Source organism: Spermophilus citellus (assembly GCF_964194105.1).
Source record: "Spermophilus citellus genome assembly, chromosome: 19".
NCBI lineage: Eukaryota > Metazoa > Chordata > Mammalia > Rodentia > Sciuridae > Spermophilus > Spermophilus citellus.
The window spans coordinates 10,991,004-11,135,182 of NC_138201.1; the positions used below are offsets into that span (position 1 = coordinate 10,991,004).

The following is a 144,179-nucleotide window of genomic DNA, read 5'->3' on the forward strand; positions in this document are numbered from 1 at the left end:
AGGAATGATTACTTTCATTAAATTACTATGTATGCCACAGAAAGGTTGTATTGTTGAAAAAAAGATCATCAGGAAGGAATTGTAGTTTTCCTGGCATATTTGAAGTTCAGACCATGGGAACAGAAACCCCAAAAGTTTTTCCCCATTTTTCTTTTTTATTTCTTCCCTCATATCCCACGTGCCTAGGACAGGACCAGGCACATAGTCAATGCTCAATAAATGTTTGTTGAATGAAACTACCATTTTGAAGGATTCTAAGTTTGTTGTTTAGTTTCAGCAGAACCAAGAAGAAATTAGCAGAAGATGTTAAATCTATTTTCTACATGGAATCATGTAGAATCCTTGTTCATGTTAATGAAGGGAGCCTCAGTCGAAACGTAAAAAAACCAGTGTTTTCAATTTGCAATCTTTGCTATTGGGGCAAACAGCAATCCGGTAATTGATTAAGCAGTAGTACTCTAGTGACTTAACAAAAAATTAGAATGTCATAAGAAAACACAGGGTCAATACTCCATCATACTGGTGCAGGCACTGACTTCCTTAACAAGACCCCTAAGGTGTAAGAAGTAAAACCAAAAATCAATAAGTAGGACAGCATCAAATCAAGAAGCTTCTGCATATGGCTGCACATAGCTGCACATGATGGCACACACCTGGAATTCCTGTGACTTGGAAGACTTAGGCAGGAGGATCGAAAACTCAAGGCCAGCCTCAGCAACTTAGCAAAGTCCTAAGAAACTTAGTAAGATCCTGCCTCAAAACAAAAAATAAAAAGGGCTGAGAATGTGGCTCAGTAGAAGAGCATCTCTGGATTCAATACCTAGTACCAAAAGCAAAACCAAACCAAACTAAACAATAAAACAAAATAAAAATCTTCTATACAGCAAAGGAAACAAGAGCATGAAGAGAGATACTACAAAATGGGAGAAGATCTTGACCAGCTACTTTTCTGACAGAGGATTAACATCCAGAATATGCAAAGAAAACAAAACAAAATGAGCAACAGATAACCCAATCAATAATAGGGCAAAAGAACTAAACAGAAAAAAAAAGGCCAACAAACATATGGAAAAAATGTTTCACATCTCTAGCCATCTGGAAAATTCAAATCAAAACTACACTGAGATTTCATCTCGCTCTAGTCAGAATGGCAATTATGAAGAACACAAATAATAATGAATGCTTGTGAGGATGTGGTGGGGGGGATGTACACACATATATTGTTGGTGGGACTGTAAATTAGTCCAATTCTGGAAAGCAGCATGGGATTCCTCTAAAAACCACCATATGACCCAGCTGTCCCACTCCTCTGTATATGTCCAAAAGATTTAAAATCAGCATACTATAGTAATTCAGACACAATTAATGTTTCAATGTTTACAATAGCACAACACACAATAGCCAAGATACAGAACCAGCCCAGGTGCCTATCAATAAATGAATGGGTTAAGAAAATGTGGTGTATATACACAATGGAGTTTTAACTCAGGCATAAAGAAGAATGAAATTAGGGCATTTGCAGGAAAATGGATGGAACTGGAGAACATCATGCTAAGCGAAATAAGCCAGACTCAGAAAGTTAAGGGTCAAATGTTCTTTCTCTTATGTGGAAGCTGAAGCAAAGAAAGTGGGGGTAAAGGTGGCTGGGATATCCTAAGAGGGAAGATCAGTAGAACAGAAAAAGGAGATTGAAGAGGAGGGGAAGGAATGGAAGAGAGGAAGAAATGCAGGGTGAATTTGACAAAATTATACTGTGTGCATGTCTAAATGCACCACAGTGAATTCTCCCTTTATCTATCTATAAAACACCAATTAAAATATATAAATGAGTGGAAGGTAGACCAGTAGAGAAAATAAGGGTGGCTACTGTGAACTGATGGAATAAGTTAAATTCCATGCATGTCTGATTATGTACAACTATATAATGCACCAAAAAAAAATCTGAAAAAAATCAGCATGTCCCTATTATTCCAGGTTGGTAATTGAGCTCTGTTAGAGAGCTTCTCATTACTAGGCAAATGGGCTCTTAGCAGACCTCATCTAGTCACAGGGAGTGATCTCATGGGATTTATGGATTCAGCAAAGGCCTTCAGACTTGATCTCCTGTTGTCAGATTTATTCTTGGGAGTTTCACTTGTTTTCCATTTTCTGTTTGTATCTCTGAGCCTCATTAGGCAGCTCCTTAAACATTCATTCCCAGCTGTCTATTTTTTTCTCTTTTTTCTTTGAGCCTACAACAGCCCAAACCCTCAAAGCAAAATACCCAGAGAGAACTGGCAGGAGGTATCCATGCAGTAGGTTTTAGCTGCATTAGACAATCATATTTAATTAAAACAAACCAAGAGCAACAACAAAAACACCTCCTTCAATGTTGATCCACCTGTCTATCAACTAGTAAGAGCACATTGTGACTTTAATCATTGTAATTTCTTGAGCACCTATTATGTGCCAGCCAGGTAATTGACATACATAGATTAACTCTCATGTTGATGAAAGATATGGAGAGACTGTTTGCTCAGTGACACAGGACAGAATTATAGTATATTTTTTCAATACTGGGGACTGAACCCAGGGCCTCACACATGCTAGTCAAATGCACTATCTCTGAGCTATCTTCCCAGCCTTTTTTATTTTATTTTACTTTAATTTGAGACAAGGTCTACAATGCCCAGATTGGATTTGAATTTGCAATCCTCCTACCTCAGACATCTGAGTAGCTGGAATCACAGATGTGTGCCACTATGCCCAGCTCAGGATCATAAATCTTGATATAAAGAACCATAAATCTTGATGTAAAGCTGCCAACGCTATGTTCAATGCAAAAAAGCAAGGTATATTGCAACACTTAATCTCACTTTAGAAAATCTCATTCATAGAAAGTATATGCTGGGGGCCATGGTTGTGGCTCAGTGGTAGAACACTTGCTTAGCATGCATGATTATCTGGCTTCGTGCTTATTTCCAACACTAAAAAAAAAAAAAAAAAAAACAAAGCATAGCTGGGCATGGTGGCCCATGCCTGTAACTCCAGTGACTTGGGAGACTGAGGCAAGCAGATCATGAATTCAAAGCCAGCCTCAGCAACTTAACGAGGCCCTGAACAAATTAGCAAAACCCTATCTCAAAATAAAAATAAAAAGGTCTGGGGATGTGGTTCAGTGGTTTAAGCACCCCTTGGTTCAATCCCTGGTACCAAAAATTTAAAAAAGTATATACATATGTACTCATATACATACATTCATATATAATGTTGGTTGTCAGCTTGACTGGATTGAGACACGCCTAGAAAATTGATAAAAACAAAACAAAGCCCTTCTAGTTGTGTGTCTTGGAAGGGGTTTCCAGAGACCATTGGTCTGTGGGTCTGCAAAAAGAGCAGGGGCAAGACCTGCCCTGAATGTGGGCAGTACCACCCAGTGAGCCTGGATGGAACAAGAGTAAAGTAAGGGAGAAGATTGCCAGGGTGCTGGGCTGAGTGGGGATGTATTTTATGACTGTCATTGTCCTTGGACATCAGACTCAGGTCTTCAGCCTTTGAATGTATGTTTGCCATGGTGATTCTCCAGGGGGCTTTCCATCTCTCAGCCTTGAATTGGGGCTGCATCATTGGTCCCTCTTGTTCTGAGGCTCCCAGCTGTTTGGACTGAGCAGCTGCTGGTTTCCCCAGCTCTCTAACCAGCAGGTGACCACTGTGGGACTAGCTAGCTGCTGGCTGTGTAAGCCAGTCTAATAAATCTCCTCTTATACATGTTTTATTGGTTCTGTTCCTCTACAGAACCCAGAATAATATACAATGTATGTCTGTAAATCTGTGAGAAAATGTGCAGAAACTGTACAATCTTAGGCAAGTTACCCACCTTTGCAAGGCCTGTTTTTTAAGTCTGTAAAGAAGATAAAAGTTGATGGACCATGTAGCTCAGTGCTGAGGCATCACATGCTGAAGGCTCTGGGTTCAATTCCCAGTGAAAACAAGGATGAGGAGGAGAAATAGGAGGAGGAGGAGGAGGAGGAGGGAGAAGAGGAGCGAGAATGGAGGAATGGAAAGTTGTCAGAATAACTGGGCATGGTGGAGCACACCTGTAGTCCCAGAAACTCAGAAGGCTGAGGCAGGCAGATCACAAGTTCAAGGCCAGTTTCAGCAATTTAGTGAGGCCCTCAGCAACTTAGCAAAGCCCTATCTCAAAAAATAAAAAAAAATTCAAGGTCTGGAGGATGTGACTCCATGGTAAAGCACCTCTGGTTCAATACCCAATATCAAAAAGAAAGAAAGTAAGTTGTCAGAATAAAAAATGGAGTCACTTGTGTCAACCCTTTCCTGATAAGTTAATAAATAAATAAAAGAAACAGCAAATAAATTTGAAGGTTATGAAGAAAGGGTTCTTAAGCATTATTGCCTAATAGCAAGGATCACAAAAGATTCTGCCACAAACGCCCACAAAGACCACCACGACCTTACACAAAAAGTACTTCAAGAACTGGACACAGCGGTCCACACCTGTAATCACAGCTAATGGGGAGGCTGAGGCAGGAGGATTGCAAGCTTGAGGCCAGCCCGACAATTTAGAAACACTCTGTCTCAAAATAAGAAAGGCTGGGGAAGTAGCTCAGTGGTTTGATCCCCAGTACCACAAGAATAACCACAAGGACATCTAACTAGCAACTGTCTGTTGAACCTTGGGCTGAAGACACTGTTAATGATTGTGACTACAGATTATTGTTTCAACTATCTGATGTAGTCTTCCTCATTTTTGTCTTTAAACCATTTCCCTTGCCTCAATCTTTAAATATGTCCGTAGTTTGCAACATCATGCATATTCTCGAAATTGCAATGCTATGCTCCCCCCCACCCCCCGCCATCCTTATTCTTTGGAGAATTTCTCTCTGGTTGTTTCAACAGGAATATTCAAGATATCCATCACACAGGAAAGATAAGAAGCTAGAGATGTGACTTGGTAGCAAAGCACTTGCCTAATATGCATGAAGCTCTGGACTCAAAACTTAAAAAAAAATCTATGACATGGTCTGCATAAAGCAACTGGCACAAAACCTGACACAAAAATAAATTCTTTTTTTAAATATGATTTTTTTTAGTCGTAGATGGACACAATACCTTTATTATTTATTTATTTATTTATTTTTATGTGGTGCTGAGATGTGAACCCCGTGCCTCACATGTGCTAGGCTGTACCACTGATCCACAATCCCAGCCCCCCCACACAAGATAAATTCTTGATCTATTGTTTTCTGTTATTACTACTTACTTACTTTATTTATTTATTTATATTTTGGCACTGGGGATTGAATCCAGATGCACTTGACTACTATGCTATATACCCAACCCTTTTTGTTTCTGATTTTAAGACAGGGTCTAAGTTGCTCAGGACCTTGCTAAGTTGCTGAGGTTGGCCTTAAGCATTTGTCCTCCTCCTCTCCCTCCTCATCCTCTCTTCTCTTTTGCAGTAATGGGCCTCAGGCATGCTAAGCAAATTTCTCTACCACTAAGCTACATCAGTTTCTTTTTAAATGTTATGTTGAGAGAGGGTCTGGCTAAATTGCTCAGGTGTGCCACCATGCTCGGCTGTATTTTCATCTCTACATCTGGACTTCTAAGTACTTACACCCTTCAGACTGTAGTTATATTATTTATAGTTATATGATTTATTTATTTTAAAAATCTATCTCCCTAAATGCCTTTATCTTCTCCTACATGCATCCATTAAAATAATGATGAACTCTTTTATTTAAAAATAAAATCTAAAAGGTTTATTCCATTGCCTCTATTCCATAGCATATTTTTTACTTTGGAGCAGCATGAAGAATCCAGTATTATTAATAACATTTTCCTTGGACACCCTGAATCTGTCTTCCCTAGCACATCAGCACATTAGCACAACAGACCACCTGCTTAGACCTTGTCAATGCAGAGGGTATTTTGCATCCATGCGTTTATTTTGAAAGCTTTGAACTTGACTTGGCAGCGGATGAAAACCTCCAGAGCTGCAGGATAACCCGTGGGGCGTCAGAATGCTGGTCCTGCCTCCTGAGGCCTGGAGAAGACCCTGCAGTGCACCCCGCAGCCACCAGCTGGCGCTAAAACGCAGTGGCTCAGGCTCTGAAACCGCGGGAGGGCCGGTGGTTTTGCGCACAACCTCTCCACTTGCTGCCTGCACCAGACAACCTGGGAGCAATTAGAGCATCCTTCTAGAAGTTGAGAGGAGGTGCACTTCTGTTTCACTTTTCTCGGTCTGTCTCTTCATTCCATTATTAAAGATTTCTTTAGGGGTCGAATAAAATCAAACAGCGACATTGTCACTGAAGAGGAAACTGGCCATTCCTTCATCCCCTGGAAAACATTTGCAGACTCCTTGCCAAGGATCGGATCAGTGATGACGGGAATGCCAACTAGAATAAGAGTATCCCTGCCATGGACACTTCCGCCTCTTCCTCCTCCTTCTCATCATTATTTGTATTGGGGATTGTACCCCAGAGAAGCTTAACCACCAAGCCATATCCCCAGCCCTTCTTAGTTTTTATTTTGTGACTGGGTCTCGCTAAATTGCTTAGAGCATCACTAAATTTCTGAGGCTGGCGTCGAACTTGCCATCCTCCTCCCTCAGCCTCCTGTAATGAAGAGCCGCTGGATTACAGGAGTGTACCACCACACCAGCTAACAATGCTTTCAGAGGGCTTCAGTGTAATAATAATAATGTAGTTCAAGAGGATTAAAATAAAATCATTTTGTTCTGCTTTGGGCTTAAGCACCAAGACAGTAAATGTCACATGTCAATGAAATGCAGGAGATCACCAAGCAGGGCTAGAAGAAATGGCTTTGAGATGGCAACACTTGCAAAGAAAGAGGCAGAAGGGCTGGGAATGTTGCTTAGCCTAGCACGCATGAGGTTCTGGGTTCAAACCCAACCCCACGGGGGGAAAAAAAAGTTGAAGAGGGAATTAAGGGTTGGGGTTATAACTTAGTGGTAGCGCACTTGCCTACATGTGTTAGGCACTACATTCAATTCTCAGCACCACATATAAATAAATAAAATAAAGGTCCATTGATGATTTAGTCAGCTTTTTCTCTGCTGTGAAAGACTTCATTGGCAAGATACAAATATATACCCCAAAGCCACACCCCAATTCCCATCTCCTCCAGCCACACCCTACCACTTCAGTTAATCCTATTGGGGATTAATCCACTGATTAGGCTAAGGCAATACCCCCACCATTTCTCCTCCAAACCTTCTTGCATTGTCTCACATGTGAGCTTTTAGGGGATACCACATCTAAACCATAACAACTGACAACTAAAAAAATATTTTAAAAAGAGGGAATTAGAGGAAAACAATTTGGAGAGAGTTGTGATGAAATACTCTTCTCACTCTCACCCCCAAGGAGAAAAGTGTGTGTGTGTGTGTGTTGGGGGGGCGGTGCTGCCTGTCATATTAAATCTAGGGAAAGGGGCTTTAGAAGACCAGTCAGAGGACTTGCCTAGCATGTGTGAGGCACTGGGTTTGATACTCAACATCACATAAAAATAAATAAGTAATAAAGGTTCACTGACAACTAAAAAAAATACATATATTCGAATAAAAGACCAGGTAGAGGTGCTGTGGATGCAGCAGACTCAATACATTTTAGAGTAAACTAAAATGTGTCAGAACAGACATGCACCACCATGCCTGGCTCTGACATGGTTACCAACAGCACTCCCTTTCACTCTCAGAAGGGTCCCATTTGATTTGACAAATTACATGATCATCCTTTGGAGTAGAACTAGCGGGTTAGGCAGGTGCTATGAATGGGGTTGTGATTCCCCAAAATGGTAGGCTGCACTCCTAATTCTCAGAGCCTCAGAATGTAGCCTTATTTAAAATAAGGTTCCAGGAGTGCTTGACTACTGAGCCACAATCCCAACCCTCACCCTCCCTTCTTTTTAAATTTTGTTTTGACACAGGGTTTTGCTAAATTGCTTATGGCCTCCTTTTTAGTTTTCGGCAGACACAACATCTTTGTTTGTATGTGGTGCTGAGGATCGAACCCAGGCTGCATGCATGCCAGGCAAGCACGCTACCACTTGAGCCACATCCCCAGCCCTCCGCTGGATCTTTATAGACTCAAGTCAAGCCAGCCTACAGTGTGATGCCCCAGAAGGTCATGTGTGAGACAATGCAAGAATTTACAGAGGTCAAATTATTCGACCATTAAAACCTTAACCTAATCAGTGATTAATCCACTGATACAAATTAACTGGCTGATAACTGTACCAGGAGGAGGTAGGTCACTGGGGGTGTTCCTTTGGGATATATATTTTGTTTCTAGTGAATAGAGCTTTCTCTGCTTCCTGACTGCCATGTCCTGGTCTGCCTTCCTCTACCACACCCGTCTGCCATGTTGTCTGCCTCTCCTTGGGCCCAGAGCAATGAAATCAGCCAACCATGGACTGAAACTGTGAGTCAAAATACACGTTTCCTCCTTCATATTGTTCTTATTACACTGTTCATATTTATATCAATAAATATGCTGACTAAAACAGGATATCACATATATATAATGCCAGCAACTCAGGAGGCTGAGGCAGGAGGATTGTAAGTTCAAGGCCAGCCTCTGCAACACAGTGAGAACTGCAGAGGTCAAGCAAGACCCTATTTCAAAATAAGGGCAGAGGATGTAGCTCTATAGTAAACTCCCCTGGTTTAGTCTCCAGTACCAAAATATATATATTTTGAATCCAATACCACCAACACTGTGATCTTTAACTTCTAGATTCCATAACTGGGACACATTAAATTTATAATGGTCCATCATTACTGTAGCCCTAAGAAAATAAGATAGCAGGAAATGGAAGCAGCCAATCTTGTCCTTGTCCCTTCCCAAATATCCAGTCTACACCTGCAACTCTGCAACTGGGGTCCAGGAGAATCTTTTTTTTTTTTTTTTTAGGACTGGGGACTGAACCCCAGAGTGCTACCACTGAGCTACATCCCTGTCCCCTTTTCTTTTAATATTTATTTTTTTAGTAATAGGTGGACTCAATGTCTTTATTTTACTTTATGTGGTGCTGAGGATCAAACCCAGTGTCTCACACATGCTAGGCAAGCGTTCTACCTCTGAGCCACAACCCCAGCCTCCTTTTTGGTTTTTATTTTGAGACAGAGTCTCACTAATTGCCCAGGTTGGCCTCAACTTTGTGATCCTCTTGCCTTAGCCTCCTGAGTAGCTTGGATGACAGGTATGTGCCACCGTAACTGACTGAGATCAGGAGAAATTTTTACTTGAAATTAATTTTTTTTCCCTCAAGTTCTTAAGGTGTAACTGAGCTTGAAAGGCATTCAGTGATTTAAAGTGACAGCAGGATGCTTTGTTACCTAACAGTGACCACGGGCAGGGAAAAAAATCAGCACATGGGATGGAGCTGTGCCAAGGGTTACTTGGAACAGCTGCAGTAACAAATGGGTGTGTTGTGGTAGAGAAGTAGCAAGAATAAACCAACAGCCGGTCTGCTGGTTTCTTTTTATTACCCTTCTGCTGATAGTGCTGACAATGCCAGCGATAAAAACACTTGTTCTCTCCCTGGGGTCCTCTCCTACAGCTCCCACCTACTTGATATGTCATTGCTCTAGGGAGGACTGAAAGAATGGACAGGCATGAGCCAGAGACAGTGGTGGAGATAAAAAAGGCTGGGCAGTGGAGAACAGGGATGGGAGGACCAGCTCAAAGGACCATACCCTGATATGCTCTGAGACAAAAGCCACTGTATAATCCATATTCCAGCCCACATATCATGGGAAAATTAAAATATCCAAAACAGATCGAGAGGAGCAGATCAACTTCTTATTTTGTGCCTTTAACAGAAGGAGTGCTGTAAGACTTAACCGGCACTCTTGCCCCTCCCTAGGGCCTCACTAAATTGCTGAGGCTGACTTTGAATCTGAGATCCTCCTGCCTCAGCCTCCTGAGCCGCTGGGATGACAGGCCTGTGCCACTGCGCCAAGTTTAGGGATAAGTTCGGGCTCTCTCTTCTCACATATTGAAGGTCTGTGGACTTGCCAAGAATACAATCCTCGTGGGCTGGGGTTGTGGCTCAGCGGTAGAGTGCATGCCTAGCACGTGTGAGGCCCTGGGTTCGAACTTCAGCACCACATAAAAAAATAAATAAACAAATAAAATAAAGATTTAAAAAAAAGAATACGATCCTTGCCATTGTTTCTGAACTTCCATGTGTCTCTAATTTCTTTGCCTGTCAGGGAAGGGGAGGCACTGTCTCTTTTGCTTCTTTAAGGATCTAGGGGATACACATTCTCATCCTCCCCAAAAGGAAGCTGAGCTTTATTCCTCTGGGTATCTCCAAGCCCATCAGGCTCATAACCTGTTAATTAAAATCTTCCTGAAAATTCTCCATAGAAGGTCCTCTGAGACAACCTGGGGTGCCTGGAATCCAGATTGTAAATGAAAAACCCCTTTAAAATGATCCTTTGTTTTTGATGACCCTGGCCTTACACAGACTCCTTGGACCTTGCTGGAAATGAGAGTTAATTCTCCTGGGCCCACCAATCTTGTAGACACATGAATCAGAGGAAGACATTCCAGGGTTGGTCGATATTTCATTTCATTCATCGGATCTGGAAATCCAATAGGGGCCACAGGAGACCAGGAAGGTCTGCTAGGCCTGGCTCCCCCGGGGTGTTTTTCACATGGAAATGAGAAGATCTGAGGAACTTAACTGGCAAAGCAGCAATAGCTGGGCACAGTGGTGCACACCTGTCATCCCAGCAGCTCTGGAGGCTGAGGTAGGCAGGAGGATGACAAATTCAAAGTGAATCAGGAACTTAGTGAGGTCCTAAATAATTTAGTGAGATCCTGTCTCTAAATAAAATGGAAAAAGAGCTGGGGATGTGGCTAAGTGGTTAAGTGTCCCTGGGTTCAATCCCCTTCAAAAAAAAAAAAAAAGAAAGAAAAGAAAAGAAAAAGAAAGCAGTAATCAGGGCTAGTTATGTAGGGTTGGTTAGAGGGGCAGGATTGCCAACCTCCTCCAGGGGCTCTCCAGGGACTCCTCCCTATGAGAGTGGGTGGTTCCCATGGTGTGGCGCCAGAGTTCTGTTTTCTTTTATCCAGATGGGAGCATCAGCCTCAAAGGTAGTGCCCGGTTCAACACTAGCCTGCCTACTGAAAAACTGGGCAAGTTTGATCCACAGACACTCAGGAAAAAGCATCTGATTGTCTTCTGCTGTCAGGTGTGGCCTCAATTCAAACTCTGATGGAGACTCATGGCTGCAGAGGGAAGTCTAAACTTTAATACTATCTTGCAGCTCAGTTTGTTTTGAACAAAGGAAGGAAAATGGTCTGAGGTCCACTGTGTTCAGGGTTGGTTTTTTTTCTTTTTTCTCTAAGGGAGAACCCCACATTATATCAGCAGTGCAAGCTGGACCCAGCTAGGACTGCTGCCATGATCAAAAGTCTAAGGAGACACCTGCCAGGGTAGAAAAGCCAGGGAAAGCCCAAGGATTCCCAACCCCTACTAACTCTGCCAGCAGCTCTCATGTCCTTCCTATCTAGGACCCCTATCATCTACCCCTAGAGGAGGATAAAACATACTGCGGCTACAGGTAATGCCAGGAGCGGGATTTGGGCCAACCAAGGCTGGGGTTCCTTTTCCCCTTCAAGACCTGAGGCAAATAAAGATGGGCTCAGGGAAGTTCTCAGAGGATTCAGATAAATACATTGAGGTGTTCCAAAACTCATGTCAGGTGTTCAGTCTTACCTGGAAGGCTATTATGTTATTATTTAACCAAATTTTGACCTCTAATGAAAAGGAGACTGTCTTAAAGGCAGCCGAGCATTTTTGTCGATGATCTGAATCTATAAGCAGGTCTTGAAATTATTGGAAGCTGTCCATTACCTAGACAGGTAGCAGTAAATCACTACTGGGGACACCAAAGGGAAGAGATGAAATATCAGAAGGTAATAGGTAACCAATAAGCCAGGGAGGTATCCAAGGGAGAACTATGTCAGCCATCACACTTATCTCCTTTACTTTGGACTGAACCTTCCCTGGATATAAGACCTCAATATATTTGGGAGGAACTACAATATGCTTTATCTAGAGGAGGGGTTCCCCTTCCCTCCAGATGGATACAGACAGAAAATAATAAACTTTGCTCACCTGCTAACTCCCAATGGAAAATTCTGCATACACTCTATCAGTCTTTTCACTTAGGAGTAGAAAATACTCTTAAGATAACTCAAAGAGTTATTTGAAGGAAAAGTCACACCCAAAACTGTTCATCAGGTAGTCAAGGCAAATATGCCAAAGAAATAACCCACTTTACTAAAAAGGCCTCTAGGACTGAAGAGAGCAGGAAAATTCCCTGAAAGAATTGGCAACTTGATTTCATTCATGCCTAAGAGCAGTGGATTCCAGGATGCTAGTCATGATAGATACCTTTACTGGGTGGGTTGAGGTTTTCCGCTTCAGAACTGAACAAGTGGGAGAAGTGGCAAAGGTTTAACTACAAGAAATTGTCCCTGGACTTGGATTTCCCTGCAGCCTTCAAAGTGATGATAATGGAGCAGCTTTCAAGGCAGCTGTCACTCAGGGAATAGCAAAAGCCTTAGATATAGAATATCGTCTTCACTGTGCCTGAAGACCTCAGTTATTGGGGAAGGTAGAAATGGCTAATAATAATCTAACCATGCATTTGAGGAAGCTCACTCAAGAAAGTCGGTATCCTTGACCTAAGATGCTTCCTCTAGCCCTGTTCAGAATCAGAAATACCCCAGGAATGTTAGGACTTAGTCAGTTTGAGCTCTTATAAGGGAAGCCATTTTTTAAAAAATGATACCCTTAGAGATCAAGAAGGTGTTGACTTGGTATCTCGTATCACAAACCTAGCCAAATTCCAAACTGAAATCTGTAAGTATCCTGCACATGAGCCACTTATTTCTCCAGTCTTACCCTGGTGACTTAATAATGTTGGAAATATTGGGGGTCCTGGACACCCCAGGAGCAAAAATAAACACTAGGAGCCTAATCAGCTCTGTGAACAGGGCAAGAATTTTACTTCCAAACACAGAAGTGGGCAGAGCAATCAAAAACAAAGCTGGGGCTGGGATTGTGACTCAGTGGTCACGCACTTGCCTAGCATGTGTGAGGCACTGGGTTCGATTCTCAGCAGCACATAAAAACAAATGAAGAAAATAAAGGTCTATCAATGTCTAAAAAAATATTTAAAAAAAAAAGAAACAAAGCAGGTGTGTTCGGCCTTTATCTCTGATGCAAGGGTACCTGCTCATTGCCATGGGTAACATTGCCCACGAGTCATTGCCCATTGGTCAGGGATGACCTCACAATCTTTGGCATGGACAGTTATTAGGGAAAGAGGGTACTTTACCACTACTCATTGGTGGACTTCACTATCTCCTATTGGGTTATTTAAAGAAATATAGTCTTTCATTGTCTCCGCATCACTTTGGTCCCTCCTGGTGGGGAAAATCCCCTTGGATTGAATGCCTTTTGGCACCTGCACAGTTTATCTTTTTTGGTTCGGTGCAGTGGGACTTCCTTTTCACTTCCTGTTTATTAAGAGGCTGTGAAATTTTTCGGGGGATGGGTATCAGGGATTGAACTCAGGAGCACTCGACCACTGAGCCACATCCCCATCCCTATCTTGTATTTTATTTAGAGAGGGGTCTCACTGAGTTGCTTAGCACCTCGTTAAATTGCTGAGGCTGGCTTTGAACTCGTGATCCTCTTGCCTCAGCCTCCTGAGCCACTGGGATTATAGGCGTAAGCCACCATATCCAGCAAAAGGCTGTGAATTTTTAACCCTCTGGTGTTGATTGCTTGTAACTTTCCATTCTGCTCTTCCCTCCCACTAACTTTGTGACATCCCAAGTCATTTCACGTTTAAAGGTAAATACTGTATTCTGAAAATGGACCACCAGAATTTCTGTTTTACATAGTAATGGTCAAGACTGATACCCTCAAATTCCCCTGATCCACACCCTATCTGGAAGGGACTTTTTTCTGTGATTTTTTCCCCACCCCCTCTGCAGTAAAAGTAATTGGATTCACCACTCCAGAGTTAAATGATGGATATCTAACTCTAAAACTGGACTGGAGTACTTCAAACCCCCACCAGACAAATCTCCTCCATATACCTGTGAACCAGTAAGAGATCTCAAGTTCCTCTTTTAACAAGCTGGAAACCATTAACCTGCAGATAGTAGTGGAGATGAGTCTACCCATGAGCATCACAGATGACTTCTACCACGAACCTCTCAATCGACTTGATGGGAAAACCAAACAGCTTACCAGTCATCGCCCCCTCTCAGCTTGAGGCATCTAGAGAAGTCACTGCCCAATTTCCCTTATAGCAGCAAGGGTTTCCTTATCAGAGTGGGGAAATGGAGAGTAGGGAAGGAACAATAAAGGTTGACAAGAGGGCAAGTACCAGACAGCCATCCCAACATGCCCCAACATGTTATAAAACAGTTCCTGTTTCTCAGAAAGAGCGAAAATCTCCATCTCCATGAAAGCAAGTGTATAATCTATAATCCGGCCAAGCCTGCCACAGGACAATTGAAATATCAAAAATCAATCAAAAGGAGCTTTATCAACTTTTCCTCAGATGCCATTAAAAGGAGCACCAGGAGCACCGTAAGATTCAAACAGCACACTTGCCCTCCCAGGTGTGCTGTTGCTGGGGGTTCTGAGTCTTTCTCTCACTTTCCTTTTTAATAAAATGCTTGCATGCCTGCTTACCTTGGTGCCATTCTTGGTGTTCATCCTTCAACTCTGGGGAACACAGTTCGGATCTTGACTCTTGCCAGTAGTGTGGTGACCCCTGTGATTCCAGCGTCTCTGAAGACAGACAGGAGGATTCAAAGTTGCAGGCCTCACCTGGGCAATTTAACAAGCCCCTGTCTCAAAACAAAACAAAAAAAAAAAATTAAAAGGATTCGGGATGTGGCTCAGTGTTACAGAGCCCCTGAGTTCAATCTCCAATACCATAAAATGAAATAAGATCAAATAAAACAAAACAACAGAACAGATATGGTGGCCCAGTCCTATAATCCTAGCTACTTGGGAGGCTGAAACAGGAGGATCTCAAGATCCAAGTCCAGCCTTGGAAACTTAGTGAGACCCTGTCTCAAAATTAAAAATAAAAAGGGGTGGGGATGTAGGTCAGTGGTAAAGCACCTCTTGAGTTAATTTCCTAGTACCACAAAAAAGTATTAAATAAAGGAAGGGACAGTGGGAGGTTAAAAAAAAAAACTTCAAAAAAACAAACTGTTGTCTAATCCAGCATTTTTCAACTGAGGGGCAATTTTGCCTTTTCCCCCATAAAGTTTTATCTATTTTGTGGTACTGAGGATTGAAAATGAGGACGCTCTACCACTGAGCTACATTCCAGCCCTTTATATTTTGCAGAGTTTGGCTACGCTGAGGCTGGCCTCACACTTGTGATCCTCCTGCCTCATTCGCAACTGGGATCACAGATGAATGCCACTAGCTTTGGCTTAGAAACATTTGTGTGTGTGTGTGTGTGTGTGTGTGTGTGTGTGTGTGTGTGGTCACCCCTGGAGATGGGGTGGGATTGCTATTGGCATATGATAGATAAAAGCAGGGCTGCTGCTGAGCATCCCACAGTGATCAGAACCACTCCTCACAGAACAATTATCTATCCCTATCTTTACCAAAAGCTCAGTCCTTGTCCCTGATGCCAATCCAAAAAAAAAAAAAAAAAAAAAAACGAGAACACAGTTTTGAGAAAAAGGAAGGTTTATTGCTTTGCTAGCAAAGGAGAAGCAAGCACAGGAGACTCCTGTCCCAGAGGCTACGACTCTGCCCATCATCAGGAACAGGACGCTTTTAAACAGGTGACTCAGAGGCTACATTCCACGTGTTCTCTGTTCCGACTGGTAACTCACTTGTTAATTTGGGAGATAGTCATTTCTGAGATCTTCTGTGCCATCCCCAAAATCTGAATTACTTTCTTTCTATGTTGGGTATGAACTGGGGGACAGATAAATCTGCCAAAAATGGGGAAGAAAGGTAATCCTATTTCCTCTGAGATTAGGGAGGGGTAGATATAAGGGAGGAGCAGAGAGAGAGGAAGAGAAAGAAATATGTCCATTTTAAAAATAAGTTGCAGTGGCAGAGCAGCAGGGGCCATATTGAAAGCATAAAATGGACCACAGTTACAATATTTTTAATATGATATCCATATAATATATCTATTATATGGCCTAAGTTTTTGTTTTAGTTATATGTGACAGTAGAATGCACTTATATACTTTGGTATATCCTACATAGATGGGATATAATTTCTCATTTTTTCTGAGGATACATATTGGTCATACAGTCACATACATACATATATTAATAATGTCTGTTTCTTTCTACTTTCTTATCCCCACATTCCCTGCCTTCTCCTCCTTTCACTTCCCTCAACCTAATCTAAGGTAACGCTATTCTTTTTTTTTTTTTTTTTTTGCATTGTAATTCTTCATACACACGTATACCACAATTTTCATATCTCTGTACATAAAGTTTGTGGACACTCAATTTAATTTTATTCTGGGCCAAATATGAGGGACCATGGTCCCCGGTGACACAGTTCTCTGGTGACCAAGCCAGGCATCTGGCCTACTGGTCCCTGACGAGCAGTGGCCCTCGGGGGCTTGAGTGTGGCAAACATGGCCACCGGCCTGTGGAAGCCGCCAAGCCGGTGTGGGGGGGCCTGAGGCACAGCGCTCTAAAGTGTACCCACCTGTCACCCTTAAGTGTCCAGGTCTAGGTGTGGTACTGACGCCTGGGGCAGGAGCCACTTCACATAGCACTGCAGCCCAGAAGCTGTGAGCATAGCGGGTCTGAAGACCTCAATCTATAGCCCTCAACCTCGAGCTACCGGAACTGAGGGAGGAAAATGGAGGCGGACCCTCCCGGAACAAGGGAAGTCGGGAATTGAGAGTTGACCAATAGCGTTAGTACGTTTTCAAACCCTAATTAGCATAAGTTTGGACCAATAGCAGCAAACCAAATGCTATATAAACCCCTAGACCGTCACATTTAGTTGGAGAAAATATGTTATCGGGTCTCTTCTTGCCCTGCAAGACTTCTGTCAGTAAGTTTTACTTTTTTTGGTGGGGGTAGGGGGTCACTGGGGTTTGAACTCAGGGGCACTCGACCACTGAGCCACATCCCCAGCCCTCTTTTGTATTTTATTTAAAGACAGGGTCTCACTGAGTTGTTTATGGCCTTGTCATTGATGAGGCTGGCTTTGAACTCGCCATCCTCTTGCGTCAGCTTCCTGAGCTGCTGGGATTGCAGGCGTGCGGCCCTGCGCCTGGCTAAATTTTATTCTTAAATTCACTCATCCTGGTCTGTGGATTTCTTCTATTTTGCAAGAACCTTGGAAGAAGAAGAAATTGATGGTGAGCTCCTTGGGTTTATTGCAATACCAGAGGCTATGGCCTGCCCTTCAGAGCTGGGACACTTTTTGGCAGCAGAGCCCTGAAAACTTATGCAGATAGGCCCCACCTGCCAGCAAATGTGGAGAAACTCCAGTCTCACCAAGAAGCAGAAGCAGAGTATCAAATTTCATCTCAAAACTTTGGTTTCGATGGACCAAGGACTCAACATGCCCCTGAGTGACATTTCATCACGGAAGAGATTATGTGAACTTGTATGGTCACAGAACAAAAGTCTTTGAATCAACATTTTAAAAGGAATGGCATTCATTTACACCTAAATACTGAATCCCAAATGACTAAGAAATTTTTTTAAAGTAAGTTATAAATCAATTTATTATTTACCAATTACATCCAAGGACAAGGTAGGCAGGATACAGTGAACCTGAGAAACCTCTTTCATAGGTTATAGATGTCACCTTACAGAATTATTAGCTTTAGGGTTGGTGGAGGCTAGAAGTCAGCTAAGTTTAGTGATATATTCTAAAATATTTATCTACTAATTACCAAATGATTCTTAGAGTCTAAGATAGCCTAAGATAATTTTGGCTCTTGACTTCCAACATTCCATCTCTCCACAATTCTGATGTTCTAGTCAGCCAAGTTCAGGCATCTGTAGGATATTTAATAGAGATGCAGCTTTTTTGAAGAACTTCAGTTCCTGGTCCTAAATGCCAACAGTGCTCAGGATGTGGCAATCTGATCTCCACATTCCTTTCTCCCCGGTCCCCCTTTTTCTTCCCATACCTATTTTCTACCTACCTCTCTCTCCTCCCTTCTTCTCCTCCTACTTCCACTACTAGGATTGAATTCAGGGGTGCTTTACCACAGAGCTACATTCCCAGTCTTATTTATTTATTTGTTTTGAGCTTTATGGTTATATATTATAGTTGTGTTTATTTTGACAAACTTATACATGCATGGATTCCCCAGTCCTTTCTATTTTGAAACAGGAGGCCTCAGCTGGCCTCCAATTTGCAATCCTCCTGCTTCAGCCTCCCAAGTTGCTGGCATTACAGGTGTGGGCTAATATGCCTGGCCATGATTCTCTTCCTATAAATATTTAATATCATAATGAAACCAGAGTTTTGAGATGGAATTTGATTCACTGCCTGTCACAAGCTGTGGGCTGTGTGTGGACTATGTTGCACATAGTAGCCTAATGAGGGGATTAGGCTACTAATCCCCACCTGTGGCACCCCCACAGGGATTGATTGCCTGATGCAGGTGAACCTCCCCCTTAAGCTCTGCCAGAGATCCCACAGAGCACCTCAGATGGGTGTGACCTGACAAGATATCAATCAACCTGCTGACTGCAAGAAACCTTGAAGCAAGACTCTGCCCTGGAAACCTTATCCCTGTCTGATATTCCTGATATAAAAAACAAGCCTGGGCTCCATTTTGCCAGAGTATAGAAGCTCTATCCGTATGATTGGCTATCCCATCCTGCCCCCAGTTTTTGAAACTACTTTCTGTGTCCTGTGTTTTTTTCAACATTCTATTTTCTTATCTTTTATTTCTCAGCTGGCCCATTCCACTGAAGGGAACTCCATTCCCTCCACCCATGTGGGATGCCAGGGAGAACTGCATTTGCTGGCAGGTGGGGTCTGTACAAACCACAGGCCTCTGTAGCCCAGAAGTGTTGCAGCACTTCATGTCAGGCCATGTCCGCCAGTGTTGCAGCAGATCCCAGCAGCCTCCCATCAGCTTCTTCGTTCAGGATTCTTACCTCCTGAATTGGAAGAAAAAAACCCACAGACCAGGATGAATGAGTGTAAGAGTAGGATTTTTATTAAAGACTAGAGCCGGGGTTTGGGGTGTGCATGCAAGATCAAAGCCAGCCTCAGCAACTTCACAAGGCCCAACTCAGCAGGACCTTGTCTCTAAATAAGATATAAAAAAGGGCTGGGGTTGTAGCTTACTGGCTAAGGGCCCCCGGACTCAAGACTCAGTACCAAGGAGAAAAAAAAAAGAAAGAAAGAAATACAGACAGAACTCTTAGAGTGCAAAATGGAACTCCAAAGGGCCTCAAGTGTGGTTTATGTAGTACTTGGTTCTTGGCTATTGGTCCAAACTTATGCTAATTAGGGTTTGGAAATGTATTAACGCTATGGTCATTTATCCATTTTGAGTTCCATTCCTTATGCCCCATTTCATTTTCTCCAGGAAGTGGGAGGTTGAGGCCCTTGGATGGGGCTGTGTTGCTGCCTGGAGCAGGCTTTGTAGCAGGTGTTCATGCTGTGCCCAGGCTTGGCTACCCGAGCATGACAGGTCTGTGTACCCTGGCTTGCCTTGGCACTGGCTGGTGGGCCTCAGGCCTGCTGAGCCTGTATGGCGGGCTCCGTGGGGTTGCAAGCTATGCTCGCTGCACACTTCAACCCACGCGGCTACCACTCTGCTGCCACCTCTTGCAGGGCCCAGGAGGCCAGCTGCATGGCTTTGGAAGCCAGGGAGCTGGGTTAATAGACTGTCAAAGATGAAAGTGAATTATGTCTGGAACCAACTACTGGAGTACAGGGGATTTCCAGTATGATATCACAATGGTAGATACTTGGATATTTTGCAGTTGACCAAACCCATGGACCAAACCATCATTAAGAGTGAAGGCCAGGGGCTGGGATTGTTGCTCAGTGGTAGAGTAGCATGTGTGAGGCACTAGGTTCAATTCTCAGAACCACATGTAAACAAATAAGTAAATAAAGTTTCATCAATAACTAATAAAATTTTTTTTTTTAAAAAAAAAAGTGAATGTCAGTGTGAACTATGGACCCGAGTTAAAACTATAACAGCATTGGTTCAATGGTAATGAGTGCAGTTGAGGAAACCGTGTTGGAAGAGGGTATTTGGGAATTCTGTACTGTCTGCATAATTTTCTATAAATTTCAACATTCTCATATGTGTGTGTGTGTGTGTGTGTGTGTGTGTGTGTGTATACTTTTAAGAGAATTATCTGCCATGAATGGTGGTACATGCTTATAATCCCAGTGACTTGGGAGCTGAGGCAGGGGAATTTTAAGTTGGAATCCAGTCTGGACAACTTAACAAGATCTTGTCTCAAAATAAAAGTCAGAAAGGCTGGAGATGTGGCTCTTTGATAAAGCACTGCTGGGTTCCATCCACAGTACCAATAAATAAATACAAATACAAACATACATGAATAGAATTATCTCCTTTCCCATGCAGGACTCTATTCCTGAATCTTTCAGTGAGGATGCTATGATGATAAGATTTTGAAACTAATAGGTGGTTTGGTTTGGTTTTGGAATTGGAGATTTAACCCAGAGGTGCTATACCACTGAGCTACATCCTTTAGAATATAGTTTAATTTTATTTATTTATTGCCAGTAGAAATTGAACCCAGGGACACTTAACCACTGAAGCACATCCCCAGCCCTTTTTATTTTTTTTATTTTGAGGTAGAGTCTTGCTCAGTTGTTTAGGGTCTCACTAAATTGCTGAGGCTGGCCTCAAATTTGGGATCAGCCTGCCTCAGCCTCCAGAGCCACTGAAATTACAGACTTGTACCACCATACCCTGCTGAAAGAAGAGGTTCTTCTCTAAACCTCTAAGAGACCTAAGCAACTGAGCAAGAACCTGACTCAAGAGAGTCCCTGAGTTCAATCCCCACTACTAAAATAAATAAGTAAACCCTTCATAGATAAAGGAAACTGAAACCCAAAGAGAGAACATTACTTGCTCAAGACAACATAGTTATTTAGTTTTCTTTTTTTTTTTTTTTAAAGAGAGAGTGAGAGGGGAGAGAGAGAGAGAGAGAGAGAGAGAGAGAGAGAGAATTTTTAATATTTATTTTTTAGTTCTCGGCGGACACAACATCTTTTTTTGTTGGTATGTGGTGCTGAGGATCGAACCCGGGCCGCACGCATGCCAGGCGAGCGCGCTACCGCTTGAGCCACATCCCCAGCCCAGTTATTTAGTTTTCAAAGACAAGATTTTTTTTTTTTTTTCTAGTGCTGGGGATAGACCCAGGGTGTTGCACCTGCTGGGCAAGTTGTCTACTTCTGAGCTACATCCCCAGGCCTTTTCATTTAATTTTGCAACAGGGTCTCTCTAACTTGCCTAGGCTGTATTTGAGCTTTGATCCCCCTGCTACAGCTAGGCCCCACCATGTCTGGCTCAAGATAAGAACTTTCGAATTCAAGGTAAAACTTTTCATTCCTAGCAACATAACTTTTTTCATTCTCAGAGAGCAACCTTTATATAACACACATTATGTTATCTGTTTTCTACCTTTGGAATTCTAATCTGATTGGCTTTTCTTAAAACGGGGTTGACTAATTCAGGTTTAGAGGGAGGATATTGCTTCTAAAGAGAACTGAGCAGGTTGGGGTGTGGCTTAGTGGTGTAGCACTTGGCGAGAGGTCCTGGGTTTAGTCTCCACAGGACAAAAACTGATAGCTGGGTATGGTGGCACATGACTTGTAATCCTCCTATTTTAGTCTCTGAAATAGCTGAGGTTATAGGTGTGCACTTCCACACCCAGCCCTGTTTTCTGATAGGTAAAACTTGGATGGTGTTCAGGGTTTTATCCAGCTCTGATGCTGTAAAATGTCACAGTTCTTATATAACAACTGCATATCTCTTGCCCTGTCCTTTGTCATCCTCATTCCCATGGCTCTGGGATTCCCAACTCTTATCCATTCATATCTTGTAAATGGGTCTATGTATCTGAGCACCTGACTTTGAATTCCCATTCTTCCAATTTAAGCCTAGACAAAATTCAAAGGGAATAGTGTCTCTATAGGACTTTGTACACTACTGAAGTGGCTTTAATAGAAAGTGCTTCCTGATAGGAGCAGTGGCATATACCCGTGATCCCAGCACCTTGGGAGACTGTTGGGAGGCTGAGGATCACAAATTCTAGGCTAACTTGAGCAACTTAGTGAGACCCTGTCTCAAAATTAAAAAATAAAAAGGGCTGGGGATGTAGCTCAGTGGTAAAGTATCCCTGGGTTTAATCCCCAGTACCTCAAAAAAAAAACTTTTTAAATTAGTGCTCCTAATTGAAAACATCAAATAAGGGTGGCATCCTTATCCCTGTTTTATAGATGAGAAACTGAGCTCCTGAATTGTGCAGTAATTGTCCTGAGTCACTATTTTTCAGAAATAATAGCTAGCATTTAGTGGGTATTGATGCCTTGCGTGGCTCTAAGAGCTTTATGTGGAGTCATTCATTCACTTCTTTGAATAGTCCTATCTTTATAGCACATGAAGGCCTGAGAAACCAAGTACTTGTACAGTTCACCCAGCTGATTGGTAAAGGAGCTGGTATTGGAATCAGTCATCTGACTATGTAGGCTGTACTCAGAAACTATATCACCTGCCCCTTCTCTTTTGATACTGGGGATTGAACTCAGGGGTGCTCTACTACTGAGCCACATCCCCAGCCCAGCCCTTTTTGTGTTTTTATTTTGAGACAGGGTCTTGCTAAATTTCGGAGACTGACCTTGTACTTGCAATTCTCTTGCCTCAGCTGCTGGGATTACAGGTGTGCACCACTACATTCAGTTTTGTCTTTATTGTTAATAAAATGTATTTAACTATACATTAATTAATGAAGCTATACAGTAATGTTTGCAAGATGTTCCCACTTTTGTAAATAAAAGAATGCTTAAGAATGGGGTGCATTGGTGTGATCTCAGCTACCTGGGAGGATGAGGGAGGAGGATCACAAATTCCAGGCCAGCCAGGTGGCCAGGGCAACTTAGAGAGATCCTACCTCAAAATAAATTAAAAGGCCTGTAGCTTAGTGGTACAGTCCCTGGTGGATTCAAGTCCCAGGACCAAAACAACAACAACAAGTGCTGGCGAGGAAGTGGGGAAAAGGGTACTCTTGTACATTGCTGGTGGGACTGCAAATTGGTGCGGCCAATTTGGAAAGCAGTATGGAGATTCCTGGGAAAGCTGGGAATGGAACCACCATTTGACCCTGCTATTGCCCTTCTCGGACTATTCCCTGAAGACCTTAAAAGAGCATGCTACAGGGATACTGCCACATCGATGTTCATAGCAGCACAATTCACAATAGCTAGACTGTGGAACCAACCCAGATGCCCTTCAATAGATGAATGGATAAAAAAAAGTGGCATTTATACACCGTGAAGTATTACGCAGCACTAAAAATGATAAAAATCGTGGAATTTGCAGGGAAATGGATGGCACTAGAGCAGATTATGCTTAGTGAAGCTAGCCAATCCCTAAAAAACAAATGCCAAATGTCTTCTTTGATATAATGAGAGCAACTAAGAATAGAGCAGGGAGGAAGAGCAGGAAGAAAAGATTAACATTAAACAGAGACATGAGGTGGGAGGGAAAGGGAGACAAAAGGGAAATTGCATGGAAATGGAGGGAGACCCTCATTGTTATGCAAAATTACATATAAGAGGTTGTGAGGGGAATGGGAAAATAAACAAGGAGAGAAATGAATTACAGTAGATGGGGTAGAGAGAGAAGATGGGAGGGGAGGGGAGGGGGGATAGTAGAGGATAGGAAAGGTAGCAGAATACAACAGTTACTAATATGGCATTATGTAAAAATGTGGATGTGTAACTGATGTGATTCTGCAATCTGTAAAAAAAAAAAAACTGATCACTTCGTAGATACAGGGTTAAAAATGCTCAAAGATGGTTTACTTTTGTTTAAATATACTTCTCTGTTTATTTATTTATTTATTTAGTATGGGGGACTAACCCCAGAGGCATTTTACCACTGTGCTATATCCCTAGTCCTTTTTGTTCTATTTATTTCATTTATTTTGAGGTAGAGTCTGGTTAAACTGCTGAAGGCCTTGCTAAGTTGCCCAGAGTTGCTAGGATTACAGTTGTGCACCGATATGCCTGACTGTTTTATTATTATTTTTATAACCCTTTGGTTTTTATGATAAAAAATAATTTGTAATTTCTTCTTTTTTTTTTTTAAATGGGAAATCAAATTCCACAGTTGAGCAGTGGATTTTCCATTGACTAGTGATTTTAGAAGTGGAAAGAATTACAATAACTGTAGATGAATGTTCAATTCCTCATTTTAAAATTAGCTTGGGACGGGGATATAACTCCGTGGTACAGTGCTTGCCTAAAGTGCAGAGCACTGGGTTTTATATCCAGCACCTAAATAAATAAATGAATGAGCTTTTTTTTTTTTTTCACTTGTTCATTGTCCGTCTCTCCCACTAGAGCAGAAGTTATGTGATAACCAACACCTACATGCTTCCAACAGCCCAGTCCCAGCAACATTCCCTAAAGCAAAGCCATAGCCTGCTTCTGCTCTTGCCCTCTATATTCGTTTGCTAGGGCTACCATAAGGAAGTGTCATAAACTGGGATGCTTAAAACCTCAAATGTCTCACAGTTCTGGAGGCTAGCCATCTGCAATCTCAGGGTCACAGGGCCTTGTTCTCTCTGAAGCCTCCAAGAGAGGAGAAACTGTTTGCTGATAATCCTTGGTGTTCCTGGGCTTACAGGTGCCACATTTTGATCCCTGCCTTCTTTGACACATGGCCATCTCCCCTCAGCTGTCTGGTCTCTTCTTATCAGGACAGGAGTCATAGAGTGTCATCTGATTCCAGTAGGATCCTATATTTCCAAAAAATGGTCTTGTTCCTTTTTTGAGGGGGGGTGTGCTGGGAATGGAACATAGGGCCTCTTGCATGCTAGTCAAGAGCTCTAGCACTGAGCTATATCCCCAGTTCTTTTGATTTTGAGACAAGATATCACTACGTTGCCGAGGAGCTCCCTAAAGTTGCTGAGGCAGGCGTTGAAGTTGCAATCATCCTGCTTCATATTCCTGATTTACTGGGATTATAGGTGTGTGGCAACACAACCAGCAAGAGATAGGACTTAAACAAATATATATATATATTGGGGATTGAATCCAGGGTACTTTAGCACTGAGCCATATCCCCAGCCCTTTTTAATATTTTTATTTAGAGACAGGGTCTCTCTAAGATGCTTAGGGCCTTGAAACAAATCTTTTTGAATGGAGGGGAGGCACATAATTCAACCCATGAACCCATGACACTCTCCCACGCTAATACTCCACAGATCTGCTTCAGTGAACATTTTTTTCCGGGGGTGGGGGCAGACTGGGGATTTAACCCAGGGATGCTTAACTACTGAGCTCCACCCCCAGTCCTTTTTATTTTTTTGTTTTAAGACAGGGTTTTGTGGAATTGCTGAGCTTGGCCTTGAACTTGCAATCCTCCTGCCCCAGCCTCTCAGGTTTCTGGGTTTACAAGTGTGCACCACCACACCCGACTTGAATGAACTTTTAAACATATACATTTCATCTCTCTCCTGATTTCTCATTACATGGAACAACATCCAAACTAGATTCCCCGTTCTGTACTCCATCTGGTTCCTGCCTTTTTCTCCACCCACCTCTTTCCAACCTGGTTTTCCTAATCTCTGCCAGGCACATTGTCTTCATATGCCCCTAATGTTTCAGGCTCCTTCCCCTTCAGGACTTTGCTCTTCTTCCCAGAATGTGCTTCTCCCGGAAATCTGCCTTGTTCTCTTTTTCGCTTCCTCCAAGTCTTTCCTCCCAGGGCTCCAGGTCTAGAGAATAGAGTTCACTCCTGCCCACTCTCTCTGTTCCTGTTCAGTTTTCTTTCTTTCTTTTTTTTTTTTTACACCAGTGATTGAACCCAGAGGTGCTTAACCAGTGAGACACACCCCCATCCCTTTTGTATTTTATTTAGGGACAGGGTCTTCATTGATTTGCTCTGGGCCTCACTAAATTGCTGAGGCTGCCTTTGAACTTGCAATCCTCTTGCCTCAGCCTCCGGAGTTGCTGGGATCACAGGCATGTGCTACTGTGCCTGGCCTGTTCAGTACTGCGCCTCATTCTATTCCATGTTTGTTTGTTTACTAGACTTTGTCTCCACTGGCAAGTAAATTCCATGAGGGCCACTCACACTGTCTGGCCACTGGAGATCAAGTTCATACATGCTAGGCATACGCTGTACTACCAAGGTACATCCTCAGCCCAGGGGCACCTTTATTCCCTTACTGGAGATTGAACCCAGGAGTGGTCTACCACTGAGCCACACCCCCAGTCCCTTTTATTTTTTATTTTGAGCCAGGGTGACCTGGAACATTTGATCCTCTTGTCTCAGCCTCCCCAGTCAATAGGATTACAGGTGTGCCACCTCACCCAGCGCAAAGGGATTTTTAATAAATTTAAAATCCTTGCAGATTTTTAAGAAATTCAAAATCATCTTCCTCCTCCTCCTCCTCCTCCTCCTCATTTGGTATTGGGAATTAAATCCCAGGGTACTCTAGCACAGAGCTATATCCCCAGCTCTTTTTTTTTTTCTGAGACAGAATCTCACTAAGTTGCTGAGGCCTTAAATTTCGATCCTCCTGCCTTAGCCTTTCAAATAGCTGAAATTACAGGCATGTGCCACCAGCCCAGCTTAAAATACTTTTTTTTTTTTTTTTTTTTTTTTTTAGTGCTGGAGATTCAACCCAGGGATGCTTTACTACTGGGTTACATCCACAGCCTTTTTTATTTTTTATTTTATTTATTAAAAATTTTTTAAAAAATTTAGTTGTTGATGGACCTTTATTTTTCGTTTATTTATATGCAGTGCTGAGAATCAAACCCAGTGCCTCACACATGCTAGGCAAGCACTCTAGCACTGAGCCACAACCCCAGCCCCCTTTTTTATTTTTTGAGACAGGGTCTCACTAAGTTGCTGAGGCTGTCCTTGAATTTGTGGCCCTCCTGCTTCAGCCTCCCAAATTGTTGGGATTAAAGTTGTGCCCCACTGCACACAGTTTAAATTACATTTTGAACAGGTAACCCACTTAGGTGGCTAAAAAATCAAAATGGTATGAAAAGGTTCCTGGAGAAGTCTAATTTCCATTCTTGTACTCTATGTAGTTCTCTCTACCCCCACAGGAAAATGTTTTTATTATTCTCCCAGGATTTTATTATGCAAATACCACATATTTCCTTATATATTCATATTTTCCTGTCTTATTCCAAAAATACCATATATACATATATTTACATATATATTCTTATTTCCCCATCTTACACCAAAGATATTATTATATACACAGTCAGAACCTTGAGTTTCTGTTTCTTGAAAGTATTTCCTGGACATCATTCCAATGGTTTAGAACTTTCTTCTTATTTTTCCTTTACAGCTTATAAAGTGTCCCCCCAGAAGACACAACATTATTTATTTATTTTATTTTTCAATTTTTGCTAGTGGGGATGGAACACAGGGGTGCTTTACAACTGAGCCACATCTCATCTCAGCCCTTTTTTATTTTTTATTTTGAGACAGGGTCTTGCTAAGTTGTTTAGGGCTTCACTAAATTGCTGAGGCTGACCTTGAACTTGTGTTCCTCCTGCCTCAGCCTCCTGAGTTGCTTGGATTATAGGCATAGACCAACATGCTTAACCACAGCATAGTTTATTTTACCAGTTCCCCACTGATTTAAACATTTGATGTTTCTCATCTTTTGCTATTACCAAAAATGTGGGTCAGGGTTTTTAATTTATTTTTTATTGTTTTATTTATTTATTTATTTTGGTACCAGGGATTGAACCCAGAGGCACTTAACCACTGAGCCACATCCCCAACACTTTTTAAAAAACATTTATTTTTTTAGTTGTTGATGGACATTTATTTTATTCATTTATTTCTATGCACTGTGGATAATTGAACCCAGTGCCTCACCACATGTGAGGCAAGCACTCTACCACTGAGCCACAACCCCAGCCCTCCCCAACCCTTTTTATGTTTTATTTTGAGACAGGGTCTCACTAAATTGCTTATGGCCTAGTTGCTGAGGCTGTCCTTGAACTTTTGATCCTTCTGCCTCTGCCTCCAGAGTTGCTGAGATTACAGGTGTGTGCCACCACACCCAGCTCAAGAGTTTTTTATTCTATGCTAACCTCTTCACTGCTCAGTCTTTTTTTCCCCCGTATTTTTTTTTTATTGGTGCAGTATAGTTTACATAATGGTGGGATTTTTTGTGATGTATTTGTACATGCACACAGTTACCACCATATAATTTAAACCCCCACAAATCTTGAAGTCTTCCCGCAGAGTACGTTGTCGAAGAACACTCAGAGAAAACTTGAATAAGTGTATAGACGAGTGGGTGAATGCATGAGTGGACGAATGAAGGGCGAATGAACCATCAATGAGCGAGCCAAGGAGGCATGCAGGGTGCAGGGCACTGAAAGCAGTTCAGGTGCAGTTGGCCTGTGTGCTGTGCTGCGGCGAGACTCCCGCTAGGAGGCGCTGCAGGCGGCGGGCGCGCCTGGCCAGGTGGGGATGGTCGCTCTTGCCGTGCGCGCCGGCTGCGGCGCGGGGCCGAGCGTGGGGGGTAGGGCGAGTCATATGACCCGCTTGGCTTCCTGGCTCCGGCCGCCGCCGCCCGCCCGTGTCCGCCCGTGTCGCGCCGGGGCCCCGAAGAGCCGTTGGCGGGGTCCGGGCTGAAGCCCGCTCGTGTGGAAGTGTTCGTCGCCGTTGCCTCCCGCCGTCCCGTCCGCCTTCGCTCAGCGCCGTCATCATGCTGGCGCTCATCTCCCGCCTGCTGGACTGGTTCCGCTCGCTGTTCTGGAAGGAGGAGATGGAGCTGACGCTGGTGGGGCTGCAATACTCGGGCAAGACCACCTTCGTCAATGTCATCGCGGTGAGCGTCCGCCCTGGTTCTGCCGCCCGCGGGTCGGCGGGCTCCTCCCCTAGGGCTGGGGTCAGGTCGCCCCCTCTGGGCGCGGCGGGACGGGCGGGGGCCTGTGACCTGACCGTCCCCTACCGGGGGTCCGGAGGCGGCTTTTCGCGCGCCGGCGGCCGAGGTCGGCAGCGGCAGGGTTAATCGTGTTTGGTCTCCACGAAAGAGCTGTGCCTTTCAACGCGACCGAGGCCCGGGGACAGGGTCGCCCGGAGCTTGTCACGTTGTTTAAAGTGCTGTTGTTGTGGGGCTGGGAGGGAGTGCCGAGTCTCTCGGTTTGGCTCCGTGTGGAAGCAGCTCAATGGTTACACTCCAGTCCGTCACTCTCCCGTTAGGGTGGGATTTGGCGTCGAGTGAGCCTAAAGAAAGAAGAGCCCTTTTTTCAAGTTGCTGCTTGGGACCAAGTGGCCCATTGTTGAGGCCAGGAGAGCGGTGTGGGCGCCCTACAGAAGAATTCTGAGGGCCGCTTGACCTCTCTCTGAATTCACTTACTGGTTTCCACTGGTCTTCCTAAGGTCGAAGATTCAGCCGATGGCAGAGGGGAGGGACAGTTCCACCGAGTCTACGGTAGTCCTAGTGTTTATGAAGCCAAGGAGTGGGGTGTGGGTGTGTTTTGCAGCGCTAATTGTCTTATTAAACGAATGGGCAAGATGGATCTTCTGCAGTCAGCGTCACGTTAACTGTCTTGCAAAAGGGGATTTGTCTTCTTCGTGTGCTTCTCACTTGAGAAGGGACTGCCAGGAACCGAACTTATGCCAGGCCCAGGGAATGGGTGTTAGGGCGGGAAATGGCTCTGAGAACTTACATACAATGCCGTGTTTATTCAGCAGTGGTTAAGTAGGATGGTTATTCGGTTGTGCGTTTTGGGTTGGGGAAGGAATAGGAGTGAAGGATTTCTCCTCTGTCTTTACTTAGAAAGTTGCTGTGATTCAGTGTTGTCTGGTAGGGGCTTGGACTTGCCAGGGATGAGCTTTAGAACTGTTCTGAAGAGAGATTTCGGCAGTTCTTTCGCCTTTTAGATGACTGTTGAAATCTTTATTTAACTGGCTGTCCAACTGGTTTGGTTACAGGAGTGATTCAAACACTTGTTGGAGAAAATACGTAGCTTGTGACTCTTAGTCCTTGCAGTATAGAGCAACAGGGGTGAGTAAGACTTGGAGGAAGCAAGATTAGTAGAAATCAAATGTCTTCTGGAGAATATTGCATATAAGTATAAAGGAAAATTGCCAACGGGTTTTACTCCTTTTGTAATGTTATTATTTTTCTTAAAATGACTCTTTTAAATATCTGGTGTGACTAATAAGAAAAAACAAACTTTAGGTCATGTATTCATATTAAAACTTTAATATAATATGAAAAAGGTGAGGCTTTAGCCTGAGTGGCCTAAATTTTCTGATATTTACTTAAGAATTGTAGTCACCTTCTAAATCCCATCCCTTTGACAAGGTTGATTTGTGCAATCAACTGCTTCTTGCAGAAAACTAGTTATGCATGGAAAAATATTAAAAAGTTGAGTGAATATTTGTGAAACTTGTTGATTTAAGTACTTATATCTTCAGTAGACATTATAACTTAATATTATAAGCTTGAACTTTGATGTCAAGGAACCCTGATTTTGAAATCTGGATCTGCCACAGCTTCCTTGAGTCCTTGCTTCTCATCAATTAAAAGCAGATAATAATATGTTTCTTATAGAATTGTTCTGAGAAGTAAATGCAGTGGAAAATGTTCAGTGACTAGCAGTATGCCTTCCCATTTAAGGGGTAGCTAAATGGCAACTATTGTTATTATTTGTAGTGTCTCTATCTATTTAATGCAGAAACAATGAAAAATACTGAGAAAGGCACTCAGCTGTGATTGTTTCCTTTGAATCTCAGGTTGTACCTAAATGCCAGCTACAGTAGTAGATTTAAGGCTGTTGTAAAGTAATCACATCATGCTCTCTCCTTTCACATTAGTTTATTTTAGTTAACAACAGCATAACTTCTGCAGAGATGTTGAATTCACAGTGACACAGTGGTTCTAACTATTAATCTTAGATATTCTCTTTGAGGTAAAATGGTGTGGAGAGGCTTTGTTAAGAAAATCTGTCATCACAAAAATGATTAGGATAATCAGTTAACTTGATGTAATCATTCCACATTATATAATTCATAAGAACAATTCTGATTCATTAATTAAAAATAACACTAGTTTTAGAAAAGGAGTAAAAACCTATACTGTAATTGACATTGGCCTTCAGAATGCTGAAAGAGGTACCTTGTAAACCTTAGACTCTGATTTTTTTAACCTTTATTTTATTAATTTATTTTTATGTTATGCTGAGGATCGAATCCAGTGTCCCACATGTGCTAACCAAGTGCTCTACCATTGAGCTGTAACCCTGACCCCTAATCTGTGGTTTTTATAGAATATATTGAGAGTGAAGAAAATGTTAGTGATTTAAAGGATTTTTAGATAAAAATGATGTATCTAAAGTATTAAAACAATCCAGGTGTGGTGGCTCATGTCTGTAATCCCAGCAGCTTGGGACACTGAGACAGGAGGACTGCTACTTCAAAGCCAGCCTCAGCAAATGTGAGATGCTAAGCAACTCAGGGAGACCCTGTCTCTAGATAAAATACAAAATAGAGCTAGGGGTGTGGCTCAATGGTCAAGTGCCCCTGAGTTCCATCCCGAAACACCCCCTGCCCCCCCCACAAAAAAATTGAGCCTTATTAAAAGTATTTTTTGAACAAATTATTAACTAATCAAGTATAGATTCATCAAATTTAAATATCACTGTATCTATCTTAAAAGGTAAGACAGATTTAATAGATATAATTTATCTTACTCAAAAGGTTTGTGAAGCTGAACTACTTAAAAGTAGGGTTTGGTTCAATTCTAAAAGATGAGGCTGTTAAGTTAAAGTTACAGAGATGTTAGTCTTCAAATACTTACTCATAGGGTTGTGGTTTTTTTTTTTGTTTTTTTTTTTAAAGTTGCGCTGGGGATTGAACCTAGAACCTACTGCATGCTAGGCAAGCACTCTGTCACCTCGCCCAACTCATAGGGTTTTGAAACTGAAACGATACCTCATTTTATCTAATATTTTATGAAGGAACATTTGATTTACATAATGTTCTCTTTTGTTTTGAACATTCTAAAAAGAAACACCCGTGGACTTTAATTTTATGTTTGTTTCAGGGAATGAAATAAAGCCTGTTGTTAACTATTCTGGCAGTTATTGCATAATAAGTCATGTGTGTTTTGTGTGTAGTGAATATTGAGTAATCTTTGGAACTCTTACAGTTTATAGTATAGTTACCTAGAAATAATGAGTATGAATTTGCCAAAACGTTGTACAACAGATTTTTATAAATGAATAAAATGGATATTGTTATGAAAATTTATCTATACTTTTAACAGATTTTGTTAATCAGGAAGGTTAGTCCATGGAAATTAATTACTACTGAGAATTAAGAAAAGAAAATGTGTGGGAAGGTTGTAGAAATCTGAATCCAGAGTCCTTTTTTTGGGAGGGGGTGGTACTAGGGATTGAACCTGTAGTGCCAGCCCTTTTTATTTTTTATTTTGAGACTGGGTCTTGTTAAGTTTCTGAGACTGGCCTTGAACCTGTAGTCCTTCTGCTCAGCCTCCCAAGTTGCTAGGGGATGACAGGCATGCATCATTGTGTCCATCTCTAGTGTCTTTTAAAAAAAGAGTTTGTAACAGCCTTCCTTATTCTAACTTTACCCTTATTTCAAAGAGTGACCAGGAAGTCCAGAGAGGCAAGTGAAATTCCAAAGTCAGCAATGCTAGGAAATAGCAAGGATAGAGTTATAACCCAGGAAAATGCACTTTCTTCTTTTTCTCCGGACCTCTTTGGATTCAGCTGAGGTTAGAACCAGAGAGCTTATAGTTGGAAGATTTTAATCGTTTAAAAATAATTTTCATGCCTGGTGTGGTTGGTTGTGCGGCCTGTATTCCAAGCACTTCGGGAGGCTGATGCAGGAGGATCAGAGTTCAAAGCCAGCTTTAGCAAAAGCAAAGCGCTGAGTAACTCAGTGAGACCCTGTCTCTAAATAAAATACAAAATAGGGCTGGCGATGTGGCTCAGTAGTCTAGTGCCCCAGAGTTCAATCCCCGCTACCAAAAAAAAAAAAAATCATTTTTGTGTGCTGGTGATGTTGGGCAGTGGTAAAGCACTTGACTAAAGTATGTAAGATCTGGGTTTAATCTTCAGCATACACACACAAACGCAAACGCAAAAACTCTTCTCACATATAATATGCTCATCTGTTTAGCAGAGCTGGGGATCAAACTCAGGTCTTCTTCACACATGCTTTGCAAGTGCTCTACCAATGAGCTATACTTCCAGCCCTCTAAATTTGCATGGCATTTTTATATTCAGGCACTTTTCTTTCCTACCATACTGGGGATTAAACCTCTGGCACCCTGTCACAGAGCTACATCCTCAGCCCTTTTAATTTTGAGACTGAGTCTTGCTAACTTGCCCAGACTGGTCTCCAGCTTGCCTCAGCCACCTATGTACCTGTGCTTACAGGCCTGTGCCACTGTACCTGTCTGCATTTAGGCATCTTAAGCATGTGTGTTTGCAAACTATTACATGTAAGGACTTGAAGTGTTTGTGTATATTATATATGTTATATATACACTCATGTATATGGACATTAGGGAAAGGAGTGAATGATAATCAGTGGAAAGGAAGAGTAGTGGAAAACTATGTTGACAAATTTAAATAACTGGCTAATAGGCATTGTTGAGTTAATGGACTGTTTTTTGTTTGTCTGTTTGGTTGGTTGGTTTTTTTGTGCTTGGGATAGAACCCAGGGGAGCTTAACCACTGAGTTACACCCCACCCCTTTTTTAAAAATATTTTTATTTAGAGACAGGGTCTTGCTGAGTTGCTTATGGCCTTGCTGAGTTGTTAAGACTGGCTTTGAATTATAATCCTCCTGCCCCAGCCTCCTGAGCTGCTAGGATTACAGATGTGTGCCACTACTCCTGACTGGACTACTTTTAATATATGAAGATTAGAAATATATGTGTGGGCTGGGGATGTGGCTCAAGCCGTAGCGCGTTTGCCTGGCATGCGTGCGGCCTGGGTTCGATCCTCAGCACCACATACCAACAAAGATGTTGTGTCCGCCGAGAACTAAAATAAATAAATAAATTCTCTCTCTCTCTCTCTCTCTCTCTCTCTCTCTCTCTCTCTCTCTCTCTCTCTCCCCTTTCCTCTCTCTTTAAAAAAAAAAAAAAAGAAATATATGTGTGTGTGTGTGTGTGTGTGTGTATGTATGTATGTGTGTGTATATATATATATATATACACACACACACACACACACACACACACACACACACACACACACATATATATGTATATGTGCTGGAGAGAAAATCCAGTACCTTGCCTGTGTTGACCAAGTGCTATACATTGAGCTATATCCCAAGCCCTAATTTTGGATTTTGTAACATGATTTATTTAATTATTTTGGGGATAAGAATGGCAAAAATCATTTTTAAGGAAAATGTGCTATGGTTCAATTTTTACATGTTTAATAAATCTGAAACTTTGAAAGCTAATCTTCCCATGATGAGGTCTTCAAATATAGATTCAGAATGTTGGAACATGAGACATCCTACCTCAGATGGTCTCTTTAAAGGGTTTTTGTGTATGTGTGTGTGTGGTGGTAGGTGGGGGTTGCGTGTGGTAGTGGGAATTGAACCCAGTACCTCGTGTGCTAGGTAAGCCCTCTGCTACTAAGCTACATCCCTAGCCATTTATTTTTATTTTTTGTTTGGGACAGGGTCTCGCTAGGTTGCCCAGGACTTTGAATTTACAATTATTCTGCTTCAGCCTCCCTGGTAGCTGGAATTACAGGTGTGTGCCACTGTGCCTGGCCATAGTTTATATATTTGGTTATTTCCTCATTATTGGACATTTGAACATTTTCCAGGATGTTGCTGTTGTACATCATCAATTTGATCTGCATTTCCTGAGGATGAGTTCCAGAGTTGACATCATTAGATTAAAAAATTTAAAAATATTTTGTGTCAAATGGCCAAATTGCTTTCTAGAAAGTATGTACTCCCACTGAGAAGATGTTCTGAACAGTTTTCTTATATAAAGTTGAACATGAGCTAAATACTTCATCCTTTGATATCTGTAGGGCAAAACACATTTAGTTTTGTTGATGAGATAAAGTAATATTAGGGGGGCAGGAGTGCCAGGGATTGAACCCAGGGACGCTTATGCACTGAGCCATATCTCCAGCCCTATTTATTTATTTATTTAGAGACAGGGCCTTGCTAAGTTGCTTAGGCCTTTGCTAAGTTGCTGAGGCTGGCCTTGAACTTGTGATCGACCTGCCTCAACCTCCTGAGTGGCTATGATTACAAGTCTGCACCACTATCCCCAGCTTAAACTAGCAGTATTTTTAAACTATTCTGCTAGCTCTGTTTCTGTGTAATACGTCTTTAAAAGTTCCTACTTAATGTTTCAGCAACTTCCAGGACTGAGACTTGACAATGCTTTTTCCCTTATCTTTTATTGAACTCTATCAGCAAGTCATATGAATGTAAATTCAGCTTATACTTTTTTCCTGTCACGATACTGAATTTGTTGTAAACTTATTGGTGAATTATATATTCCAGAATTCTGTCATGCTTCTTTGTATTTCTCATAAATCCGTTGGACCTATTACATTGGTCCTATTACATTTACCCACCCCCCTTTTCCCTTTTCCTTACAGATTATCTTTTCTGTGTCAGAAGTTTAAGAAAGTTTGCCAAGTAGACTACTTTTTTGCCTCCACCCCCCTGCCCTGTAGTAGGGATTGAATCTAGATGTGCTCTGTCACTGATCTTTTTCAGTGCTGGGGATCAAACTCAGGGCTGCTAACATTGTTCACTTAGTATTTAAAATCAGGTGATAATTTAAAGCACTTAGTTTTTCTATGATGTGAAAAAGCCAAACTCTTTAATGGAGTAGTTTCTTCAAAGTCAAAACCATAAGCCATACCTTCTATTATGCTATTTTTTTCAGGTTACAGTATTTCTTAAATTAGATATGGGTCTTGTATTTGGATCCAATTTCATAGTTTGCTTGGTTTTCTATACCAGAATGACATTCTTATTTCCTAAAAGGAATTTTTTCTTCTTTTTTTTTAATTTTTACTTTAAATTTATTTATTTATTCTAATTTGTTATACATGACAACAGAATGCATTTCAATTCGTAGTACACACATAGAGCACAATTTTTCATGTCTCTGGTTGTTCACAAAGTAGAATCTCACCACTCCTGTTTTTATACATATACCTAGGGTAATGATGTCCATCTCATTCCACCATCTTTCCTACCCCCATGTCCCCTCCCTTCTTATCCCTCCCCTTGGTTCTATCTAAAATTCCTCCATTCCTCCTTTGCTTCTTCCCTCATGCCCATTATGGATCAGCATCCGCATATCAGAGAAAACATTCGGCCTTTGTTTTTTTGCAATTGGCTTATTTCAGTTAGGGTAATATTCTCTACTCCATTTAGGGTGATATTCTCTACTCCATCCATTTACCTGCTAATGCCATGATTTTAGTCTCTTTTAATGCTGAGTAATATTCCATTGTGTATATATACAAGAGTTTCTTTATCCATTCATCTACTGAAGGGCATCTAGGTTGGTTCTACAATCTAGCTACTGTGAATTGTGCTGCTGTAAAAATTGATGAGGCTGTGTCACTGTAGTATGCTGTTTTTAAGTCCTTTGGGTATAAACCAAGGAGTGGGATAGTTTGGTCAAATGGTGGTCCCATTCCCAGTTTTCCAAGGAATCTCCATACTGCTTTCCAGATGGGTTGCACCAATTTGCAGTCCCACCAGCAGTGTATGAGTGTGTCTTTTTCCCTACATCCTCGCGGCTGGGGTTGTAGCTCAGTGGTAGAGTGCTTGCCTAGCATGTATAAGGCACTGGGTTTGATTCTCAGCACCACATTAAAAAAAAATAAAATAATTAAAGATACTGTATCCATCTACAGCTAAAAATATTTTTAAAAATTATCAGAGCCAGGTATACTGGTGCATACATGTAATCCCAGTTGCTCTTGATGCTAAGACAGAATTAAAAGTTTGAGGCCAGCCTGGGCACTTAGTGAGACCTTTTGCAAAATAAAATATAAAGGGACAGGGACATAGCTCAGTGGTCAAGCGATTGCCTAGCATGTGTAGGGCCCTATGTTCAACCTCCATCGTTGTAAAACAAAACAAAAAAACTCAACCAAAATAGTTTAGGACTTATCTCTAAGAATATATATTTCTACAATGATTGTACTGGCAAAATAAGATTTTAGATATGTAAGAAATGATATTTAAGTTTGGAAATGGTGATCTTTTCTCCTAAACTGGGTTAGAAAGGTAATTATTTGTTGTAAAAAACTTGGATTATAGGGGCTGGAGATGTGGCTCAAGCGATAGCGCGCTCACCTGGCATGCGTGCGGCCCGGGTTCGATCCTCAGCACCACATACAAACAAAGATGTTGTGTCCGCCGAGAACTAAAAAATAAATATTAAAAAAAATTCTCTCTCTCTCTCTCCCCTCTCTCACTCTCTCTTTAAAAAAAAAAAAGTCCTCATATTTAAAAAAAAAAAACTTGGATTATAATTGGCAAAATGATACTAATATTTTTTGTATCCATGTACTTTGTAGCAGTTGCTTTAGGATCTACAAAAGTGTTATTATGAGAATATATTTTGAGCCAAAATTTGGTTGGCGTATGAGTGTGATATGTTAATTTGGAGTATGTTCAAATTAAGTGACTATATGTGTTAGAATGGCATAGAGGTTAAGACTTGAGCCAAACTCTGCAAGTTGTGTTATCTTTGTCAAGTTGTTAAACCCCTCAGTGTGTTTCCTTCTGTGTAAAGTAGAAATAAAGTACTATTTATCTTATAGAATTGTTAACAAGTTAATGTGCCTAAAACACTTTGAACACGTTCAAGAAGAGCCCATCAAAAGTGTCTAGCATGTGTAGGACCCTTAACTGCTAGATTACTATAGTATAATTTTCTTAAGGGTGGGGATTGCTGTCTCTTTCACTGATGGATTCCAAGCACTTGGCACAGTGCCTGGCATGTACTAGATACTCAAATATTTGTTCAAATGGACAAATACTATTCAAAATATAAGCAAAAAATGTATTTGTGAACTCATGTTCATACTGCATCATGCAAATATAGCCTATTGATAAGAATGGTGTTCTGGATTCCCACAGATTTGAATATTGATATGTCCATATCACTTAAGTAAATATTCTCTGGTTTATTTTTTACTTCTATAAAACGGAGGTCATCACAAAACTGGTCTAGAATAGTGAGAATTAAATAATTAACATATGCAAAGTGTTTAGCACCGTGCTAACATAGAACGAATTCAATAGATGTGGCTTATTTATTATTAGTAGTATAAGATATAATTATTAGCTTTTATGATCAATTCCTTGTTGTTGTTGTTGTTACTGTTACTGTTACTGGGGATTATACTCAGGAGTGTTCTACAACTGAACTACATCCCCATCTCTTTTTATTTTGAAATAGGGTCTCCCTCATTTGCTCAGGTTGGCCTTGGACTTGCCATCTTCTTGCCTCAGCGTGCAAAGTAGCAGGGCTTACAGACATGCTCCACCGAGTCTGGCATATTCAATTACATATAGATTTCACTTTTATATTTTAAATATTAATTGCTTGTATTTAGGAAGTCTGTTGTTTTTCTTTTGTTGAATCATTGGAACACATTTTAATTTATCATGCTGAATTTGATAACAGATAAACTGGTGGAAAAAATGTTTTTAGTTTCTAGGTAGGCTAGTAAATTTTAATTTTCTTGCTTTATTGCCTAGACAGAAACATTGCGGCATAATATTGAATCCAAGTGTGGAGAGGGTGCATCTTTATTTTGTTCATAATCCTGGAGGAGTATTTTTTTTGTTTGTTTGTTTGGATTTGTTTTTGGTACTGGGGATTGAACTTGGGGGCCCTTTACCACTGAGCTACATCTAGTCCTTAATTTTTTTGAGACAGGGTCTCACTAAGTTGCTGAGGGTATTGGTAAGTTGCTAAGGCTGGCTTCCAAGTTGAGGTCCTCCTGCCTCAATTTCCTGAGTTTTTATTGCTGGGGGTATGCACCACCACACATAGCTGTCACAAACCAAGATGCACATGTGTATTGTTTTGTTTTCATGGCTTGTTCTGTGGTTCTCACCGAGCTATAACATGGCTTGTGAGACCTGACCAAACTTGCCACACCTGTGTGCTGTGCCTTCTGGGAGGAAGAATCTTCCTTAGAAATTCATGCTTCTGGGCTGGGGATGTGGCTCAATCGGTAGCGCGCTTGCCTGGCATGTGTGCGGCCCGGGTTCGATCCTCAGCACCACATACCAACAAAGATGTTGTGTCCGCCAAGAACTAAAAAATAAATATTAAAAATTCTCTCTCTCTCTCTCTCTCTCTCTCTCTCTCTCTCTCTCTCTCTCTCTCCCCCTCTCTCTCACTCTCTCTTAAAAAAAAAAAAAAAAGAAAAGAAATTCATGCTTCTTCTACTGAAATGTCCTGCTCCTGAGGGTCTTCCTCATGTTCTAGTCAGTGCCCACAACCTGCACCATGTGCATCAGTGCCATCAGTGCTGCCATTGCCATAGGTCACATAGGGCAAAGCTGCCTAGGTTAGTGGTTTTATTTATTTTTGCTGGGGGGAGAGAGTACTGGGGGTTGAACTCGGGAGCACTAGACCCCTGAGCCACACCCCCAGCCCCATTTTGTATTTTATTTATAGACAGATTCTCACTGAGTTGCTTAGCTGCTCGCTTTTCCTGAGGCTAGCTGCTCGATTTTGAACTCAAGATCCTCCTACTTAAGCCTCCTGACCCACTGGGTGTAGGCTAGTGATTTTTGGTGGACCTAGTGATGTAGTTTTTCCTTTGAAGAGGTGAAGTTGGATCTGAACTATTTCTTGGATAGAATAAAATTGCAATTTTTATTGTAGAAATAATTCTAAACAAGGATCTGGAAATATGACTTGTATTTTTTTTTAATCCAACCATTGACTAATGTCAGGAGCCCAGACAACGCATTTAACTTCCTGTTCTTCAGTTTTGATGTTTGTAAAGAGTGAATAATCATTCTGAGAACCTCATGTTCTTTGAGTGAGTGCTATTAGTTCTTACACCTAGAACTCTTAGGCATAGATCAGAGAGTTAAATAAAAGTATAAAGACTCCAGTATTAGATATTGGTTGATGAAATTTCAGTCTCTTGGCAGAAGGAAAAAAAAAAAGCATCATGCAGCTTTATGGCAGGGATTTGGAAAGGTAGACCCAACAGGAAGAACAGCGTTTGGCAATAGTATTTGCCCTCTAGTGCTCTGTGCAAGTGTGTGCTTAGAATGGGTTTTTTGTTCATGGCTGCAAGTTTGTAAACCCCAGCAGGTATTCTGCTGTGTTTGGGTTAACTCATTCTCTTCTAGGTGAGAAATGGCTTCAATGGACTGCATGCAGACTTGCCTCCAAGATATAAAGGGATTTAGTGTCATGTGACTGTTTGCGGGTGCGCTCTCTCTGTCTCTCTCTCCTTCCCAGCTAATGCTTTTTTTTCTTTACTGTCTTCTTGAAAGCTCATTTTTTTCTGTAGATTTTTTTTTTTATGTCAGTATATGGACTTCATCATTAGTAGTGCTAAAGACTGAACCCAGGCCTCACACATGCTAGACAAGTACTCTACCACTGAGCTATAGCCCCAGCCCAATGGAGGGAGACTCATGTTTTCCCTCCATAATTGAGCTGTTTCATTCTAATATTTTTGGACTTCCGTATTTTAATCTCATTTGTTCAGTGACTGAATTAATAAATTTTAAAAAATGTCTTTCTTAAAAACAATCAGGCTGGGGGCTGGGGATGTGGCTCAAGTGGTAGCGCACTCGCCTGGTATGCACTCGGCCCGGGTTCGAACCTCAGCACCACATACAAACAAAGATGTTGTGTCCGCCAAAAACTGAAAAATAAATATTAAAAAAAAATTCTCTCTCTCTCTAAAAAAAAAAAGAAATTTCAAAACTCTTTGAAAGGTATGCTTGAAATGTGTGCAAGCTGTCATATGCAAACTACAGTTCAATAAACTTAATGTTAAAATATCTAATTTAAAAAAAAAAAAAATCAGGCTGGGCATGGTGGTGCACGTCTGTATTTTCAGCGACTTGTGAATCCAAGACAGGAGGACCATGAGTTTGAGATCAAACTGGGCAATTTAGCAAGACCCTATCTCAAAAAGTATAAAGGGCTGTGAGTGTAGTTTGGTGGTAGAGTGCCCCTCACTTTGTAGTGCCAAAGGGAGAAAAATAAATTTTGTTTTTGAGAAATAGAAAGTACAGATACACAAAAATCTTTTTAACATGAAGATATATTTATTACTGTTTAGTTGTTTATCCTTTGAGTTTTTTTATGTCTTTTATATTTGCAAATATGTTTTCTTGGTAACAGAATCTTGGTGTACATAGAAAGCGATCTACTTAATTTATTCTCTTTGATAGGCAATAAAATTCAATCATATTCAAAATGGAACTCTTTATCCCTTCCTCCCCTAATCCAAGGGATCATCATCTGTCTATTTCTTTTTCATTTTTTTTTCCTTTTCTTTTCTGGTTCCAAGGAATATACCAGGACCTCATACCTGCAAGGAAATACTGTATCACTGAGCTATATTCCCAGTTCCTTTTCATTTCTTGAAAAGATTAAATCAAATAGATGTGATAGCCCTTAATAAATGAATCTTTTGATTATAGCTATTGTTTTCCACTTGTTAATTTTAGGATGTTGGATTAAATCAGGGCTTCATGCGTGCTAGCTAAGTGTTCTACTACTGACCCAAAACCCCATCCCTTTTTCACTTTTATTTTGAGATTAAGTTACCCAGGTTGACCTCAAACTTTATCCACCTGCCTCAGCTCCCCTGTAACTGGATTTGTAATGCTTTGAAGTATTCAGAGATACAGTTCATTTTGGAACATGTAAACATTTACCATAAAAAAAGTTAGGAAAACTATCTTTACTGTGTTATTCTTTGGGGTAGCACAGATTGTTCCTAAACATCCTACAATTGCTTAATCACCCTTTTCCCCATACACAGGGAGCATTCAATAAAAATTTCTTCTATTATTTAATTAATGAAGCAATTGACTATTTTATAAAATGTCTTCCTATAACATGTTTCCCTTAAGTAGGTGTTCATTGGCTTTTTTTAAATCATTTTTTTTTAGTTGAAGATGGACACACAATATCTTTGTTTATTAATTTATTTTTTATATGGTACTGAGGCTTGAACCCAGTGCCTCATGTCTGCAAGGCAAGTGCTCTACCACCAAGCCCCTTCCCCAGCCCATGTTCATTGGCTTTTGTAAGGTAAAGCTTGGTCAAGTGACACAGTTGTCAAATGGTCTGGAGTTCAATTCCAATTCCTAAGAGGTGATAAATCTGAGCTCCATACTTGGAGACAAATCCTTTAGGATCTTGCTTTGCAACTTGATAAGTACAACTCTTCCACGAATTGAGACTTGAGACTTGTTTGGAAATTGTATATGACCTCTTAAATGTTCCAGATTCATTTTTAGCTTTCTTTGGCTTTTTGTAGCTAAATGTCACGTTAAGTATGCCTTCCGGGCTCTTTAGCACATGCCTCTGCTATCCTTCCAGGAACCCTTATACTTTCAATACTCACTTTGGAAGCTTTTGGAAGAGGGGATTAAATTTGCCAGTGAAAATTAGCAAATGGGTGTGGGGAGAATGGAGGAGGTAGGCATTTGAAATACATGTTTGACTGATAATGATGAAAAATGGGGCACCTAAAATGCCAAGCCTTTTGCTTTTCTTGGTCTGCTGGTGCTCCTTGCCATTAGATGGCCTACTCCTATTGTTCAGATTCCAGATCTTTGAAGCCCCGCCTCAACTCTTCTAGTCAAAGTTAATTTCTCTTTGCTTTGCTATTTATTTATTTATTTATTTATTTTAGCTGTACTTGGACACAATACCTTTATTTTATTTATTTATTTTTATGTGGTGCTGAGGATCGAACCCAGGGCTTCACAAGAGCTAGGCAAGCACTTTACCATTGAGCCACAACTCCAGCCCCTCTCCTTGCTTTGTTTTTATAGTGCAGGCCCCAAATTGCATTTTTTTAAAAGAATTTTTTTAATATTTATTTTTTAGTTTTCGGCGGACACAACATCTTTGTTTGTATGTGGTGCTGAGGATCGAACTCAGGCCGCATGCATGCCAGGCGAGCGCTCTACCGCTTGAGCCACATCCCCAGCCCCCCCAAATTGCATTTCTCTGTGCTAATTACCTGAGTTTTGAGGCCCTTTTAGTTTTCTCATTGGTGATATGGAAATAAAATTGTTGCCCTATGGGCTTACAATGAGGTAAACAATCAGCACAGTGGTTGGTATAGAAAGAAGGCTTTTTAGTTGCCAGTTGTCATGGGATGTATTATTTGTGGGGTAAACAGGAACATGTGCTCCACCTATATGAAAGAAAGATAAAATGGAACCCTTTCCCCTCAGGTGAGCTCTGAGTTAGGGACTCAGTTTCAGAGGGTGGGGTTCAGGTTAGAGGTATAAGGCACAAAGGACCATTTCTGATTTCTTGGAATGGACTTTTAAAAAATGTGACACTGGGAATTGAAGTAGGGCCTCCTGAACACTAGACAAGCATTCTACCCCTGCGTTACATCCCCAGCCTTTCTAATTTTATTTTGAGATGGGTTTTGCTAACTTTGTCAACCTGGCTTGGTACTTACCATCATCCTGCTTCAGCCTCTCGAGTAGGTGGGATTACAGGTGTGTGCCAGTGTCTGGCTGTTTAAAATTACTAATTTTTAATTGACACATTCTATTCATAAACACAGCGTAAATTGGTCCCCCATCATGACTTTTCTCTACTGGTCACTTCTGTTTTCATAAGGTCCCTTTTATTTCCTTTTTTTTTTCTCCCCCTCTTGCATATGAGATCCTTGAATTTTTTTTTTTTTTAAGAGAGAGTGACAGAGGGGGGAGAGAGAGACAGAGACAGAGACAGAGAGACAGAGAGAATTATTTTTAATATTTATTTTTTAGTTCTCGGCGGACACAACATCTTTGGTGTGTGGTGCTGAGGATGGAACCCGGGCCGCACGCATGCCAGGCGAGCGCGCTACCGCTTGAGCCACATCCCCAGCCCGATCCTTGACTTTCTAAGTCTGGCTTATCTCACTTAGCATGATATTCTTCAACTCCATTTTCCTGCAAATGCCATAATCTCATTGTTCCTTATAGTTGAATAAGATACCATTGTGTGTGTATACCATGTTTTCTTTATCCATTTATCTATTGATGGACACCTAGGTTGATTCCATAACTTGGTTATTGTGAATTATGCTGCTGTAAGTATGGGTATGCATTTACTGCTATGGTATACTGACTTTAATTCTTTAGGATAAATACCAAGGAGTGGCATAACTTGATCATATGGTGTTTCCATTCCTACTCTTTTGAAGAACCTCTGTACTGATTTCCATAGTGGTTGTACTAATTTACAATCCATCCAATAGTGTATGAATGTTCCTTTTTCCAGCATTTATTATTCTTTGTATTCTAAATTAATAGCTCAGGGGCTGGGGTTGTGGCTCAGTGGTAGAGCGCTTGCCTAGCATGTGTGAGGCACTGGGTTTGATCCTCAGCACCACATAAAAATAAATAAAATAAATATATTGTGTCCATCTATAACTAAAAGTATTTTTACAAATAAATTAAGAGCTCAGGGATTTTTGTTGTTGTTGTTGTTTTTTAAACTGGAGATTGAACTCTGGGGTGCTTTACCACTGGATTGGATTGTATCCTCAGTTCTTTTTATTATTGTGAGACAGTCTCACTAAGTTGCAGAAGCTGGCCTCTGAACTTGCCCTTCTTCTGCCTAAGCCTCCTGAATATTTGGGATTACAGGTTTTCGCCACCATGTCTGGCTCATCTCAATTTCTGATTCTTGATGTTTTCTGTCATTCTGAGAAAGAGTGAGACTAAAATAATAGTTCTTTGCCATAACCCGTTATAGATGTGCTAGGATGTTAGGGATATCTAGTTGAAAAATTTATTAGTCTGTTTGATTTGTTTTCTTGTTAATAAATTTGGGTTTGGTAGAAGAGTTTGCTTGCTCCAACTTGAATTTTTTTACTGGTCAAAATAGAAAACTAGCAGTTATCTATTTACAGTCTCTCCATTGACCATTGAGGTTTTTTTGTTTTTGTTGTTGTGGTGGTGGTGGTTGTTCACCTAACATTGACTTCATACTTCTCTACAAGTAGACTCTTGCTTATGTTGTCTGCAAATAATCCTCAAATGCCTTAGGCATGTACTTAAATAGATTAAGTATCTTTAGGGCTTTTAAGTTTAGCCTTGGGTATAAATTCCAGTTTTGTTCCTATTTTGCTTTGTTTTTGATCTTAATGTCAGGTTTCCTTTTCTGTAAAAGGAGGCCAGGAAGGTGAATAGTATGTTACTATTGTCATCATTATTATTTTTATTAATAGAGTTAGCCAGTGATAGGTATCCTAGCTGCTAACAGTGATATATTCTTCATGCAGAAATCATGTGTAACTGGAAAACATCATTGATAACCCATCTTCTCTGCACTTGTAATTCCCTGCTAGACTCCCACCCTAATGGTAGTAAGTGGGATTATAGATAGCTACTGAATAAATAATGTTAGTATCTAGAAGAAACTGCAATTTGCAACCTGAGCAGCATGCAGTGACTCAGTAGTTCATTTAAGAGCTGAGTTTCATTGTGAAACAATGATGATAACACTGACCGGATTAATGGAGTGGTATTATAGTGCTTAGTATTTCTTCAGGGACACACAGAGAGAGCTAGACTGTGAAAAAGAGCATTGAAAGAGAATGTATTTAGTCCCTGGCTTTTTCTGTTGGCAAGTCACATAACTAACAGAGAAACTGTGGATGCAGAGATGACTTAATGAAATATAAACAAAGAAATAGCCAAAGGTTTGGTGCTTTTTAGTTTAGAATATTCTTAGCAAATTAGGAACTGCTATTTAAAAAGTAAATGATGTTACTAAAAAGTTTACAGTGGGGAGAAAACAGAGCTAAACTCATATACTATTAGTGGAGACAATACCACTGTAAATTCACAGGCAAAAAATAATTTTTAGAAGTAGGCAATAAAGAATTAATCAGTTAAAATCTAGGTGGTTTGTTGGTTTTTTTGTTTGTTTTTGTTTTTATTACTGGGAATTGAACCCTGGGGGTGCTTGACCACTGAGCAGGGTTTCAATAAGTTTTTGAGGGCATCACTAAATTTCTAAAATTGGCCTTGAACTTGGAATCCTCCTGCCTTAGCCTCCCCAGTGGCTGGGATAACAGGTGTGCAGCACTGTGTCCAACAAAATCCAGGTTTTAATGTACCTTACTAAGTGCCAAGGTTTGCTTCTCTAGAGTCTGATGGGCAAAATAATATTTCTCAGCATTTTCTTGTTTCTGTTACTGTTGTCAAGAATGCATGTGCAAGCCTGGTGTGGTGTTGCACACCTGAAATTACAGCACTTCAAGAGACTGAGACAGAAGGATCACAAGTTTAAAATCAGCCTCAGTAACTCAGTGAAGCCCTAAGTAATGTATCGAGATCTTAAGATTTAAAAAGGAGTTGGGGATGTGGTTTAGTGGTTAAGCATCCCTGGATTAAAAAAGAAGAAGAATGCCTGTACTAGTCCATAAAGTTAAAGGGAGGATTGCTTACATGTTTTATAATACACAGAGAGATAGCTAGTAGGGTTTTAGTGGTTTCATTTATCTGTCTTGTAGAAAAAAGAGAACTGACAAGGGACCATGCAGATCCTGTTATCTGGAGTGATATACTATAATTCTTGGTCAGTTTTAGAGGATTTTTTTCATTCTATTTTTTTTTTAATGTGTTACTGGATTGAACCCAGAGTCTCATGTATGCTAGGAAATTGATTACTCATAATACTGAGTTACAACCCCACCCTGAATTTTTAATAATTATAGGTGATACTATACTTAATTGCTTCAACTTTAGAGATTTTTTAAAAATCTATTTTGGAAGTGGGGGGAATAGGGTCTCCCAGTATTGCCCAGGTTGGCCTTGATCTTAGAATCCTCTTGCCTCAGCCTCCCAAGTGGCTCATTTTAATTTTTAAAGATTCTGTGTGTCAGCAGGAATTATGGGCTAAATTGTAACCTAGGAGACTGTTTCTGGGTAACTTCTCAGTAATGTCTCTGACATTTGTTTAATTGCAGACATAAGTAGCCACTAATGGACGTTGCAGTTTTGATAAGCAGTGAAGTTTATTTTCCTGCAAGTAGAATGAGGCAGAATTAGAATATTTATAAAGTGCTTGTCACTGGCTAAATATCTTCACAACTCAGAACATCTCCTGTATAATTTCCCTTCAAGAAATGGAGCTGAACAGGAAGCAAAAAGTAGTTAATGGATGATATTGGACCTGAGAATTCTGAATGAGTCAGTTCAATTCTGCCATTGTCCTGTCTCGAAGAAATTAGGACAGTATGTGATTCAAGACTTGAAGGGTTCCCAGTGGTCTTTCTAGTTATTTATTTTTCTAGGTAGCAATGGCCAGTGTAGCCTCCCTAGGCATGATATGATTGGTTTGTATTCCTCACTTTGGGGACTATGTGGCCATTTTAAAAAGTAGTGCTTTCTTATTAGTTGTTCATCAAGAATGATCTTCCCCTTGGGGTCTGAGGTTGTAGTTTAGTGGTAGAGCACTTGCCTAGCACATGAGGCGCTGGTTTTGATTCTTAGCACCACATGTAGATAAATAAAAACCCATCAACAACTTAAAAAAAAAAGAATGAACTCCCCTTTCTGGGGGCGTAGGGGGCTAAGTTCCAGTGCATTAATATTATCCTTAATTCTTTATTTAATGAATGTTGGAACAGGTTTCTAGACAGTTTTTCTGTCTGTAATCTGAGCTACTCAGACGCCTAAGGCTGGAGGATCTCTATTTGAAGTCAGACTGAGCAATTTAGTGAGACCCTGTCTGAAAATAAAATTTAAAAAGGACTGGAGATGTAGCTCAGTGGTTGATTGCTTGCCTAGCATGTAAGGCTCTGGGTTCTTTCACCAGTACTGCAGACAACTAAAACCAAACAGCAACAACAAATGGAATCAGGAATATGATCAGAATGGAAACCAAACTCCGAGAGAAGCAATTGTATATGTGGAGCTGTGGTTTGTCATATCCTGAAAATTCTAGGCTGGAGTAGTGGTTCTAAGAGGTAATGGTTTACCCTCAGTAACCTCCTGTGGGAGGTTGGTATATTTTAATACCCCACCAACCTTTTGAGGACAAAATGACAGTGTAGACTGTTCTCTTTCTCTCTTCTTCCCCACCCCTGTTTGTTAATGGGGATCATACATAACTAGGGCCTCACTTGTGCTAAGTAAGTGGTCTTTGCTGAGCTATATCCCCAGCCCTATAACTATCTCTTAATCATGGGCTGTTGGTCTGTCACACAAACCCATTGGTTTTATAGAAGTTTACTGTGAATTGGCATGAATACTACAGCTGTCATGCTATCCCTCTTGCTGTTGTTACTATGTTGTATCTTTGTACATGTTTTAGGAACATAGATCAGTCTTTTGACTACTGTGAACCTGCCTATAATACCCTAAACATGTGCGATCTTGTCTGAATATGTAAACTACTTTTTGGTAGCAATGTAATGCTGGACTCATAAAATGAGTTGGGAAATGTTTCTACCTTTTATTTTTGGGGAAAGGTTTATGTAGAATTGGGGTGATTTCTTTAATAGGAAGGGAACTATTCTTTCTGGGAGTATTTTGGAAGGTTGTGGCTTTGAAGTAATAGGTCTGTTTTGAAGTTGTTGATTTTCTGAGCATCATTTATAGGGTTTTCTTATTTTCTCTTTAATATCTGCCAATGTCTTGGCTGGGCACAGAATCACGAGCCACTCAAGCAGGAACAAAACTTTATTTTTGAAAAAGCCGCCAATCCTCCGTACACGTGGGCAAGCCAAAACCGGTCCACCCACGCGCCTACCGGAAGGGGGGGGGGCGGACCTCCCCCGGAATTCCCTCCTACTCTCCTTCCCCAACCAATGGGAACTCTCCAGGAGTCCCGTAACATGAGTCCCGTAGCAGGCCAAGGTGAACAGCAGGAGTCCAATTTCCATATGAATGTAAATCTTAACATAATCATATCATCTCAGTGACTTCACCTTACAACCGAAAGTGCCATGCATCATATTATTTGCTTGTGGCTCCTAGCATCATCGATGGGTCTCTAATAATGTCCCTTTTTTCATTGTTGGTATCGGCAATTTTTATCTCCTGCTTTTCATTGTCAGTTTATCCATTTCATTTATCGTTTCAGAGAAACAGTTTTTGTTTTCCTTTATTTGCTTCCATTGTTTTTCTGTTTTCAGCATTACTAATTACTACATTTATTGTTTCCTTCTGTTTGTTTTAGATCTGTTTTGCTCAATTCCTAACTTATTTATTTCTCTTTTTTCTTTTTGCAGTACTGGGTATCAAACCCAGGTCCTTGCACATGCTACGCAAGCAGTGTATCACTGAGCTTCCCACTTTCTTTTACTCTATTTTGGAGACAGAGTCTCAGTAAACCCAGTTTGGCTTCGAACTTGCAATCCTCTTGCCTCAGCTTCCCGAGTAGATGGGATTACAAGTGGGAACTTCTTGCCCAGCTGTCTTAATGTCTCTGACCTGAGAGATGAATGAGACCCCTCAGAGTAATTCCGTTTACCAGAACTCTGTACTGAAGTGGTGTGGGCATGGAAGGATTACGTTTGTAATCCCAGCAGTTTGAGAATTTGAGACAGGGGGATTATAGTTTGAGGCCAACCTCAGCAGTTTAGCAAGACCCTATGCAATTTAGTGAGACCCTATCTCAAAATAAAAAATAAAAATCTCAAGGTAGCTTAGTGGGTAAGTGCCCCTGCATTCAATCCCAGTATCAAAAGTAAAAAAATGAATAGTATACTGAAATGTTTACATATTTGACTTTACATTTTTAGAATGGTTTTAAAAACAACTTTCAATTTTTTTATTATTCTGATACTACCTTACTATAATAGGTCTTAATGAAGACTAGGCTTTTTAAATTTGTTTTACTGAGTATGAAATTAATTTTACTGTATATAGGTTAAAATTTTGTAATTCATACTGAAGCCTTTTCATAGGGGAGTCTTTGTTAAGATTAAAGAATTTGGGCTGGGGATGTGGCTCAAGCGGTAGCACGCTCACCTGGCATGCGTGCGGCCCGGGTTCGATCCTCAGCACCACATACCAACAAAGATGTTGTGTCCGCCGAGAACTAAAAAATAAATATTTAAAAAAAAAAAAAGATTAAAGAATTTATATTACATGTATCATTTACTAATTTGGATCATTGGGGTTGCTCTAGGAATCCCTCTTTTTTAAGTTCACTAACAGAAGTCCAGGAAGGAATTTGAAAGGAAACTTTATTTTTTTGTTGTTGTTGTTGTATTTTTTTTTTTTTTTGAACAGGAAGCAAATGAATATGTAGAAAGTCGTAACAGTGAAAATAAGTCTACTTCCTACTACCCTAAGTACTCAGTTTTCCCCAGAAGGAAGGAAAGTTTTAAATCAAGTTACTTTAAAACTGATTTTTGTATGTTTTTGTGGTGCTGGAGGTTGAGTGCAAGCCTCCTATATGCTAGGCAGGTGCTGTACCACTGGAAATATTTGTTAGAAAGAAAAGTAAAATCAGCAAATGTTAGAGAACAACCACTGGGAATGACATTTAGGCCTGAAAATGCCAACCTGAATTGCTGTCTCTCCCCACACCCATGCTTCTGACTTTAGAATCTGTCACATCCTAAATCACAGCAGTTTTTTGTTTTTCGTTTTTTTTAAAGCATGTAAAGATACAGATGTTCAGTAAAGATTTGGTGTACCTTTAATGTTTATGGGAAATATGCCTATATACTTCAATAATTGACGGGGTAATCAGTACTATATTTGTTAGAGCTCTCTAGCACTGATTTCTTTTTTTCTTTTAGTTTTTTTTTTTTTTTTGTATTTGGAATTGAACCCAGGGGCATTTTACCACTAAGCTACACTCCCAACGCCCCCCTCCTTTTTTTGGTACTGGGGAGTGAATTCTGGGGCACTTAACCACTGAGCCACATCCCCAACCCTTTTTTGTATTTTGTTTAGAGACAGGGTCTCACTGAGTTGCTTAGGGCCTTGCTAAATTGCTAAGGCTGGTTTTGAACTCATGATCCTTCTGTCTAGCCTACTGAGCCACTGGGATTATAGGCGTGTGCCACCATGTCAGGCTCCCAGCTCTTTTTTTCTGATTTTGTTGTTGTTTTGTTTTGTTTTGTTTTAACACAGGGTCTCGTCAAGTTGCTAAGCTGGCCTCAAATTTGTGATCCTCCTGCCTTAGCCTCTTGTCACTGGGATTACAGGCCACCATGCCCAGTTTAGTGTCCATTTTTGCATTGTTATTGTTTTAGAGTTTCTGAATACCTATGTGAGTAAAAATGCTTCACTGCCACTTGGTTGCTGGGTGGTTGGTTGAGGATGCTCACTAGCAGATTAATTCATAGACTACTAAGTTTTTAAAATTTCCTTCAGGTTTTGGGGCATGGATTTAGTAATATCATTATTAGGGTGCTATTAAAGAAAGGCATGGTGAATATAGGAAATAGTCGCTAAGAGACCTTTTGAAATGAATGTTCTTCAGGAGAAGAAGTTAGCAGGAATGAGATTTTTCAGACTTCTAATTGAAATTGCGTTTTGATGAACATTTGAATCCTCAAGAGTTATCTTTGTAAAGGAGGTTACTTCAAAGTAGCTCCATTGATATTAGCAGGCAGTAAGAATTAATTAGTTATTTCAAATGAGTTAGAATTAGATTGACAATAAAGAATTTAATTAGTTGGGTACTTCCTATACCATTATGTTTTGTTTTTGTAGGACCTAGGGCCTCCAGGCAGCTACTGCTATTTTCCTTTTACTTTTTTCCTGGAACTTGGGTTAAGCCCAAAGGTGCTTTACCATTGAGTCACATCCCTAGCCTTTTTTATTTTTTAAGACATACTTTCAGTAAGTTGCTTAGGGCCTCACTAAGTTACTGAGGCTGACCTTGAATTTGTGATCCTCCTTCATCAGCCTCATGAATTGCTGGGATTACAGGTGTGCACCTGGCCTACCATTATATTTAATTAAAAAGTTATTATATAAAGAATTCTTGTCTGTTATATTCATTTTTTAAAAACTTGATTGTGTGTGTGTGTGATGGTTGCCTGTGGTCTTACAAAGTTGGTGAGACTGTCCTTGAATTTGTGATCTTCCTGCCTCTCAAATCATTGGGATTCTATGTATGCACCACCATGCCTGGCTGATATATTTAGTTTTTATAGCTAAAGGCTAAAGAAAACACAATGAGTTTTTTACTCAGTTTTAATTGCCCTATTCAAAAAGAACTATTTGAGGTCCATATTGCTGCTATTTCGAATGTTCTGTATCCTGACAATGTAAATAAAACTTTACACTTCCAAAATAAACTATCCAGCCCCTGTTTTCCAAGGCAAATCTAACTGCTTGTGAAATTACCATAAACATAATTGTGGGAAGCCATTCTGACAGGATTGGGTGACTCCCGTTAAGGGCCTGAGGCGCTTTGGCTCTGTCGAAGCTTTCCCGACCCTTTCCTGATGAGAGAGCCCATCCGTGTGGGGGTGTGCCTGACCACTGACCCCGGGGACCCAATCACTGACCCTGACCTTGGAGTGCAACCCCCCCCCAACCTTCATTGGATGGAATTCTCCCCTGAATCTCTTGTTCCCCAATAAAGGGCTACTCCCAGGCGTGTTCGCTCTCTCTCTCTCTCTCCTGCTAGCCCTGAGTAATCCTCGCTGCCCTGCTGGGCGGCTAGAGGTGGGAACCAGAGAGGTGAGCCGTCTCGGACCTAGCAATAGAAATGAGGTAACTGAGTCTGTGTGTTTATTTCGATCTCTTCTAACTAACTTTATGCCTAGAACCTCATTAATGAAACCATTGCGCAGGCCGTGTGGTAGACATAATCACATGGAAAAAGCACATCAGCCTGGTACATGCCTCCCAGACTCAGGAGATTGAGGCAGGAGAGTGAAAGTTTGAGACTAGCCCGGGCAATTTAGCAAGACCTGTCTTCAAATATTGTAAAAGGGACTTGGGATGTAGCTCAGTGCTAGAGCACCCTGGGTTCAATCCTAGTACTGTAAAAGAACAACAGAACACCTCACATTTTTAATGCTAAAACATGGAGACTTGCCTTCTGGAATCTTTAGGTTTCAGGAGTGACCCTCAGACTAGAAGTTTATCAAGAGCTCCCTTTGACTTTGCAGAGAAGCAGTGCTTGAGTGGTTTGTGTGGAACAGCACAATAGTAATGGGTTAAATATTACATCTCAACAAGTTTGAGTGGGTAAGTTTGTCTCATAGATGAAAGGAGACAAACATTTAGCACTGTTAGGCTAGAATTTTGGAAGCAGAGATTTTTGTCTCTGGTGACTTGGGAAAGAAGAAAAGCAGAGGCAGGTATGGTGGTACACACCTGTAATTCCAACTAATGGGGTTGCTGAGACAGGAGCATCACAAGTTCTAGGCCAGCCCAGCAATTTAGCGAGACCTTAAGTAATTAATTAGCAAGACCCTGTTTCAGAATATAAAGGACTGGGGATGTGGCTTTGGTAAAGTGCCTCCAGATTTAATCCTCAGTATAAGAAGAAGAAGAAAAGCAGAGAGAAGAGGATAGTAAACATTTAAGTGTTGAAGGAGATAGATTAGCAATGGGCATTTAAGAGAGGCAGCCAAAAGGAAAGAGGAGAAAGAACACCCTTTCATTCTTAAGATTAACTTGTTAGACTGCTCTGTTAGTGACATAGCTGAGCAGATACTTGATACCCTGACTCATTTTCAAGCAGCACAATAGGTAGATAGGAGTTCTTTTTGGAATTGTTTTGTCCTATTTTAAATTTCATTTTAAAAATTATTTTTAACAGATACATATTATGTGTATTTATTATACCCAGTAAAATTACAGAATAAATATACATATTTATGGGGTATGATTTCATGTTTGAATACATGTATGAATTTTGTAATGTTAAATAAGGGTACACCTGTCTGTTTATTTTTTCTTTATGGTGAAAACATTCATTCAAACTCTTCTAGGTTTTTTTTTTTTTGTACAAGAAAATGAACCCAGGGGTGCTTAATCACTGAGCCACATCCCCAGCCACTTTGTATATTTTTATTTGGGGACAAGGTCTTGCTAAGTTGCTTAGGGCCTTGCTAAATTGCTGAGGCTGTCATTTGAACTGCTCAGCCACCAGAGCCACTGAGATTACAGGCATGTACCACTGCACCCAGCTTCTTCTAGCTTTTTGAAATATATAGAGCATTATCATTATGTACAGTCACCATACAGATTTTTTTTTAGCTGTAGATGACACACTACCTTTATCTGTCTATTTATAGTGGTGCTGAGGATCAAACCCAGGGTCTTATACATGCTAGGCATGTACCAGGGTCTTATACATGCTAGGCAAGCTGCTCTGCCACTGAGCTACAGCCCCCAGACAGATTTTAAAGTATCTTTAAGGGCTTAAATGTTACTATTTCAGAGAGGCCTTACTAGACACCCAGTCATCACCTGATTGCCTTGTTTTACACAGCAGGTAGTTAATGAACACTATTTTTGATTCTTAATTTCCCTTTCCTTCTGTTGAAAACTGAGATAGTGACTAAGTGAATGTATAAAGGAAGAGTTACAGTAGCCTTATAGGCTTATAAGGCCTCTGAGGAAAGAATGAAAAGCAGTAGGTATTTTTACTTTAGGATGTTACAGATTCATCATCTGTGTATGTTGTCACAGGCACACAAAGATAGGGGTGTGGATTAGTTGCCAATCATTGCTAACAGTCTTTAAATTGGTCTGCCGGCCTTGGAGCACCTAGGTGACAATTCATGGATAGTTAGCATGAGTGCCCCAGCTGCTTCTCCTTTGTGCAGACACCCCAGATGAAAGAACCTATCACTCATTGTGCCCGGGTTGAAGCCACTGCCACTGGTTTGTGTTGGTAGACTACATGAAACCTGGGCATCCAGACCATAGTCTGCACGAGGGGCCATCTGTGGCAGGAATTTAAAATTGCCTGCACTACCTTTCTGGCTGTTTTTTTTTTTTCCCAAGGAGTTACAAGATTGTTTTTGAGTCCATATTATTGCACATTATTCCAGTTTTGAAAGGATAATGTTGGAATGTTATGACTGTTGGGAAAGTTTTGGTTTGCTTTAGAGAAATACATTTCTGAGTAGATTTCTCTGAAGTAATGGTTATCTCATGTGGAGAGTCTGAGCCATTCAACGTAAGGAGAGGCCTTAGAGACTGAGGCAGGAGGTTAGCAATTTCAAGACTAGTCTCAACAACTGAGACCCTGTCTCAAAATAAAAAGTAAAAAGGGGCTGAGGATGTAGCTTGGTGGTAAAGTGCCCCTGGGTTCAATCCCTAGAATCAAAACAAGACAACAGCAACAAAACAAAACAAACCTAAAGAGGCTTAATTGGTTTATATCCCTTATGACGGAGAAATTATCATTTAAAGTTTTTGCATGCTACTTAATCTAAATACTGAGCAGAATTCTTCCTTTGAACAACAGCCCATTAGAATTTTGAGTTGCTCTAGTTTTTTATAAGGTTTAACTGTTCAAATGAATTTTTTAACATGCTTTTAAAAACTGTGTTCTGTGGGGGAAAATTATGTCTGCATTTGGTAATAAATCCAGATTTATTCAGAAAATTTGAGAATAGGTCATTGTCTTATGAGGTTTTAAGGTACAGTTGTCTATAGTGTTCTGAAATTAAAAGAAAATGAATGCCATATGATCTTTGAAATGTTATGGTGTAATCATATTATTGAAAGATCATGAACATATTTTCTAGCCCCTTAACAAGCACAGTCAGATGTGGTAGTACGTTCCTGTAATCCCAGTGACTTGGAAGGCTGGGGCAGGATCACAAGTTTGAGACCAGCTGGAGCAATTTTTTTTTTTTTAATGGAAATCTGGATTTCTCCATTTACTTTGCATACTTTTATTTATTTTTTTATTGGTTGTTCAAAACATTACATAGCTCTTGACATATCATATTTCATACTTTAGATTCAAGTGGGTTATGAACTCCCATTTTTACCCCGTATACAGATTGCAGAATCAATCAGTTAACACATCCACATTTTTACATAATGCCATATTAGTAACTGTTGTATTCTGCTACCTTTCCTATCCTCTACTATCCCCCTCCCCCTCCCATCTTCTCTCTTTATCCCATCTGCTGTAATTTAATTCTCTCCCTTGTTTTTTTTTTTCCTTTCCCCTCACAACCTCTTATATGTAATTTTGTATAACAATGAGGGTCTCCTTCTATTTCCATGCAATTTCCCTTTTCTCTCCTTTGCCCTCCCACCTCATGTCTCTGTTTAATGTTAATCTTTTCCTCTTGCTCTTCCTTCCTGCTCTGTTCTTAGTTGCTCTCATTATATCAAAGAAGATATCAGCCTGAGCAATTTACCAAGACCCTGTCGAAAGTGGTAGAGCACCCTTGGGTTCAATCCCCAGTACTGCAAAAAGAAAAAAAGAAAAAAAAAAGTGAAGTAAGGGGAATATCACATTTGAATATGAGGTGTATGTTCATAACTATAACTAATGTAAAGAAGAAGAAAATATATTTAAAATTTCCCTGAAACTAAGAGGAGCTTAGTCTTGGGAGAATGTACTCTGTAAAATTCACTTTCTAGTTTATAAATATTAAAACATTAAAGTAGCTTATAATCTTTAAGAGGAAAACAAATTATAATTGCAATTTTAAAGCCAAGAGGTCTTTTCCTTACACCAAGTCTTAAGGTTTTCCCCATATTCTTATTCCATATGTACCTGATGTAACATAAGGGATGGTGGTGTTTGATTATTCCAATTTTTAAAATTATTTAAAATGTTTTATTTGGAAATTATTGCAAATTTATAGACAAGTTGTGGGAATAAAAGCATTGTGAGGAACACCAATATGCCTTTAAAATTTTTTTCATTTTTATTTGTTCTAATTAGTTATACATGACAGTATAATGCACTTTGATATACATATATAGATGGATTATAATTTCTCATTCTGGTTGTAGAGGATGTAGTGGGTCATATAGTTATATATGTACATAGGGTAATAATGTCTGATTCATTCTTCCATCCTTTCTGTACCCATACGCCCACCCCTCCCTTTAATTCCCTCTACTTAAAGTAACTTTATTCTTCCTTACCGTCCCCCGCTTATTGTAAGTTAGCATCCACATATCAGAGAAAACATTTGACCTTTGGTTTTTTGGGTTTGTTTTATTTTACTTAGCAAGCTATGCTCCAGCTCTCTCCGTTTACTGGCACCATAATTTCATTCTTCTTTAAGGCTGAGTAATATTCCAGTGTGTGTGTGTGTGTATACACATGCCACATTTTCTGTGTCCATTCATCTGTTGAAGGGTACCTAGGGTGATTCCATAGTTTAGCTATTGTGAGTTGAGCCGTTATAAACATTGGTGTGGCTACATCACTGTAATATGCCTTTATCTTATTTTTTTAAAAATATTTATTTTTTAATTGTAATTGGATACAACGCCTTTATTCCACTTGTTTATTTTTGTATGTGGTGCTGAGGATCGAACCCAGGGTCTCGCACGTGCGAGGCGAGCCACAACCCCAGCACCTATTATGCTGATTTTAAGTCCTTTGCATATAACTGAGGAGTGGGCCTTTTACCAAAATCAAACTACTGCCAACACATTTCACTGTTAGTGTATGTATGACCTGAAATCATTCATATTTGTGAAACATTTGAGGATGAGAAATGTGCACCTTTGCTCTTTATACCTAAATGTGTATTTTGTAAAATTAGGGATACTCCCTTACATGACTATAGTTTAAGTTGCCAACTTTAGGACATTTAAAAATGATGTATCACAGTTTTTAAATTTTCTTTAAATTTTGAGACAATATCTTGCTAAGTTGCTGAGGGTCTTGATAAATTTGCAGTAGATGGCCTTGAACTTGGAATCCTCCTCCTTTAGCCTCCCAAGCCACTGAGATTACAGGCGTGTACCACCACACCCACTGCTTACCTCTATGATTTTTTTCTTCCTGTTTTGTTGGTTGACCCAGTGATTTTATAACATTTTGCCCTCTGGTGTAGAATCTATTCTAGGGTCAAATACTTCATTTGGTTGTAGTGTCTCTTAGCTTCCTTTACTGTGAAATATCTTCAGCCTTAAAACAAGACCACTGTACTTGGCACATGAAAAGAAATTTTTTTTTTCAGGCTAAAAGCAGAAATTTAATAAGAGATTTTTGTGGTATTCCTTATTTCATTCTGTTTTTATAAAGCAGCCTGATAACCAGTACCTTAAAAAAAAATCTTGGAGAAAAAAAACTATGAGTTGTTTGTCAGAGAAGGTACTTTTCCACTGTCTTTTTAAGTTTATTATATCATATTTGATTGCTAGTATAGATATACAGGTCAAACAGAGAGAAACTTCTTTTCCCATGTTGTTAATAGCATGCTTTCTGAATTAGTTCATTTAAAAGAACAATTGTAAAATCTAGTCTAGTCCATTTAGAATGATCCTACTTTAAAAGACTGAAATGTGCTAGGATTTCATTCTGTTCTCAGCAGGGTCAGATATCACAGTTTATAAGTAATCAAAGCACAGCACATCTCTACACTGAAACACAAAGTTGATGCCTCCCCCATCCAGATTGTTTTGAAGTGTCAGAGTGTCTTTGGTGAAATTCTTTAACTAATATAGGTTCACTGTCTCATGTCTCATGCTTTCCTGGTGTTGACTTTACGTTGGTTTCTCTCTTCCCTTTATTTTTTTTTTTTTTTTACCCTTTTCTATTTGTCTCACTTCTGAAATCTCTAGTAGTAAATTCTGCATGATGGAGTTGGCATTGTTTTTCCACTGCTGTAGGCATTTATCTGCTTACTTAAATATATTTTAAATGAAAGACCTATGGTAAAACATAAAACCATAAATGTTAAGAACTTTCTGTGACTTTGGAGATAGTATTCCAATTCCTTCTGGATATGGAAGCTGAATTTCAAAGTGGGTCCCATGACTTACTGATTCCCTGACTTTGAGAATAGTCTCTTTACCGTTTTATTTTGCCCAACCACGTTTTTTGTGCCAACTAGGCAAGTGCTGTACCGGTGAGCTTTGTCTCCAGCCCTGTAAGTACTTTATTGATAGAAGAGTTCCAGTATTTTCCTCCTTTGTAGCTTAATAATTCTTAGTTTGTTCAACACATGTTTATGGGCATCTTGCTGAACGCAAGGTATTTTGAATAAAAACTCAAGTATACTTGCTTACCTAATTTTCAGTTGTTCCACATTATCAACAGTAACTAAATTATAGGAAAATTATTGTTAGCACCTGCTGTCTGAGAAATAATGAAGAGATGCATACCCCAGTAAACTGCAGCTCTGTACATCATTTTATTATTATAATGTAGCATTATAACGTTTATAGTTACAAATTTTCACTTCCAGAAGGTACTTGGAAGTCTATTTCCTTTTTCTGTAAAATAGTAATGATTTGCCTCTTCCTATGTCATGACTTTTTTTTTCTTTTTTTAATTGTGGAAAATAAGGAAAATATCTTAACTCTTTTTTTCTATTTTACAGTATTAGAACTTGAATCTAGGGTTTGGACCCAGTTCTGTGCTAACCCTGACCTATATTCCTGGCACTTTTTGCTTTGTTTTGTCTTGCTAAGTTGCCCACGCTGACCTTGAACTTGCCATCCTTTTGCTTCAGCCTCAGTTGCTGGGATTACAGGTGTGTGCCATGGTGCCTGGCCCCTTAACCATTTTTAGGTGTGCAGTTCCATAGTATTAAATACATTGTTGTGTGACCAACACCACTGTCTATCTCTAGAAGTTTGTTTTTTAATCTTTGTGTTCACTAAAGGGAGTTCTTTAGTGTCTCTTCCCCCAGCTTCTGGGAACCTTCATTGTGTTTTCTTTTTCCCCGGTGCTGGGATTGAACTCAGGTTTTGCTACATACTAGGAATGTGTTCAGTCCCCACCATTCTTTCTGTTTCTATGGATTTGGCTCCTTTTAGGCACCTTCTATAAGTGAAATCAGAAAATGTCTTTTTTTTTTTTTTTTTTTTTTTTTAGACTGGCTTATTTCACTTACCATGATGTCTTCATGGTAATCCATGCTGTAGCTATGGAATGTATATATCACATCTTGTTCATTTTTGCTCAAGGACATTTGGATTGCTTCCACCTTTTGGCTATTGTGAATAACAGTGCTGTAAATATAGGTATACAAAATGTCTTTTTAAGTCTCTGTTTTCAATTCATTGGGGTATGTACCCAGAAAAAGAATTGTGGGATCTTATGGTCTAGGCTGTTTTCTATTACTGTAATGAAGTACCTGAGGCTGGTAACTTTAACTGTACAAAGTCTGGTTGTGCTGCCATCTTTAGAGAGCCAATAACTTAAGAGACTTTGAGAGGAAAATGTTTCATTAGCAATAAGCCTACATCAAGGGAGATAGGAGGCTGTTCCCCTGTCTTTCTTACTAGGAACAAAAAAGGTTTATATTGAATCTTTTGTGGAAATGTCTCAAGTCTCAGGTAGGTTGGCACCATGGTAGTTTGTCTTGAGAGCTGACCAGTTCTGGAATGTGGGGAGATTACCAAGTGTTACCAAGTGTCCTTATGACCCTAAGAAAATGTGATTGTTCAGTCTTGTGGTTTGAAGGTCTGTGCAACTGGTTTCAGTCACAGACATTCTCTGCTTTATACTTTTCTGACAGTTACCTCTTGTGATATTTCTGTAACCTAGGAATGGGGAGTGCCCAGGGAACCTACTGGTAGATTTTAACTAATTGTCCCCGGTTTCCTCCCGCTATCCTAGGGATTAAACCGGGGCCTCATGAACATTAGAGTTCTCTACCACTGAGCTACATACCCAGCCCTTTTTATTTTTATTTTGAGACAGGGCCTTGCTAAGTTGCTGAGGCTGACTTACAACTTCTGATGCTCCTGCCTCAGCCTACTGAGTTCCTGGAATTATAGGAATGTGCCATCTATACCAACCCTTTTATTTATATTTTTAGTAGCCATCTTTTTTTTCTTTTTTAAAGAGAGAGGAGAGAGAGAGAATTATTAATATTTATTTATTAGTTATTGGCGGACATAACATCTTTGTATGTGGTGCTGAGGATCGAACCCGGCGCACGCATGCGAGACGAGCGCGCTACTGCTTGAGCCACATCCCCAGCCCTTTTAGTAGCCATCTAAATGGGTGCTATCTCTTTGAGATTTTTTTTTTAAACTTTTTTTTTTCTTTAATATTTATTTTTTAGTTTTCGGCGGACACAACATCTTTGTTGGTATGTGGCGCTGAGGATCGAACCCCGGCTGCACGCATGCCAAGCGAGCGCGCTACCGCTTGAGCCACATCCCCAGCCCCTCTTTGAGATTTTGATTTGTGTGTTTCCCTAATGATTAGTGACATTGAACATCTTTTCATGTGCTTACTGGCTATTTGTATATCTTCTATTATGATTAGTTTTTTAAATATCTTTATTTTTGTTTTTATGTGGTGCTGAGGATCGAATCCAGTACCTCACACGTGCCAGGCAAGTGCTCTACTACTGAGCCACAACTACAGCCCTATTATGATTAGTTTTGATATATCTAGTTTTGATTCATGAATAGATTGTCACACAGTTCATATATATGAAAGTTCTGAGAATTAATGTCTAATATAAGTGAAATTAATGATTAGTTGTGCTAACATTTTTTTCTCAACCAAAACACCACTGAACAGAAGAGAATGAATGAACTTTTGGAGTTTTATAAAATGGGAATTTAGTTTGCTTGGGACTTATAGTGGCTAGCTTAAGTTATACAAAAAATTGGCTAGTGTTAGGGCCTTGAAAATAAAAATTGTCTTATTTATTTGACCAGTCCTTGAAACTATTCTTATTTTTTTAACCATTTATGTGTTGAGATACTCATTATTCTTAGTATGCTTACCTAAAAAGGTTAACTCGTTAACCTTTTTGCCAAAGCAGCTGGAATATAAATACATAAGTCAGTATTTACTATGGCTCATTAAGATGTCTTTCACAATAGCTGTCAAAGAATATGGCAAGAAATGTGTAAGAAATTATGCCAATTTTGGTACTTTTCTGAAAGGTATAAGATTGGAATGACTCAGTAGATAACCACATTCCTGAGACCAGATAGTGGTTAGATATTAAGAGTTGATAAAGGACTGTTCTTCTTAAGTTAATGTATTTAGTATAATTCTAGCTGATATATTAAAATTATTAATTTCTACAGTTTACTTGGAAGGTGGGAGGTGCAGGAAGGCAATTTGAAAATGCTCCAAATTCTTGATCTACTATGTACAATAATACATAGAATAAGCTTTGATTAAAAAAAAAAAAAACCTAGTGTTTACTCAGGAATAAACAGACTGGTGAAAATTGAGAACCCACCTTTCTTTGTATAGTATTTAGCAGATCACTCTTAATTAGTTGGGCAAAGAGGACCTTTTCTCAGGTTTAATTTAATAAAAATGTTTATCATAAATTGCCTATTTTTCTTAAGGTACATTTTAACAAGGTATACATGCCTCACCCAAATGGAAAACATAAAATATTATATCTCAATACCTAGTGATGACTTCAGAATAAATCACTTGCTCTTATTTGTGCTTAAATAGGTAGCCTATTCCTCACATCAACCCATAGGAACCCAGGAAAAGTATCTATAAACATATAAAAAAGCTACAATATTTGCTCAGTAGATCAATAAGAAGTTCAATAATTATTTATACAATGAAGTGGTAAATGTCAGGAAATTCAAGAAGTAAATTGGAAAATTGGATATATCTTTTATCCTTAAATGTTTACATGAAGCACCTAATTTCTCTTACTAAAAGAAAGAGTAGATTTTTAAATTGTTGGTGGGATGATTACAGGTTAGTCATTTGGAAATAGAATCTTCCTTTAAGTATATAATCAAGTTCCAAACTGATGAATATTTTAAATGTGAAAAAGTCATATGAATACTATGACAAATATTTAGTTGTAGTCTTATGATATCGAGAATAGAAGCCCAAAAGAACAGTTGATTATGTAAAAGGAAGAACTGCTATATGACAACATTTTATGAGCCTTATTATTACAAGACTAACTCATAAAAACTATTCAGCAATGAATGTTAACATTTATTGTCACACTAGTTTAATGAAAATAAAAAACAGAAGTTTTTCTTCTGGTTTTCTTCTACTTTGTGAAAATATGTGTGGGAGAATTTATAAATTTTTATAAGTGTTTGTAATGTAAGATGCCTCGTTTCCAAAGTGTCTTTAATGGAAGAATATGCTTTTATATGAGCAAAATAATGTTCTTCTTTAAGAGCTGGGGCTATGAGGAACATTTTCTTAAAGTAGTTTGTTAGCACCACTAAAATATGAGTTATTTGCTAAAATGGGTACAGACGCAGTGTTGATGTTAGAAGATTATTCTCTTTATAAATACTGATTCATCTAACTCCAGACATTTTGTTTGTTTAGTCAGGTCAATTCAGTGAAGATATGATACCCACAGTGGGCTTCAACATGAGGAAAGTGACTAAAGGTAACGTCACAATAAAGGTACGTCGTTTTTTTTCTGTAATCCATGGTTAGAATACACAGCTTGGAAATTTTCCCTGTTTCTCTGGTTTTGCTTTAGTATTTTGCAGTTCCTAGGTAATGAATGGGCATGAAATCATTTTTGTTTCTTCATAAAGAACGTATAAAGAGTTGAAATGTTGGGCTGGGGATGTGGCTCAAGCGTTAGCGCGCTCATCTGGCATGCGCGTGGCCCGGGTTCAATCCTCAGCACCACATACAAACAAAGATGTTGTGTCCGCTGAAAAAACTAAAAAATAAATATTATAAAAAATAAATATTAAAAAAAAGACACATTAAAAAAAAAGAGTTGAAATGTTAAGTGCCATTAAAAATTAGCATATGGATTAGTAGAAGTGATATTTGGGATCTAGGTATTCCCAAGAAATAAAGATCTCATCTTCAGAATGTTTGGATTGTGGCATTACATTGTTTCATGAATAATATTTTATTTTATTTTTTTAAAGAGAGAGAGAGAGAATTTTAATATTTATTTTTCTTTCTCGGTGGACACAACATCTTTGTTTGTATGTGGTGCTGAGGATCGAACCCGGGCCGCACGCATGCCAGGCGAGCGCTCTGCCGCTTGAGCCACATCCCCAGCCCCATGAATAATATTTTATACTGAGAGGGAATTAATTATTTATAATATTGATAATTTGATATTATGTCTTTGGCAACAATACCATCACCCAGTTTTTCTTCTTCTAAGCCTAAAATTGAAACTATAAAATAGGAAAAAGTTAACTAGTTCTTTAACATGATTTTCTTATGTGGTGCTGAAGATTGAACCCAGTGCTTCAGGCATGCTAGGCAGGCACTTAACGCTGAGTCACAGCCTCAGCACCTCATTGGGATTATTTTTGATGCTTTGATTCAATCTTTCATGGGCATTTATTTCTAAAAATGGCCTGGACCATAATGACTGTTTTGCCCAGTTCTTGTGATTTGTAGAATCTGTTCATTAAATTCTTTGGCTTTTCTGATGAAACTCCTTATTTAGTCATGTATATATGTCTTTTTATACATTTTTCTGGTATCTGGCCAAGTTGGAAACCTTGAAAGTAAGTACCATGACTTAAGAGTTTTATGTAGCTCAGTGATCAGCATGGTTCTGTACAGAATAGGCTTAATATTTATTATGAAAAACACCTATGTGGGAATGGTGGCTGTATTGTTCATAGGATAACTTAAAAAGATTGGGCATTCAGACAGTTGAACTTTACAATAGCTTCTGAACTGTTGTTTTCTATCTTGGCATTGAAATCTGGCTGATTCATGGTTCTGTAGATTTTGAAATTGTTACATTAAAGACATTTTTAGTATTAGAAGTGTATGTATGAGTTAACAGGAAAAGGAAGAAATTATTGCACATGAACCAAGTCTTTGCTCAAGCAGAATTTTAGATCTAATGTTAGCGTATTAAATATGGACATCAAGTTTAGAAGTGCCCCAAAGAATTCCCAGATTAAGAACTTATTTGAGCTTGAGTTTTTAGGAGCACTTTGACACACTGTGAGATTAAATATGTCTTCCTGATCTCTCTCCCATTCTTCCTTCAGTGAAGTATTTGAAATACCTTTATTGAGAATTGTTTTGTCTTAATTTAAAGATCTGGGACATAGGAGGACAACCCCGATTCCGGAGCATGTGGGAACGGTATTGCAGAGGAGTCAATGCCATCGTGTAAGCTTTGTTAAAAATTTAAATCAATTTAGGCTTCTGAGGAGAAGGTTGTTTTAATACTTCCGAAGTCTAGGTCTTTATGTCAGGCAATAAAAATCTTTCTTTTCTAATTTCTTAGTGTAATTTCATTAACATGAGAGTTAAAAAAAAAATCAACTGTAGAATGAAAGCTTTATTTATGTTTGTTTCTGTAGCTAAGAGCTACAGGACATAAATGCTAGCATGTATTAAGTCTCTACAAACACTTGCTGAAAGCGTTTATAAATGCTGAGCTTTTCTTTATCTAGGACTTTTAACAATTTTAATAACATTAAATCTTAAGAAAATTAAAAATCTATGTCCTAGTTGTCATCATCAAGGCACATGGAAAAGGCATATTGATCATTTCCTTTTTTTTTTTAAGTTACATGATAGATGCTGCAGATCGTGATAAGATAGAAGCCTCTCGAAATGAACTACATAATCTTCTAGATAAACCACAGTTACAAGGAATTCCAGTAAGTATGGGTTATGTGTTACTTTACATTTATAATTATAGGATAATAGTTGTCACTAAGGATCCACAGAGATCAGTTCTGGGGCCTTCTATGGATATACAAATGGCCTATTATTATTATTATTGATATTTTGGTACCAGGGATTGTACCCAGGGGTGCTTAACCACTAGCCACATCCCCAGCCCTTTTAAATATTTCACTTAGAGACAGAGTCTTGCTAAGTCGCTGGGGCTGACTTTGAACTTGCAAGCTTCCTGCCTCAGCCTCCTGAGCTGCTGGGAACAGGTGTGCGCCACTGTGCCTGGAAGTCCTTATGCAAAATGGCATATTACTTGCATGTACTCTACATACATCCTCCCATGTTGTTTAAGTCATCTCCAGATTACTTATAATACCAATACATTATAAATGCTATAAAAGTAGTTAACAGTATTTAGGGTTGACGACTATAAAAAAAGTCTGTACATGTATATTAGTTTCACTATTTTAAAAAAATAATTTTGATCTTCATTTGTTTGAATCCATGGATGTCAAACCTGTGGATTTAGAGAGCTGATTGCATGTTATGTTTGAAATTAGTAAAATATCATCTTTTTAAAGGTCTGAAAGATTTATATTTCCTGAGTTATCTGCCATGTCCTAGGCATTGTTATTTGTGATGTCTTAATTAGGTGTCTGCTAAACTCCTAGGCAACAGGGATATGGTGGTGCGTGGAAGTGAGTAAAAACATACTACATGCGCTCATGGAGCTTGTGGCTTAGTGGGCAAGATACATGGTCTGTAAACAGCTAAATAATGCTTCTCTGATAATTTCTATGATGACATTTATTTATTTTTTTTAATTTATTTTATTTTGGGGCTGGGGATGTGGCTCAAGCCGTAGCACGCTCGCCTGGCATGCGTGAGGCCTGGGTTCGATCCTCAGCACCACATACAAAGATGTTGTGTCCGCCAAAAATTTAATTAAATATTAAAATTTTCTCTCTCAAAAAAAAAATTTTTTTAAAATTTATTTTATTTTTTATTTTATTTTTAGAGAAAGAGAGAATTTTAATATTTATTTTTTCATTTTCAGCAGACACAACATCTTTTTTTTTTTTTTTTTAAAGAGAGAGAGAGAGAGAGAGAAAGAGAATTTTATTATTTATTTTTTAAGTTTTCGGCGGACACAACATCTTTGTTGTATGTGGTGCTGAGGATCGAACCCGGGCCGCACGCATGCCAGGCGAGCGCGCTACCAGTTGAGCCACATCCCCAAGCCCTCTATGATGACATTTAGAGGGGAGGTTTTATATAGTTTTAGGGTAAGAGGAAGGAGTCTGAGGAGGTGATGTGTGAACTGAGAGCTGAAGGATGTATAGGAGTGTGTGGGGTGTGACAGCTGGAGGGGAAGGACAAGGAAGGCCTTTTGCTGGTAGGAAGTAGGCCCTAGAGCTCAGAGTTGAGTGGGGAGAATGGGGTAGAGCATGGCCTGCAATGTTGGAGCTGGGACACTAGAGGCCGCACTGAGCAGGACTGTGGGAAACCACTGAAGTGTTTGCAAGGATTGGATTTAGTATTTGAATATATCACTCTGATTATAGTTACAAATGAATCGAAGTGGTCAAGAAGGAACTATGAGGAGGACAGATTTAGGAAGCTGTTTTAGTAGCCCTGACAAGTTGTAGGATGTTGGATTAGGGTAGTATTGTGAATGACATGGGGAGAAGGAAATAGACGTGTAGGAGCATAGTCCAACAGATGCAGCAATGAATTAAAAGTGAAGGATAAAGAGGAATTCTGGCTCCTGGCTCTTGCAGTTAGATGGAAGGTGGTGCCATTAGTTGGGCTAAGGAATGCTGGGGAGGACCAGCTTTAGCCTCTCTATAAAATCGTGAGGGCCTGATACTTCAGTTACATTACCTCCATTAATCCTCGCAACATATTGAGATTAGTGTTTTTTTCCCCATCTTCATAGCCGTCATTAGACATTTACCATCACAAGGCCAGGTTTGAATCTGTTTCTGACTTCAGGTCTTATTCTTTTTCTTACACATTAAAGACTAATTCTGTATACCATAAATAAAAATCAGTTTTATTTTGGTCATCATAAGGATTCTCACTTTCAAGCAATAGAAAACTGATTTAGGATTGGGTGTGGTGGCCATGCACACCTGTAATCCCAGTGACTCGGGAGGCTCAGACAGGAAGGTCGCAAGTTCAGGACAGCCTGGGGCAACTTAGTGACACCCCTCTTAAAAAGAGGTGGTGGGCTTTTGGGGATGTAGCTCAGTGGTAGAGCTACTTGTTAATAGCATGTGTTAGTCCCCAGTACCACAAAGGGAGGAAAACAAAGAAAGAGGGAAGGAATGAATGATTTAAGGGTATTGGGGAAAGTTAGAATGGTAATTGAGAAGGTTGTTTCTGCTTTCTTTTGAAAGCATATTTATATAACAGTCATGATAACAGAGTATATAATTACTGTATTCATCCTGATGCCTACACTTATCCATTGTCATAGAGTATTCATAAGTGTATAAGTATACACTGTATAAGTATATTCTATAGAATGGACCCTGAAATTCTGTTTTATTATTTATGTAGGTGCTACAGATTGCACCCAGGGCCTTGTGCATGATAAGCATGTACTCTACCACTGAGTCAAATCCCCAGCTCCTGGATACTGGTTTACTAAAATTCTGTTTCCATGTTCACACGAAGTATGATTGAGATTAAAAAAAGAAAGAGAGTGAGCAAGCGAGAGAGAAAGAAAGAAAGAAAGAAAGGCTTTCCACCCTTGGTTAAGATATGTTCTTATTTTAGTTTTGGTTTATTAAGAAACAGCAATGTACTTGGGGCTGGAGTTGTGGCTCAGCAGTAGAGTGCTTGCCTACCATGTGTGGGGCACTGGGTTCGGTTCTCAGCACTACGTATATAAATAAGTAATTAAAATAAAGGTCTATCAATAACTAAAACATATTTTTTAAAAAAGAGAGAAATAACAATGTACAGCATAAACTTAGAAAGTTTCTTTTTAGAGCTGTGGATTGAACCCAGGGCTTTGTACACATGTGTGAGCTCTACCACTGAGCTACACTTCCAGCCCAAGACTTAGAATGTTTTAAATAGAAGTTGCAGTTGCATACCGAATTAAAGGCATCTATGAGGTAGGCATTAAGTGAATATCAATATGAATAATTGAATGAACGAGATAGGCCACCAGTTATGCAAAATATGCTTTAGTATTGAGGTATGTATTAACATTAATTTTAACATCTTCAAATATCAAAATGATATGCTTCTGTGATATTTTTGTATATAAATGTTTATCCTTAATATCTTTTCATTTTAAAGGTACTAGTACTTGGAAACAAGAGAGATCTTCCAAATGCCTTGGATGAGAAACAGCTAATCGAAAAAATGTATGTCTAAGAATGAGTTATCTTGTTTTAAAAATTTAGTTCTAAATCATACATTATGCTCACTGTGTTGTTTAGCATCATTACATTATCCAGGAATTATTGTAGTCCTGTTTTTTGGTAAATAAACTTGGCCTACGAGAGAAGTGAATCCCTAAAGTTTTAGTAGTAGTAAAATAATTTCTTCAGTGTACTAATGAAAATAACAAGTAAAATCAAGCAGAGTGGTCAGTGTGACAGCTATTCTAAGCACACATTTATTCTTTGAACTGTTTCTTACAGGAACCTGTCTGCTATTCAGGATAGAGAAATTTGCTGCTATTCAATTTCTTGCAAAGAAAAGGATAATATAGGTAAGAAATGACTGATATTTTTGGAAGGAATGGGTATCATTGGAAGGGATATTTAATACTTCTTGCTGTTCATTTTCCCCCATTTCTGATTAAGTGACTTTACAGAGTACTATTGCTTTTGCCTCAAGAAAAAGCTTAGTTAGGGCTGGGGATGTGGCTCAAGCAGTAGCGCGCTCGCCTGGCATGCGTACGGCCCGGGTTCGATCCTTAGCACCACATACAAACAAAGATGTTGTGTCCGCCAAAAACTAAAAAATATTAAAGATTCCCTCTCTCTCTCTCTCTCTCTCAAAAAATAAATAAATAAATAAACAAATAAATAAATAAATAAATCTTCTTTAAAAAAGAAAAAGCTTAGTTAGACATTATATGTTTTGACAACAAATGTAATATTCTAAATCTTATATTCTATTTAAATAAATTCAATAAAGTCATGAGGTTAAACATTATGTAATACCAATTTATTGTATTAATTTTCATAGATCCAGTATCCAGCAGTGCTTTACAACAAAATGAGTTTTGAAATAAGACTTTACAAACAGGCATTGTAACAACTTTTTCAGTTATTAAGCCAGTATATTACTGTAATGTGTTACCTCTCTACTGGAAGCAAAAGCCAAGAATACCCTTTACCTATATAATATCTGTAGTAATTTCTTAGAACTGTCACAACAGAGTACTATACACTTGGTGATTTCTAACAACAGACAATTATTTTCTCATGCCCAGAAGATTAGATGTTCAAAATCACAGCTGTTGGCAGGTTCATGCACTATCTGAAGGCTGAGAAGGATCCAGCCTTGCCTCACTCTAGTTTGTGTTGGATGCCGACTGTGCTCACCGTTCCTCAACTTATAGATGCATTGCTCCTGTCTCTTCTCTTTTTTTTTTTTTTAAGAGAGAGAGAGAGAGAATTTTTAATATTTATTTTTTAGTTCTCGGTGGACACAACATCTTTGTTGGTATGTGGTACTGAGGATCGAACCCGGGCCGCACGCATGCCAGGCGAGCGTGCTATCGCTTGAGCCACATCCCCAGCCCCACATATTATCTTCTTTAAAGGACACAAGTTGTTGGATTAGTGCCCACATAACCCAGTATGATCTTAACTAATTACTCCTGCAGAGACCCTGTTTTCAAATAAAGTCACATTCTGAGATTCTAGGTGGACATGAACTTTTAGGAAGACACTGTTCAATTTAGGTCTGTGTTCTCAAGGCCTTACGTACCTACCTGCTTACATACCATACGTGCATACATATATAATTACTGCTCACTGGGGCTGGGGTTATGGCTCAGTGGTAGAGTGCTCGCCTAGTATGCACGAGGCACTGGGTTCGATCCTCAGCACCACATAAATGTAAAATAAAGATATTGTGTCCACCTAAAACTTAAGAATAAATATTTAAAAAAAAAAATAAATAAATAATTACTGCTCACTTCAGTCTCTTAACTAATTTCATGAGAGATTATTGAACAAATATGTATTCAAATAAATGTAATAAATAGTATATAAAAAGTACATTTAAAAATAATTCTAATGTTTTTTTTACCCCCTTGGGCTATAATCCAGCATGTGTTGGAACTTATCACACTTAATGTTTTTTCAAGTTAATTCCAGTTTGTCCTCCTCTCCCCTACCCCAACCCCTAACCCCAATTCCAGACATGTTCTGATGAGCTCTTAGTGTTGATAGCTATTCTGACCATTTCCTTTAAAGATAACCTAAAAGCAGTGTAATCCCTGATAGACACAAATTTTCCTTTATTAAGTGGATACAATAAGTGACTTGTTATATCAGGAACATTTAGTTAATTTGAGAACAGACACTACAAAGCCTCTACAAATACTTAGACTGTAGTTTTTAAAAATTCTGTTACGTGTGATTGGAGAAAACTCTTGTTAAATTTTAAGGTATGCTCCTAACAGAGCATTTGTTCTACCCCTGTGCTTGTTGGTGGGGAATTTTTCCCTCAGGAGATGGGGTTTTTTTTTTTTTTTTTTTTTTTTTGGTTGTCACAAATAGGAAAGTGATGCTCGCTTTTGAGTAGAGACTGGAGATGTTGATAACTTGATCCACACCCCACAGCAGAGAATTAACAGCATAAAACATCAATAGTTGGGGCTGGGGATGTGGCTCAGGCGGTGGCGTGCTCGCCTGGCGTGCGTGTGGCCCGGGTTCGATCCTCAGCACCACATACCAACAAGGATGTTGTGTCCGCCGAGAACTAAAAAATAAATATTAAAAATTCTCTCTCTCTCTCTCTCTCTCTCTCTCTTTAAAAAAAAAAAAAAAAAAAAAAAAAACATCAATAGTTGCAAGGGTGAAAAACCTTGCTTTATAGTAACTGTAATTTTTAGTACATCACACTATTCTATAAAGACATTACTCCCTTTTATTTTCTTAAGTGTTTCCTAAAATAGAAAACAACAAGAACTTTGAAGGGAGAAAAATGATCTTTTATTTTACTAATGTCATAAAATAACTAAATTTCCTGTGGAGGGGGAGGGGTCTCTTGAACCCAATTATGCAGGAGATACAGCAGAGCTGGTGAGAACTTATGCTGTTTGAGGCTGATCTTAATAGTGTGCTGGATGGGTCAGTAGTCATCATGTTTGTAATTTCAAAACTGTTGATTCACTTAAAGTGTTACCAAGTCTGTGTTACCAAGTCTAAGGAAACTAGAATCAAAGTGAGTAGTTTGTAAATCAGAATGTCTGTTTTTTGTTCTGAACAAGAAATAAAACTAACAGTCACATTAGATATTTGTGTCACACATGAAGTACCTCAGTTTCATTCAGAATGTGTTCTCAGATCACATGGGGGACAGATTACCTCTGGGAAGATGATCTTTGCAAGGACCCTTTATACTGTGACTTTTTTTTTTCTTCTTCTTAGGAGATGATTCTCCATCTGTATAGAGCACTTCTTTTCTGCATTTTAACCTGGCCTCAATGATTCATCTGTCTGTAGAGCATTATTGCCTGTCCAGTGTCCACAGAGGTTTTTGTTTGTTTTTTAATGAATTTCTTAAACATGTATACTTGGTTGTTCACTTCAGAGTCACCTTTCCCCCTTATTACTGCCTCAGTAGGGATGTGAAGGACCTGTTTTTTAACAGTTGTGTTAAATCCTATTCTTGTGAGCAGGTCATATTTGTTCAGATCTCAGATCTAGACTCTTCTTTATAGTGTGCTGCTTACGTTTTCTCTAATGCATGTTAGTTGGGAAACTGGAAGATCAAATTTATACTTTTCTTTTAGGCTTGGGGCCTAAGAGAATATAACTACTTCCAATAGTTTCTCACATCCTTTAGGTGGGCGACACCCCCCTTTATTCTTTCTTTCTTTATTTTTGTGGTGCTAGGGATTGAACTTAGAGCTTCACACTTGCCAGGAAAGTGCTTTACATTGAGCTCTCATACCTAGGCCCTTGCTCCTTTATTATGTTACTTTGAGGGAAAGCCTTGCTAAGTTACCCAGGCTGGCCTTGAACTTTTTTTTTTTTTTTTGGTAGATGAGCACAATACCTTTATTTATTTATTTGATTGCTTGTCTATTTATTATTTTGTAGTTGTTGATAGACCTTTATTTATTTATATGTGGTGCTGAGAATTGAACCCAGTGCCTCACACATGCCAGGCAAGTGTGCTACCACTGAGCCATAACCCTAGCCCCCTTTATTTATTTTTATGTGGTGCTAAGGATCAAACCCAGTGCCTCACACATGCTAGGCAAGTGCTCTACCATTGAGCTACAGCCTTAACCCTGGCCTTGAACTTTTGATCTTCTTGCTTCAGCCTTGGGAGAACACATTTTAAAGAACACAGAAGAGTAATTCAGCATCCTAACTTACTGCCTTTTCTCCTCAGTCTGTGTTCTTTTCCTCATTGATGTGAGCTGCGGTAGCTTTATCTGCCACCTATATGATGAGAAGATCTTGCTAGTCCCCATGTCTTCTCTCATCTGCGGAGCTACCTCACCTGCTAGACACCTTGCCATGTGGTTCCCCACATTATAATGTGCCCGCAGCTGCATTCTTCGTCTTTTTCCCTCAGAGCTGTTTTTGAGCTACTGCCTTACTTAGCAGGGACATGACTGAGGTATTCATTCAGGCCAGAAGATTCTTTCTCACTTAATACCTATAGTCACTTACCAGGTCTTGTCAGTTCTCTGTCTCAATCTGTTCCTTATTCCACTCCATCCATACAGTGCTTGGCTTCCTCCAGGCCTTTATATCTTTCCTGTTCCAGTTGGAATACTCAGCCTCCATCTTGGCAAACCTCCACATTGTCCTTTTGTTGATATTGCTAGCTTACTTTTTTTTTTTTTAATTTTTTTTTATTGGTTGTTCACAACATTACACAGCTCTTGACATATCATATTTCATACATTAGATTCAAGTGGGTAATGAACTCCAAATTTTTACCCCAAATGCAGATTGCAGAATCACGTCGGTTTGCTAGCTTACTAAATAAAGTAAACTGATAGACCTTCTCTGCTGATAACTTTCCAGTGACTTCCTGTTGACCTGAGACTACAATCTTGATTTGTTAGCACATAAGACTGGAGTACACAGTTATCTGTCACCCTCTAGTCTAGTGGTTTTTAACACAGGATGATTTTGCTCCCCAGAAGACATTTGGCAATATCTGGAGATGTTTTTGGTTGTCACAGTGCATGTGAGGTGATAAGAGAATTGTAGTGGTTAAGCCCACGGATGCTGCAAGATATTCTACAGAGCACAGGAAAGGCTCACCCTGCAACACAGGAAAGTGTTAATGCAGCTCAGAGTGTGAAAAGGGCAAGGCTGTGGAACCCTTGCTGTGGCCTGTGCTGTAGTGACAGCCCCTCCTCCAGACCTGTGCTTTAGCCACACTTGTCACTCACAGCCCATCCTAGTTGCACACTGGTTTGTGCCCTTTTTGATTCTTTGGCTTTTGCAGTCTCTTGACTGACATTCTATAAGGTACCACAAACCCAAATGATTACTTGTGTCTTTTTATCATACTTAAAAGTCTTGGGGGGCTGGGGATGTGGCTCAAGCGGTAGCGCGCTCGCCTGGCATGCGTGCGGCCCGGGTTCGATCCTCAGCACCACATACCAACAAAGATGTTGTGTCCGCCGAGAACTAAAAAAAAAATAAATAAATATTAAAAAAAAAAAAAAAAGTCTTGGGATACAGGAGACTCTCCCACATCTTTGCATTTCTGTCAATTTACATGCAATAATTGATGTTATAGGCAGTGAGTAAAAGATGGCTTCAGTTATTCTTTACACAATTTCATTTTTAAATGAGCAGACTCTCCAGTCTCTGATAATTTCTCATATTATCCTCATGAAGCTCAGGTAATGGAGTACAGCTACAGTGAAGCAGAAGAGACCGACCGCTATGTGCCTTGAACTGGCTGCATGTTAAGTATTGTCTGTTTGACATTTAGTTTTTTAATTTTGGTATCTTGATACTTTCACTTTTCCTTCTGTCTCTAGATATCACACTTCAGTGGCTTATTCAACATTCAAAATCTAGAAGAAGCTGAAACATCTCCTGAAGTCTTCCAGTCCTTCTTGGCTATAATCCTAGAATTATTGTCCGTTCCTCTGAAGTACTTCCCAGAATACGGTCCTTCCTAAACCCAAGAAATTGCCTTTTTCAGAGTTTATTTCTCATGTGCACTGCTGAAGATGTGTATCCCTAATCCTTCATAAAGAATCAGCTAGAGGGGCTGGGGATGTGGCTCAAGCGGTAGCACGCTCGCCTGGCATGCGTGCGACCCGGGTTCGATCCTCAGCACCACATACCAACAAAGATGTTGTGTCCGCCGAGAACTAAAAAATAAATATTAAAAATTCTCTCTCTCTCTCTCTCTCTCCTCTCTCACTCTCTCTTAAAAAAAAAAAAACAGTTAAAAAAGAATCAGCTAGAGTTGTCATGATAAAGTCGGCATACATGAAAAGGCTTCTCACACATAATTGTCTTAAACAGTGTGTAGAGCTTTTTAAACACACACACACACAGACACACGACCATCTTAAATCAAGAAAATTGCATATTTCCCAAACTGGTCTTTCTGGGCCAGCATTTTATATTGGTTTTCAGTAAATATCTATAATATTTCATCATAGAGTCCAGTAGCTTAATATTGATATGGACTTGATACAGCATGAAATTACTAGTGCCACACACAGTATTTAGAAAACCTTTAAGCCTGACTCATGTGAGATATAAACATAATGTTTATCTTGTCTCACAAATGCATGTGAAATGTATAATTACACCTTAGGAATTAAAAAATGGTCTGCAAAGCAGAGGCACCAGATCAATGTTGGTTCTTTATACTGGAGACATCCTACCTGGTGAATTTTAAGAATGTTCTGCTTTCTGAGAATCTTATCAGCAGATGGCAGTGGGGAGGTGGGAAGAGATGAGCATGCTGTTTTGTATCTGTCCAGATCATTACTATTTTTTTTCCTTTGAACACACTTTTTTAAGGGGTTGGGAATTGAAGATTTTCTCAAGCTTTTGTGAATTTAGAGCATTCCAACCAATATAATAAAATCTGTTAAGAATGTCAGACTTGTTCAAACACCTGTTTGTTCTCCTGTCTCCAGTCATTGACTCAGTGCTGCTGCGTGACACTGTGACTCCTGACGTTTCATATCCAGTCACAATGTTGACTTTCAGCACAAGAGATGCTTATAAACAAACAAAATTCCTATTTTTCTCTTACCAATATAAGGTTTGGCACTCTTTTTTCTGGTGCCATTAGACATCTTGATTATTGTGACAACTCTAGACCTGCCTGCTTTATCTAATGTAATCATGCGCAATGTCTACAGGTTGTTTAATAATCATACAGAACTGAGGCTGTCTTTTGTTTGCTTCTATGATACAGAAACGTATAAAAACTGACAATGAACATGTTTTGTAGCTTAGTGATCTCCATATACATAAAGGGACATATTAATACTGGTTAACTTGTAAATCGTTACTCATTGATATTGTGTACTGGATAAAGCTCTGCGCTACACCTGCTTCTGTGTTGCCTCACACCGTTTGTGACTTTTGTTTCTTCTGTTAAGCAGCACTTAACATACACAGTGCATTTCCAGATGTGTTGAGCACGCAGAGTGTAGTCAATAGTCAGTTCTTTAAGTGAATACAAGTTTTAATTTATAGACTGCCATGGCCTTAAGAAAATTCTGTACAAAATACTGCACTGTGTTGCATACACGCTATTTGTTTTTCTACATCACATTTTAAACGAGGAGAATTTGTGCTTTTAAAGTTCTCTTCTTATTCTTTGAGGCATGTGGCATACTTCCAAGACGGGATGGGTGGTTCTGTAAACAAAGGGACAAACTTGCTACTATAGTTGGACATCATTAATGGTCACTGTGAACATTTCAATGTGACAACTTGCTTGTGCCTAAAAGGAGGAATTGGAACTTGTGACTCCGCGGGAACTGCGTAGGTTTGTTAATGGACCTATAGCTAACCCTTAATGTGTTTGTGTGTCTGTTCATTGCTTTTAGCATTTCAAGACATCGAAAGACTACTACCAACATTTTCCTGTGCATAACCTCTGCATGTGAAAACTTAACAGTTACCGAACTTTGTAAATACAGAATTTTTTTATTTAGGTGGATGCATTTTTCGTCTGTTTACTCCTCTTCTCAGCTTTATTCAATAAATTTGCATTTTGAGGGTTGTATTGGCAATTTCACCATAAAATGTGCATCATGATGAAAGGTGCAGACAGTTTTGGAAGGAGGCGGAAAGAAAATGACCATCAAGAGGGTCCACGGACCATGTGCTAGAAAGAAATCAACTCAGCCCTCAAAAAGTTGGGTCTGTGGGCTAGTTAAAATAGAAATAAACTTTTAAAATATTCACAATGTTGATTTTGTGACTTTTTTGTTGGGGGGATTTGCTACATCTTGTAAACTGTCATGACAGAGAAGATTTAGGACTTTTAAAAGGCAGGAGCTAGAAAAGCATTTTCTAACAGTTTAAAAAAAATCAAACCAAAATACTTAGTATAAACTAAAATTGGTAAACATGCCTATTTACCAAATTCTGTTTGAGATTGAAGATATTTTAAATACCAAACTTGATTTTCCCACAAAGGCACCTTTTCAGAGTAAAACATTTGGCCCCTTTTGCCAGTATATTATTGTCTGCACTATAAAACAAAACAAGTTAATACTTCTCTCATGACAGTTATTGGAGAAATGAGAAGACATGTCCCCAAGGGTTGGGAGTTCTTAGAAAAGGGAACTTGACTCAGACCAGTACAGTTCTTGGCACACCTGGAGGAACAGAATTCCAGCTCCCGCCAAGACATAGACCTATGTTCATTTAGGAAAGTAGTTACATATTCTAGGAATAATGGTGGCAATATCAAGAAATGCCTTTGGAATAAAGTATTCAGAACCCCAAATGTGGACAGGCCATCTCCTGAGGGAGAATCGGCAGCCTGTTGGTGTGGGCCACTATTTATAGAGGAAGCTTGCTAGGCTTGGACTAGATGTGGGGCCAGAATGGAGCTGCAGTTTCACATCAGTTTTCCCTAAACTTACTCATTGTCCTCAGTTAAAAGAGTATGGGCCAAGGGTGCAGGGCTAAGGCCTTGCTGCTCAGGAGTTGGAATTGTTTATGGGTGTTCTTGTTACCGCTGTTGACCGGTGACGAGTCCTTGCTTCCCCAGTGTTGAAGAATAACACCAGAGAAGCACGCCGAGGCAAGGTCAGAGTGGAAAATTAGAAGTTTATTAAAGGACAGCAGAAAAGACTTCTCCTGGAGGAAGAAGGGGACCCAAGAGATGGAATCGGTGGAAGTGTGGTTGTTTCCCCTTTTTATAGTTCTTTCAATGATGGAATGTAGGTTGGAAGGCCTGAGGGGTGGGACACAGGTGGGCCAATGAAGTAATCTGGGCAGGAAGGACTTCATTAACACTTCTTTGGGTTGGGCTATCCTCAAATCTGCTGGGGCTGTTCATTAACATTTCTTTGGGATGGACTTTGGGCCTGGGGCTTTTCTTGGGACTTCATTAACATTTCAAGAGTTGCTCAACTTTTCCGGAAATCCATTCTCAACATGGCCTCCATTTTAGATTTCACTCAATATTAGACCCGATTTACCTAACTACACTGACTGCCTAATTTTAAATTTGGCTTCATTCTCAGCGTTTCAGTGGTTTATGGGCGCTTACTTTGATATTCGGTATTTCTCCCTTTATTCCCAGATTCCTATCTTAGTTTTATACTCAGTAAATGTCATATGGTTTTCAGTTTTCATAGTTGAATTTATAAAGCCAACCCTTACTGGCTAACTGGATGTGTGATTGAGCATTTCCATCCTTAGGAATTGGAATTGGTAGATCCATGTAGTCAGTTTTATTATTCTACTCAAGGAATAGTGTGAGTGGGGAGATGGCTTTTCTACCATAGCTATTTAGCGTCATTCTAAGTTTGTACCTACTTTCAAAAACAGACCTAAAAATATCTATAGTTAGTTTCCTGGATTCTGTCAAGTAAATTAGGTGTTTTAGGTGTTCTGGCTACCTTATTGCACTTATTTATTTTTTAACTGAGAGACTAATTGCCTTGTCTGTTCTGTCTTTGTTGGATTCAGTTCCACTGGAATCGGTGGGTTTGATAATTCCAACCTCTCCGATGTGGCTGGCGGCGAACTAGATTGGAAATTTAAATGCAGTTTAGCAGACCCCAGACTGTAACATCCCGCTGGCCAAATGCTTTACTCTGGAAGTGTACCACTGTGGGGAAACTCGAGGGGTGTTTAAGGCATTTCCATTTTATTACAAACTTAAGGCCATGCCTTCACAATGCATTTGACAGTAAAGAGACTTGAAAAGGAAGAGTGTCAGGCAAATAGTGGCCTTACTTCCTGTACCTTTGCTGTTGTAAAAGTTTGCAGCTGACTGCAGGTGTTTCCTGTTGGTTGGTAAATATTTTCCTGTCACAATTTCTGCTTAAAATTTAGCTACTAGTAAAAATGGATACTTTTGTCACTGTTGCGTCTCGGGTGTTCTTAGGGAAACAGATGCAGGTCACTGGCAGGCTAGATGGATTTCAATGGATAGCTTCTTAATTTAAGCAAGTGCAGTAGTCATTCATTATTCCATCTCCTTAACAAGCCCTCTCTTTAGTAAGTAATTCTATTTTAAAATCTCAAAAGACAGCTGGCATTTAGATGTGCAGATTTCCCAGCAGGGATCAGGAGTGGGGAAAGATACCTTAGCCTCCTTTCTCTGGGAATTGCAGGTCTTGCATTCATAAAAAGAAGGGCTGTGTTAGAATCATTTAAAATGCTAATGTAGTGTGGTCCTGTGGAGTGCTGGATTGTCACTTGGCAGAATGGGTTCTTTTCTTTGCCATTAAGGATGGTGTGACTGATGAAATGCTGAAACCCTGGTGGCACCTTAGTTTCAGATCTGTAAAATGAGAGGACTTCTGTAACAATTTCTCTCCATGACAGGCTATGATTGAAGCAGCCTACAGATCTCCATGGTGGTTAAAGAAAGCAGAGAAGAGAGAAAAAGGGCTGGGATTGTGGCTCAGTGGCAGAACACTTGCCTCCAATGTGTGAGGCACTGGGCTCGATCCTTAGCACCACATAAAAATAAATAAAGGTATTGTGTCCAACTACAACTAAAAAATATTTAAAAAAATAAAAAATAAATAAATGCCCATTGGTCCTACTGAATGTGTTATTTCATGATCCTTCTATTTGAAAAAAAAATACAAAAATATATATTTTTTTAAAACTTTCAATTTTAATTTAGGAGCTGGGCATCACAGACATTTACAGAATGATATAATAATTTAGATTTCATTTGAAGGAAATGCTGTAAACATGCAGGCTTATATTTTGAAAGGCACTTACATATTTTAACATTTTTTTCTTCAGGCCACAGAAAAAAATGTTAACTCTGGTATACACTGAGGAAAAATACCTACTACCAATTTGGGGGTAAATTGTTTAGAGCTAATGCTTAACAGTTTGTAACTGTTCTGTTGCTAGGTTCTGCTAGAATTTATTTAGAGCTTTGAAGAAACCTGGAACAGTTAGAACATTCTGGCTTTCAAAGTAAAAAAGGGGGAAGGGAACCAACAAAACCACTGTGTTCCCTTTGAACATGGACAGAATTTTAACCAGTTGTTATCTAGTAACTCCTTCACCCAACCTTTTTATTTATTTTTGGTACCAGGGTTTGAACCCAGAGGCGCTTAAGCACTGAGCCAAATCCCCCACATTTCCACCCCCTTTTTATTTTTATTTTGAGGCATGGGTCTCACAAAGTTGTTTAGGGCCTAAGTTGCTATTTTTTTCTAAATTCTATTTAGAAGAACTTGGGATCCTCCTGCCTCAGCCTCTTGAGCTGCTGGGATTACAGTTGTGTACCACCACACCTGCTTCCACCTGGCTCTTCTACAACTTTGGCTTTTCCTCAGTGTATTCTATCTACACCAGGCAAAGTGCTATCTTGTTTTAAAAGTTTGACATTTCTTTTTTCTTTTTTGGTTCTGGGGTTTGGACCCTGGGCTTGGCCTATGGTAGGCCAAGAAGCATACAACCTCGTCAGTTATATCCCTAGACTATTATTATTATTATTATTATTATTATTATTATTATTATTATTATTATTATTATTATTTTAAAGCAGGGTATCCCTAACATACCCAGATTGACTTCAAATTTGAGATTACTCTGCTTCAGCCTCCTGCCTGTGTCAGTGCCCCTACTGGTGAGAATCTGTCATTTCTTCTATTACCCAATGGGTTCATTTGGTAACTTTAAAAGATGTGTTATGTATTATTTTGTAGGGAAAATTCAATGTTATTTATCAAACCATTAGCTCATTTATGAAAGCATTAGCCCTCCTCACCATTCGCAGAAGTGGTAAGAGTTTATGTAATTTCTTTTTTCTGTGGAAGTATCAGTAATCTCCACAGCAACTGGGGAGAGTCATATATATAATATATATTATATTATATATATTTAGTTGTAGATGGACACGATATCTTAATTTTATTTATTTATCTTTATGTGGTGCTGAGGATTAAAACCACTGCCTCACATATGCTAGGCAAGCGCTCTGCCACTGAGCCACAACCCTAGCTCTGCGGTGTCATTTCTTGATGCATAGCTACTGCATCTGTTTAAGTGGGTTAGTAGTTGGAATATGTGGAAAGGAAGCTCACTGCTATTTTTTTCTAAGTTCTATTTATTTTTTTAATATGTTAACGTGTAATAGGTAATGCACATGATTGAGAAATTAAAAACTCACAAAAAGACATTGTCTTGATCCCACCCATGCCTTAAGAACCCCCCCCCCCCCGCCACGCCTGGCTTTTACAGGTAACACTTATATCAGTTTCTTATTTATTTTTGTAGGAATTCCTTTTATATAAAATGCAAAAATCAAATAGAAATTTGGATCCTTTAAAAATCTTTTTATTCATTTAACGTACATAGAGGGTAGTGTACTGATTTGGACATGGCTTTTTCTTTCTTTTTATTTTTTTTTTTAGAGAGAGAGAGAGAATTTTTTTTTTAATTTTTTTATTTTTTTAGTTTTCGGTGGACACAACATCTTTGTTTGTATATGGTGCTGAGGATCGAACCTGGGCTGCACGCATGCCAGGCGAGCACGCTGCCGCTTGAGCCACATCTCCAGCCCTGGACATGGCATTTACTATGGCCTGGCTCTCTTAATACATAATAAATTCCTCATTCTCGTGCTGGGGATGTGGCTCAGTGGCAGAGTGCTTGCCTAGCATGTGTGAGGCACTGGGTTCGATTCTCAGCACCACATAAAAATAAATAAAGGTACTGTGTCCATCTACAACTAAAAAAAAAAAAGGTTTCTCTTTTGCAGCGCCATGGTTGCCATTTAATTGTGTGGTTTTCTTTTCTTTTTTCTTTTGGTACCAGGGATTGAACTCAGGGGCACTCAACCACTGAGCCACACCCCCAGCCCTATTTTGTATTTTGTTTAGAGACAGGGTCTCACTGAGTTGCTTAGTGCCTTGCTGTTGATGAAGCTGGCTTTGAACTCCTGAAGCTGAACTTTGATCCTCCTGCCTCAGCCTCCTGAGTGCTGGAGTGAAAAACCAGCCTCTACCACAGAGCAAAGCCTCTCCCAGGAAGGGACATGACCTTTGTCTTTGGAAAGACACACAAAGCACTCCTAGGCAAATTCCCACCCTGCTAAGTTGTTTATCTACAAATAACAGGAGAGATCTGCTGCGCCAGGTGTCCCTGACTCAGTCAGGCTAGGTGGGGACCTATAGCAACCCCCTCGCAGCCACCAATCAGCATGAGACAGGGAAATACCTGGGATGCCAGATGACCCTCCCAGTAGTTTATGGTGTTGGGAAACCATGTAGTTCAGCACGAACACCCCTCTTGGCTTAAACCAATCAGTTCAAAGGAATCCCCCTCTTGTAGTAACCAATTACCCCAACCCAACTTGTTCCCGCCAGTGAATGTGTTAATCATGTTTTAGAGTTGTTGTTTGATTTTCCAGAGGTGTGTAATGATTTGCTAAGAGATGCTATGATGTATGTGGGGGTCCCTGCCTTTTCCAAAGAATGTATAAAACTGCTGCAAACCCTGGGCTCTGGGCCTCTCAGCGTCACCAGTTGCTGTGTGTTCGCGTGGAGGACCGAGCTAGCTCACAATAAACACCTCTTTGCTATTTACATCGATCTTGTTCTGTGGTGGTCTTTTGGGGGTCCTGAATTTGAGCATAACAGGAGCACCCCACTAATTATGTGGTTTTCATTGTGTGAGGACTCCACAGCTTATCTAACTGGTCTCCTGTTGATAGACACTTGGGTTCATAACATTTGGCTTTTCTAAAAACTAGTGTAGTGAATCATTTTGTACATGTGTAGAAACTCAGAAATATTTGGGTCAACTGGTAAATGTGTTTATATATGCTAAGAATTGCCCTTCAGAGGGGATGTACTAGTTTTTATTTCTGCTAGTTTGTCCCCTGTGTCTTGCTAACAGTACATTTGCAAGCTAACATTTCTGTCCACCAAAGAAGTGGGAACTATAATTATATACTATTTAATTTTAAAAATTGTGAAAGTTAGTTGTTCTTGCAGGACTTTGAAAATAAAGTCAACTTTATTCTGGAGCGGATCTCCTGAATTACAGATAATCCTCTTTTTTTATTTTTTGCTTGATTTTTCCTTCTATACAGCATTATGTATTGCTTCAGCATGAAGTTTAAAGTTTAAAGTTTTCATCATATCATCTGATTGTTTTAACATTATTGTTTTGGATCAGAAGTCATTTATTTTTATCTCCTTAGAGAAGAAAATTTTTCTTTTTGATTTTTTTCCTACTTTTGATTATAAATGGCAGAATATCCTTATTTTATTTATTTATATTTATGTGGTGCCGAGGATTGAATCCAGTGCCTCACACATGGTAGGCAACTGCTCTATCACTGAGTTACAACCCCAGCCCTCCTTTTGATATTTTATCCTTAGTATTTAATATAGGAAGCTCTGGGACTATTATTTGAGGTCATTTATAGAGTCCTTTTTTGGCTTTACAGTTTTAGGAACCTAGTGCATTGATTCATGCACTCAGGACTCATAAGGCTGACTCTAAGAAATAGAATGTCAGCCTATTTATAATGGTATGAAAGGCACTGAAATATGTTAGCCAAATCACTTCCTTCCAGCTATAGAAGGAGATTGAACTTTGTTTCAGTCAGCTTTTTCACTGCTGTGTCCCAAAGACCTGAGAACTATTTTAGAGGAGGAAAAGTTTATGTGGCGCTCAGATTTTCAGAGGTCTCAGTTCACAGAGCTGACTCCATCCATAGCTATGGACCAGAGGTTGAGCAGACACAATGGCGGAAGTGTATAGCTGAAGAAAGTACTGAGACAAGGCCACCTGGAAGTAGAGAAAGAGCTCCCCTCAACAAGGACAAAAAGGTCATTAAGAGCATGCCTGTCCTTTAGTCAGGACAGGCATGCTCTTAATGACCTACCTCCTTTAGTCACACCCTACCTGTGAACAGTCAGCACCAGGTTAATCCATTCAAGTGCAGCATCTCACTGATTAGGTTAAGACACACATTACCTGATTTTTTTCACCTCTTAACTTTCTTGCATTGTCTCACGCATGAGCTTTTATGGGGACTTTTTCACCTCTTAATTTTCTTGCACTGTCTCACGCCTGAGCTTTTGCGGGGACACCGTGTATCTAAGCTATAACAAATTGGATCACCTTGTGGGCTGTAATCCCAAATCACAGCGATTGAGGATAGTCCTATGTAGAAGCTGCCACTGGCTGATTTACTAGGACTCCAATTAGCTTGAGGAGCTTTTTCAGCTGTTCTTTGGTGTTGTAGCCCTTGTGATATTTGATTTCCTTAGCTATATTTTCTCCAAAGTTAAGTACTAAAATAGTACTTTGCATATAAGAGGGGCTTAGTTTTTCAATCCACTCAACAGATCTCTGATGTGTATGTACCAGATTTTTTTTTCTTTTTTCTTTCTTTCAGCTGGCCTTGAACTGGCCACCCTCCCAGCTAAGCTTGGTATTATAGGTGTGTGCCACTGTGCCTGGCTGGTACCCGATATTTTTACTAGTTACTGGTCTAAAAAGGTTCACAGAGTATTAATAATAGGGCCTGACATATGTGTAGCAAATTGTAGGTATGCTTCATATGTGTAATAATTGAATCTTGCTGCATGGTAAGTACTGTTTTCATCACTTCCCCATCTTGTAGATAAGGCAACAGGACCAGAAAAGCAACTTCCCAAGGTCACTCAGAGAGCAGATCTATGACTTGAACACCTGCCAATCCCTGGCAGACTTCTGAGTCTGGCTTCTTAGCTGTCATCTTTTTGGTGTTTCCCACATTTTCATAACAAAAGTGCCTACTTTTTTGAGATTACCTACCCAGAAATCATTCATGAATCAAGTTTTATTTCCTAGTGTTGTTTTGTTTGTTTGTTTGGTAGTGGGGAGCAAACTCAGGGGAAGTCTACCACTGAGCCATATCCCCAGCTGTTTTTATGTTTTGAGACAAGGTTTCACTTAATTGCTCAGGCTGAACTTGTACTTTGATTCTCCTCCCTCAGACTCCCCAAGTTGTTGGAATTACAGGCAGATGCAGAGAGTTGATTTTTAAGGATGAAGTTTTCTGATTAGATACGGGTATTTTCTCAATTTTACCAGCTACATTTACTTTGAGGCATGTCCTAGTTTAAAGGGCTTGTCACAAGGTAATCGGTTCATTTCAATTTAATTTGAAAAGGAAACATTCTTTGTACCTGGCCCCTAAATTGATCCTGTGCCTTGCAGGGCAGTAATGTCATATTATCCATGGAGTGGCCTCAGAAGAGTCTTTCTCGGCCTGAAGGCCAGCAATTTGTAATGTAAACTGTCCTGGGCTAAAGTGTGGGAGACCTGGGCAGTAGCTCTTTTTCTGCCTAGAGCCAATGAGCTCTGCGAATTGAGCTTGCTACCTGATTTCTTTTGTTATGGCCTGTGGAATCAACTTTATGTCGTTTTCTGTGACAATTAAATGGGGACACATGGTGTTCAAAAATGTTCTGAAAACATAAGACCTATACTATTGGCAGCTATAGTTTTATCATGAGAAACATCTTTCAGAAATCGGATGGTTTTCTATGGTTATTTTTTTAAAATAAAAAAACCATCTTATTTTATTTATTTTTTATTTTTCGGCGGACACAACATCTTTTGTGGTGCTGAGGATCGAACCCGGGCCGCACGCATGCCAGGCGAGCGCACTACCGCTTGAGCCACATCCTCAGCCCCTTCTATGGTTATTTTTGAGATTTATTTTTATTACAGGTTTTCTTCAGTGTGAGGACAGGAGCTGTCGCTAACGTGGCCTACAGAGACAGATTTAAGTTAAGATTTTCAAGAAAGTAGCTTAAGGGGGAGACAGAAGGTACAACTTTGCAAGTTCTAGGGAGATAGAACTTGAAGATAGTGGATCCAAGCAAGGGGTTGGGCTTTCAGCAGGGTCCCTAGGCAGCCTTCATAGAGGGGAACATGCAAAATATGCAGCCAAAATACCCTGGCTTGAGGTTTTTTTTTTTTTTTTTTTTTTTTTTTTTGTGTGTGTGTGTGTGTGTTATGTGTGTGTTCTCTATATTGCTTGGGCCTACCTACCTCAACTCTGGAAGAGGAAAAAGATTCAGTCAACAAAACTGACCTTACTATGAGCCAGCTACCATGTGATGTAATCAAATGTTTCTTCTTAAGTCCCCATCACAACTCCTTAGTATTGCAGAAAGTCCCCTGACCTTGAATATGTGGTGAGAGTGTCATATGACAACTCACTATCCTGTTAATCACTCCCTTGGTCACTTGGCCAAGTCTGTGATTTGGAGGTCCAGTCAAGTCTTGCTTCCCAAATTTTAGGATCCCTGGTTTAAAGGTCACATGGTTTGAAACTTAGATTTAAAATAAACATTTAGAATCCCTAAAGTGTTGAATCTTTACCCGAAAATCATATTGTTAAGAGCTGAAATTTGCATGCATTTTCTTGTTCTCTTTCCCTCTTCCTTTTTCTTTCTTTTTGCAGTACTGGGGATTAAACCTAAGTCCTTGCATATGCTAGGTAAGCACTCTCACAGAGCCACATCTTCAGCACGCTTTTATGTTTTTATTTTGAGACAGGGTTTCCGTTGTCCAGGCTAGCCTGAACTTGAGATCCTCCTGCCTCAGACCACCCCCCACCCCCCAAACCCGCCCCTCAGTAGCTGGGCTACATAAGATTCCAGCTGCAACCTTCTTAACTATACAAAGTAGACAGAGGAGTATAGTGATTTAACCAGGAATCAATCCCGCCCCTCAAAGGTTTAAGTCATTTGCCGCCCTGCGCAGGACATATGGTGGGAGTTTAAGGGCAGGAGAGGACATTTAAATAGGTGTGGTAACAATAATTGGGTGGTGATCCCATATTCCTCTCCTCCCTCTCCTTTTAAAAAAAAATTATACTTCTGAGACAAGGGCAATATTACATAACTCATTATTTCCTGAAATTGCCAGGTCCTAAGAATTGCCAAAGAGGGCTGGGGCTGTAGCTCAGTGGCAGGGCACTTGCCTAGAAGGTGTGAGGCACTCGGTTCCACCCTTAGCATCACATAAAAATAAACAAAGACACTGGGGGAAAAAAAAAAGAATTGCCAAATAACACTTTTCTTCGTGCTGGGCATCGAACCCATGGCCTTGCACAAGAAGTCTACCACTGCACATGCCCAACCTCAAAGAACACTTTTTAAACACATTTCCTGGTCCCTCCGTAAGAACAGGCTTAAAATGGGGTCATGGTATATGTTTTAGAAGCACCACCAGAGATTCTTATAAGTTAGGGTGTTGCACTAAAGGGTAGAATTTGAGATATGGTTTTTGGCAGGTTGAAATAAAGTGTAGCATCCCACCCCCACCATCAACGGACACTCAAGTTACAAGTCCTGCCTTTGATATGCGAAGTATTCCTTTAATACTGAAATGTAAGCGGATATCAGTAATCCCAGCTACTCCAGAGGCTGAGGCAGGAGGATTCCAAGTTCCAGGATAGCCTGGGCAATTTAGCAAGACCCTCTCTCAGGCGAAAGAAAAAAAATTACAAAAGGCTGGGGAGGTGGCTCAATGATAGAGAACCCCTGGGTTCAATCTTTTGGACTGCAAGGATATGGGGAATACCCCCCCCCCAAAACCCCCGAAGTCTTCCACTCCTTCCTCTTTTGCTTCACCACTTGTAACTCAGACCTGGAGTGGCTTTCTCCACTTCCAGCTTGGACAAACGTACAGTCACTGAGTCTAGCTCTACCCTGGACCGAGCGGGTCACACGGCTACGTCTCCGACCGGCATCCTACGGGCACTCCCGTGCCGCGCTCCCATTGGCTAGAAGTTCCCTCGCCCGGAGCCCGAGCGACCCCGGCTCGCCACGCCAGCCAGCCGGACTGTGGACCGCCCAGGGGGCGGGGCTTGAGGATGGGGCGGGGCGGATCTCGGGGCGGGGCTTGCTGGTGGGGCGGGGCCTCACGACTGCGGACAACCTGGCGGCCTATGGCGCAGGAAGGAGCCCCGGGCCGCGCCCCGCGAGGCCGGGCCCGGGCCGGGCCAATCCCGGGCTACCGGGCGGGCGAACGCGAGGCCTGGTCGGCCAGGCCAGAGAAACTGAGGGTGGGGGACAATGGGCCAGTTCCTGGTGCGTCACGGGGGAGTTCCTTAAAGGGGAAGTGAGCGGGACTACAGGGCGGACGCAGGGTGCGGTGGTCGGCTGGGGAGGTCCCCAGCGCTTTAAAATAATGCCCGCGGCGGCCGCGCGACCATGCAATGGCGAGCGCTCGTCCTTGGGCTGGTGCTTCTCCGGCTCGGCCTCCATGGAGTGTTGTGGCTTGTCTTCGGGCTGGGGCCCAGCATGGGCTTCTACCAGCGCTTTCCGCTCAGCTTCGGCTTCCAGCGCTTGAGGGGCCCCGACGGCCTCTTGTCGCCTGCCTCTGGATCCGTGGGCCGGCCCGGGGTCCCCGGGGGTCCGCCAGGGCCGTCGTGGCTGCAGCCGCCTGCGGTCGGGGTGGCGGCGGGCCGGCCGGGGACCCCGCGGCGACCCGCGCGGGGCGTGTGCGACCCGGCTCACTGGGGCTACTTGCTGGGCGGCCGGGGCTGCGGCCCGGACGAGTACGAGAAGCGCTACAGCGGCGCCTTCCCGCCGCAGCTGCGTGCCCAGATGCGCGACCTGGCGCGGGGCATGTTCGTCTTCGGCTACGACAACTACATGGCGCACGCCTTTCCTCAGGACGAGCTCAACCCCATCCACTGCCGCGGCCGGGGGCCAGACCGCGGGGACCCGTGAGTAGCTTGCGCCTGCCGGACGCCCGGGGCCGCGCGCTTCGCGGGCTTCCTTCGTCCTCGCGGCTGGGTGCAGCCCTCCCCGCTCCGGGCCCCCAGGGCTGCCATGGCTTTTAGGGTCCTGGGGGGACCCCTTCCTGGTTCCTGGGCTTGAGGGTGCGTGGGTGGACTGGCGGCTCTTCTCTTTCTTGGTTCTACGCGACTCTGCGAACTTAGGGACAGCGGTCCAACACTTTTACTGATGGTGATACTTAGGACCAGAGACCGGAAGGGACTGTGGTAGTGCCAAAAGCTGGTTTTTTTTTGGGGGGGGGGGCTTTGGATCTTCCTTCTCAGATGGATACGTTATCTAATGAAATCTCTATGCTGCCCTTGTAAATGCAGCTTCAGAAGACCCTCCTCCCCACTTTTAATTAGATTGCCAGACTCAGGTCTTCTTTATATAAAAATGAAGAGTTGATTCCTGGAAAGGACTTCTTGAAAACCATCCGGTGAGCTGGAGGCAGTGGGATTCCAATGTTTCTCCCTCCAGGGGACTTCTTGGTCTGAGTTAGGTGGGAGGAGAGAAATTCTGGCCCAGATATGGGGTCTGGACACTCAAGACACTCTTAGACTCTGAATTGGCTGTCAACCCCACTGCCCTGTACCGCTCCACAAATGCCAGTCTGGTGGCCGTCGTGGCTGCAGCCGCCAGCGGCCTTCAGGGAAGGTCGCCCATCCCTCCCCATTCACTAGCCTTGTTTGCTAAGGTAGACCTTAAGAGTCCAAGAGGGCAGCACACCCAGCTCCTCCTCCCTGGAGCGGAGAGGTGTGCAGTTCCTGGAGACCCTGTTAGGCAGGATGGGTGACTGCCTTCCTGTTTCCCTGGTCTCAGGTTGGAGCTGAGGAGTTAGTTGAATTGCCCAATGCCTGGACACCACATATGGGTTCCTTGGAACACGAGAGGCCTGTGTTTTCCTTGGAAAGCAGTGGAAGCCAATTTTTAGGTTCTAAGAAGGAAGCCTATACACTGAAGAGTTTTACAGATGGTTTTTATCTACACATCCACGTCTGAATTTGCAGTTTGATAGCATGATATTTAGTGTGGCAAGGAGGGCACATCCTGGGCCTTTCAAAAACTGTAGAAAACTGATGAGTAATTTTTCTCACTTAATCATATCAGTCTTTTTTACATATGATTGTATTTACTATATCAGTTTGAGAAAAAAATTATTAAATTTTGAAAAAATACTGGTAGAAGTTAATACTTGTAGGAATTAATGAGTTATTTGTCTTAACCAGAGGGGACTTTATTATTATAAATGTATTTTCTTTCAAGCTCAACTTTTTTTTCTTCATTTATTTTTGAGAGAATAGCTTCATTAAATTTTTGCAAAAAATAAAACAAAACAATAAAGCCTAAAGTCCCTCCAGACAGTTTATATTTAATTTATCTTTTCTGCCAGTTGCTGCCCATATGCCTACACATTTTTTTATATGGTTGCAGTTAAAGTGTGTGTACATATTTTGGATCTTAATGGCATTTTCTCACCAGTGCTCATGGTATGACAAGAAGAGGAGAGCATTTTCAGGAAGTGCCTTATTCTCTCTCTCAGACTGTTTCTCAGTCCATTTTAACACTTTATTTGGGAAACAGTTTAAAGGGGAATTGTGACAATATGTTCCACTGGGAATATGATGGTCTGGATAGTGAGTTGATGTCATTTTAATATTTTTCTTAATGAACCTTCAGAACCTTCTGGAGCATTGGGAGCCCCTCTTCAGCATAGCATGGTGGTGGTTGATTTGATGCTCTGGTCCCTGTGGCATGATGTGTGATGTAGGCCTTAATTTCAAGCAAAAGTCTTGGATGAGTGTTTGGTTGGACCATTCAGTGGTGACTTGTGTGAGTTGAGGTCAGGTTGCTTTTAGACAGGTGTGTTGTTGGAAAGATGTGTTGGCCGATGGAATTTGACCTTTTGATTGGTACACATTTGAGGAGGTGGAAGAATTCTGGGGTCATGTGGCCTCTAATAGAGCCCCACACCACTGCAGTAGAATGAAAAGGCTTATTTTCTATGTTCCCCTTACTTTTAACTCCTCTTGGGCATTGGTGCTTTGCAGGAAAGTTTAGAACCCCAGCTTTATCATTCTGGCTCGAAACAGTAGGGCACATTCACATCCTCCACATAAATCTATCATAAATCTTTCAGTTTTTTTATTTATAATTTATTTATCTGCTTTTAGTGATACTCAGGACACTACCACTGAGCAACATCCCTAGCACTTTTTATTTTTTCTTTTGAAACAGGGTCTCACTATAGTTGCTGAGGCTGGCCTGGAACTTGTGATGCTCCTGCCTCAGCCTCCTGAGCTGCTGGGATTTACAGGTGTGCGCCAACATGCCCAGCTTGCACACTTTTTTTTTTTTTAAATCAAATGTATTTTCATGATTTTTTCAAAAAAGTAGGATGAACTTGCCATTAGGATATTTTATAAAAAATACAGAAACAAAATGTGGGTGCCTAACGTGTATCTTTTTTGTCATTCTTCCAGGCTTGTCTTAAGCCTTTCTTGCTTGACAGGGCAGGGTCCCATGGGGAGTTAACACAATGTAAATAAAACCTCAGTGCCTTATAGAGCAAATTTTTCTATTCAGTTATAGATCACTATGCAGAATTAGTTCTCACAGTCCCGATTTGTATTAGAGGGTCCAAATTCAAGAGTTTCTTTGAGTATGTTGGATGTTATTTTTGTAATCCTGTGAATGCTCACTGTAAATTCAGGCCCTGAGCACATGACTTTTCTGTCTCCTCAGTTAATATTGCTATGAAAACAAAAAGCAAATAGCAAATGAACAAACCAAATTTTGGCCCCCAAATGACTAATTATTAGGTATCCCTAATTTAAGATGTTCTCTTCCTCTCTTTAAAAATCCATTCTCTTTCAGAGGCAGTCTAGTCTTCTTTGTGTATTGCCATTGAGCTGTGTGAAGGTGACAGATTAACGCAGTTCTCCTTTTGTTCCTTTGCTCTGAGATGCTGGTCCTCATTTTAACATTGCCTGAGAAATCAGTTCTGTTTTGTATTTACGTCCAAGTCCCTTTGTCTTATCTCCCTAGATTTTTAGTTCCTGAAACACAGGGACTGTTTCTCATGTTCTCTCTGTACCCACACAGCACCAGGTACATTTCTGAACAGCTGTTATAGGTTTAATGTATGTGGGAATTTAAAAAAAAAAAAACCACTTTAGTTTGATTTTTGATTTTGTTAGTTCAATTATATATATATTTTCTATCAGAGGCCACAGTTTTCTCCATCTTTTCTGTTTCAAGAGGATGTGTTTCAAAAGTTCCCATGTGGGGTGAATGCTGTGGCCATTCACTCATGGAGAGTCTGGTTGTGGTTCAGCCAGCTGTACTGGGAAGATGTGTGTTCTCACCTTGTGCTAGAAGGTTGAGTACTTGGTTTGAGGCCCTTAAGAGCTGTCAGGTGAGACTAGACTTTAGCAAGAGTGTCTAAAGAACAAGTCCACAGTGTAAGCTGCTGGCAGATGGAATGATGAGAATTTCATGGTCTCACAATTTTTAAAGAGAATGTATATAGCAATTATTTGTTGGAAAAGAATTTTAAAAGTATTCTATTGAACATGGCAGATCTTTTTTTGTTTAGTTTAGTATTGGGGATTGAACCCAGGGTTGCTTTACCACTGAGCTACCTCCTCACCTCTTTTAATTTTTTATTTTGAGACAGTATCTCGCTGAGTTGCTGAGGCTTGGCTTGAACTTGTGATCCTCTTGTCTCAGCCTCCTGAGTTGCTGGCATTATGAGTGTGCTCCACCACATTTGGCCTAACATGCCAGATCTTTAAGTAGATTTGTCTAACTAGAGTGGAGAGAAGGAACCACTAGGGTTATTGCAAATACATTTTCCCCCACTGTGGCTACTCTTTTATTCCCCTCAGTACTGGGGATGGAATCCAGCTAGCCCCACATATATGCTGGGAAAGTGCTCTACTGCTGAGATACACCCTCAGCCCCTTTTTTAATCTTGAGACTCTTAAGTTCCCTATGCTATCCTTAAACTTGCAATCATCGTGCCTCAGCCTCCCAAGTAGCTGGGATTACAGGTGTACACCCTCTTATCAATTATTAGTGGCTGGGCATTATAGCAAGAAGCTTTTATTTTATTTTTTAGATGTTGGGGTTTGAATTTGAACCCAGGGCCTGGTGCATAGTAGGTAAATGCTGTACCACTGAGTTATACCCACAGCCCTGTAGTTAGTTTCTTATTGTTGCAGAATGGAAAATTTGTATTGATTATGAAGGTGGGAGGTTTAGCAGAAACCCCATCATATGACCTACTTATGATACTTAATTCAGAAATTACACATTCCAGTCCATTACAAACAAAAAGAGAAAAATACCTTCAGCTACAGTATTAGTATTACTCATCTATCCTTTGGTCATGTGAAAAAATTGACTTCTTCATACTCTTTTTACCACTAACATCTCATCTACAGACTCCCCATTATTTCTGTTAATTTCGAGGGGATATCTTTTAGCATGAACCAAAGCAGGGTTTGGGGCTCTTCTCTGTTCTATTAATTCCTGATGATTGTGAATTTAGAGGATTTTGAAGTTGGACAGGATCAAAGAAATTTTGTGTGGTGAGCAAATTAACTCAGAGAGGGCAAAGGACCCTTGTTCAGTTTCCTTAGTTCCTGTTGAGTTCTCTCTGCCCTAGGACTGTCCAAGCGAGTCTCCTAGTTCTGTGATTCCACTCTACTTACAGGCATTATAGAAACTCTTGCTCTTGAGATAGAAAATCTTTGTCCTACCAATCTATTTACAACTAGTGTCTGAATAAATAAGAATTGCTTGCAATTTTCATTTCTGATGGGTGTTTAGTTTTATGGTCTTTTTTCAAATACCTTTGCTTAATTTTAATTTTACTTACTTTTCAGTTCAAATCTGAACATCAATGATGTCCTGGGGAACTATTCTTTGACTCTTGTCGATGCATTGGATACACTTGCAGTAAGTATTCAGCCTCTTTTTTACTTGAGATAATTAAGATGTTTTGGAGTTAACCCCATGTTCCCCCTAGGATTGAGAATTTCAGGGAACTTGATACTTAAAAGCTTTGATGGCTTCTATTTATTTTAGTGACCTGTATGGAAATAGCAAAAGGTTGAAGGGTTGAAGGTTAAATGACCAGGGAAGCATTGCTCATCTTAAACAATGAAGAAGAACTATATGATTGTTTTATAGAGAACCGGTTTCCCCCATTTCCCTGCTTTTTCTCTAAAGGAATTCATAGACAATGTCATTGATATATATACAGTTTCTGGAATCAGTAATTCAGGAGTAAACGATCTCAGGGTGGACATGTTCCTGAAGTGTGTGTGTGCCCTGCTGCCAGCCCACATGTGAGGCCCTGTCTGTCCTCACTCCTCTTGTTGGCTGGAGATTACCCATTCCAGTCCTGGACTGCTCTCGGGGTGTTTGTTTCACCCTTTCCTTTGGTTTCCCTCATTGACTCTGGAACTGGAAACCTGAACAGTTTTGTGACACAGGCGGCAGGCCACAAGCACTATGGGCATGTTGTCAGGTTATCTGTGTGCCTCAGCTGCCTCATGAGTACAGTTTCCCAGGGACTAGTGCAGCCTAGCATTGTTATAAAATCTCCTTAGTGATGTTTTTAAAACATCTTCTCTAAGCCCGGTGTGGTGACTCATTCCTGTAATCCCAGAGGCTCTGGAGGCTGAGGCAGGAGGATTGTAAGTTCAAGGCCAGCCTCAGCAATTTAGTGAGGTCCTAAGCAACCTAGCGAGACCCTGTCTCAAAACAAAAAATATAAAAAGGGCTGGGGATGTGGCTTAGTGGTTAAGTGTTCCTGGGTTAAATCCCTGGTACCAAAAACAAACAAACAAAAAACCCAACTCTTTTCTGTCATCCATGAAAACTTTACCATTAGAAAATTGCCATTACAATGTAGCTCAAATTCTATATTTAATAATTTATTTCTGGGGGCTGGGGATGTGGCTCAAGCGGTAGCGCGCTCGCCTGGCATGCGTGCGGCCCGGGTTCGATCCTCAGCACCACATACAAACGAAGATGTTGTGTCCGCCTAGAACTAAGAATAAATAAATGTTAAAATTCTCTCTCTCTCTCTGTCCCCCTCTCTCTTTAAAAAAAAAAAATAATAATAATAATAATTTATTTCTGGTTTCTTTTAACATACTTTATTTTTTTATTTTTATTTTTTATATATATTTTTTAGTTTTAGATGGATACAATACCTTTATTTATTTATTTTTATGTGGTGCTGAGGATCGAACCTAGTGCCTCATATATGCAAGGCAAGTGCTCTGCCACTGAGCCACAATCCCAGCCCCTTTTAACATACTTTAGAAAAGTTTAAAGCTTTCTGTTAGGAGTTAGAGTTGGGTAATGCTAGCTATGTTTGCATTACAACTCTTCTGTATTTTGCTAGTAATAGAATTTCTAGAATTTGGAAAGAACTGTAGAGATCACTCTACATTTTCATTTTATTAGTAGCAGAAATAGGATTAGACCCTTGGTCTAATAGGAAGTCTGGGCTCCTGGATTTCCTTCTGCTAGGCTGTAGTTGCAAAGCAGTTTAGTTTCCCAGTATCTCCTGAAGTCATTGCTGCTCCCTTTGAGTCATCCACCGTCACTGATCAAAATGTGCCCAGACAAGTAAGTGTGGCCTAATTAGAGCAAATTGTTGAAGATACTGGAGGCTAACTCAGCCTAAGAATGTTGGTTTAAAAATGAATGCTCACTTGTCCCTGAACTTTTTTTTAATCCCTAATGAATCTTTTATCCCCATGATCAATACATACCTTATCTCTATCATCTGCAGAATTCTCCCCGACACTTGATAGTGTCTGGTACACTGTAGAAGTGCAAAGTTTTGTTCAAAAATGAATTTCAACTAACCCAATATTTCCCAGCAAACATTCCAAGGATATATTCCCCAAAAGAAGAATTTTGTTCCTAAATGAACCAAAGAAATTCTGTGTCTGATTATTGAAGACCCATGTTGCACATCAGTATTTCAAAAGGCTCTGAGAAGTCTTGCAGTAAAGAAACCTATTTAACTATCATCCAGTCCACCTTTCCTAAGTCATGAGTGAATGATTTTGTACACTGGTAGCTATCTGACTAAAGTGGCAAACTACAATATGGAATTCAGAGGCACTGGATTTCTTCACCATCCTCCGCTTGGGCTGAGATCATATCAGTACCACAGCTGCTCAAACATTGTTGCTGGGGAAAATCTGTAAGGAAACAGACCTATTTCTGTGGTTTTCATTCTAGAACATCCGGCCTTTAATGTGTTAGTGTTATAGGCTGATTTTTTCAGGTGTTATAGGTTGAGGTTTTTTTCTTTTGCTAGCATTTTAAATAGGCTGTAACCGATGTATTTCGGCCATACTCAGGGTTGCAGGGGGTGGGGGGAAGCAGTCCCTGACTGTTGAATGCAACTCACCACATTGATTGCATAATCTTTTAAAACGAAAGAACTGAAAGCCAGAAAAGAAACCTCTGTACTTGCTTTGACATTACAGCAAATACAATGAGGAGAAAAAAATGTGTAACAAATCATTAGGGCTAAAAAGAAGACATACTCAAAGGCAGTCGTGTCTGAAAGAATTATTTTTTTTTTCTTGATTTTTCATTGTGATATATGTGTGTACCCTTATGATGTTATTATAGTCTTAATATTGTCATAAAATTTTCAGCAGAATTCAGTTCAATTTTATTTCCATTTAGGTTAATGTATAAAGTTTTATGCACAATTTGCACTAAATATAGGGGAGCGTAGCTGGGTCTGACATAACTATACACCCCAAACAGGAGTCATACTTGTAGATAACTTTGTAAAATGGATATAGAGGGCTTTGGGTTTATCTCAGTGGTTGAGTGCTTACCTAGCATGGATTCTGTCCTGGGTTCTGTCTCCAACACCCCTCCCCCTAAACAACAACAAACCCAACAACCAAAAACCAAAATCATGGACATACAGCTGATTATTTGTATGTTTTGTTTATTTCAAATGTCATTTGTTTTATGCTGGGCTTCAAAAAATATTCCCACTGGTTCTTAAAAGTGTTCAGACATCTGGACAGAAGCAACAGGTTCAGTTTTCCAGATGCTTAGTCTCCTGGAAACCAAGCACCCAAGCTGTGGATTTATTTGAGGAGCAAAGGGAAAGTCATATTTTTGTTTCTTTAATTTTCTGATTTATTTTTACTAATCCCGGAAGCTCTAGAAACTACATCTCTTGCATGTTAAATAGAATCAGACTGAAGCTGGAGAGAGAGAGGAGTGGGAAGAGGAGGAGTGCCAGAGATCCCAGGAGGAAGTGTTTTCACAGTTTTGCCATTTGGAGCTAGGACTGTTGAGTTGCAGGAAACGGGCTTGCCATCTGTCCCAGAAGATTTGTGAAAATAACTGTGCTTTTCTCCCTTTTGTGTTTCCACTCCCACAGTGGCAAAACCACATACAGTACAGACATTTAGATGAAGTGGCCCAGATGCTGCCTCCGTTTCATTTCAAGCTGCTATAATGGTTTGTGTTCCTCTTTTTAAAGATAATGGGAAATTCATCCGAGTTCCAGAAAGCAGTCAAGTTAGTGATCAACACAGTTTCTTTTGACAAAGATTCCACCGTCCAAGTCTTTGAGGCCACAATAAGGTAATAAAATGCATTAAAGGCTTCTTTCTCTGTGTGTGTAAGGAGATAAATTCCCTTGAGAGTTTTCCAGCCCCAGGATCCAAGTAGAGAGTCCATGTAGATGTTAGGGTGCAGTCTGTGTTTCTCATGTTCATTTTAGTGTTTATCAAAATAGGAACAGTTGATTTTAAAGTAATCACATTGTAGACTGAACGGAAAAACAAACATGTTTTCATTGTTGTGTAAGATGGGTGTCCCTCTAGTGCAGACTCTCGTGGTTTCCCTCTTGTCTGGTCTCATTTCCTTCCTTCACTTTGTCCTAGGAAAATACATTCATATTTCTAAAGGAAGCGAGAGCTTCTCATCTCCCCACCCGCAGAAAACCACTGTTTGTTTGCATTTTGGTTTATTTCCTTCTTGTGTGTTTCTTACTCATGTCTCTCTCTTTCTCTCTCTCTCTCTCTCAAATGTATTGGAATCCTGCTCTGTAGCCAGTTTTCTATCTTGCTTTCTTTAGTTTGAAATATCTTGACTTTTTTCTATTTTCCTATTTAACTTAGACTTTTTGAAAATTGTATTACTATGTGACATTTCTGGTTTCTAGATGTAATGTTTATTTAAGATTAAAGTTACAAAATCGTTTGTTCTAAAAAAAAGTCACAATCCATTGGAATGGGATACTTGAGGGTCTTTAGGGACATAGATCTAGGGTGGTGCCTCCTGTGTCTCAGTAGGTCATTTTCCTCTATGAAGTTCATCAGAGGTCAAACTATACAAGTTACCTGGTATTTGTTGTCTTACTTTTTTCTGTTTCTTATATGGCTAAATTTTCCCCCAAGTAAGTTAAATCAAGAATAATTCAAGGGGCTAGGGATGTGGCTCAAGCGGTAGTGCGCTTGCCTGTTATACGTGCGGCCTGGGTTCGATCCTCAGCACCACATACAAACAAAGATGTTGTGTCCGCCGAGAACTAAAAAAAATAAATAAATATTAAAAATTCTCTCTCTCTCTCTCTCTCTCTCTAAAAAAAAAAAAGAATGTGTATTAAAAAAAGAATAATTTAATAGTACTAATAGATAATATGTATTTTGAGAACAGTTAGCATACACCCAATTAGTACAGACTTTTTCTTTCTTTTTTTTTTTAAAATCTTTACACCTTTATTTTATTTATTTATTTTTATGTGGTGCTGAGGATCAAACCCAGTGCCTCACATGTGTTAGGCCAAGTGCCCTACCACTGAGCTACAGCCACAGTCCAGACCTTTTCTTAATGTGCTGTGGTATAGGTGACCAAATCTGATGAGTGACTTCCCTTTCTCCCTGTCAGTAATGCTGTGAACTTTGATTTTTAGGGCTGGGAAGGACTTCAGGAGGCCATTGAGTCAAGTCAGCTCAGTGTCCATAAGGAAATAGAGAATTCTTCTGTCATTTTGAATTGGATTGTTTGTACATATAAGAAACAGTATTTTATTTTATGTTTTGTTCTTCCTGCAATTAGGGTTCTGGGAAGCCTCCTTTCTGCCCATAGAATAATAACTGACTCCAAGCAGCCCTTTGGTGACATGGCAATCAAGGATTATGATAATGAATTGTTGCACATGGCCCATGACCTGGCTGTGCGGCTCCTTCCTGCCTTTGAAAACACCAAGACAGGGATCCCCTATCCTCGGGTAGGTAGACTGGTTTGGCCTTTTGTGGTTGACAATTGACCATTTTCCTGAATTAAAACTCTTTGATAGAAGGAATGGGGCTGAGGTAGGAGAGGTAAGTGGTGTCCTTGGGAGAATTTGGTTCTAAATACAATGTAAATGGGTTTTACTGAGTACCTACTGTGAGATGGGCACACAGTGACATGGTGACTTAATCCATCCCCTTAAGAAATTTATGTTCCCATGTTCAGTATTCACAAGTCCTTTTATACCTGTGACTTATATCCCCTGCTACCAAGTTGTATGGAAAATTTGTCTTCATTTCTGACTTGGATCTCTTTCTCCAAAGGTCCTCGTGTATATTGTAGGAGCTTACTGAAGGTTCTTACATGGATCTTTCAAGTAAAGATTAGACAAAACAGCAAGTTAGCTGCTGATTTCAATGCAGAATGTAGAATGAGACTGTATCTTTGTCTCATTTGCCAAGCCAGAGCTCCTCTGGGAATTGAGTCAGCCTTTTGGGTAACCCGGGAGAACTGCCAGACCACAGAGCTTCCATGATGACACTGACTGTCACACTTTGGCTGAACCTCCCTTCTCTCCCAGTCTAGATTTGTTTGTTTGCTGAGCATTAGTGAGTTCATAGTAGCTCACTTAAAAGTTAGAAACGATTCTATAACTTGCCTTTTTCTCTATCCCCAGAGCCTGGTGCATTTGTAACTATGAAGAAAACCTGCCTGAAAGAGATGGTTTAGTGAATAGTGTTGTAATCATTCCCTGAATATTTGCTCTTATTAATGAGACAAGACTCCAGTGTTCTTACTGTCTTGATTATATCTGTCAATCTGAACTCACATATTTATCTTGGGTATAACAGGCAGGTGGTGGGCTGACTCTCACCATTCAGGGTTTATCAGCTGAGTGTTGGGTCTGTGACTTGGCCTGTCAGCCCATGGGTTCTTGGATTTTGTTGTGAGACCTTTCACTCTTCCTGTCTCCAGGTGAATCTGAAGACAGGTGTTCCTCCTGACAGCAATAATGAGACATGTACGGCCGGAGCTGGCTCCCTCCTGGTGGAGTTTGGGATTCTGAGCAGATTGTTAGGGGATTCCACATTTGAGTGGGTAGCCAGGCGAGCAGTGAAAGCCCTGTGGAACCTCCGGAGCAATGACACAGGATTATTAGGTGTGGTACCCCTTCTTCTGCCATTGGGTCTACATGACATGTGGTTCCGTCTCCTTTTACCTTCTCTGCCTGGGGCTCTCCTTCACTATTGCTTCCTTGTACTAGTGAATTTGAAAACTGACAACTCGGAAGGAGTGGCCCTCATTGTCTCCATACCCAAATTCTTTATGTGACCTTTGGCTTAGAGTGAGGCTGTAGGGTGTGATGGAAAAGAATTATACTTATGTTATTGGAGAGCTCACTTCCATCTTGGATCCCTTGACATATTCCATTTGAAAATTGTTAATGGAAATGCTATAAAAAGAACAGCCACAAGGCAGATTTTATTACTTTAATATAAGGTTCTAAATATAGGAATTTTAGAATTACTATGGGATAAATTCCTCTTAAAATATTGAGAAGTGTGATGGTAGATTGAAAGCCTAGATTAGACCCATATTAGGTGGGCTTTTCCCCTTGAGAATGTTTGGTTAATGTATTAATTAAAAATTACTATGGAGGGCTGGGGTTGGCTCAGTGGTAGAGCACTCACCTAGCACATGCAAGGCCCTGGGTTCAATCCTCAGCACCACATAAAAATAAATAAAATAAAGATATTGTGTCTAGCTGCAACTAAAAAATAAATATTTAAGAAAAATTACTATGGAATATTTCAAACATTAATAGTAGAAAGAAAATATAATGAACAAACAACACCTACATATTCATCATTCATCTTTAATAATTATCAATTTTACAAACTCACAATGGGTTTTTTTCCCTCATATACTTGTTTGGGACATGTTTTCTTTTGGTGTTGGGAAGTAATTTGGTGGATTGCTCTAGAACCATAGAATCATAGTGGGTTCAAGTTTTGATTTTTAAAAATGATTGTGGGGGCTGGGTGCGGTGACGCACGCCTATAATCCCAGTGGCTCAGGAGGCTGAGACAGGAGGATCACGGATTCAAAGCCAGCCTTAGCACTAAGGAGGCACTAAGCAACTCAGTGAGACCCAGTCTCTAAATAAAATACAAAATAGGTCTGGGGATGTGGCTCAGTAGTCAAGTGCCCCTGAGTTCAATCCCCAGTACCAAAAAAGAAAAAAAAAGAGAGATTGTGGGGGCTGGGCACATGGCTCAGTGGTGGAGCATCTGCCTGGTGTGCACCAGGCCTGGGTTCAGTCTCCAGTTCCACAAGCACACGCACAAGTGATTGCGTATTTTTTTTTCTTATATTCTAAAATTTATATACAAATTTCTTATATTTAACAGCAATATTAGAAGAAAAGACACTTAAATTGTCAAGCCATCACCAAATGATTTACATGTATCACCATGAATTTTTAATTTTGTAGCCTAGGATGTGCAACTGTTATATATTTTAAATTATAGCACAAAGATTTTTATTTTGCCTTACATTTGATAGTTCATTCCAGTGTTTCTGAGTTATCTTATTTTCATAGTCACCATGTTTAAAAGCTTACATAATTGTCTATTAACTCTTTCTCTGGTGTTAGACACTTGGATTATTTCTCTTTTTTTTTCCCACATTACAGATAATTTTCTGTTGAACAATATAATTTTTTCTTTTGATACTGGGGATTAAACCTAGGGACACAGTATACTGAGCTATATTCCCAGCCTTTTTTAAAAATACATATTTTTTTAGTTGTAGTTGGATACAATACATTAATTTTTATTTTATTTTTTTACGTTTATGTGGTGCCGAGGATCAGGGCTTCATATGTGCTAGGCAAGCACTCTACTCCTGAGCCACAACCCAGCTCCCCCAGTCTTTTTTATTTTCATTTTGAGACACAATCTCCCTAAGTTGCTGAGGCTACACTTTTTGTTTTAAAAACATCTTTTCAGAATACATTCCCAGGAGTGACAGTACTGAGTTAAGGGCTGTAAATATTCCTTTGGACTTTGAAATAGATTGCCAATCTGGAAAAGCAAAATGATAAAACCTATTTTTCTTTGCATTAAGTGTTTTTTTTTTTTTTTTTTTTTTTAAAGAGAGGGGAGAGAGAGAGAGAGAGAGAGAGAAAGAGAGAGAGAGAGAGAGAGAGAATTTTTTAATCTTTATTTTTTAGTTTTCGGCGGACACAACATCTTTGTTTGTATGTGGTGCTGAGGATCGAACCCGGGCCGCACGCATGCCAGACGAGCGCGCTACCGCCTGAGCCACATTCCCAGCCCTGCATTAAGTGTTTATCCTCCTTTTTTATTGTATGCATGTACACGATGTAATAACAAATCCCATCATTATGTATAACCACAGTGCACCAATAAAAAATGTGGAAAAGGGGGAAAAAGTAAAAAACAAAATGTTTATCATCTCCTTTTTATGTCAGTGGTTCAGTCTATATATTCAGAAAGATCTTTAGGCTGTTCAAGATACTGATAGGACTGACAAAATTTTAGGGCCAAGTATTCACTTCTTTGTTAGTGAGGATGAGGGCGCCATAAAGCAGTGAGGTTAAAGTAGGAGGACTGTCCTCCCCCCAAGATGACTGGGACTGAAGTCCTTGTTTGTTTCTGCAGGCAATGTTGTGAACATCCAGACAGGTGACTGGGTTGGAAAGCAGAGTGGCTTGGGTGCTGGGCTGGACTCCTTCTATGAATACCTCTTGAAGTCCTACATTCTCTTTGGAGAAAAAGAAGACCTAGAAATGTTTAATGCTGCATATCAGAGCATTCAAAACTACTTAAGAAGAGGGTATGTTTCCTTTTTGTCACTTGAAGAGTTTACATTTTGAAATATTCCCATTTTTATTAACATAAACTCCTATTCTGTGTCTGTCCTCACCTTACCATCTCTCCTACTTGTTTGTTAGTCATTTGGGGGTGAAGGTCTGTATTAGTTATCTGTCACATGGCATAGTACTCCAAAATCTAGTGGCTTAACATTGCAAACATTAGCTTGTGTAGTCTCTGAAGGACAGGGATCTGAAGCAGCTGAGCCCATGGATCTGGCCCAGTGTCTTCCTGGTTGCTCTTAAGCTGTTGGCTAGGGTCATGGCCATTCAAAACGTGAATGGGGCTGGAGGATCTCCTTTGAGGTTCACTAGTGTGTGTGGAGATGGGGATGGCAGGCTTTAGTTTCTCACTGGCTATGGGTTAGAAGTCTCTGTTCTTTGCCAGAGGCCTTTCTGTAGGGAGTTCATGTCGGCAGGCTTCCCCAGAATGAGTGATCTGAGAGAGGACAGAGAGAGAGGAATACAAAAGCGGGGGGGGGGGGGGGGGGGATGGTGCTTTCATGACTTCATCTGGAAATGATGTGCCAGCCCTTCTGCCAGACTGTTGGTCACCTAGAGCAACCCCTGATGCATAAGCGTGTCCACCAGAAAGTAGAGGTCATTAGGAGCCATTGTGGACACTGGCTATTAGAAGGGATGACACATCCCTGTTTCTAACAGTGGCTGTAATTGTAGAGAGAGCTGTAATTCAAGGCAATCATTATTTTCATCCCTTTTCTTTCTGAAGAATTGCTAGGATTGGTCTTTATACCTGATGAAAGAAATGACAGTTACCACATTTTTACTCCCTCTGAGCTTGTTAAAACAGCATTATTTGCTGTTCTTGGTTGTACATTCCAAATAGCAGGAGAGAGAGAATGTGAAGGGAGAGCCATTCAGAGCTACAGTGGCTTTTACTCTGCTGTCACTCTTCTCCAGGTTTATTTTTGTATGCATTTATGTGTTCAGTGGCCAATGTGGGTTATGGCTACTGAGCTTCCTGCTTTGTAAGATTTTCTTGGACTCATTTCTACATTAGGTATTATGGGAAGCACTCGTGTGAGTGCTGTGTTTAAGGAAGAGGGTTTCTGGCTAGAATTAAGTCATTTTTGCTTTTCAAAATCCCAATCTAAACTGAGCAGTAATCTCCAAGGGTACTGCCCTGATGTATTATTCCTTCAGGTCCATGAGAAGAAAGTCTTTGTTCAGAAAGAACCAAGTTTCCCCATTCAAGTCAAATCCCACACGGAACTATGCATTGTATCAATTCTGTTACACAGCAGTATTCTTACATCTGAATGCTAAAGTGATTTTTGCAAAATACGTTTTATTCTGTAGTAGATGTTATCTTCTGCTACATTCTAGTATATTCAGCTAGTGGCAATCTTATCTCCAAACGAGTTAAGAAAAATTAATGTTGATTCTGATTAAATAAAACTACCAGGGACTGCTAGAGCTCTCAGTGAACTTTCTTTTTCTTTTCACCTTTGCATGTGCTGCTTGAATTTGCAGACGGGAAGCCTGTAATGAAGGAGAAGGAGACCCCCCTCTCTATGTCAATGTGAACATGTTCAGCGGGCAACTCATGAACACCTGGATTGACTCTCTGCAGGCCTTCTTCCCTGGACTGCAGGTATTTGCTAAGAATAATGAATCAATGGAAAGGTATTCCATCCTTGTTTCCCCCCTATCTCAATCTCTCAATCTCTTGAGTGTTCTTTAGCTCCTGGATTTGCATAACATGTCTTGATTATTCTTTGTGAAATCAGACTCTAGAATATTAAACAGTCAACCTATGTAAGTACAGAACCAGATTAGAACCAGGGGTCAGACAAAAGCCTCTGTGTCACTTCTTCTTGCTCTTGAGAAAGCATCTCAGCCTGGTGACCTGTGTCATCTTCTTCTTAGGTTTTGATAGGAGACGTGGAAGATGCCATCTGCCTCCATGCCTTTTACTATGCCATATGGAAACGATATGGGGCCCTCCCTGAAAGGTATAACTGGCAGCTGCAGGCCCCTGATGTTCTCTTCTACCCACTTAGACCTGAGTTGGTGGAATCCACATATCTCCTCTACCAGGTACTGGCATTCATTGAATAGTTTGTTGTTTCACAGAGACTTGGCAGAGTTACTACCTATTTGTAATATTGTCAGGGTTTCCACAGGGTGGAGAGAAAGTGAGCATCTGCAGCTGATTTTTTTTTCCCCCCCTGGTCTTTGGGATTGAACCCAGGGTACTTACCACTGAGCTACTTACCCAGCCTTTTTAATTTTTTTGAGACAGGGTTTAAGTTACTCAGACTGGCCTCAAACTTGTGATCCTTCTGACTTAGCTTCCTAAGTTATCGGGATTATAGGCATGTGCCACTGTAATATATGCAGCCTAAATATGATTTTTGTGTGTGTGTTGGGGGAGTATACCAGAGATTGAACTCAGGGGCACTCAACCACTGAGCTACATCCCCAGCCTTATTTTGTATTTTATTTAGAGACAAAGTCTCACTGAGTTGCTTAGTGCCTCGCTGTTTCTGAGGCTGCCTTTGAACTCACAATCTTCCTGCCTTGGCCTCCCAACTAAATATATTGTTAACCTCACATTTTGCTAAGAATCATGTTTTTACTATAGGACTTATTTCACACCTCTTCTAATATTTGTGAGGAAAATTTTGTCCTTAATGTGTTTCAACTCTGACCAAAGTACCCTTTTCTGGAATACAATTCAGTTCCAGTATACTGTGGAATCCTGGTCTTTATACTAATTATTCTGAAAAATAGACAGTCTGTTACTTATTTGTAGAGAAAGTCATCTGGGATTCTTCTGAATGCTGATTTTTGTCTAATACTTAAAAAAAAAAAAATGGGCTGAGAATATAGCTCAGTTGGTAGAATGCCTTGCATACACCAGGCCTTGGGTTCAATTTCCAGTACCATTAAAACAAAACAAAACAAAAAAAACAAACACCTATGATGTTCACCGTTCATCTAGTTGCTTTAGTGCCAAAGGGAATGTCATTCTAACTGTAGAAAGTCTCCTCCCTGATGTGTATGCTTCTGTGCACATCACACATGCATACTCATGGAGAGTCTGTACCAGTTCACATACACAGTAGAGTAACTGAACTTTCCAAGAAGCTGTTCCTCCCATGCAGCTCAGGAGGCCTCTGACAGATGCCTGTGTGGGGCAAGTAGAACCTGATTTGTTTTACACTCTAGTAGTAGTACTATGGTACTGCGGTTTGGATTTATTCAGTAATTTTGGGGCAGGGACACGGAGGCGGGTGCTGATGTTATGGAACTCAGGCCTTGCTCATGTTGGGGAAGCGCTCTCTACTACTGAGTTGACAACCTCAGCCCCTCAAAAATTTTCTTATACTGAATCATTGCCATTTGCTTTTAGATGAAAAAAGGAGAAATCCTATGAAACTGGTAATAGTTCTCATGCCTAAAGTGAGACCTCAAGAGTTTTTCAGAACCTCTCAAAAACGGGAAGAGGTGATATCATATGTGGCCTCTCTGACCCTGGCTGGAGTGTGGCTGTACATGCTCTGAGCACGGCATGCATGCTTGAGTCCTCTTAAGCTTAGTTCTGTTGCCTATGGGCTTATACCTCTTTGTTTCTGTTGCTACCTCCTCTTTCCTATTTTTCTTTTTTGGAGGTACTAGAACCCAGGGGTGCTCTACTCTGAGTATATCTCAAGTCATTTTCACTTTATTTATTTATTTTGGTATTGAGGATTGAACTCAGGGGCACTTGACCACTGAGCCACATTCTCAGCCCTATTTTGTATTTTATTTAGAGACAGGGTCTCACTGAATGGCTTAGACCTCACCATTGCTGAGGCTGGCTTTGAACTTGGGATCCTCCTTTCTCAGTCTACCAAGCCACTGGGATTACAGGCGTGCACCACCACGCCCAGCTGTCTTATCTTTGAGACAGGGCTCATTAAGTTGCTAAGGCTAGCCTCAAACTTGTGATCCTCCTACTATAGCCTCCCAAGTTGCTGGTATTATAGGTGTGCACCAACCACCATACTCAGCTCCTCTCCTCCCCCCAAATCATCTAAGAGCATATGACAGAAGAGGCATTATGGAACCCAGGGCCTTCCTCATGCCGGGGAAGTGCTCTACTACTAAGTTGACAACCTCAGCCCCTCAAAAAAAAAATTTTTTTTTTTAATACTGAATCAACCTGAGAACTGATTGTAGAGGCCTTCCATAGACGCTTTAAGGGGCTTATTCCCATTAGCCTCACCTTATGTTGCTATAATTGGGATGGGGCCAATGTCCTGTTTCCTGTGCGTGTATCTAAGGTTTCTAGGGAGTTTTGAGGCAAGGTAGAAACTAGGTTTGTTCTCAGATGTGGTACTGTCAGGATGGGCATTGTTTCATTTCTGACCATGATGAGGATCAGGAGAGCCAAAGTAGAGTATTGTTCTACCCAAGACCAGATTTTCTGACCCTTGTTAAAGGTGTGCTGTGATGTGGACTGATAGGACATCTTGTCCTTTACATTCATGACCTTAAAGATGAAGTGAGCTGAACCCTGCTCAGCTGGTGACATGTCTCCTTGGGCAACCCTACACTCATGACGGTTGTTGATAGCATGTCTTCCCAGCCCTTATAAAAGTCTCTTGTGTTCCCTGTAGGCAACCAAGAATCCCTTCTACCTCCATGTAGGAATGGACATTCTACAGAGTCTGGAAAAGTACACAAAAGTCAAGTCAGTTTTCTAAGTTCCTTCTTTTCTCTGTGATTTGAGTTATTGTGGGGAGATATCCTACTTTGTATTTTAATTTGTAGAACTTAGATCATTAGAGTTAATTTTGTGGGGAAATGGTTTACCTTTTGATGTAGTAGCATCTCGGTATAGTGGGAATTGATTTTTATGTTTCCTCTCTTTTTTTAAAACTGTAAGGTTTCAGTAGACTGTTTTTTAAGTAACTCATTTTCCTTAGTTATGCAAATAACACAAAAACATTTAGGGAGTAAAGGAAATACCAAGATTTAGAATATTCTTTTGTTGTGATCTTTACAGATAACTATAGTCAGCATTTAAGTATATAAAGTCTTTTAAAATATATTTGTATATATGATGTGTACATATATGTATGTATGCATAAAACCGTATTCTACATTTCAATTTTGTAACCTGCTGACTATGTTTTTCCTCCCTCCCTCCCTCCATACCTCCCTCCCTCCATACCTCCCTCCCTCCCTTCTTTCCTTCCATCTAGGACCACATACATGCTAGGCAAGTACTCTAGCATTGAGCTATATGCCCAGCCCTTTTATTTTTATTGATTGATTATTGGTACCAGGGATTGAACCCCAGGGGTGCTTAACCACTGAGCCATATCCTTAGCCCTTTTTGTATTTTATTAGAGACAGGGTCTCACTAACTTGTTTAGAGCCTCACTAAGTTGCTGTGGCAGGCTATGAACTTGTGATCCTCCTGCCTCAGCCTTTTTATTTATTTTGAGACAGGGTCTCATTAAGTTACCCAGGTCATCCTCAAACTTGTGATCCTCCTGCCTTAGCCTCCCAAGTAACTGGGAGTATAGGCATGTTTTTCTGCACCCAGCGCAGCTTTTGTTTTTTATACATCAGTGTATCATAAGTATTTTCTTAAAAAATACTATTTTAGAATACCCACATAGTAAGTTCTCTAGGTACTGGTGCTAAAAATTTAAACCAGTCTTTCTAAATTTGATGCCAGTCACTTTCTTGATCTCATACTGTATCTTTGGCAAATAGCTTGCACTGTCCTCCCTTCCCCAGTCTGGGGACTAACCTGGTAGTTTAGCAGCTGACACTTTTAAAATAAATTTACAAACTATCCATGCTAAAAAGACAAAATAACATAGGTTTGCAGTGATTTCCCCCTCCCCTTGGAGCTGGGGATCAGACCCAGGGCCTTGCCTTTGCTAGCCAAGCACCTCACCCCTGATCTATAATCCTAGCCCTATAGTTAATTCATCATATGGTATTATATAACTTGGTAGGTTATCAGGTTAATAAAATACTTCTCTTCTGACATCCATCAGTAGGGGGAAAGGAACAGAGGCTGGACTGACCAGACATTTGTTTTGCAGGTGTGGGTATGCCACATTGCACCATGTTATAGACAAGTCTAAAGAGGACCGGATGGAGAGCTTCTTTCTCAGTGAGACCTGTAAATACTTATACCTGGTATGTGTGCTGAAAGATCAACCAAGGCTGTTTAGCATGGCTCAGAGCAGGCATTTTTGCAGCATTCTTGGCACTGCTGTGTGCTGGACACTGTGCATACTCTGGAATGCCAGCACTTTCAGTACTATGGCTAGTGCTGACTTCATGGTTGCAAACCTTGGGGAAGAGTTGTTTGCAGATAAACATAAATAAACTTTTGATTAGTAGCTGTGTGCATAGTGGTTGGGAAGGCTTCTCTGAGGAGAAAAGCAGTGGTTTTTGTTAGCTTTTTTTTTTTGTTTTTCCTTTCTGTTTGTTTGTTTGCAATGTAGGCATGCACTCCAGCCCAGCCTGAGAGTGGCATTTATGACTCCTTTTCACTGCTCTCTCTGTACATGGTCTTGCCCAAGACCTGCAGCCCAGCTGTCTCTGTCCATAAAACACCCTCAGGCACACACTTGTGCATGTGTGGACAGGGAGGATTTCTGGACCTGGAAGGAACCTGTGGCATCACTTAGTCCATGTTTGTTCTTCCTTTGGAAAGCACAGCCTACACTGAGTTCAGGTGGCTTTCCTGAGGTCTTGGGGTGACTACGTGCAGAGCTGAGGCTGGAATGGTGCTCCACTTCTCTGCTCTGCCACATGGAGGGGTGGTGCATTTGTGTATGTAGCTGCTCTCCTTCCCTCTCTGCCACTTGACTTGGTATGGCCACGTACAGAGAATTCTCTGGAGATGCAGAGTGTCAGGAGCTCCTGCTTGGAGGATTCGGAGGTAGCAACAGTACCGATCCATTGTGTCATCCATTTCAGTGGTTCCGAGGTCTGGAGCTGGCTGGGTCAGAATCACTGTAGGGCCTTATTAAGTCAGAATTTTTTCAAGTTGACTTGGCAATTTAATTTTGACAAGTGTCTCCAGTGATTCTGTACAAAGCCAAGTTTTGGACCTACTGGTCTGATGGTTCCAGATCACTCTCTTGACTGGTTATTTTCTACAGAAGCCCAGAGAGGAGGTGGTGTGTCCACTGGCAGACCATGTAGTCTAGCCTGTGGGAGGACAGTAGCCTGTGGCTGTACCCTGGGTGTGCAGAGGTCTTGTTCTCAGTGCAGCCTGGCTAAGCCTCTCCAGCCAGCAGCCATGGTGTCAGAAGGATGTTAACAGGACCGTTCTGGAGTAAAGGAAGGAGACCCCATAGCATGTGCAAGGGGAAAGATCCCAGTCTAGGAGGAAAAGAACCTAGGCTGTACCCCATTCTTTTCCCATGAGCTATGCCAAGTCTCACTTTTCATCTGTAAACGAGTTTAGGTCACCAATAACCTTTCTGTGTAATAGTTTCCCCTTATCTGTGGTTTTGCTGTCCATGGTTTTAGTTACCTGAGTTTAATTGTAGTCTGTAATTATTAAATGGAAAATTCTAGAAATAAACAATTCACAAGTTTAAATTTTTTAATTACAGTATATTGTTATGCAATTATTCTACTTTATTATTAGTTATTATTGCTAGTTTCCTACTACATCTAATTGTATATAAAATTGTTTCATAGAATTTTCAGTAGGAATAAATAGTATAGAGTTTAGTACTGTCTGTGATTCTGGGCATCTGTGGAATGTCTTGAAACTCTCCCTCATGGATAAGGTGAGACTGCTGCTTTCCTTCATTCAGCATTTGTTGAACACTTGCCTTCTCCCCGACTCATCCCATAGTGGGTTAGTTTTTTTCCTGATGCCCCGTTGCACCTTCTCTTATTCCCTTCACATCTGCTGTTGCTGGAAAGGACTGCCTGTGAGCCACTGTGGCTGCAGAGCCCTACTCAAGACTGAGCTAAATGTTGACAGATGTATGGGGCTCTGGGCTGGGCCCTGGGGATACGGTGATGGGTAAAACATGCTCCTTGACTCTAGCATCTCCAATTTTAGGGTCTAGGTGTGTGTGAGGTGGGGTTAGTTCTAGAATTTGAGCATGAGGACTCTTGGTGGGTATATGAGAATCATCCAGGGAACCTTTATAGACCATGTGTGCTTGGGTCCTAACCCGGGGGTTTCTCAGTCTCTGGGTGTGGGTGGGATATGGAAGTTGGAACAGGTCTAGGCATTTGAGTTTAAATAGGTGGATCCTGCCTTGAAACCAGTGTCCATTTGATGCCTTTTCTTGCAAGTCTGGTCTGAGTAGCTGGGACACTCTCCTATGAATTAGAAGTAAGTTTTTTTTTTTTTTTTAATATTTATTTTTTAGTTGTAGTTGGACACAATACCTTTATTTTGTTTATTTATTTTTTTTTGTATGGTGCTGAGGATCAAATCCAGGGCCTCACATGTATGTGCTAGGCAAGCGCTCTACCGCTGAGCCACAACCCCAGCCTCACAGTTGCCAGTTATATCTTTTATTTATTTGTTTATTTTGGTGTGGGGGGATGCTGGGGATTGAATCCTTGTCCTAATGCATGCTAGCTGAGCAAATACTGTACCACTGAGCCATCTTTTTTCTTTCTGTCCCTCTAGCTATTTGATGAGGAGAATCCAGTACACAAATCTGGATCCAAATACATGTTTACAACAGAGGGCCACATTGTATCCGTGGACAAACATCTTCGAGAATCACCTTGGAAGGAATTCTTCTCTGAAGATAGAGGACAGGACCAAGAGGGAAAGTTTGTGCACAGGCCAAAACCTCACGAGTTAAAAGTCCTCAACTCCAGCTCTAATGTGAGTTGCATTTCCAGGGGCGGTATGCATGTGGAGGAAGAGGAAAAAACCTAAGAGAGTCCCTAACAAAGTGAATGGCACACTCAGTTTGCTGTTTCATAAAGGGACCATTGACTTAGATGTGTCATCAGGGTGTAAGGAAACCAGGAGCAGCAGCACAGTTACCTGGCTGCAAGGGCAGTGGAGACAGTGGCCACAGTATCTTGGAAGGAGAGCCTCATGTGTGAGGTGTGGCCATGGAACGGGCCACTGCTTGGATGTGGCTTTGTTGATGGTGTGGGCAATACCTGATCTTTCCTCCTCCTTCTGATCTCTTGCTGGAACTTCTCTTTGGTTATGTCCATGAGAAGCCAGAAGGCAAAGGAGCCTGTTGATGCAATCCATTAGGTTGTCCTCCTGGGTGCCAGAGTGGGTGGAGAGTGGATCCACAGGGGCAATGGAAGAGATCCAGCAAAGTCACCTACCAGCAGGAGAGGGAAGAGCAGTCAGAGTTGTTACAGCTGATGATGCTTTTTTTTTTTTTTTTAATGTTTATTTTTTAGTTGTAGTTGGACACAATACCTTTATTCCATTCACTTATTTTTATGTGGTGCTGAGGATCAAACCCAGGGACCCCGTGCATGCTAGGCGAGCGCTCTACCGCAGAGCCACAATCTCAGCCCCTGATGATGCTTTTCAGAGTACACTGGGTTTCCAGTTTCATTTACAGTAGTGCTGGACTCAGCACACCCAGGTTCTCCTGGTGGACAGTAGGAAGATGTGGAAATGCAAGTTCCTGAGGCCTTCATGGAAGGCCCATAGAGTTGTGTTGGTTTGAATCACAAGAATGGTTTGAAAGTAAGGATCAGGAAATGGACCCTGGACCAGTTGAAATCTCAGATCTTATCCCACAGTGCACCGGATGCCACCTGTCTTCTCAGAAAAAGCCTCATTGTCAGGTCTGCCCCTTTCCCACACTGGTTGCCTGGTTGGGGGCACCCTTTCAGCACCTTTCCTTTTGTGAAAGTTTTCCCATCATTCTGTGAACTAAATCAACAGGCCAGAGCACAGGTAGACCACCTCAGTTTCCACAGGGCCATGTAATCTGATGAAGTGAACAGAGCAAAGTTGTGAAGGATAGGAAGAGGGGTGTTAATGATCGGCAGCACATCGTGCTCACTGTGTGTCAGGCAGTGCTCTACATGCTTCCTGTATTTTTTACAACAACCCGCTTTTAGTAGATGAGTAAAGACACGGTGGCATCTGGGTCATTCATTCAGTGCAGCTGGGTTTAGACTCAGGCAGTGCCTTTTCTTTTAGAGAGAAGAGACCTCTGACCTGCCATACTCACTGATCCCATTGTGTCAAGTGCCAGGATACAGGCCCATCAGAGGGGTCCAGATTCTGGGCATGTTAGTAGTGCTGGGGATACTGAGGGGCTGGGAGCAACTTGTAAGAAAATCAGGGAGGGGGCTGGGGATGTGGCTCAAGCGGTAGCGTGCTCGCCTGGCATGCGTGCGGCCCGGGTTCGAATATTTAAAAAAAAAAATCAGGGAGGATTCACTGAGCTGGCACTTGAAGGATGAGGAGGAGCTTCCCGGAAGGGATATTCAGGCAGAAGAATTTGTGTCTACAAAAGTGTGAGGGAATGTGGGACCAACAGAAGGGCTGAGGTCCTAATCTTTTGGGAATGCGCACTACTCTGTTTTAGTGCAGAGCCCTGGGTAAATGCTTTGGGGAAGAACTGTATAAGGAATGCATGTGGACAGCTGTTTCCAGGGATAATACATTTGGTTAAGTTGCAAGAACCACATCGTCCTTGAGTGTATGAAGGGAGTGCCTGTAATAAAAAGAAAATTGTACTCTTATGCTTTTAGATTGTATATGGACGAGAAGAACGTAACTCAGAAAAACACACCATTTTCAAAAAGCTGAAGTATTTTCTGAAATTCTGGATAGATTAAAGGACCCAAGGGATGCAGCTTTTATTCCTGGCTGCTAAGCACTTACTGTGAATGCCTTGGTCTCCTTGGATCTCCATTTCTTTACCCATAAAGTAAGGGTATTACATTTCATCAGTGATCCTCAATCAGAGAGTGATTTTGCTCCTCCAGGGACACTGGGCAATGACTGGACATACTTTGGGTTGTCACAGTTGAGGGCTGGGAATTGTCACTGGTCTCTGGCAGGAAGCCAGGAATGCTGCTGACTGTCCTACAATACCCAGGACAGCTCCCCACAACAGAGTTATCTGTCCCCAAATGTCAGTAGTACCCGGGTTGAGGAACCCTGGGTTTATTCAGTGGAGCTGGGTTTAGACTCAGGCAGTGCCTTTTCTTTTAGAGAGAAGAGACCTCTGACCTGCCATACTCACTGATCCCATTGTGTCAAGTGCCAGGATACAGGCCCATCAGAGGGGTCCAGATTCTGGGCATGTGCATGGCCCGGTGGGGAGGTCAACTCGTGGGTTTTAATTTGGTATTCATTTTGTCTTCCTAGTGCAATCGTGTTCCTGATGAGAGGAGGTACTCCCTGCCCCTAAAGAGCATCTACATGCGACAGATTGACCAAATGGTTGGCTTGATTTGATCTGCTCTCCTCTGTGTGACCTCATCTTAAACCAAATCTAAACACCTGAACCAGACCACGCCAGCATCCAGTCTGCAGGGGAAGGGGTGGAATCTGGCTGTCTGTGACAGTGTGGGAGTTCCTGTCCAACTCCTTACACACCTTGGGTTAATCCTTACACACTTCAGTGTTTCCCTTCTGTTCAATAAAATGCCCTGCTTTTTCTTAAAGTTATAATTTGAAATGAGAAGGTACATGGAAATTGGCTTCTGTTGATATGCTGATGTTAGTGAGCACAATAGGTGGGGCATCTTTGGATGGACCTTCTCAGCTTCATATTTGGGGTCCAAGTCTCCTGGCTTTGCCAACACTTGCCCTACTACAGTATTGCCACCTCTTGGTTAGAGGATTGGGAATGGAATTTCTATGCAAAAGGGCCTGAAGTTCCCTTGGCATCCCTATATATTGCATTGAAAGTGTCATGCTTTCTCTCTCCTTTTGGACCACTGGGGCTCTCCCCCATATATCAACTATGATTTTGGATCACGTAGGGGGAAACCATCCAGTTGTTCAATTATGCCCCCAGGTAATCTTCAGTGTTACAAAGTTCTTTGCTTAAGAATAATGGTCTAACTGGAATCCTAACAGTCTTTTGGTTGTTCTATTATGTGTAAGGATTAGCTAACAGTGATATCTTGCATTTGTTTTGAACCTGGACCTATGTGAGATACTCCCTTGGTTCCAGAACCGGGGGTGCCTCTTAGGGGAAAAAAAAGAAAACAACAAAATCCCTAAGATTGTCTGAGCTTCATTCTTTCTCATATTTCCTGACCAAGGATTCAGAATTCTGACCAACTTTGGATTAAGAGTTTTGTTTCATTTTTGTGACCTGTGTCTAGTGCCAATTAGCTAATCAGGGAGAAAGAAGTGATCAGGTGACTTTCTGATGACCTTGAGCCATTTCTCTGTGTAGTACAGGCTTTAGATTAGTGCCTTATGGACTTTGGTTTGGGTTAGGGCTGTCACACCTAATGCTATGGTGTGGCAGGCTTGTTTTGTATTGCAGATTGATAGGGCCAGTAGTGTAAGGGGAATAGGGTGTGTGTTAGGAAGATTCTGGAAGTTCTTAATTCAGTGGACCTGTCAATCTATGATTTTAGCAAAGCATATAGGAGGAACTTGTGCTAAAACACCTTCTTTTCCTTTTTGTTATTTTCTTAGCCAGACAGAAGGTTCTCTCCTTGAATTTAAACTGACTGTTCATACAAAGCAGAGCTGGACCCAACCGCTAGCCTGGCTTCTGTGCAGCATCACAGGTTGAAAGGGCAGGAAGTCTCTTAAAAATCACCAGCCTCCTGTATCATGTTTCTCACCCGTGAATGTTCATATACTTCACACAATTTTAGTCTTTTCAAAACTAGAAATAAGGGTGGGAGATGTAGCTCAGTGGTATATATAGACTGCTTACCTAGCATGCACCTGGTTCAGTCTGCAACACCACAAACAAAACAAACCTAGAAAGAAGAGCCATCTAAGCCATTGCATTTTTAGTCAAAAGGGAGAGAAAATTTATTTCTTAAAAATTTAAGTGTACTTGTTTTGAAAATATGTATCATTCACTTCTGTGGGATTTTTAAAGAGGTGATTTTCAGCAGTAAGTGTAACATTTCTCATGCAATTTGTTTTAAAGTGAGAAAATGTCAAATACTTTTTTTTTTCATTTTAGAAGTATTGTTCTATTAAGTGTCTCATCTACTGAACAGAATACTTTGAAAATACTACTTTAAATATTTTCATTAACTCCGTAAAATGTTAACTCTCACATGTACACACTGTGTGTTCACACCTCTACTTTTTCTCTAAGCAAGTTGAGGTGGGACCACGAATGACACACCTGGGAGAACAGGCCGGAAGACCAGGTATGTCAGGGAAGGAAGTGAGTGCTTTGGCATGGTTTTCTCTATGGCTACCCTCCCAGCCCTCTTTGTGGCTTCTGTGGCAATGGTGGTGTGCAAGCTCTCCAGTGTTCCCCTTCTCACCTGGGCCCATTACCTGTCACTCTAGAGCAAGCTCAGGCATTTCTTCCTCCTTGTGCCCTTGGAATAGGCAACACCCTGGTGCCTTGAGTACAGCAGGCGGGTCTTGGGTACAGGCCAAGGTGAACCCCGTATTTACTCTTAAACCCTCCTGGCTTCTGCCTACTCGACTCACACCAGTTGGTGAGACTCTGGGTGAATCAGTTACTGCCACTTAATCCTGGTTATTTGAGCTTCCAGACTGTCCAGATTAAAGTGTGATATGACATTGTCAATTATTTGTGTGGCTAGGTGCCAGAACACTGTTTGGTTTCAGTTATGAAAGAAGGTTCTCTGAGCCAAGTTCAAAGCTTGCTTGTTTTCTTTTCAAAAATCAGGATGTCAGCAGCAGTACCATATCTTGCAGGCCTTTTGTGTTCTCTTCCATATTCTGAAATACTGGGTAGGGAAGGGCCAAGGAGGAGAATGTCAGAGAAATCCCCTTGCTCCGTATTTTGTCCCAGGAACCCCTCCAATCTGAAGACTTCATTCTTTGGAACAGCTCTGAGGCTGGACCATCTCGTGGCTGGTGCCACGAGTAGCTAGTTCTAGTGCCAGGCTTGGTCAGCAGGTTGAAGTCAGTTTTGCAAAGAACTGTTGTAGAAAACTACCATATGGTTTGAACTGATGGGATACAGTTATCCCATGCCAGAGTTTCAAATTGTTACAAAGCTGGCCTAGCTCCTGTAGACAATGTAACTGAAAGAGTATGTCACAAAGGAATGTTTGCTAGCTTTCTTGACTGTGCTGCCATTGTGAAGAACTGGCTTCTGTTTTCTAATCCTCCTTTCATTTTCTTCCTAGCTTCTTTTTCAGAGCTTGCTCTTTGTTATTGAACTTCCACTTTTGATAAAGTCCTGGGCTTTGCTTACCCTGGATTGTGGGCTATGCACAACACTTAGTTTTTTATGTACTTAAACAAAATGTGTCAGGATGGTGTCTGTGCAGGTAAATACCAGCCAAGAGTCCAGTTATCTGGTTTGGTAAATGCAGTTTTATAATCTGAGGGTCTCAGTGCCCTCCACACCTACGCACCTCTCCCCTGATCCCCCCACCTGGAAGAAAAATACCCCTCAGTGTTTCTCAGCTCAGTTTACTGAATAATTGCCAATTGTAATTCTTCACTTTGGAGTTTGTAGACTCAATGTCAGACATTCCTTTCTTCTGGAGGGCTCCAGAACTCTTTTTCTTTTGTTAGTCTCAAATTTAGTGCTGGTAATAAGGTAGGGTCCAGTGGTAATGTTGGCCACGGAGTAGCTGAGCAGAGACCTTAGAAAAAAATTCTAATCTTTGCTTTTCCATTCCCAAGCCTCCAGCTCCTACTCTAGTGCCTCTTCCCTGCAGGGCAGGGACCCCGTGTGAAAGCCAAGAGGTGCAGCGGCCTGGGCCATGGGTTCCCAGGGTCACAGGGCTCAGGGTTGTGCTGCACTTAAATTTGGATGTGAATCTGATTAAAACAAAACAAAACAAAACAGTCCCGTGGAACTCCCTGATTCACAACTCCTTCCCTCTTTCTGAGAGGCAGAGGAATAATATTTTTAAAAAGGTATTTTGTTTTAATTTTAAATAGCAAAACACAAGCTGCATTTTTATTTATTATACATGAGAAAGGTAAATCTGTTTTACAGAAGAAATCTAGAGTTGGAAACTCTGGGAAAACTCACTGAAATACACAAATGCTTCTCTGTAATGTGCAATATGTTTTGCAACTATAGATATTTTATGTTTAATCTGTAAATAAGAAATGTATTTAAATTAAAAGGGAGCTTTTTGTAAAAGGACCAAATGTTCTTTTATAAATGTACTAAGGAATATCTTGCTCTTTGAAATTTATTAGGATTTTTATGAATAATTTTTATTAAAGAATTTTTTTGAGTTGTCATCGTGTTTCTCCTTTGTACACTCTATATACACATTACATGTGGGACAGGGGAAAATCATGAAGGGAAAATGAATAAAATCTTTTAAAATTTATTGTTTACAGCCAGGCTTCCTTGTAGAATTCTGCATTTTTGTCTGTCACACCCTTGCATTTAAATATCCTTAGCCTAGCACAGTAGGTAAGGCCCTTTCATGTGGTGGGTCTCATCACCAACCTCCCCTTTCCATTCACCTCCTTTTTCCTGGGCTCTGACTTGTTCCTGAATCTGTTGCCAGTTACTTGAGTCTATTCTAGAATCAATTCTAGCTGAATACAAGGAGCACTGGCCTCCCTTCTGGCACTCCACCCAAGTCCCTGATGGGATCTTGAGGGAGAGAGCTGATCCCATCTCTGGTGTCTGATGCCTCTGTCCCAGTTTTGGGCCACAGGCAATTCTGATGGGTTTGTTTAGAGACTGTAAAGCACCATAGATTGGAGGAGAGTCCTGAGATCGGAAGCATCTTGCTAATAAGAACAGAATCTACCATTGCCAGGCAGGTGGCAGCTGTGTTTGTGAAGTGCCACGAATTTGCAGCCATTTGACAAAGGTAGGCTGGCCCAGGTATACCAAGTGGACCCGTAAGAGCCAGGGATGCCACCTTGGCACCTACCTGCCTTCTCCAAGATGCCTTGCCTCCGTAGTATGGATGTGTGTGGCCTCAGCCAGCCGTTGGTGAGTGGAATGGAGCAGCCTGTGAAGATGCAGTTAAGTGCCAGGGCTGAGGGCAGGAACAGCCCACGCCACGTGGGTACAGTCTTAGCTCTACACCGACTACCTGTGTGCCTTGGGCAAGTGACAGTTTTTATGGCCTCAGCTCTCCCATTCATCATGGGATGATTATAGCCCACACTCAGGGTGGTGTGAGGATTGAATCAGATTAATATGTGATGTAAGTAAAATAGCACCAGGTACAGAGTAGATTCTGTTTCCTAGGATGATGACCAAGGTGGGTTTGTTTCCCAGGATAAGTCTTACTGGAGCTAGGGTTGTAGCTCAGTGGTAGAGTGCTTGCCTTGTATGAGTGAGACCCTGGGTTCGATCCTCAGCACCACATAAAAACAAATAAAATACAAAGGTTAAATTCTTTTTTTTTTTAAAGAGAGAGGGAGAGAGAGAGAGAGAATTTTAATATTTTATTTTTTAGTTATCAGCAGACACAACATCTTTGTTTGTATGTGGTGCTAAGGATCAAACCCGGGCCGCACGCATGCCAGGCGAGCACGCTATCACTTGAGCCACATCCCCAGCCCACAAAGGTTAAATTCTTAAAAAAAAAAAAAAAAAAAAAAAAGCTTTAGTGTCTTTCAGTAGGGACCCTGAAGAAGGAATAAGAATGGGAAGTTGCCATAGATAGGCCTGGCTTTGTCCTTGTGCACGTGTGGCTTGGGTCAAGAGTCATACCTGCTTGAAGTTTCCTCATTTGTAAAGCCAGAGATAACAGTATCTTAACTCCAGGGGTTCATGTGAGGGCAAAGTGAAGCAGCAGCTATATTTTGTTAGAGCATATCAGGTGGCAGCAGCTAAAAGCTTTACCTATGTTACTTATGAAGTTTTAATCAGGGAAGAATGCAATTGTTCTCCCTATCTCAGACGCCCAGACTGTAAGGTCAGGGTGCTAGGTGTGATACCTGTGCCCCAGCACCACTGGTGGTTATAGTTGGGTACCTGGCATGGTCTGCTCATCTCTGGCACATGGAATGAACAGCCTCTGCCACCGTGTGTGTGTGTGTGTGTGTGTGTGTGTGTGTGTGTGAAGTTTCACAGTCAAACCTCACTGAAGTCCTGGGAGGTCAGTTCTATTTCTGCAGCTGAGAGTACTAGAAGGCACACATCCTTGTCCCACTCACACTTGAACCAATGGCCTCGAACTCTTTTAGGTAATTAGTTGTACCTAAGAACAACTAAGAGGAGGAAAGATTTATTTTGGCTCACAGTTTCAGTAGATTCTGTCCGTGGTCTGCTGGCTCCAAGGCTGAAACGTGGTGGAAGGGTATGGCAGAGGAAAGCTGCTCAGTTCATGGTAGCTGGGAAGAAGTGGGAGAGAGAGGGTTCAGGGACAGATCTAGCCCCCTAGACCATGCCTCGCAGTGCTCTACTTCCTCCAACTAGGTCCCAATAGTCCATTCAGCTATCAATGGATTAACCCTTAAAAAGTGGATTAATCCATTGATGAGATCAGAGCCCTCATGATCCAGTCATTGCTTAAAAGCCCCACCTCTGAATCTTGCTGCATTGGGGGCTATTCTTTCAACACATGAGTTTTTGGGTCTGGGCATTCCAGATCCAAGCCATAACAGGTACCATGGTGAATAATTTGTCTGCAGTCCCATATGGAGAGAAGGGATGTAAATCTATATTGCCTAAGGAATGTAGTTCAACCCTTGATCTGAAGTGGTGCCTTCCCAGAGGGTTGGAAAGGGGTTGAGACTGGGCAGCATGCCTGCTTCTTTGTTTGGGACAGCAGCTCCCAGGTGCTGAGGCCCTGGAGCTTCACCAGAAGCCACAGTGAATGCCCCTTTCCTTACAAATTGGAATATTCTCTGTGCCTAAGTGAGGGTGTGTGAAGGAGGCTATTGCTATTCTGGGAGTTTGCATTACCTCCAGACAACAGAAAACCTCTTCTTAAAGAATATGGCCCTCCTAGGTCAACCTAGGTGCCCTCAACAGATGAATGGATAAAGAGAATTTGGTACATATACACAGTGGAATACTAATGCCATCAAAAGAATGACTATGATTTTTCCAGTAAATGGATGGATCTGAAGACCATCATGCTAAGTAAAATAAGCCCATTCCAAAAAACCAAAGGCTGAATGTTCTCTCTGATATGTGGATATTAACACACAACTAGTGTGGGGGGAGGGAAAGAATAGAAGTTCAGGGGATTACATAAAGGAGAAAGAAGGGAAGTGGGGGGATGGGAATAGGAAAGAGTGGAATGAATCGGACGTAACTTTTCTATGTTCATATATGAATTCACCATCCATGAAACTCCACGTCACATACAACCACAAGAATGGGTTACTAATTGGAATAAGCTATACTCCATGTATGCATAATATGTCAAAATATACTCTACTGTCATGTATATCTAAAAAGAACGAATTAAAAAAAAAGAAAAAGTTTCCAAGGTAGAATTTCTCTCTTCATGAGGTAAGCTCTGCTCTTAAGGACAAGGGCTCAGTGATCTTCAATAGTGAGCTAATCAGATTTTGAGAAAATAGCCTTATTATTTGGAAAGCTTAATGCTTGCTTAGTCAGAAAGCTCCAAAAAAGGAATGAAGAGCCAGTTTCCATTATTTGAAAACCCATCTGGACCATCTTAAGCTGATTTTTATGATAAAATACTAATATTTTAGCATAACACTGTAAAGGGCTATAGCTCAGTGATAAGAATGCTTGCCTATCATGTGCAATGCCCTGGGTTCAATCCCAAGCACCACTAAAAATAAATACATAAAAATAAATAAATAACACTGCAAGTTACTCTTTGTGATTATTTTTAGTTTCGGTGCTGAGGATTTGACCCAGAGCCTTGGGCATATAAGCACATGCTCTACCACTGAGCCACATCCCCAGCTTCTTGGTGAAAATGTATATATTGATAACTTAAAACCATTGCAACTTTTTAGCCACCATCATCTGTTAAAGAGTAAGTTCTTTGTTAGTTGGTAATTTTTTTTTCTACTTGAATTGGTATTTCCATTACTCTTTTGCCAAAAATGTGAACGTGTGACAACTTTTAATATATTAATACATAACAATCTCAATGTCTATCTATCCATCTCTCTCTCTCTCTCTCTCTCTCTCTCACACACACACACACACACACACACACACACCATCCATGAAACTCCACGTCACATACAACCACAAGAATGGGTTACTAATTGGGGATTGAACCCAGGAGCATTCTACCTCTGAGCTACATCTCCAGCTCTTTTTGAGACAGAGTCTCACTAAGTTACCCAGACTAGTCTCCAAGTTGCGATCCTTCTGTTTTAGCTTCCTGAGTAGCTGGGATTACAGGCAGTACCACTGTGCCCAGCCCTTTGAAGTCTTATTGTCTATACAATCATGCAGTGCCACAAAAATGTACATAGTTTTCACAAATCCATATACGGTTTAACAATTTTTCCGTAATCATAAGGCTGTTAGTATTTGAAAGTCTTCATTACAAGTCTAACATTACAATTAGTATAGAAACAATGCACATATATTTTGATAGTAACAAAAAGTAAAAGCTTTATTGGAAATGTTTTCTTTTATTAAATGATAGAATATCCTCCTCCAATTTAATTTTATGTCTGTGAATAAATGCTTCTATTCATTCAGCCTTTGGTTTTTTGGAATGGGCTTATTTTACTTAGCATGATGGTCTTCAAATCCATCCATTTACTGGAAACTCATTTGCAAACTCAAACCATTTTGGGAGTTTGGCCTCACCCTGCAGAGTTGGTGTGTATGTGCTCCATGGCCCAGCAGCCAGGTTGTGCACTGTACCGCTCTGAGTTGTCCTGGTGGTTCCCCTCCTAAGGAAATTATCTAGAGCACGAACCAGCAGAAGACAGCTGGTGACCTAAATCAGGCCACTGCTTGTTTTTGTTTTGTTGAAGACAGTTTTAATGGAGCACAGTCTTGCTCATTTGTTTACACATTGTCTATGGTTGCTTGTGTTAAAATGGTAGAGACTGTCTCGTTTCCAAAGCCCTAGATATTTACTCTGTGGTGTTCTACAGAAAAAATATTTGCTGACCTTTGGTCTAGAGGATTCCTTGCATGTGGGAACCAGGTGACACAAGGCTCTTCATAACGGCTTTTCTTGCCCAAACTCATTACCACCTTGTCTGACCCGGTACCGTTGCCCATGGAAGCTTCCTGCACGTGGTTTCCTTGACGCCTCGTCTGACCTGCGGCAGGTGCGCACGCGCTCTACCCGCTGGCTCATGGTTTCCTTGACGCCTAGCCAGGCCCGCTGCTGGTGCACACGCGCGCTCCCTGCTATAGGCTTTTTGGACCCCTGGCCCACTCGCTGCTGGTGCGCATGCGTACCTTTCTGAGGGGGCGCCTCCTTGCTGCCTCGCCTGCGTCTGTGCGCTCGCTCTCGGCGCGAGGCCTCAAGCCCTCCTCACCTCAGGACCTTCTCGCCTCTTACACCCTCCTTGCCCAGGACCTGAGGTAAAGCTCTTCTAGCTTTTTTTTCCTGTGTGGTAAATTTGTGCCCCCCCTAACCCCATGAAGAAATAGGAGCTGCCCCAGTTGGGGCTCCCAGGAGGTCTGACAGGAGTCCCAGAGTGAAAATAAGGATCCCGGGTGAGGGACCCCTGGTCCTAGGCACGAGACATGGCCAGGTGGAAGTGTCCCGGGAATCCCCTATGCAGCGCCCCTTCAGTTTCCCTCAGAGCGGGCTTGCTAGCATCCTAGTCCCAGAACCCCACTTTGGCCCTGGGCTCTCAATACAAGGGGTCTTCCCTGAGGTAGATGTGACTGGGGTTTTGGAAGGAAGGGACTAGTGACATTTTTTTGCTTAGCCTGGGTGGCAGTTGCGCGGGTAGTCATTCGGTTTTGATTCTTATAGGGTGCATATGTTTTAGTTTGTGTGTCCCCCCCACCCTTCTCTGCGCATGCGCCAGAATTCACATGGCGCAGTCTAACCTCCCCCCCCCCCCCCCATATCATGATAACCAGGAGCAGGGCCTTTGGGAGAAGATTAGGCTGGGAGGGAAGAGTCCTCAGGAGTTGGAATTAGTGCTCTTCCAAGGAAGGGACTCTAGAGCTAGCTCACCTCTTCCTTCCACGTGAGGAATAAAAGAGAAATTGTCAGCATGCAATGGGGAGAAAGGGCCCTGCTGGCACCATGATCTCGGACTCCTGCTTCTAGGATTGTGAGAAACGAAGCTTGTTATTTAAGCCACACGGTGTCTAATAATCTGTAGTACAGCCTGAATTGAGTTATAGTCTGAATTTTACAAGTGAATTTTAATGTTGTTTGTGACATCAGTTTTCCAAGTACTCTCAGAACCAGATGATCTGAGGGTAACACAGGAAGAAAGGGAAGGAAGGAATTGGGAGAAATTCACCAAATATTTTGAGTCCCCTCCAACCTTCTTAGTTCTGTTATTCCCAAGCTAGCCTTACTCTTTACTTTCCATGGACCCAGATACATGAGCAGCTGTCAATAGGTTTCCAGGCCATTTTCAATTAATTAATTTCTCATTTTAATTAATTAATTAATTTTTTACCAGCCCGTTTTTAAATGGGTATCTGAGTGGAAAGTTTTTGAATATTGTGGCCCCTATTGAAAATAGTATTTGTGAAAACACAGTGTTGTGTAGCACACCACACCAGTGAGATTCCTTGGACTACTATATCTGAAAGAGTCTTTCCTGAACACCTGCCTCAGGCTTACCTGGGTGATTTGAGGAACTTAGAGCAAGAGGGTTGGGGTCCAAGAGGGAAAAAAAAAAAAAATTTTATGGTTCCAAGGAAAGGCTCCTAAATATGGCCTTATGTTTTAGGCACTGAACTTTGAAAAGTCACTCTAAAAATGGGTCGTTTTCCACCAGTGGGCCTGGAAAATATCCTCTGTTTCAGTATTAGGTTATAAAAACTGGGAAATACTGTTCACTTCCACAAGAGATCACTATTGCTTCACTGTTTCTAATGATGTCTTTAAAAATACAGTTTGACCAACCTGGTGGTACAGAAACAAAGAAACAAAAAACAATGTTGCATGTTTTAAACAGTAGGCAAAATTGTAATACCATGGTCCTTTGGAATTGTGTATCAAACTGTTGGCATGTACTACCAGTGGAAACATGAGTAGCTGGGTGCACTTTACAGCAGCTTGGGAGGCAGATGCAGGAGGATTGCAAGTTCAAGGCCAGCCTCTGCAACTTAGCAAGACCCTGCTCATAAATAAATAAATAAATAAATAAATAAATAAATAAATAAAATGCAAAGCACTGGTGGTGTGGCTCAGTGGTAAAGCACCCTGGGTTCAACTCCTAGTATCCAGGTGGCAGAGGGGGAAGAAACATGAGTGATGATGATGACAGTAATGACATCGTGTGCCTCTGTAGGGTCTTAGTCTCAAGATCATAGCTCTTTATATGTGCTTCAGTTCTTACTCACAATACCATTGTGTCTTAATATTCTCATTTTCCAGAGAATAAAACTGAACTTCAGAGAATTGTCAAAAATTGCCTAATTAGGTGGTGATATTTCAGTACCAGGGACATAAAAATGGGCTGGAGGGGGTGGGGGATGTAGACCTGCTCTTTGAAAAGTGCGCCAGGCCTTCCTGTGTATTGGGGTGGGTGGTTTTTTTTCATCCCGTGAAGTTGCTTTCAGCTTGGTATGAAATAGGGTAGAAATATGGTTCTAGGTAAAGTCAGGAAGGGTGTCACTGTGGCAGAACCTTGCACAGATGGGGGTATCCCAAGACCACAGCTCCCGGAACCTCTCCTCCCTGCTGTCTTTTTTCCACTGGAAGCTTCTCTCACCTCCTGGGGCTTCCTGCTGGTCCTGCCTTGTATTCAGTTTCAGTGATACGATTTGGCAGACAGAAGGCAGAATTTGGAATCAGCATTGTGGATTCGAATCTGGACTCTTCTTATTAGCTGTGTAAGGGGACAGATAGAAGGGGATGGCGGGAATATGAGGTTAAGAGAATAATTCCATAAAATGAGCCCACTGTGCTGAACCCCCCACCGTCCATACTTTCTTTGCCAAAAAGCAATCTGCTTGCAGACCTGCCTAGCCTGAGTGGACAGGATATGTCACATTCCTCAGCAAAAAGGAAGAGACAAAGGTCAGGTAGTCAGTGTAGGATATGAATGTTGGGGGTCAAGAGAGGATGATGACTGGTTATCAAACAGAGAACAGTGGGTTGTTAACCTCTGTGATTGTGCTTCTGGGCACTCTGGGTTGTTAACAATGAACCTTGCTTCACTGCCCTTGGTCACATATGGGGGGGGGGAACAGAAAGCAATAATTAAGAGAGGGATTCTGAGGTCTATAAAAGAACAAGTTGCACCCCCTCTCACAGACACTCAGCTCTGGGGTCTCTTCTCTTGAGAGAAGTCTATCTCTGTCCTTTTCTTAAATAAAACTTGTTTTTTATACTTGCCTTTGCATTTCTTGGGTGTTTAATCTTCAACACTGGAACCTTAAACCTCTCTGAGTCTCAGTTCCTCATCTGTAAAATGGGGCTAAACAGGGTTTCCCGGGGGGAGTCAGACAATGGTATCTACCAGAGGCCTGGCACACAGTGCATGAATCTGCTCAGCAAACCTTCCTTCCCTATCTTCCTCTGTTACCCTCAGATTTGCTGCCTGTATTCCGCTATAGGTTCTGGTTCTGAGAGTACCTCACAGAATGTTGTCACTGACCTCCTTAAGGTTCTGGTACACTCCAGTGGTTATCTAATTTCAATAAGAATCCATAATAGGATTGCCAAAATATTCCTGGATGGCACAGATTAGAATCTGTCTTTCCCCAGTTTTTCTAGGGGACTTTGCAGCAGGGTCAGAGGATCATGGTTTGAGAACCACATTGATGCACCACATCCCACAGCTCCAGGCTTACTTTTAGGGACTGGTTTAATAATATTTGCAAATGTGACTCCTCTAGGCAGTTCCCTGCTGTACCTTCTGATGGACTCTGCCTCTCAGCTGGCTGCTTCGTCTTTGGAATAACTATTAGAATTTGCTATCATTGACAGCAGGAAAGTTGTTCTGAAAATGTTCCTGAAGTAAGAGCAGCAATACCTAGGAATCTGTTAGCAGTGCAAATTCAGGAGTCCTCTCTAAGGCTTACTGATTGGGAAACTCTGGAGGTGGGTCCCAGCAACCTGTGCTCTAAGGAGCCTGCCAGGTGATTCTGTAGTGGAGAGATGGCTGCCCTCCTGTGAGGACCCGTGGGTCTTTCTCCTCACTATGTGGGACCATCCTGGAATCTGTTTACCAGAGTCCCCTTATCCATGGGGACCTTATCCATGGTTCCCTTTTCCTGGGTTCAGTGACCCTGTCTGTCACAGCCTGAAAATATTCAATGGAAATTCCAGAAATGAACAATTCATAAATCTTAAATAGCTTTCAAGTATAGTATATTGTTATCATTATCATATTTTGCTGTTGTTAAGCTCTTACTGTGCCAAATGTATACATTAAACTCTAGGAATGTATATAAAGGAAAAATATAGCCTGGGTTCAGTATTATCCAGTTTTTGGCATCCACTGGAGGTTTTGGAGCATAGCCACTATACAAAATGGGAGATACTGCCAGTTGCAGTGTGCATACCTGTAATCTCAGTGACTTGGGAGGCTGAGACAGGAGGATGGCAAGTTCAAGGCCAGCCTTGACAATGTAGCCTGTCCTGTCTCAAAGAAACACATATATATGTATATGGGGCAGGGGATTTAGCTCAGTGGTAAAGCACCCTTGGGTTAAATCCCTAGTATGCCTTCCTCCAAAATAAGGGAGTCTCTTTCAATCCTTTTTTAAATTATTTTTTTAGTTGTTGATAGACCTTTATTTTATTTATTTATACATGATGCTGAGAATCAAACTAAGAGCCTCATACATGCCAGGCAAGTGCGGTACAACTGAGCCCCAGCCCCCCAATCTTAAGTGGATAGGTTGTGGGGGGCATTCTCCACTCTCCTGTGTTTATGGGCAGTGAGCATTTGTTAAGCACCTACTAGGTGCACTGGTCAAAGATTATTTATTCTCTAACATGCCCTGTTATCTATGTCATATATTACTAACAGTTGAGAGACAAGTTGGACTCTGTGATTCATTTATTCTTTTATTCAGTGTCTAGTAAGCACAAGTATGTGCCAGGTGCCCTTCTGGTTACTGGAGACATAGCGATGAGATTACACCTTCATATAAATGGATATGTGCTCTGAGAGCTGAGGGCCCAGTAGGTTCAAGGACAGATGGTTGAATGGAGGGAGCAGTGGAAGGAAGGAAGAAGCTGCTCTATTTGCTTTTTCTGGGATAATGGAGATGATACATCTCTGTCTATATTTGCCCTTTAATGCTTATTCTGGAAAGAATGTTTTGATTTTCACCCCACCCCTCCCAGTTCAAAATGTTCCACCTTCCTTATGCACAGTTTTAAAGTTAGTCACATGGTCCAGTTCTGGCCAATCAAAGCATTCATCTCTCTTCCCCCACAAAGTGAAGACTTCAGGGATGGGCACAAGCTGCCCAAAGGAGGATCAGATTGGGCTTTTCTAGACTCTACGGGAAAGAGAAAGAAATGAAACAACAACAACCCTCTCTGAATATCTGCTGGAGTATTGGACTGTAAAGAATTAGACTTGGGGTTTCTGGGGACCACTGAGAGGGAAGAGACTTCTTGCACTAAGCACACTCAGAGAAAGCACAGCTCAGAGGAGGGAATCCTGATTATTTTGTTCAATGGCTAGTTACAGCCATGTCTGAAGCAAACAGTTACTCCTTGACATTTTAGTTTGGCCAGCCCATAAGTTGCATTTTCCAAAATGCTGAAACCTATTTTTGTCTCTTAAAATTCATAGAGTCCTAGTATTAAACCCAGGGAACATGTATTCCACACCTGGCTCTGCCACTTGTGAGTCGGCTAGCTTCTCTGTAAGAAGAGCTGGTGAGGAGATTCAGCCAGAAGAGAGAACCCGTGAGGCAGTTATCATAGCCCTTATGTTCAGTAAGGGTGACAGGATCCCAGAAAATAATAAGCCCTCAAGCTGATTTCTTTTACTTGAGTCTAATGGTATTCATGTTTTATGTTTAAGAGACGTGTGACTATGTTCCCGTGATAGAATGAGTGACTGTTCTATTTTTTATCTGTGTTCTCATAGTCCAGATGGTACGGTGCACGAGTATGCTGGGGAGAGGCATTTTTCCTTTTCTCAATGAAATGCAATTACACTGAATTCATGGCATTGATGATATGCATTGTCGCAAATTACTGTGTTTCCTGGCACTGGCTTGAGAGATCTATAATAAGATACTGATAAGGATTTTCTCTTTCTGACTCAAATTCTGTGCAGCTAGATGACACCTTCTTAGGGCAGCCCTGTCTCTTTTCTGGGCATTGTGGAAAAATCAGTTATTCTGAGGCTAATTTACATTGAATTTTTTTTTAACACATCCATCAATTTCAAAACAGATTTCAGTGAGGTAAAAGTAAAATTCTCTCAGCCCAGACATCCACATGATTTTATTTTAACAATATGCAAAACGAGGGCAAAGGTGAGGGAGCAGGGCTGGCAGTTTTGGCTGTGCATAAATGAGATTTAGGCTGGGGAGAGGCAGGAAATGTTGTTTCCTCCATCTGAGAATAGTCCTGACCAGATTTGGATCCTGACAGCTTGGGAAGAGGGTGAGAATGGTGAGGACCGGATTCTGGAGGAGCAATACTGACCAGTACTTAGACTGGGAATCTGCCCAAGTGACAGAAATAGCTCATTTTTGTATTTCAGCTACTTATCACCACTGTGGCCAGAGTTAGCATCCAGTTTGGGTGATGTTTCTTGATCTTCTTTTCATTCCCCACCTCCAAGGAATTTTGGGAGTGGTACTGGGGATTAAACTCAGGGCACTGTGAGTGCGCGCGCGCACACACACACACACACACATTTTTGCCTCCAAGCACCATGCCCAGCCCTATTTTGTATTTTATTTAGACACAGGGTCTCACTGAGTTGCCTAGCATCTCACTGTTGCTGAGGCTGACTTTGAACCCATGATCATCCTGCCTCAGCCTCCCAAGCCACTGGGATGACAGGCGTAAGCCATCTCACCCAGCTCCAAGGAACTTTTTAATATATTTTTTCTAGTCCCTTCCATGCTACATGCCTGTTTACATGCTGTATGCACATCACTGCTTTATGATCGGGTGCGCGCACACACACACATGCACACATACACACATACACATTTTTGCCTCCAAGCACTGTTTGCCCCACTGCATCCTCCATTAAGTAGTCATTGTCTAGTGCTTCCTCTGAATGCACAGGCTTCTTTTCTTCTTTTTCTTTCTTTCTTTTTTTTGGGGGGGCAGGGGTACCAGAGAGTAAACCCAGGGACATTTAACCACTTAGCCACGTGCCAGCCCTTTTTAGTTTTTTTTTTTTTAAAGAGAGAGAGAGAGAGAGAGAGAGAGAGAGAGAGAGAGAGAATTTTTAAAAATTATTTATTTTGTTTTAGTTATCGGCGGACATAACATCTTTGTTTTGTATGTGGTGCTGTGGATCGAACCCGGGCCGCACGCATGCCAGGCAAGCGCACTACCCCTTGAGCCACATCCCCAGCCCCCTTTTTAGTTTTTTATTTTGAGACAGGTCTCGTTAAGTTGCTAAGTGTCTTGCTATATTGCTGAGTTTGACTTTGAACTCATGACGCTCCTGCCTCAGCCTCCTGAGCCTCCAGGATTATAGGAGTGCACCACCATGCCTGGCTGCACAGGCACTCTTCTAAATATTTATATTAACTTATTTAATCCTCACAACCAACCTTTCAGATGTTCCCACTCTAAAGCTGGCACAGGAAGGTACAGAGAAGTGACTTGTTCAAGGTCAGGGAGCTTATTAAATGGTTGCCTACAGTCAGCCAAACTGCAAAGGCTGAGGGTTTCCACATAAAACAGTTTCTATAAAACACTTTACCCACATTCGGCAGGGAATACAAGAAGTTTGAGCCAATCACAAAGTTGGAGCAATACCTTCCCCAAACCATCCTTGGGTTTGATTGTATCTGTGAAGGACTCATAGAGATCAATGAAAGCCAGTATACTTGTGCTACAGTTTACTCCAGGTCAAGGATTAAAATTAATTTGTTAAAAGAAGAGCTGCATGGGGCTGAGTCTGGAAGAGTCTGAAATGTGAAACTTCTATTGCTTTATTATCTTCCCCTCCTGGAACTGATGTGTGGCAGTCTGTATGCAGTATTGCTAACCACAGGGATGCTCTCCTAAGTTTTGGTATCCAGAGTTTTCATGGGAGCAAAATTACATAGTCAGAATTAACTGATTTATTGATTGTCTTCAGGTCAACTGATACACCTTGACTTCAATCACATAGTGGTCTTTCTGGTGTGGTCAGTCCCTGTCCCATAACTTTCAGGTATGGCTTGTCTCATCTTAAACAAAGACACTATTATCAGATATGACAGACTACCTCCCCGAAGCCAAAGACAAAGGCCAGGGTTCTCTTCCGGCGAGACCAGAATCTGTACTGCTCAGCGGTGGAGCTAGGATTTGAAGACAGGCAGTGTGTCCCTGCAGGGGAAGGGAAAGGCCTGGCATTTGAGTGTTTTAATCATTACAACACCTGAGAGGAGACAGGCACATAGAAATAAACTGTGTGTGGTAGGATGAATAATGGCCCCAAAGATATCTGGATTCCTGGGACGTGTAAATGTTACTGTGTAAAGTAAAATGGACTTTGGAGGTAGGATTGAATTAAGGATTTGGGGATGAGGAAGTAGTCTGGATCCTCTGGGTAGTTCCTAAATGTCATCACAAGTGCTATTGTAAGAGGGAGGCAGAGGCAGAGGCGGCCTCAACACAGAAGAGGAGAAGGTAATGTAAACCCAGTCCCAGGAGGAACTATCCCTGATAACAAGATGGACTTGGTCCAGTCTAATTGACTCTGGACTGCTGGCCTCCAAACCAGAGAATAATGTGTGCTCTAAAGCCGACAGGTTTGTGGTCATTTGTTACAGCAGCCATAGGAAATGAATACACAGAGACATAGGGGAGTTGAATATTTGCCCAAGGCTCCGAGTGCTAGGAACAAGCTGTTCTAGAATTTTAACATGGACCTCATTGCCTCCACATCTCACACCTTCAGTCTGAGTCTGGTTGGTTCAAGGCATTCAGGCTTGGTGCTTCACCCTGGCATAGAGGTCAGCTGTTGCTAATTGATCCTGCTTCTTACTGATCTGAAAATAAGAATCAGAGTTCTTATCAAGGTGATGCTTCTGACAGACACTCGTAACCAGTTTAGGATGGCCTGGGATTAATATCTTTACCTACCAGCTGGAGATTCATAAGAACAGCTGTACCATTTTTGAGCAGCTGTCTTCCATTTAAAAAAAAATTCCTGAGTTTTTAATGCTAGTTCCCTTGAAAAACAATAAATATTCTTATAGGACCATTTCCTCTACTTCTCCTACATCAACCCCAGTGGTTGGATAGTTGGCCTTTTCTGACTGTAATCAATCAACTCTTATAGCACTGGGTGTACACACACCTATAGGACCTGCTCTTCCAACAATGCCTGACATCTTTCTTAGGTCAGTTCCCCCATAAGCAGAGCTTGAGAGACAGGAATTTGGATGCATGTGATTCTTTGTTTTGCAGTGCTGGGGATTGAATCCAGGGTCTCCTGTATGCTAGGAAAGCACTCTGAGCTATATCCCCAGCCTGGATGTATGTAATTTCTTAATGGTGTGAGAGAGGAGAAGGCTGTAAGAGAGTAGGGAAAGCAGGATATTTATGGGGAAGGAGTTGAGCAGGGAAGGATAGAGATTCAGGTGATCTAGCTTTGTACTAGTGGACTATATTTGTGTTGGGCTGTTCATACAACTTTCTGGAACAGGTGGCTCCGGCCATCTGAGAGCAATTCTCTGGAGAAGGGGCCACTGTAATTCCATTAGTGACTGACCCTCTCAATAGGCAGTGTGAGGATTTGGGGGGAAGGGTGGCTCTCCTAGGAAAGGCAGTGAATTGGGTACCGCAGAGACTCCTACTGTCATCTTGCCAAACATCTGTTTTTCTTCTTTTTCAGAATTCTATGCAAAAATCCCTCTGGTCCTGACAGTCGCTCTGGTTCTGGGGACTTTTAACCTCAAGTGAGGGATCTGAAATTTCCTCTGGGTGTTTAATTTGTGCTTCTCTAATGATTGTGATCTTCAATCTTTGTGTTTACACGAAAGGATTTTCTAAATGTTTAATTCCTTTTTTCTCTGTTTGCATCTGCTGCTTCTGTATGCTCAGTGCTCATTGGCCTCTGGCTCAGTGAAAGCTGTCAGGTGCTTAAAATGTGCTTTGTTCTCTTAGCATTGCTGAAAGTCATGGGAAAGGCCAGGTGAGATCTGGGCAGGTGCCCTCTGGCTGACTGTGGAAGGTGAAGTAGGCTGTTTCTCCCGGGTATGTAATGATCCCATCAACTGGTATTCACATACTTATAGAATCCTCTTGTGTGGGCTTGATCTAGGGGTCTCTCTGGATCTAAGTAAAGTATATATAATCTGCTAGCATGGTTCCTGAGGCCAGCAGGCTAACCTGCAAGCACAGGAAAGAACTGTGACTTTGCCTTACAAGGACTTTGACCAGGTGAACATGTGTACAGTTGCTTTTAATGAATAAAACATGACGAAAGTGATGGGTTGTTCCTTTCAAGTTTGGACTATAAAAGCTTGTGACTTCTGCCCTGCTGACACTCTTTCTTGCCTCTTGCTTGCTCTGATGTGCAAGCTGCATGCTGTATGGTATGAACTGCCCTGTGGAGGGGTCCATATGAGGAGTGATGGAAGGAGACCTCTGGCCAACAGGCTTCGAGGAGCTGCGCCCTCCAACAGCCATGAGAATGAGCTTGGAAGGTGACCCTCCCATAATTTAAGAATAAAGATGACATGACCAGCCAGGCATGGTGGTATGTGCCTGTAATCCCAGGGGTTTGGGAGGCTGAGGCAGGAGGAATGTGAAATCAAAGCCAGCCTCAGCAACTTAGTGAGGCCCCAATCGAATTGGTGAGACCCTGTCTCCAAAACATAAAAAAGACTGGAGATATGGCTCAGTGGTTAAGTGCTGGGTTCAATTGCTGGCACCTATCCCCCTGCCCCCCCACCACCACAAAAAAGATAACTGTAGCCTATGAAAGAACATGAGCCAGGAGGCAGGAGCCTCAGCTAAGCCACTCCTATATTGCATACACACACACACCTGTGATACAGTTAGTGGTATTGTGCTGAGCCTCTACGTTTGTGGGTCATTTGTTAGCTTGCAATCAATAACTAATACATTGTTTTGGGGATTGGAAACTGAGGCAGAGCCTATATTATGCTTCTATAAAATTTAATAGTATATGGTAACCATTTCCTCAGATCATTAAAAACTAGTCACAAGCATGATTTTTTATGAATGATTCATAATTTATTTAGCTATTCTCCTATTATTGGCTATTGTGACTTCCTTCATTATTTCCTGTGATGATTAATGCTACTGAGATTTATATATAAACTTTGATCCACATCACTGTTCTTTTTTTGTTGTTCTTCTTTTTATTTGGATATGGGGAAGAACTCACAGTGGCATGGGATTTAGTGGGCTGTAAATGTAGTTATCTAAATAAAAGATCATTTTTGTAAAGATTATCAATAAAAATTTAGTGATTAAAAACAGAAGTGTCAAGCTTGTTCCAAGTCCCCTGGCTTCTATTGAATTAGAGTAGATTTTTTTTAATGTTCTCTTTTTTTCCAAATGTACTTTCTTTTTTCTTTAATTTTTAAATTTGTTCCAATTGGTTGTACATGACAGTAGAATGCATTTTGACACATGGTACACAAATGGAGCACAACTTCTCTTTCCTCTTGCTGTACGTGGTGCAGAGTCACACTGGTAGTGTAATCATACATGTATATAGGGTAATAATGTCCATCTCATTTCACCATCCTTCCCACTCCCTCCCCCCTCCCCTCCCCTACCTCCCCTCTGCCCAATCCACAGTTCCTTCATTTTCCCTACCCTCCAGTTATGGATCAGCATCTGCTTGTCAAAGGAAATATTTGGCATTGGGGTTTTGGGGTTTGGCTTATTTCATTTAGAATGATATTCTCCAGCTCCATCCATTTACCTGCACATGCCATAATTTCATTCTTCTTTAAGGCTGAATAATATTCCATTGTGTATGTATACCACATTTTCTTTATCCATTCATCTGTTGAAGGGTATCTAGGTTGGTTTCATAGTTGGGCTATTGTGAATTGTGCTGCTATGAACATTGATGTGGCTGCATCACTATAATATGTTGATGTTGGAAGTCCTTTGGGTATAAACCGAGGAGTGGGATAGCTGGGTCAAATGGTGGTTCCATTTCAAGTTTTCCGAGCCTGGGAAGGGCTCTTCAAAATGTTTTTGGAGGGATTGAGTTGGCTATGAAATGACAGGGAATTTTCCTTCTGAGTCTGAAAATAGAAAGGATTCAGTGAGCCCTGAGATTGCCTGAGAATGAAGTCAACAAAGCTAAGGAGATGGAACAAGGCATTCTTCTTAGGATGAAGTTTTAGATGTGTGTCTTGTCCTGCTGTGGACATCCTAGAAATGGTACCAACACATTGATCTTTGCTTCAGCTTGTTTGAGTGGGGTTTCCGTCTTTTACAATAGGAAGATGCCTCATTGGGGATTCCTATGACCTGAATGTGGAGGATGCCACAATGCCCTACTTCTGGAAGTGTTTCTGTAAATTCATAGGAAATCTGCCAGAACCAGTCCTTGGAATGTATCTCTGCATGTGTCAGCAGAGATCTCTGTAGATGCCTGGAGGCATTGTCAACCCAGTTCTCTGCTTCAGGCTTGATCAAGAGGTACCTGTGCCCACAGAAGAGAGATTCAGTGCAGGTTTATGGAATCATTCTCAGCTTACCTGAAGCTGGGGAAAGAAGCATCCAGAGTTCTCTTTGTTAGTGGAATAGCCTTTGCTTCTTAACAAGAAACAAAGCCAGAGATGGAGACCTTGGTTTGCAGGGATGGATGAAATATGATTGATCTAAGGTTTTAATGGAGGAATGGGTAAGGTGAGAAGAGGGTGGTAGGGGAGCCCAGGTTCCTGAGAAGAAATTGTAAAGATCAGAGATAGACAGCTGTGGATCTTGAAGATAGAAGGCAGAGCACCTCTGGGTCCTGAATGTATCTCTGTACCAGAAACACCTGCTGATTAGTCAAGTTGTGTGGTCTCTAATCTGCTTCCCTTGAATAACTAACTCTTCCTCCTCCCAGAATTTTTCTCATGATTAACTTGTTCACTGATGCAAAATCTTGCTGCTCTCCTCCTTCTTTGTGTTTGTTTTTTTATTTGTTAATCAAACATTTGTTGCCAGACATAATGCTAAATTAAGTGTTGGGATACTATGGTAATTCAAGGAGCAGATAAGAGTCCTTTTCTCGTGGAGTTTGTAGCCTAGAAGGAGAGGGAGTGTTATGGTTTAGATATTCTGTGTCCCCCAAAAGCTCATGTGTGAGACAATGCAAGAAAGTTTAAAGATGAAATGATTGGGTTATGAAAGCCTTAACCCAATCAGTGTATTAATCCATCGACTTTGATTAACTGGGTGGTAACTGTAGGCAGGTATGGTGTGGCTGGAGGAGAGGGATCATTGGGGGGGGTGCCTTTGGGGTTTATATTTTGTCTGTGGTGAGGACTGCTCTCTTTCTATCCTTCCTGATTGTTGTGCCCTAATATGCTTTCCTTCTTCTCTCCCTTCTGCCACAATGTCTTGCCTCACTTTGGGCCAGACCAATGGAATCAGCTGCCTATGGGCTGAGACCTCTGAAACTCTGAGCCCCAAATAACTTTCTTCCTCTAAAATTATTTTATTCAGGTCTTTTGGTCACAGAAGCCAAACAGCTGATTAAAACAGGAAGATATTAATGAAATAATTGCCTAAATGTATAAATTACAAATTCTCAGTTCTAGATGCTGAGAACTAGAGCCATCCACAAGCACTTAGGTTTTCTTGTCATTAGGCAGTAGTAAAGCTTTACTATTGAATGGCTGCATTACCATGGCTTATCATTCCAGAAAACTCTAAGCCTGGAGCCTGAGAATGCAAAGAACTGCATGGTTTGGGAAGACCCATTTATCATATTGTAGACTTCCCTACTAGCTCTCATTAGGATGAATATCCCTCTCTCAGGGCAATTGGTCACTTATATAGGATCATCAAATGAGTTCTCAAAACCGCTTCTAGACCCCTGACTCACAGTCCTAAATGATTATGTTATGAACTTTGCCCCAGGCCCACTATATTAAAAGACCTGCCATGAACCAGTTTCCTCAAATCTCCTACATATTACAATTTTACCTTCCCTCTCTCAGGTGCTGCTAATATTCCAATAAGGTTGTGTTCTCCCTTATTGAGATAAACAATAAGCTAGATGTTGGTAGATGACAGTGCTCTGAAGAGTGAACTGCAAACCCAAGAGACCTTGCAGCACAGGATGGAGACCCAATATGGAGTTTTTTTCTGGAGAAGTAATGTTTGAGCTGCGTTCCAGTAAATGTACAAGAGGAAATATGGCAAAGGGAGAGAGGGGGATGAAGGAGATCAAGGAATCAGAAAGGAAGACCAGGGGGCAGGAGGGAGCATATCTTCAAGGGCCAGAGAAAGGCCAGAGTGGCTGGAGCCTAGAGGTTGAGGCATTGTGGGGAGAATTCAGACCAGTAGGGCCCAGATGCCCACACAGGGCTCCATGAGCTGGCCATATTAATTATATAGCTTCCTGGGAGACCTTTGGGAAGTCAGTAACAGAGTATTGTAATTGCTCACCATTTACAGTCAGCAAGGAGAATTAATTAGGATGCCATTGTGGTTACCCAGGATAGAGATAACCTGAGTTGCTTAGGTTGGGGGATTAGAGAGCTGGCAGAGAGATGGAAAGGAGTGCATGCTGTAGGTGTTTTCATCATCTTTATCATTGTCATTGTGACCAAAAGCCCTGACAAGAACAATTAGAGGAGGAAAGTTTATTTGGAGTTTATGGTTGGCTGACTACATTGCTCTGAGCCCAAGATGAGACAGAAGATCATGGATGAAGTGTATGGAGGAGGAAAGAAGCTCAGGACATGGCCACCAGGAAGCAGAGACAAACTGAGTAGCTTACTCTCATCAGGACAAACTATAAATTCTGAAGACATTTTTGTCCCTGGGAACCCACCTCCTCCAGCTACACCCTACCTGCCTACAGTTTCTGCCCAATTAATCCATACCAGGAGATTAATGAACTGACTAGGCTACAACTCTCACAACCCAATCATTTCACCTCTGAACTCCCTTGAATTGTCTCATACATGAGCTCTTGGGGGACACCTCATACCTGAACTATAACAGGAGGTCTATAGAAAGAAAAACTGAGGGCTGGGAAAAAATAAGTAATGTTACCAAAGTCAGAGTGGTTATTTAAATTTTTATTAATTAACATGAGATAACATGCAAAGTGTCCAGAACACTGCCTGTTGCCCAGCAGGCACCCAACCCAACAAGTGCTAACCACCATCATCATCATTAACATGTGAGGTTCTTAGTACAAATGTCCATATGTCTACTCTTGCCTGAATTGTTTCTTATGTTGAATAAATTGGATCACTCTGAATTAAACATTTAAAAAATTAGATAAAATTTTTATTTTCTCAGTGGCATGAGCCACTTTGTGAGTGCTCAGTAGACACACGGGACCACTGTAGAGGACAGTTCCATTTATAGGATATTTCCTTTGCCTTAGAAAGTGCAGTTGGATGAGGCTGGTCTAGAACGCAGGTCTCCTGAAACTGCTTGCCTTATGTATGGCTGGATTTTCTAGTTGTGTTACCCTGTTTGGAGACTTTGAGCATTGGACAACAGAAGGCATCAAGTCTAGACTGTGCTGGACCTGGGAGTGCTCTTCAACTCCAGGACAGACAGCAGGGCCCAGAGCAGCTCCATTTCTGCCCTCTTCACTAAGATAGTGACTGAGCAGCTGGAAGCAGCCGCCACTAACATGCTCATGTGAATTTGATCATGGTGCCACCCAAGGTATACTTCACCCAGAGGAGCCAAGCATGGACACTAGCATTCAGGATTTGCAAAGCTTCTAAAAACGTTGGCATGCAGCACACACATTTCATGGCTGGAATTTTCCATTTCTGAATTAGATAAAATATGTCAGAATAAGAATAAACTTCCTTTTGGTGAGCACTATTATCTGTAACAAAATAAAATGGGGATTGCAGCAGATACAACTCAATCTTCCATCTCAGAGGTTTATTAACTCTAATCCCACTAGAATCAATAGCAGGATCTGGGAGTGTAATAAAATGGACTCATTTTTCACAATTTTTTTCCTCAAGGACTGGTGGTATACAAAGAACAATATTAAAAACAAAAACAAAACACAAGAATCCACTTTAAAATTCCCAGGCTAATTTATGAGTGATTTTTGTAATAGTCCTAGACTATGGGGGCTCCTATCTTAAACCTTAGTTGAGAGCCAGGAGTGCAAATCCATGGCACATGTCTACGCTCTCTGATGCCTTGCAGACATCATTAATCAATCATGGAAATCCTGACTGGATGTGGCCTTAGACTCCTTTCCTCCATAGTCCAAGAAGGGGAGAGAATAGGTCTAGTTGCTATCTTTGGATTTATAACAGACTTTTTATCTGAGATAAATATTCATTTCTTGGGCTGGGGTTATGGCTTAGTGGTAGAGTGCTTCCCTACCATGTGTGAGGCACTGGGTTCGATTCTCAGCACCACATATAAATAAGTAAATAAAGTAAAGGTCCATCAACAACTAATAAAAAAATTTCAAAAAACTTTTTCATTTCTCAGAGAATTGCAATAGAAAGATTGCTCAGAGTTGTTTACTTCTGGTAAGGAAGATGGTATTCTTATTCTTTGGGGTGCTATGAAGGAGGAATGGTTTATTCTGGTGAACAGGACCAAGGCTCGATGGTGCTGGGAGATTTGCAGAGAATAACAGAAACCATGGGTATGATGATGAAGTTATTTTTAGTGCTTCCATTAGGATCCCCCTGCTACCCTCCCCCAAATTTATTTATTAATTTTTTTCATAACCAGAGGCTTAATGATGAGACCTGGGGCTGTCCCTCACCCAAATCCAGCAGAAAGAGTGTCTCATCTCAGATCTGGTTCTGACTCCATTCCTTTCAATCCACGTTGTGGGTGTCCTGCTCAAACAAGAAAACATACTGAGGCGGAATGAAAGGATTCTGGAATTTGGGGTGACTGAGGGAACAAGTGTTCATGAATGAGTAGATGACTGAATGAACATGATCCAGCATTTCCAAAAGTGGGTTCCAGGAAAACATTCTGCAAGTGCTAATTGGAGTTACTGGATTAGTTTGTGGTCAACCATGTTTTGGTACTTTAATTTTTTTTTTTTAAGTCAGCCATGTTTTGGAAATGCTGAGCTAAGCAAGGTGAACCAGCATCTTCACTACAAGACTTCTCAGAACTCGGCTTTGTTATGCATCTTGTAGACCTTCTAAAGGGTGATTCAGTGTGTAGCATGTTCCCCAAAATTTATTTGATCACACTTTTTTCTTTTCTTTTTTAATTTATGAAAGGTCTTAGAAACAGTATTCTAAGAAACACATTTTACACTGATCCAGATGCCTCATTTACAGGTTTTGATGTTGAGATTCCAAAGATGTTAAGATGACTTTGTCAAGGTCTTGTAGGATACTGTACAGTCTGAGATTCAAATTTGCCTGGGGCTAGTTCCTGGGCCACCATGTCATTTCACTTATTGGATTGGAGAGTTGTGAGTGCCTTGGACATTGTCCATTTTTTTTTCTTTGTGATACTGGGGATGGAGCCCAGGGCTTTGCATGTTAAGTACATGCTCTACTACTGAGCGGCATCCCCAGTCTGCATCATTCATTTATCTGGGTTAATGCCATCCTTTTTAGATTGATTATTAGTTCTAGTTTGGATCTTTAATATCCCCCTGAAGGCCACATGTTGAAAGCTTGGTCACTAGACTATAGCACTGTTGGGAGATGGTGGAGACTTTGGTGGGTGGTGGGGCTGATGGAAGAAAGTTAGGTCATTGTGGGAGCGTGCCCTTGAAGGGGTTATATTGGGACCCCCTTCTTCTCTCTCTTTTTGCCTCCTGGCTGCCATGAGGTGGTAGCTTTGCTCCACACGTTTCCTACCTTGGTGTTCTGTCCTGACAGAGTTCCAAAGTAGCAGGGCGCTGAAGCCATGACTGAAACCTCTGAAGCCAGGAGACAAAATAAGCCTTTTGTTCTTTTTTTTTTTTTTAAATTTATTTATTTATTTTAGTTCTCGGTGGATACAACATCTTTGTTGGTATGTGGTGCTGAGGATCGAACCCGGGCCGCACGCATGCCAGGCGAGCGCGCTACCGCTTGAGCCACATCCCCAGCCCAGCCTTTTGTTCTTATAAGTTGATTTTCTCAGATATTTTGTCACAGTGATAGAAAGCTGACTTACAAGTTAGTATGATTTATAAGTAGGTCTGGCTAAATTGAAGCTTCAGACACTTGTTACCAGGCCCACCAAGTTCATAGTTTGTTGCTAGAACAGGGCCTCCAAGTGGGAGTGTTTTGTTGGGCTTGCTGATTATTAGTCAACTCCCTATCACTCTAACAAAATACCTGAGATAATGAAGTTATAAGTAGAAAAGGTTTATTTTTGGATCATGGTTTTTGAGGTCCAGTTCATGATTGGGCAGATCCATCACTTTTAGGCCTGTGGCAAGATAGCACATTATAGTGAAAGCATGTGATAGAACAAAACTGCTCACCTCATGGCCAGGAAGTGAAAAGAGCATGAGAAGGAGCCTGGGGAGCCACAGTTAGCTTCAGAGAGATTCTTCCAGTGACCTAAAACCCCTCACTAGGCCCGGCCTCTTAAAGGTCCCACCACCTCCCAGTAGCACCACCTTGGGGACCAAGACTTTAACACATTGGCATCCCAAGCACAACACTGATGTTGCTATGAAGAATGAGTTGTTGGTGTTTTTTCTGGATAGCAGTACATGACCTCTTCAGTCGATCCAGAACTTTTTCATTGATCCTGGGTAGTCTGCTTCTTGGGGACAATTGAGTGTCTTAAACTGTGAGTCCCATGAAGGTATAGAGGTGATCTGGGGTATAGAGGTGACCTTACTAGAACCCATCAAGTGCTTATTTAACATCCATACAAATGTTGAGTAAGCCCCTTAGGAAAGCCCCCTCGTCTGGGTCTTGAGACCCCCTGACAACATTTTGAAACGACTTCTTCATTCCCTGAACAATTGATGGAATAAATGGGCTGTGGCCATTTTCCAACTGTCTTTTGTTGTTGTTGTTGTTGTTGTTGTTATTTTTAGTTGTACATGACAGTAGAAATTATTTTGGCAAATTACACATACATAGAACATAGCTTATTCTATTTAAGATCCCACTCTTGTGGTTGTACGTGATGTGGAGTTACCCTGGTCACGTATCCGAATACAAGGCTAGGAAAGTTATGTCCAATTAATTATACTGTCTTTTCTATTCCCCTCCCCACTCCCTTCCCTTTGTTTCCCTTTGTCTAATTCAACAGATTTCTATTAGTCCCCTCCCCACCTCCCTTGTTTTGGGCTAGCATCCACATATCAGAGAATGTTCGGCCTTTGGTTTTTTGGGATTGGCTTATTTCACTTAGCATGATAGTCTCCAATTCCATCCATTTACTGGAAAATGCCATTATTTCATTCTTCTTTATGGCTGAATAATATTCCATTGTGTATATGTACATCATTTTCCTTACCCATTCATCTGTTGAAGAACACCTACGTTGTTGCCATAGCTTTTTAGGAGTTTCTCAGGTTTCTGTTTCTCTTTCCAAAAATAAAAGGACTATAAACCTATCTACTCAAGGAAA

At 40.9% G+C, this 144,179-nt stretch overlaps 2 protein-coding genes across 2 annotated transcripts; both read left to right on the forward strand.

Annotated features, from left to right (window-relative positions):
• Nucleotides 1–28,819: 28,819 nt before the first annotated feature.
• On the forward strand, nt 28,820–75,838 carry ARL8B (ARF like GTPase 8B). Its single transcript, XM_081276318.1, has 7 exons — nt 28,820–29,142; nt 63,946–64,026; nt 65,657–65,730; nt 66,134–66,227; nt 69,562–69,629; nt 69,909–69,979; nt 75,470–75,838. Exons 1-7 carry the CDS (start codon nt 29,020–29,022, stop codon nt 75,517–75,519), a joined length of 561 nt encoding a protein of 186 aa, XP_081132444.1. The 5' UTR covers nt 28,820–29,019; the 3' UTR covers nt 75,520–75,838.
• Nucleotides 75,839–89,110: 13,272 nt separating this feature from the next.
• EDEM1 (ER degradation enhancing alpha-mannosidase like protein 1) lies at nt 89,111–115,767 on the forward strand. Its single transcript, XM_081276061.1, has 12 exons — nt 89,111–89,871; nt 94,816–94,888; nt 98,475–98,578; nt 100,058–100,229; nt 101,210–101,393; nt 103,921–104,095; nt 105,627–105,747; nt 106,023–106,193; nt 108,761–108,834; nt 110,207–110,303; nt 112,780–112,983; nt 115,462–115,767. The coding sequence occupies exons 1-12, from the start codon at nt 89,354–89,356 to the stop codon at nt 115,549–115,551; spliced, it is 1,983 nt and encodes a 660-aa protein (XP_081132187.1). The 5' UTR covers nt 89,111–89,353; the 3' UTR covers nt 115,552–115,767.
• The last annotated feature ends 28,412 nt before the right edge of the window (nt 115,768–144,179 follow it).

Excerpts from the sequence above, each read along its gene's own strand:
- EDEM1 (XM_081276061.1), top strand. The coding sequence starts at position 89,354 with ATGCAATGGCGAGCGCTCGTCCTTGGGCTGGTGCTTCTCCGGCTCGGC. Across the intron at positions 100,230-101,209 it reads CAGGGATCCCCTATCCTCGG|GTGAATCTGAAGACAGGTGT; the intron begins GTAGGTAGACTG and ends TCCTGTCTCCAG. Across the intron at positions 104,096-105,626 it reads CAAAACTACTTAAGAAGAGG|ACGGGAAGCCTGTAATGAAG; the intron begins GTATGTTTCCTT and ends TTGAATTTGCAG.
- ARL8B (XM_081276318.1), top strand. The coding sequence starts at position 29,020 with ATGCTGGCGCTCATCTCCCGCCTGCTGGACTGGTTCCGCTCGCTGTTC. Across the intron at positions 29,143-63,945 it reads CCTTCGTCAATGTCATCGCG|TCAGGTCAATTCAGTGAAGA; the intron begins GTGAGCGTCCGC and ends TTGTTTGTTTAG. Across the intron at positions 65,731-66,133 it reads AGAGGAGTCAATGCCATCGT|TTACATGATAGATGCTGCAG; the intron begins GTAAGCTTTGTT and ends TTTTTTTTTAAG.